The 140,292-nt window shown below is 51.6% G+C and overlaps 4 protein-coding genes across 6 annotated transcripts; 2 read left to right on the plus strand and 2 right to left on the minus strand.

Annotated features, from left to right (window-relative positions):
- The first annotated feature begins 771 nt into the window (after positions 1-771).
- HSD11B2 (hydroxysteroid 11-beta dehydrogenase 2) lies at positions 772-29,642 on the plus strand. Its single transcript, XM_062586839.1, has 5 exons — positions 772-1,030; positions 25,980-26,192; positions 26,488-26,673; positions 27,494-27,631; positions 28,760-29,642. The coding sequence occupies exons 1-5, from the start codon at positions 772-774 to the stop codon at positions 29,116-29,118; spliced, it is 1,155 nt and encodes a 384-aa protein (XP_062442823.1). The 3' UTR covers positions 29,119-29,642.
- Positions 29,643-30,562: 920 nt separating this feature from the next.
- Positions 30,563-71,186, minus strand: ATP6V0D1 (ATPase H+ transporting V0 subunit d1). 2 transcript variants are annotated; one of them, XM_062586695.1, is made up of 8 exons: positions 70,987-71,186; positions 56,947-57,037; positions 41,086-41,264; positions 37,735-37,814; positions 34,530-34,607; positions 33,710-33,886; positions 32,668-32,745; positions 30,563-32,084 (listed from the first exon to the last, which is right to left on the minus strand). In XM_062586695.1, the coding sequence occupies exons 1-8, from the start codon at positions 71,114-71,116 to the stop codon at positions 31,923-31,925; spliced, it is 975 nt and encodes a 324-aa protein (XP_062442679.1). In that variant the 5' UTR covers positions 71,117-71,186; the 3' UTR covers positions 30,563-31,922. The 2 variants fall into 2 exon arrangements, with proteins under 2 accessions (XP_062442679.1, XP_062442678.1); XM_062586694.1 differs by having other exon boundaries at positions 56,947-57,118; positions 70,987-71,185.
- Positions 71,187-73,303: 2,117 nt separating this feature from the next.
- Positions 73,304-76,970, minus strand: AGRP (agouti related neuropeptide). The gene is made up of 3 exons (XM_062586686.1): positions 76,808-76,970; positions 76,053-76,147; positions 73,304-73,495 (listed from the first exon to the last, which is right to left on the minus strand). The coding sequence occupies exons 1-3, from the start codon at positions 76,968-76,970 to the stop codon at positions 73,304-73,306; spliced, it is 450 nt and encodes a 149-aa protein (XP_062442670.1).
- Positions 76,971-87,255: 10,285 nt separating this feature from the next.
- LOC134146139 (SNF-related serine/threonine-protein kinase-like) lies at positions 87,256-97,376 on the plus strand. Of its 2 annotated transcripts, none has more exons than XM_062586353.1 (6): positions 87,256-87,299; positions 87,829-88,455; positions 93,894-94,035; positions 94,348-94,560; positions 94,795-94,923; positions 95,217-97,376. In XM_062586353.1, the coding sequence occupies exons 2-6, from the start codon at positions 87,867-87,869 to the stop codon at positions 96,211-96,213; spliced, it is 2,070 nt and encodes a 689-aa protein (XP_062442337.1). In that variant the 5' UTR covers positions 87,256-87,299; positions 87,829-87,866; the 3' UTR covers positions 96,214-97,376. The 2 variants fall into 2 exon arrangements, with proteins under 2 accessions (XP_062442337.1, XP_062442336.1); XM_062586352.1 differs by having other exon boundaries at positions 87,286-87,353.
- The last annotated feature ends 42,916 nt before the right edge of the window (positions 97,377-140,292 follow it).

Here is a 140,292-nt window from a genome sequence, read left to right on the forward strand (position 1 = left end):
TCCCTGAGCTGAAGCCAGTGCAGAAACACAAGTGGCTCAAGGAAGCCTGGGCCTACAAGGCAGCACAGTACAGCACAGAATAGTACACCTTAGCTGCCTGGGGTTGCTCACAGCCCTCTTGCAGGCTGTGGCCACCTCAGGGACCCACCACACTGATGCTGTAGCGACCCTGACAGGCTGCCGGCCGCTGGTCAGGGCTGGCAGCCTGCAAGCAGCATGCACGTGGCTATTGTGCAGCTAAGGTGGACGGCTGCAGTGCACTGAGGCGGCTGTAGCATGTTGGGGCCTGGTGCTTGGGAGCCCCAGGGCTGAGCTGAGCTACAGATGGTCCCCCTCACCCCCAGCCTATGGGGCTGGCATCAGTGTGAGCTACCGTGGGGCTGCCCGCAGGCAGTTCCCTGCCTCCCTGGGGTGCAGCGGGGACACGCCGGCCTGCTGCCCGTTCATCATCCAGGGGCTGCGAGGGCAGTGAGCCGAACCGAGCTGGGATGAACAGCACTGTGCCACCCGGGGGGTGAAGAGCAGCCGTGCCGAACCACCCGAGCTGCGTGGTGCTGAGTCGGGCTGAACAGCGAAGGTGCTGTACCGAGCCGGGCTGAACTGTTCGGAGCCAAGCCGTGCCTTGGTGGCACGGAGCCGGGCGAACTTCTCCCATTGGCAGGGCAGGAGCGGCTCCGCCCCTTTCCCACCGCCGGCGCTTTTATAAACGGGGAGCAGCGCGGCGGAGCGGGCTGCACGCGGGGCAGGGCGAGCGGGGTGCTCCCGGTGCGGATGGAGCGCTGGGCGTACGGCTCGCTATGGGCGGCGCTGGCCGGCGGCCTGGCGGTGCGGGTGGCGCGGCGGGACGTGGTGCTGGGCCGGGCGCTGGTGCTGCCCCTGGCGTTGCTGCTCGCACTGCAGAGCCTGTGCCGCGCCTGCCTCCCGCTGCCCCTGGGGCTTGCGCTGGCCGCTGCTGCTGGCTGCCTGCTGCTGCGGCGGGCTGTGCTGCGCAGGCTGCTCCCGGTGGCGGGCAGAGCTGTCCTCGTCACAGGTGAGTGCCCCGGCCCCCCGCTCCACTGGCCTGGGGGAGCCTCAGCCTCCATGCCCTGAAGGCCCCTGGTGTGAGCCACTGTGGCATTGGGGTTGCTGAGGTGGCAGGGAGCATGGCCTGTGGGTGCTGCCATGGCTTGGCCTGCAGCTGGTCCTCTGAGCTGGCTGTCTGGTGCCTGAGGTGGCCCTGAAGGAAGGATGACAGCAAGGTCTTCAGCTTACACGCTCTTCCAACCTTCTCTGTGTCCAAACAGAAAAGGCCAGACTGTATCTGCTTTTGGCTTCCTACCCCTAAATAACCAGGACTCTAGGATGTTTCACGGGCCCCTGGAAGTGGTTTCTTGACTCAAGTTCTGACTGCCAGTTCCAATGTAACAGCATGAGTTGCTTCCTCTGAAAAATGGGATATTGAATGGGATGCATGGCTAGTCTGGAGTAGAACTGGCCCTCTGGTTTGGGAGCATTTTGGCTGGCCTGGGAGCTGCTCTTGCCTCTCCTCTGGAGCTGTGCTCCTTCTTAGAATGCTGAAAGCTTCTTGTGGCATATTTGACCTAGAAGCTATGGTGAGCACCAGCTTCTCTAGGGCTGAGCATCACTGATCTGTGCAGAGATGTCCTGGGGGCAAACGAGGCCACTTCCTCTTTGCAGGGGAATCTTTGAACACACCTGCTCTGCTGCTGGTGCCCATGTCCTCTCAGGGCTGCCTGGTGCATGGTGGAGTCACTGAGATGCTCTTTTGCAGGGGACATTGGGCTCTCCTAGTCCAGGATTGCACAGCTGCGACTTGACTTGCAGCTGGATCTCTTTAGGGTGTTAGTTTCCGATGTACAAGTGCTTTACCCTCTCCTTTATCTTGGCAGTTGTGCCAGACGTACAACTTCTTCCGGGTGATGAGGATGGTTGAGGTCAATATCTGCAGGTACTCTGCCCTGAAACAGGGGTTAGCAGGCATAAAGTGAGCAGGGAACACCCATGTCAGGGTTTTCATTAATGCTGATGTACTGGGGAGAGGATTTGCCAGCTCTCTCGTGTTTCTGTGCAATTGCAAAGATATATCTGCCCTGCAGGAGAGGCAAGCCTGTGGGCATGATGGTAGCAATGGTCCTGAGAATGCACTGCCTATGCCTTGGTGGGAAGGTCTGGACTGGCTTCAGAGAGCTCCGAGTCTGTGCTCAGAGTGAGAGCTGGGAGCTGGAGAAGAGGATGTACATGCTTTCTAGGAACTTTCACCATTATAAGATCTTTCCTATGAGAGAGAGAGAGAGGTGAGAGTCCAATCTTGTTTGCAGGTTGAAGGCCTTTATAGTGCAGCTGGAAGGTGGAAGCAGAGCTGCTCTTAGGTACAGAGTGGAAGGCAGCCTCTCTGAACGAGGAAGCTTAGAGGATCAGGGCAGCAGCTGGTGAATGAATGGATGATTCAGCCAAGTGAAGGTCAAAGTAGCAGTGGGGCAGGGCTGGTTGGGGAGGGCTTCTTGTTGGGAAGACATGTATGGCAATCATATACTTGTGGACATGTGTGCTGTCTTGCTGATGCACTCTGGCATGCCTGATGTGTGGCAGACCAGGTCAAGCCAGCCCTGTGTCTGTGGCACTGCCTATGTAATTAGTGAGTCAGCAAATGGAACAAGGTGTTCTTGCCCTGGTGCATGGAAATGACACCTTTGCAGCTCTGATGTTTGCTTTTAGCAGTAAATACTTTGTGGTTTTACAGGTTCAAGTTGCGGCTTGTGTTGCGGGTCAGTTTTCTTACTCAGCTGCTTGAACAGGTGCCTTTGAAGGCAAAGGCAAAGGGTTGCTCTCAGGTTGGACAGCTATCCAGTCATTTGTCTATTTGCATAATAATTAGCCTGATTCCTTTGCGGATTAATTCAAGGCACCTTCTGGCAACTGGATATTGAGTAGCAGCTCTTGGTGTCTCTTCTAGGAAGGCTGTGCTGTCTGCCAGGCACAAGGCAGCCAGGGAATGCCTGCAGACACCTCTTTGAGAAAAGTCATCTGTCCGTCCTTTTGCCTGCTGGAAGTAAAACACTGCAGAGAAGAATATAGAGGTGGGCCACTGATGCTGGGCTGGGACAGATCACATGAAGCAAAGGTTCTGACTGTTGGTCAGAATGTGCCTGTGGTGGTCCTTACTCTCTGTATTGCTTTAGGCCATTTTAAAAATTCAACAGGGTTTTCCTGAGGTAAGCTGCAGGCCAGGACCAGCACAATATGCTGGACAGATCAGGATTGGACTTACCCTTCTGCTCAGGGTGGAGACTTCTAGCAGGAATGGAGATGCATCAGTGGAGGTATGCAGGCTCCAGGAATGTGCTCCTACCATGCTAGCCAGGTGTTATGCTAGACCCTACAGAGAGTAGCTATTCTGTGTTCTGTGCTTAATCAAGAAACACGATAAAGCCTCTTCCTAATCCCTTCTCATCCGTTAATGCCTACCTCTGAAACAGCATGGGTCCCAGCTCAAAAAGCTGCATGCATTGTTTCTTCTCACTGCTCCTGGGCTGCTTAGTCCTGTGACAGAGTTGCACAAATTTAATTTAAGAGCGTTTGTCTGGAGCGTGAGAATGTGGCTGCAGCACTGATGCATCTCCCAGTCAAAGCTTTACCACAGCTCTTCTCATCATCTGAGAAGCTCAAACTGAGCTCTACCTGCAGCACCCTTGCTCCATGTGCCAATCTAGACTTTTCTAGTCAGAGCACTCTAGTTTATAGAGCAGCTGATGGAAAAACTAGCTTTGCCTCCTAGTGAAAGATTAGAATAGATGTGTGTCCAGAGCAAAGCTGCTGACCCGGTGGGAGTTCTGAGGATTAGAAAATTTTATTCTCAAAGTGAGTCTAGAAAGTTGTGATGTTTCCCAATTGTGTTGCACATTGACATTTCAGGTGTCATCCAGCTGGCTGGGACTTAACCAGAGCAAAGAGTAGGGACAGGCATACAGCTGCTTCCGCCTATTGCTGGAGGGGAGTGATGTGACAGGTGATGCAAGCTTCTGTGGAGCATCCCCTGGGCTAGTGGAATCTGTGACTGCTAGTCTGTGCCATTCTGCTGGTATGTGTTTATATCTGAGGCTGTGACTCTGGGAGTCTTTCTGTCCTGACTGCAAGTCCTCTCTGGGAGTGTGGCTTTGGAGTATGCACCCCTGTTCAGGGGCAGGGAAAATGTTAATCCTGTCTTCTGAGGAAACATCATAGCTATTTGCACTGTATGAGGATACAGAAAAGGGTGGCTGGCAGACAAGAATGCCCTGCTGTGTGCCACAGATTAGCAAGAGATCAGCTCCAGGAGGATAGGAGAGCATGAGGAGGTGCAGAGGATTTGGCTGCTCAAGTCCTGTGCTGAGAGACCTTGGGGAGCTAAACCTGCAAGACCATGTAGTGTGTTTATACTGCTGCTTTAATGAGTCTCTGACTCAGTGAGCCTAAACCTGCCTCAAAGAGAAGCCCACAGTGAGGTACCAGCTTTGGTCAAGCTCAGGTTGCTGCACTGCCCCGGCACAGCCCTCTTGCAGTGTGGGAAGATTGTGTATGGGCAGCTGCTCTAGCTCCTTGTCTTGAGGCTGATTTGGATAGCCAAACTACGGACTCTTATCTCAGAAGGATCCAATTACCCTGTGTTCTTTGCTGTTTATGTGTGGTCAGGCTGCCCTATGGCACTGTGACTACTCTTAGGTTGATGAGCACCCAAAGGCCAATGATGCATGTGGCTCGCTGGGAGCAGAATTGGCCTGAGTGCATCAAAGAGCTAGTCTGCATGTGCATGCACCACCTCTTCCCAAATTTAAACCGCATGAATAAGCAGATACTATTCAGTGTCTTCAGGCTGCATCAGAGTAGTTTTGTGTCATCGGAGTGGAAACCACGCATTGCTTGTAGATTTCCAGTAGGAAAGAGAAAGGATGCACCAAAAGTGCTCCAGCTTCTGTAACCTTTTACCTGTGCCTTTGCACACTTTAGCCACTGCTCACACTTCTTAATGGGTAACTGTGCAAGCAAATTTGAAGGGGCAAGGGGGGAAGGGGATGAACTTCCATTTCCTGGCATCTCCAGAACCAGACAGACGGCCTTTTTTGCAAGGTCTGCTTTGGCCCCAGCACTAGTTACTGGGCTCCAGGAAGTAAACAGGTCTCCTTGACCCATGTTGCTTTAGCTATCAGCCCAGATGATCTCTTAGTCCCTTCTGGCCTCAGTAAATATCTGTCAAACTCAATGATTCTGTGTAAATAGCTAAACACAAATGAAATCTAGGGTTTGCTAGAGATAGTCTATCAGAAGCATCCTGTGGCTCAGCTGTCTGAAAATGGAGACAGCTGAAGCAGTTGTGAATCTCTTGCTGTCATGTAGCTCTACAATGTTTGATTGCTTGCAGTTTTGCAGTATTGCCTTATTTACTGGAGATTCATGGAAAGGACTGAATGAAAAATAGCCTGTAGACCTTGTGTGCGTGCAGTGTTTTGCTGGAGCAGAGGGAGGATCAGAGTTCTGTGCAGCAAAGTATCAGTTCTCATGCTTTTCAGTTTGGTTGAAAAGTTGAAATAATTAATCTGTTCCATTTGGAGCTCTAAGTAATGCAAAGCTGTAGGGCTGTTGACTGGAGATAGTAATTAGGGTCCCTTGCATCCCTGTTTCTCCTTCGGAGAGTCCAGACTACAAAGACGAGGCAGGCAGTCCTGCACGTGCAGACTGATCTGCCCCTGAACAAATCATTTTGGAGAACAAAAGCAGTTAGTAGGGCAGACTGAATCAGAACCAATCCTGATGTCTGTTCTTACCCTTTCTCTTCCTCCTTTCCCTACAAAGGAAACTCAGTTTTCCTGATGAGGCTCTCTTGTTGTAGTTGCATGCTCCATTAACAATCTGAAATGGGTCACAGCTTAAGATCATTTCCAAGGTTAACAGAGCTTTTGCAACATGATCATATTGTCAAACAGAGCCTCAAACATTTCCCATGGATTCAACAGATGTTGCAGCATCTGGTGACTGCAGTAGATCTGTGAAAGTGATTCAGTCCAGATGTCAGGACTCTTGTTCTACTGTGAAGGTGAATCACTTTCCTTGTTAAAATACCAGTATTACTTCCTGTCTCGACTTTGCAGGCTCCAGCTTCTGAAGAACTTTCTGATGATCTTCCTGCTGCGGGTAGCTATACTGGATGATCAAGAGATGTAAGGAGTCAAGATCTCAGTGGTGTTCAGTAATGCATGTACATAATTAGGAGATTTCCTTTTCTCTGCTAGCTGTTATGGCCATGGTCTGGAGCTATCCTGTGGCTGGCATGTGAGCACAGGTGAGTTAACGTGGGAGAGGGTGTTGCCCCAGCCTGGTGCCTGCCAACTCTGAGATGAGTGCCTCTGCTACAAGGTCTGGCCCCTTGAGACGGGTAGCAACTGGGCACTGCTGCATCCTGGCTGGCTGTATGCTGGAACATTAGTCGGACATGCTTCCAATCAGTATTTGACGCCGAGCCTCCTATCAGCCCCTGGCTGCACTCAGCATGGAGATAATTGGATTAAATAGGATTGTCCCAGGAATGGGTTGCTCCATGCCCCTTGCCACTACCTAACTGATAACTCCTGTTCAGTTATGCTTTTGGACCTACCTGCTTGTTTCAATTCACTTAGTAGCTCTGATTCTTTTGAAGTGCAAATAGTCTAACCGAAGGGACTGTGATAAAGCAAATAGAACTTGCAGAAAGTGTTACTGATTTTTTTAAAAATAGTTGCAACAATTCAACTGTTAAATGAATACTTCTTGATACAACTAAAGCATGTTGTGATAGTTCTCTGTAGGTAAGTTCTTAGAGTAGCTGTTCTAATCTGTTTCTAGAGTTGTTAACAGTTTTAAAGTACTGAAGTTATTCCATGGACTATCTAAATGCAGGAAGAAAATCAGTTCTCTGGAACATCTCTAACTTTCCAGAACCCATTAAAAATTAACTGTAGAGAACTATTTCTCCAAGTTATGTTTGTTGGGGCAGAAGGAAAGCAACACCAAAACCAAGCAGTCAGACTCCAGACCCTGATGTATAATCAGTCTTCTGCAGATTAAATAAAAATAATAAAACCTTAACTCTCCAGGTGAAGAAGTATTTCGTTATTTTGTTGCCCATCTCTGGGTGCGGAGGGAAAGGCCGCCTTTCTCTGCTTCTCTCTTTAGCACTGGTGAAGCTCTTGCTTCATTTTGTGAGTAGTTTTCCAAGATTTTAGGATTCTTCCCCTTGATAAATTTCTTAAAATACCTATCTAACCTGCTCACCACAGACATTTAGATACATATGCTTAACTCTTTCTCACTGATCTATTAAATAAGCCCTCTAACAATACAAATAAGCCCTCTAATAAGCCCTTGAAGCCCTCTAACAATACAAAGACTTGGTGGGTTTTTAATGCCTTTAACCAAAAGCACTGAGTACAGCTAATTAGGAGGAAAAGCACATGAAAACTGCACATTGATTAGAGCTCAGGGTTAGGCAGGGATGTGAGAGCAGCAAAGCAGAGACCATTCTCTGCCGAAATGAGAATGTAAGATGATAATGAATATTTCCAAAGTAAAGTGTAGGTGCTTGCTATCCTCTAGTCCAATGAGCAGCACATCTTTAATGAAACCTTGTATAGTGTTGTTCAGTGTTGAGTTTAGCTTTTCTTAAACAATGATCTAACTGTAAAATAGTTAAGCTGCCTTACTAATGGCAGCACAGAATTGGTAGGCTTGCACAGCCAGGCTTATCTTTCATTTGATTGGGCTGAGGGTGTCTTGAACATGCCTATATCAAGCCAGTTCAAACTATTTGCCTTTTCCAGATATTGCTCTCATTGCTGGTCCAAAACATGCTTAGCTGGAGACATCTAGGTGGCCTCTGTTTTTCTGTGCTTGTTTAGCTGATAGTTCAGCAATGTCTCCTATGAGAGGAAAAACTGCAGGGTTCTTGTGCTTTTCAGCACTCATGCTTTGCTCATCTTAAGATCCATCCTGAAATCTTGGATTCGAGATACTGACATGAAACTTGCAAAGTGGAAAATGGATGAGAACTTGGGAGTCATGCTGCTGATGTGTTGCTATAGATAGAGTTTGGGACTTCTTCTTTTTTTTTTTTCCTGAGGTTTGCCAAGTGTATGCCTCAGTGTTTCCTATTTCTTCAGCTTTCTCTGGCTGCTGTGGTATATCTACTTTTTCTATAGCAGCTTCCAATTTCTCCTCTTCTGTCTCAGCCTATGTGCAGCATAACACTTCTGCTTCCTTCTTCCCTGAAGAGCTGCCAGTCTCAAGCTTTATCAACTTTCTTGTTCAGTGCTGTTGTGTCACATATGGTGCTGTCACTGGATCTGTTATCTGTAAGGCTATAATCTTGAGAAGAACTGTATAGTCTTTGTAACATAGCCTCTTACCATGCTGGTGACCCTTTAGAACCTGCCTGTAGACAGAGAGGAGAAACAGACTGGTGACCTGAGTTCCTTCGCTCTAGTGGGAGACGTCTCTGCCCTCAGTGTCCTCTGTGGGGGCTTTGAATGTCTGGTCTCATTTTCCAAGCCTTTCTCCATATGTTCTTCTGCCGGTGGTGATTTCCCCATCACCACTGGGTATCATCATCTACCTGAAATACTCTTAAGCAGACCTGTAATCTCTCTGCTCCCTCTTCTGAGCTAGTGGTCAGGCTTCAGTCTTGTGTGAATGTCATACAACATGCATCTGCTTCTCACAGCTCTTTCCAAAGACACCACGGCTCAGTGGCTGCTCCCTTCCAAGGTCCCATATACCCAGTGGGGGCAAACTCCCTAACCTACAGTTTGCAGCCTTCCTACAGTGATTTACCTTGCATTTTAGGTGGCACATTGGGCTCTACTCATGACAACAATGGCTTGCCCCAAGCAAGTGTTGTGTGGGGTGCTGGCCTGTGCTGTGCTTCAGCTCAGGCAGCAGCTGTTTAATATGACTATGCCCAACCTAAGCAATGTGAAGGGACTCCTTCCTATGTGTGAGAGAAAATGCACTAAGGTAGTCTTATGATATCCAAGCTCTGACTTTGAAGAGCTGGTGGGAAATACTGGTAGTAGATGAGGGAGAAAGGCCTCATAACTTAAACTGGGTATAGAAGTGGCTAGTGTGGCTTGGGGTAGCCACTGGGGTATGGCTCTTGGCTGTGAACAGCCTGGAGATCTACATAGTTCAATATATTTAAAAAGTTGTCTTGGCTGAAATTCAGATAATGCTCACTCAAATGTATTTGCTTAGTTTCTAAAAATGTTTTTCTGTCTGCCTGGGCAGGGGATTGTAGGATGTGATGTGTTATGCAGGAGTTTATTCTTGCAGCAACAGGAGTAGCAAGATGGCATCTTATAAGCAATTTAGAACTTAGTTGCATCAGACTGGGAATATTTTGTTAACTCCAGTGAAATCTGCATAGCTTCAGTATAGTGTCACAAGTGCTGCAGACCAAGGTGCATAAAATCATAGAATCAGTAAGGTTGGAAGGGACCTCTGGAGATCATCTAGTCCAACCCCCCTGCTCAAGCAGGGTAATGAGTCCCTGCACTTGCTCTGGAGGGACCGCTTTGGTCAGCAGCGCAACAGAGCGGTAGTGTTGTTGCAAGTGGTACTTGTCCTCGCCTTGTGATCTGTTCAGCTCCACTTTGTAGTTCATAGGGTGACATTACACTTCTTCGATGGCAGTTCATATCTGGACTGCTCTGGAGCAGGACTCTCCCCACCTTGGACCTGATCTACCACGTGGCCAGCTTGACCTCACAGAGGAGGTCTTACCTTTCTTCTTTTTTCTGCAGTTGTTGTAGTGCTTGGCAATCTTTGCTAGAGATATATTAATTCCCTGACATGTCCTGGGAGCCCTCTTGCCTCTATGGCAGTGTTAGTGGCTCACAGTGCTCTACAACAGAGCAGTTCATTTTTCCCTCCTGCTACATATGAATGGGTCAACTCTTGTTTGTAGCAGACCACAACTGTGACTTTGTGCTTCGCATGCTATGTACCCTCTCTTTGCTGGAGTTCCTGTTCTGGAGCGGGGGTTGTTGATTTGTTATTGGATGTGGAAGATGAGTACAGATCTCATTTAATACTTCTCCAGCCTGCTGGAAATACCTGGGGAGGCAACTTTTAGCCTAGGGATGTTCTCTGAGCAGTGCCTGTAGCCTCTGCCTGGCACCTTGCCTGGATGTGACTGCTGCTGGTGCAGCAAGAAATCTTTGATCCTGTTAGGCTCCCAGTGGCTGGCCTTGCTCTCTTTAATCCTGCAAGATTCCAACCTTCACCTCATTGCTTGGAGGCATCTTTAGTACTGCTTTGTGATTGTGGCTGGCAGAGCTTTCTAGCCATTTTAATTGCCAGCCTGACTCTCAGCATTTCACTCTTCACACTCTTACGGATTCAGAGTCCAGGCATACACAGACATTGCAGGATGCTGAGCCAGATTAGAGATGAGTTTGATCTGTTTGCTGGTGCCTGCTTGTGCAAAGGCTCTGAACTTGACTGCACATTTCCTAGGCTAGGTAAATGCTGGCTTGCAGCTATCTCAATTGCCATGCTGTAACCTGGCTGGCCCTAGGATGGTAGGTATCCTTCCCCAATGACAGTCCTTGCTGATGAATCTCTTGTTTTATAGTTTCTGTGTTCCTGGTTCATCATGTTCTGTTTTAAAGTGATTATTCATCCAGTTATCTCTGAAGTTTTTCTTTACAACGTTTTCTTTGGGGGGACATAAATTCTAGATTAGCTTAATGAAAAGTACAATTTGTACCATTTTCCAGGCAATATTTGTACAGTAATCTTATCCTAGATGGGCAGGATGTGAACTCTAAGCTCCTTAGTGGGATGGATGGCTTATAGCCACACTGTTTCTGGTTTCTAAATCTAGTTTATTCCTACCTGGTACATCACCAATCCCACTGTCAACAGCGAAGCGTGGGAAACATGCAGGAAGGAGATTCAGCTCCTTAAACTTAAGTCCCACTATTGTTACTTCTCTAGGAGATGATTTCCCCTCTTGGAAGCTGTCCACTCCAGTTCAGCCTGAGACAGCTCATGATCACTTCTTGTGGGAGGAGGTGGGGAGCTGTTGATTCTAAGAAATTCCCTGCATGCTTTTTCTGCGAAACCCTGAAACTTCACAGTAATTCTTGCTCAGAGGATAGTCACTTCCTCCGTGATGCTCAATTCAGCAGTTGTTTTCAAACCTCTCTCCAGCCATGGTACAGCAGTAGCACACTGAGGCCTGACCTCAGCAATGGCTTGTAGCATTTCACCTGCCACAGCAGCATCTTGCTCAGGCACAGTCTTTTGCAGAAGTGTTTGGTGTAATGGCTTGGGATTAGCATGTTCTGGTGCTTGCTGCGGGGGATGTGCTTGATGGTGTGTGCCTTGTCAGTCTTTTGTTCCACTGGATGGTGGTTAGTCCTCACTGATAGCCTGTGACTGGTTGTGTTGCCTTACCAGGGTTAGGTTATCTCCTAAGATGCTCCTACTCCTCTTGCTGCTCTGTCTGAGGAAAACCCCAGTGCTTTCATACAGACATCCGATGTTCCCATGGATGCAATACATTAGCCTGAGCTCAGTATGCTGAGATGATCCAGGTTTTAAGCCACCCTCCTAAAAGCATGCTCTGAGGCACCAAGGCTGACTGCAACTTTCTTCAAGTTCCTGGGGAAATTCTGTCCTTCAATATCTTACTAGGCAGTCTTGTGAAATACTGCTCACTTCTTCCTACACACCTTCGTGGAAAGGTAGATGGGGCTCACTTCTGTCCGTGTTGTTCTAGAGCAAGTTGCAGTATAACTGGGCCTTATTTGTCTTGCCGTTTTATTAGCCCATGTTTGTACCTGGCTGGCATGGGTAAAATGAGCAAGCTGAAAACAGCATGCACTGTTCAGGTCGGAGACAGAAAAGTCATGTGGTTAGCTCAGCAGCTTTTAGTGATAGTGACAAGGAAAACTGCATCTCCCTACTGTGATTTATCTCAGGCCTGTTTGTGTGATGTTGGGTCCACAAATTCTGGTGCATCAGAGCCAGCGCCTGCTTCTGAAAAATTGGGTTTAATTCAGGAGTCCTGGTCACAAATAGGCACAGTCCTCAAGGGCTTCTCTTTATCTTCTGTGCAATGCAGGAGGCTGGGCACCACTTTGAGTTATCTGGGCAGAAAATCACATTTTCCCCTTCTCTTTGGTTTGCTAAGTGAAACATATCTCTCTGTGTGGAGGTTACGGCACATAATGCTTCATAAACACTTGGCTAATCCTTCCTAATTCATACCATCTGGCACTCGAAGGCTCTGTGTGCTGCTCCAGCCAGCACCTCCAGCAGGGCCATGTGCTTTCTGTCCTGCTGCCCATGGCTGCAGGTTTCTTGCAGTGTGGGGACTTGTGGAGAAACCCAGCTGCAGCCATGCTGTAGGGCACTGCAGCCAGGAATCTTGTTGAGAGCCCTGTGCCACCCCTGCTCAAGGAGTATAAGGCACCAAAGAGCCCCAAGTTTTTTTTCTTCCAACTCAGGAGAGCTTTGGGCAATGGGATGCAGAGGCCCTGGAATATCTGGCTGGTGCATTCCATGGCCATGCTCAGGAGGGGAAAACTTACCCAGCCCTAGTAAAAGGCACCTGCAGCCTGTTGCAAAAGGCTGCCCGAGCTCTTGATGAACCCTGGGGAGGAGGGTGAGCAGCCTGCTGACAAACAGCCATCTGTTTCTAGTAGGACCGGTTGTACTGACTGCTGCTTTATGCAGACATGTTTTTTTGAAAAAGGCTAGTGACCTTTTTGTGGCTGGGACTAGGACAGACTTGAGCCAGGGTCCTATTTCAAAGGGTTCCCTATTAAAATAAAAGTGTAGTAAAAGGAACTATGTGAACAACTTTAAAGCCTGAGGGAGTCATGTGGACTGCTGGGCCCCAAACCCTGCCCTTCCTGGAGTTTTGGGTGCCATGGGGAGTGACTCTGCTCTGTTGAGGCAATGGACTCGGGGTGCATGGAGAAGCTACTGCTTTCTGGTTCTGTATCTGGCATCACAGCTGCAGTCTGCAAGCCTCACAGCAGATCTGGTCCTGCCTAGCCCCAGCATGCCTCTGCCCGAGAAGCAGTGGCCTCCAGACAGCTCAAGGGTCACAGGTGTGGCACCTCATCCTGGGCTCTAAGGTGGGCTCGGAGCAGTCAATACTCAATCTCCCTGCTACTGCATGGGCCTGCACACTTGGCTCAGGGCAGTTGGGGGCCCCTATGGGTGGTGGGATACCTTCCCTGGCCAAGGCCCTGCCAAAGGGAGGGCTGACAGGGTAATGCTGTGGAGCAGCAAAAACACTTACCTGGGCCACTGAGAGGGTTTGTGCTTGACTGTGTCAGCCCCTCACCTGGCAAGGGCAACAATGGGATTTAGTTTGTCTCTAAAGGCTTCTCCCTCAGTTTAGTTTGATTTATTGCCTCCTAAAAGCACACTTTGAGGACAAGCAGCTTGAGTATGGGATGGAGTTACAACAAGCTCCTACCACACTGGCCCCATCCACTAGAGTGTTGGATGTTAAGGCGATACCAAAGGGAGAGGCGGGGAGAAGTCCTCGACCCTGCTGCCTGTGCTGCATGCTTTTGTGTGAGTCATTGACCAGGGTGTGGTATACTGTTGGTTGGAGAAGCATCCAAAACCATTGGGTGATATGGCATGGAATCTGCTTGCACTCTCCTACCTAGCTCAGCCTTGCTGGGAGGGTCAGGCTGCTCTCCTTGAGCAGGGCAACCTGAGTGCCAGGAAGTGTTCCATGCCCAAATTCAGCTGGTAGCAACTGTTTCCAATACACGGCTTAAGGAAACCCCTGGTAGGTGGAAGGATACCCTGTCTTCTTTGTGTAGATGTATCCTGGCCTGGAGGTCACATGCCTACACAGCTTTTTTTGCTTCCCTTCTGCAGCTTCACAACTTGCTGCAAAGGGAATCAGCCTTTATCAGGAACCAAGCACTTCCTGCTCCCTGTAGCTGATGCTGCTGGCCACCTTCCAGCAGATAAGGTATGCCATGGCCCTATTGGGCTCCTTGCACTCCTCATTTCCCAGGAGGTGGCTGATAGCATCTGCTGAGATGCCCTGTGTGCCTGGTTGCAGACCCATGCCATGGGGGCGCTACCAACTCTGGCTCAGGCTAGCAGAGGTGCTGGCCTGATCAGAGCCTGTGGGCTGGTGAGTGATGTTGCAGTTCAGCTGCTGCAGGCACAGATGCTCTTCCAGTCTCCTCCCTCCATGTGACCTTGCCAAGAATTTGTTCTCTCTCATTTCAGGCTGACATCACCTGTTTATCACTCCTCTTTCCAAACTTGCATGGCATCTAGGAGGTGTTGGCTTTGGGGCCCTGCCCCAGACACATGGCCTTTTGTTCGATGCTTCCTCCTGACTGGGCCCTGCCCCATGATTGGAGACCCTCTTCATGAAGGGTGTGCTTCATGCTAGCATGCCATCCCACTGAATGTGTTGCCTTGTGCCTTCTGGGGAGCTACTTCTTGGGTCCGTTTGCAATGGCGGGATGACATGGGTACATCAGCTTATGGCCATGCAGCAATGTGCAACTGCAGCCTGGCTATGAGGTCAGTCTGTGTGGCTCCTCTCCCCTCTCCCAGGTGTTTTGAGCATCAAGGGTAAGTAAGTCCTTAGTGCTGAAGAGCAGAGGGAGCAGCCTCTCACGGGCTGTGGGGCAAGCAAGGTCCAGGGTAATGACGTTCCTGAGAATCACATCTCCTCCTAGCACAGAATCACTTGGATAAGCAGTGGGGATCAGTAAGTCTTCTCTCCCAGACCTAGCTGCTAGAAAGGATGGTGTGGGAGCAGGAAGGATGTCCAGTTCCTCTCACATCAGGTCCTAGATGTATATAAATCTGCTTGTTCTGTAATTAAATCTGCCACTTCTTGCTAAGCTGTTTCTAATCCCTCACTGTTCTTCTGTGCCTCTCTGTCTCTTCTCTCTCAAGGCAGCAGCACCAGGTCCTTCAGCTGAGCTCTTGCAGCCTCATGAGCTGGTTGGAGGAGCTGCTCCTGCTTGGGGCAGAAATGGCTCCCAGTGAGAATGAACCTCAGTGCAAGCCCATCATTTCCAGCCTTCTCACCCCCTAAACTAATGTCTGTGCTTGACCCAATTGCTTGAACCCTTCCAGGCAATAGCCTCTGTCTGGGACTCCCCTCTCAGACCTCTTCTCAGCTCTTGTTTCCCTTGTTGCTTGTTGCTCCATCAGCACATTCTGCAAAGGAGACATGTTCCCCTCCGTGACCCTGTAGGCTCCGTCTGCTTCAGACATTCCAATCTAGTTTCAATCTCTGACGCTTGTTCAACATCTCTAGAGTATCCCACAGCCCATTGAGGCTTAGCAGGAGCAGATCAGAAAGGTGAATCTTCCCCTTCCTCCATCAGTGCAGGAGACATCATGGTTCTTTCTCTGATCTGAACAGTCTTGGCACATCTCGGTGTGGAAGGCTGTGGAGCCTATAAGCAGAGCTGTCTGCAGCTCCAGCTCTTTGTGCACCCAGCCAGTCTCTTATCCACACTCTTTATATCTTGCTTAGTGCTGCCTCCTCTTTATCAATTTGAGCTATCTTGCCTTGGGCTTTTTCATCTGGAAGGTCTCTGTGGAGATCCTGGCTCATCCATACCTTACCATGTCATGGCATTCCCTGTTCTCTCTGCCAGTCCCCCTCCATTCGCTGTTACTTCTGACCAGACCTGTCCCGGCTCCATGTGCTCAATAAGCATTTGCAGTTTTCTCCCAAACTGCCATCGTATCTGTGAGTAGTTTCCCAGAGATGAAGCATCCTTTGACTCCCAGTGAAGCTCCCCTTTTCACTGTGTCAAAAAAGACACAGTAGTTGTCATACCAGTCTCCAGGAATTGGGTGAGTGGTGCATATGAGAAAAAAAAATATCAAGGGTCCCTTGATTTCTTTTTTCTTGCCACTGGGTTCAGGACGTGAGCACACAGGGGTGCTCCAGAGCACCAAGAGCATCCATTCCTGGGGTTCAGTCCTCTCTTGTTGTCAAATCTGCATGCTGAGGTTAGGAGCGAGGAAAACTGGGCCTGTTCAGCCTGGGGAAGAGAAGACTGAGGGGGGATCTTATCAATGTGTATAAGTACCTGAAAGGAGGGTGTCAAGGGAATGGGGACAAACTCTTCTCAGTTGTCCCATGTGAAAGGACAAGAGGCAAAAACTGATCCACAGGAAGTTCTGCCTGAAGGTGAGGAGGAATTTCTTCACTGTGAGAGTGACAGAGCACTGGAACAGGTTGCCCAGAGAGGTCGTGGAGTCTCCTTCTCTGGAGATATTCAAGGTCTGCCTGGATGCAACCCTGTCTAACATGCTCTAGGTGGCCCTGCTGGAGCAGGGAGGTTGGACTAGATGAGCTCCAGAGGTTCCTTCCAGCCTTACCCATTCCATGATTATTCTGTGATTATTCCTTTAGTGGTGCTTGGGTTCTTTAATATGTTAAATGCAATTGGCAGGGTCCCTCATGCCATAAAGCTGTGCTGGGAGTTTTTTAAAACATTCTGAAGTGGCCTGAAGTTGTTCCTGGGTACAAAATCTACCTCCTCATCTCCCTCATTTGTGGTAAAAAACAAGTACCATTTCAGCTAATGGAAGAGGGGCTGACTAGATGAACCTCAGCAAGGCTGGAAATGGTGACATTGTAGTGACATGACGGAGTACCACTTTCTGCCTATAGTGGATCTTGGTTGCCTGTGGGCAACCTGTTCCACTGCTCTGTCACTCTCACAGTGAAGAAATTCCCCCTCCCAGCTTGCACAGCGAAGACACAGCCCAGGTACCACTGGTCCCTGGAGACAAAAGCCTGGTGCCTTCATCACGATCCCAGGCAGTGACTGACTCTACTCTCACGCTTGCTGCTTGCCCAGGCTGTGTGTTGAGCTGTGGCTGCAGTGCCTTGAACAGTGTTTGGGACAAGAAGGACCCTATTCTGCATTGCAGCTACTGCTGTCTGAGGTGGGGGGTCTGCTTTGAATGTGGGCAAGCACCTGAGCACCTGGCTGGACCAAAGGCCTTCCCCCCCCCATGCTGGAATCAACCCAGTTGCTTGTCCTGACAAGTCTAGCACTGGTTTATCTGCTTCTCAGATACCAGTTCTCATGCCATGAAGCCCCCATCTTGGTACTGCATTTAGTCCTTGTGCCCTGTATCCAGCTGCAGTCTCCCATTTGGCCAGCCATATGAAGGAGCCGCTGTCACTGAATTGAATCCAGCAATGGTGAATTCTTGTGTGCAGGAAGGGAACACCTATGAGCAAAATATCAGCCTTGTTTAACTTGGTATCCTAGGCAGGATTTGAGCTTGGGCCTACAGAAACAACAAATCCAGAGCGTAATCCACTTGGCTTTGTGTCTCAAGATCTCCTGTGGCTGATGGGTGTCTCTGAGGCTGATGCCATCCTGGCCTCATGCCTTTCTTTCAATAAACTCCTTTGGCACAAACATGAGATGCTGTTAGAGCCAATGGCAGAAATACCAGCCTACTGTGATCAGCAATATGGAGCAGCTGTGAGGGGAGAAGCCTTGGATTTTCATGGCTGTGGGCAAGCAGTGACTTTTGCTGCCTCTTTGCACCTTCTAGATCTGTCACATCTTCCAGATTCAGCCATGATTATCTGGGTCCATCTCAGGCTGTCTTTCAGAACACAGCCTTGGATGGTGCAAAGGCACCTTCAACTCACTGGCCTAGTCCTAAGTTGGTTATAGGGCTCTGGCAAAGGAAGTGTGGAGATAGGCAGGACATGAGACTGGCATCATGACACCAGTGCAGTCCAGTAAGCCTGTTGTCACATGAGGGAGCTTTGTCATACTCCAACATAAGGATTGTGCAGGCTTGTAGGGTCCCAGAGTTGCTGGTGATGGACAATTCTTGGGAAGGTAGCTCTAGAAGGCAAGGCTGGTGGGGTATGCAGCTCAAAAATCTGTGTGATAGGTAGGTATCTGGCAGAAGCTGCTGGGATTGATGTCTTGGGATGGTTCTGGGATTTTGGGACATGGGCTGCCGCACCACACCCCAACCATGCAGAGCAATGGCAGGCTTTCTCGGGGTGCAGAGGGTGTCTGGCTCAACAGCAGAGCAGTGCAGAGCAGGGGACAGAAGATGGTGCTGCTCTGAATGAAATAGCTGTGCATAGGAATGAAACCTGATGTGATGATCTACCATGAATGACACAGTGCTGACAGGAACTTGGTCTTCTCTGGGTTTGCCTGGAAATGGAGTACCCCCAAAGGACTGGTCTCGCCTCAGTTTTGCTGGGCATCTGTTGAGATGCTTGTCAGGTGGGATGGAGCTCCATGGCAAGGACTGTCCAGCCCTTGGGATTACCAGCTCATTCAGACTGTTGACCCCAATCTCTGCCAGACTGTTTAAGATCATCTCTTTTGCCCATGGAGCATCCAAACCAAAAGATCCAGTCTGGAGAGAACTCCAGACCCACAAGGGCTGCCTCTGACTTTCCCACCTGTCGGAAGGGCTCTTACAAGGTCATCACCCACTGAGTACCACAGGCCTTCCCCCTCTCCAGCACTGCTGGCACCCCATGACTGCCAGTCTCAGTGCCCCTTCCAAAGCAGAGCTAGTGAAGGAGCATAAAGGGTGAGGAGAAGCAGCCTGACAACCCATGAGTGGTGTCCAGGGGGCTGTCTGGTGCCTATGCTATCTGGGCTAATTCCATAGAACCAGTCCTTCAGAGGGTCAGGTGGCTGGGGCAAGGCACAGTTCGAGGGCAATCAGTCTTCAGCTTCCATCTGCGACTGTATTTCAAGGCAGGGGAAGCTTTGTTTTCCCTGGTGCTAATGTGCAAAACCCAGTAACAGTCTTGATTTTAAAAGCCACCATGAGGCAATGCGAGGCTGGGGTGCTGCTCCCTTCATGGCTGCCATGGCACTGGGGGAGGCCTAGTGGGTGGCCACAGGTAGAGTAGGGGAACAGGGGCTCGGGGCCCATCTTGAGGGGTCCCTAGGGTGTACTGCAGCAGGGTGCCAGAGTGCTGCCCCTGCTCCCAGATACCTGCCAGACTCTGAGCTGGTTCCCTAGCCACAGTAGTTTCTTTGCCAAGATGCATTTGTGATCTTCAGGGTTGACCAGCTTCATACCTGCTCCTTGCTTTTCCCTGCCATCATGCCTGACTCAGAAATGGGTTTGGGAGATCTGTCCTGCTCCTGGCAAACAGGGATCAATGTTGAGAGGGGCAGAGGGGTATTGCTGGGCACAGCACACAGTTCAGCTTAGAATGCCTCTGAGTCCTGCTAAAGTGAGATTTGAGGACTCACATCACCAGCCCTCCATCGAATACCATGTCCACAGCGGGTAGAGTGGGAGGTTGTGGTCTGGCAGCATGATGCCTGTCTGGTAGCTGTGTTATCTGCTGTCTCAGAGCTGCTCAGCAAACTGCTGTATTAATTTTTAACATGTGTCGCCATACAGTGAGTTTGGTGCTAGCTGCAGGAGCAATACCTGATATAGTAAAAAGCAAGTCCGGTGTTCAGCCTGACTTGGGAAAACATGCCTGGACTAAACTGGGACTGTGGCATCAGTGGGTAGTATGATGTGCGCTGCTGATACAGCTTTGAGTACAGCAGCAAAATAGCATAACAGGTACCTGCTGCTCACCTTAGCCAAGCAGAGGATGCTGCAGATGGGACAAGGCTGGCCAGGAGCTGTGCCTAGTTGATTTGTCGTGTGCCAGCACAGCTCAGGCCCTCTGGGGTTGCTGCTTTTGCTAGCAAGAGTATCTCTGGTGCTGTACAAGGCAGCTGTTTGTGACTGTTCTTTTTCATCTTCCTGAGATGAGTGGGAGAGAGGCCATCCCAGAAGGGATGCCAGAGGACAAGCCTTTCAGCTTATTAGAGAGACAGTTAAGATGGGACTTGCCATGCAAAAATACCTGCAGTGGATGGAGCCTTCTTCTCCTGGAGGAAAAGCTCTAGCTAGATGCAGTGGCTAGAAATCAAAGTTAGCTTTGAAGAGGTCTCTGGCAGTTACCATGACTCTGCTGCTGACTCCTATGTTAAACTCAACCTGGATGTGTTTGATAAAAGCATGTCTCTGTTCCAGGAAGAACTAGATCAGGGATGGACCAGAGATCAGAACGATCCTTACTGGCTTTCCTGAGACAAAGCTGAGTCCTCCTGAGGTACTCAGAGCTAGCTGGGCTCAGCTGCCCTCCCAACTGGCCTGAGTGCTTGTGTCGATGCATCTCATCACTGCTACACAGCATCTCCCATGGACTGGCAGACTGGAACAGGCTCAGTTTTTCCAGTGCCCAAACACATTCCAAGGTACTGGTCAAACTTTCTGAAAAGCCCCGGGGGAATTGCTGAAGAGCCTTGTGGGGGACCTACTGGTTCAGCAAAAGGTGAAGGATGGAGAACCCTTTGGGCGTACACTTGCCCCTATTTGCAGTGAGACTGACAGGTCCCTGCCACATATGTGCAGGAGTGTGGAGCAGAGTGTCTCTGGACAACCCAGATTTGAGCTCTTCCTGAATTTTCAACCCAGATTGGCCTCCACATGGCCTCTGCTCCCAATTCAGCAAATGCTGAAGCATGTGCTCAACTGCTGCTGGATCAGGGCCCAAGTGTGGGGAAATTGTTTGGCATTGCAGGCTTGGGAGAGGGAGGGAGGAGCTGCTGTGGGCTTAGAGCCCTGATGGCCCTCCTCCGATGCCGTGCCTCTCTGTGCTGGCGGTCCCTGCAGCTCTCGGCTTCTCCCACTCCTGAACCCAGCAGTGTGGTGTCCGGATTGAAGGGTTGATGCGGTCCTTCTTCTATCCCAATGGAATGGAAGCAAAACCATTTGGCACGTGAGGAAGTGATGGGGGTGGGGAGGTGCTAGCTGGCTTCTGGAGCCTCCTCGTGATGAGGCGCTGCAGCATCCTCCAAAGGAAGCGTGCCCAACTCCAGCATCAACAGAGACAGCTCAGACTGTCCGGCTCCAGAGCTCCCTGAAGGAGCTGTGGGAGCTCCTCAGAGCTCATGCTGAGCTATGCTTGTGGCCAAGCTAGCGTCTGTGTGTCTCCCAAATTGGCCTCTGCAGCCTCCCCACAAATGGGCTAGCAAGTCATGCTCTAGTAGCCACATAGAGTAAGCATGGCCCTTTGGCAAAGCTCTGTGCTTTTGGATCAGGTGCCTTGGGCCCCAAGTTTTTAATTCTCTCTCTCTCTCTTGCATCCTAATGTTTCTATTCTCTGTGATCTAATGTCCTTTTAGCATAATACTGGAGCAGGTCCATGAGTGATGCCTGGACATGCTCCTGCAAGCCCGGCAGACATGTGGCTCTCCCTGCAGCTTTCCTCCCACTCTTCTTTGCCAGTGTTTCCCCATCGTGGTGTCCCTGGTACATCTGGGGATCAGCACTCACTGTCACAAAATGGCTTTTGCTCCAACTTTGAGAGAATGCATTGATTGAAACAGAGTTTCAATCTCTACTTTTCCAGCACTCCCAAAAGACAAAGCCACAAGAGAACTGCAAAACCAGGCAGTGGCTCCAACTTTGAATAAAACCAGCTGCTGTGAAGCTTCCCTTGGAGAAAGGAGGAAGGGTGGCCCTTTGCATCAGCTAGGTGTCCACTGGGAGTGCAGGTGCTGATGCAAACTGAGCAGTGCCCCAATGGGCTCTGGTGCCAGCGGAATTGACATTTGGAGCCTGCTTTCTCTGCCTGTTTGCTTCCTGCACTCCCTGGGCTGTCCCCTGCCTGTTCAGGCACCTCAGCTTCCTTCCTCCCCCAGTCTGGGCTCCGGAGCCACTTAATTTGCCTTTTCTCACACTGAATTTTTGCTGCTGCTCTTTTCCCATGTCTCCTCTCCTGGCTACTTGTGGTGTGTCCCTGCTCTGCCAGCTCAGCATCAGCTGGGAATTTGAGCAGCGCGTTAACCTCCTCCGCCAGACATCAGCAAAGACCTTAAATAACACCAGAGCATCACCGCCCTTGTCCCGCTGCGCTCCTGTCCCTGGGCCTTCTGCCAGCATCCAAGGAGGTTTTTTTTTTTTGTTGTTGTTTTTTTTTTTTTGGTTTTTTTTTTGGTGAATAAATTAAAACTTCCGAAACAAATCCTCTGGCTGCCCCAGTCCTCTATGGCAAACAAACCAGCTCTAGTTATTCATCCTACTGGGCCAGCTGCTGCCTGGTTCAGAGACCAGTTCCAAAAAGGCCTGACTTTGACATATGGATGTGGAAGGGCATCTTCCTCACAGAATTTGCTCTCTACTTGATGGGCACAGCCCAAACAAGCCTACAAACGTGACTCTTGCTGTGGCCTCCTGTGCCAGCCCTTGGGGAGGTTTCTATGTATTTTGAAGGTTGGGAGTATGGCCATGAGGTGCCAGCTGGCTCCTGTCCTTTCCCTCAGGAAGCTGGTCCCAGCTTTTCAGGACGTGTGCTACATCCCCACATGTGCAAGCTGCTGCTTGGGCTACTGGGAACATTCCTGTTCCCCTGAGAAGTACAGCCAGGCCCCATTGCTCCCACTGCTTCCTCCTACACTGCTGGGAGAAAAAAAAAAGTAGGGCATTTAATGCTTTAGTCAGAAGCTTTTCCCATCCCACAGAGCTCAGCCCTGTGCTAGGAGGGAGGCAGCATGGATAGCCATGTCATGGCAAAAGTGGCAGGAGCAGGCAGGACGCAGGCTGTGGAGTTCAGCCTCCAGGGACACAGCCAAGTACAATTTTATTTTTAAACCTTATCTTTATTGCAGTTTTCTCCTGCCCTGTTGGGAAATGCGAAATGCACCTTATCTCGCCGACTGCTGGCAGCACGACTTGTTCCCATTCCTCCTGGGGAGGGGAGAGGTGGGTGTGCTGCTTGCTCTGCCAAGAGATGGCACGGACATCCTGCAGCACGCATGGCAAGCTGATGGCATCTCTAGAGGCATCTTCAGCCCTCTCTATTGTTGCCCACTGCCCAGTCCTGGCAGGTAGCCCTCTGCCATGCTGAGCCAGCTGGTTGAGATGCTCTGTCCAACATCCAGCTGGCCCAGCTAAACAGTCACTTGTGCCCCACCTCAGGTGCTGGGCCCCTTGTGGCCATGGCCATGCTGAGAAGAGGGGGTGGGGGGAAGGGGCGTTCAGAGGCACCCAGTGGGTGCCTGCAGCAGGTTGACCTGCAGGGTACCCTTGGCCTCCAGCTTCCCACATGCTGGATCCCGCTAGGAGCCAGGCCTCAGAACATGGGTTTCCCACGATGGAAAAGGCAGGCACAGATCTGGCCTGAATTTGCCCAGGTCAAATCTGCGAGTCCAGCCTGTGGCTTGTGCCCAGCCTGAGACACCCCAAGGTGGCTCTCTGCCAAGTTTTGGCAAGAGACCTTGTCTGAACTATCCCTAAGGCTAAAGTGGTGTCATGCACCTGGGAACCCAGCTGCAACAGGCTCTGGGAGAAGGCCCAGGGCTGAGGGAGCCACTGTGCCTTGTGAGGCATGAGGCCAGATATTTGCAGTGCTCAAGGGTGCAAGGACCCTCTCTGCCATTGTGGGTTCCCATAGGGCTGGGGTCCCTCCAGGCATCTGTGCTGACAGCCATTTCCTGCCAGGTAAGCACCTCCTTGGCCATCTCTGGGGTGTGTTATCACCCTGGCATATGTCCAGGGTCTTTATGGGTTTATGACGCAGCAATAAGGTAAATTAGAGCCTGGGACTGGACCACAGGCACTGAATTGAGCACAGCTTATCTAGCTCCCAAAGCGCTGGAGCAGGCAGCGCCCTGTTTCCAGCCGCAGCTTGCTTGATCAAGGGAACAAAGCTGGCACCTGGTCTCCTTGTCCACCCTGAAGCCACCTGTGTGCCCTCTGCACTGCACTTCTACCCCAGGAACTCAGCAGGTCTCAGGTGCAGGAAGGGCTCTGGCAATAAGGATGCTGGTTGGGTCCAAGCTGGGGAAGCCAGAGCTGCTTCAGGGGAACATTAAGTCCCGTAGAGCAGATGGCAATTCCTGGACCAGAACAGAGGGGCAGCAGACCCCAGCATGCCACTGGGTCTGAAAGTCATGTGCTGGATAAGGCCTGCTCTAGTTGTCCTCCTGTCCCACCTAGTGCAGGTCATGGGGTGCTTCAGGGAGCACCTGTGAGTGCCAGGGGCCAGGTGGGATGATGCATGGAAACAGGGCCACAGAGCTGGCCTTGCAGAGTTTGTGCGTTCCTGGTTTGCCCACAGAGCTCTCCTGTTAATGGTTAATGTGGCCAGGCAGCCACGGTGGCACGGGCTCCCCCCACAGAGCTATCAGCACTGCCATCAGCCCCAGGAACACGCTGTACCTTGCTGGCTTTGTTTGTTTTCATCTCTCCCTCTCTTGCCTGGGGCCACAATCCCTGCGGGTTCCTGGCTCCACTGAGCCCTGAGCTCTGCAACTGTTGTCATCTGCTTGACTTTGCCACCACCTGAGAGCTGCTACTCCTGGCCCTGGGCATCAGCCAGGGACATGCCCCTGTCACTGTGCTGCACCTCCCAACAAATCTCTGTCTGAGGGGCTGCACTAGTAATTTAGGGCTGTTTGGCAGCCATAGGGATGCAGAGTCAAAGAACTTGGGGGCAGTGAAGGAAAGGAACAGGCAGGACAGGCAGCCAGAGGTGCTGCAAATAGCATGCCAGCTATAAATCTGTGCTGAAAAGGGCTGGAATACCAGGGGCACCGCTGAGACTTGGAGGTGGGCTAGGCTGGAGGTGGAGGGGAATGCCAACATTTCAAGCAGTGAGCGTTGCCCACGTCTCTGCCTTGGAGGGGATTTGTTTAGTCCCAGGAGAGCTGCACAAACCTCAGTTCCCAGGTGGGGAGTACCACAGGGAGACCATTAGTGCTGAGTTATGTCTATTAGTGCCAAGTCAGCTCTGCTAGTGCTGTGTCACCTCTACGATGGGACAAGCAGTAACATCATGCATGTCTACCTGCACACACACATTCATCTCCCGTACAGACCTGCATGCAGGCAGTGTAGTTACAGCTGTGGAGATGGTGAGATTTTAAAGGCCGGTGTTGATCGCGCTGCCAGGTAAAACTATGATGAAAAGGAAGAGCAGAAACTTTCAGGGCACAGAGAGGAAGGCAGGCATAGGCAGAAACAGGCACAGCAGAACCAAGTGCTCCCATGTTCCTGTGGGATGTTCTCATGGGACTCAATGAAGATTGTGGAGTTGTAAGAGCAGATCAGGATTGCCCATATTGTCTTTTTTTTTTTTTTTTAATGATGCCCCAGCCAAGTGTGCGTGTGTGGGGGTTGCTGTATATTTTATCCCTCAGGCTGCATCACAGGAGCACCTCTGGGAGGCTAAAAGTGTTCACAGAAAGGCAGCATCTTTCATTTAGGCTTGCGTCAGCTTGTAATGATGGCTCATGAAGCCATTGCAGGCTGGAACAGATGTGACCTGGTATTGGTTTTATTGGTTTCAACCCCATCTTGCAGTACCCTGTCTGAATTCCTGAGGCACAACAAGGCCCAGAGAGCAGCTGTGCCTGCAACTGCCGAGCTTGCCCTCTGAGGTGTTATCTGCAGCTCACATCAAAGCCATGCTCTGGGTGATTGGTTTGCAGATAATGGAGTGTTTTCTTCCTCCTGCAGGAGGTAGAAAACAGCAGCTAGGTGACCTGCAAACACCCTAGGCCAAGGTCACATCCTCCCAGTAGTCAGAAGTCAATGCCTCCAAAGCAGGGTGGAGGGTTGGGGCTGCTTTGTTACACAGAGTGGAAGGGTGGCCCAAGACAGCAGCCAGAGAGTCTGGGAGGGCCACGTGCACCTGGAGGTGAGCCTTGCTCTCTTGGCTCCTGCTGTTGGGCCTGGGGGACCACGACCACCTGGGCTCATCGTGGGGGAAACAGTGAGCCAGAAGAAGGCAGAGAGGTCACCTTGGGTTTAATCCCTGGAAATGCAGATGCAAAGCAAGAGGGCTGTGGGATTCTCAGAGCAGGGGACACCAAGGCTGAGGTAGCCATCACTGACCACTCCAGGGATCCTCTTGGCTCTCACAGGCTGCGACTCTGGCTTTGGGCAGGCAACTGCACGTCACTTGGATGCCATGGGTTTCCGAGTGTTTGCCAGCGTGCTGGACCTGCAGGGCCCTGGGGCCCAGGAGCTGCAGAAGAGCTGCTCGCAGAGGCTCACACTGTTGCAAATGGACCTGACCAAGCCAGAAGACATCCAACGTGTCCTGCAGTACATCCAGGCTCACACCGACAGCACAGGTAGGAGTGAAGGCATCTGGCATGGCCCTGAAATTGCACACAGCTCCTCAGGCTCTCAGCACTGCAGCCTGAATCTGGGATGGCTCTGCCTGGCCTCCAGCCCCTCCTTGTGGGTTGCATTCCTGCAGGTACCCCTGCCACAGCCTGCACCCTCAGGAACAGCTTCCTTTAAATAGGCATGTCCATAGGTACCCCATGGTTCCCCTGGAAGGATCAACTCAAGAGGAGCAGCAGCTGGGACCCCTGGGGTGGATGTCCCACTTGGGTCATCACTTTAAGCTTTCCATATCCACAGGGCTCTGGGGTCTCGTGAACAACGCTGGCTTCAATGACACCATTGCTGACGCAGAGCTCTCACCACTGGGCAAGTTTCGCACCTGCATGGAGGTGAACTTCTTCGGTTCACTGGAACTCACCAAGGGGCTGCTGCCCCTGCTCCGCTCTGCTGGCGGCCGCATCGTCACTGTGAGCAGCCCTGCAGGTGAGTAGCTCCAGCACTGCAGACGTGGAGAGCTGGAACTCCTCTGGGGTACAAGGCCACATAGCACAGAATTGGGTGGTATGCCACAGCTTGCCCGGGAGCTCCAATAATTGAATGCAGAAGCTGGGCTGCAATAGGTGGGGGTTCAGGCCCTCTCCACCAGTCACAGCTGTCTCAGGTGTCAGTAGGGTGAGAAAGCAGGAGAGGTGGTCAGCAGCACCTCAGAGTTCCCCAGATGGACACACTGTCCCTCTGTGTGACCTGTGAGTACCACGGCACTCCAGTACATGTGGCAGGGGTGCATTACAGCATGGCTCCCATTCCGTAGGCCCATTCCCTAGGCCCCTAGGCCTTGTCCTCTTCCCCATCCCACTCTGGCTGGTGACCTTGACAGCTGAAACCCAGAGTCAGGATGTTGTGGGTCTGTGCATACATGTTCTAGAAGCAGAGAGCCCAACAGGACTGGGAGGTGGCAGCAGACTGAGCTGTTACTCCCTAGGGCAGGGTGCAGAAGGGCATAGGCAACCTCATCACATCTGCCATGTGCCTTGATTAATCGAGATACCAATCAACAATTTGGTAGACTGAGGAGGGAAAACCAGCCTACTCTTCCCCTCACTTTTTTTCACCTTTTAAAGAAGCTCATTCATTTGGAGCAAATTTGAGACGCTTTCTCAGCAAAACAAAGCCTAAGCCTGTTCTCTGCCCAGAGGCCAAAAATGCACATCATGGCCCTGCAAAAATGGCACTGGGTTTGGCTGGCCTGCCCACGTACAGAGTCACTCACAAGCCTGCTCACTTGCACTTTCTCTCCTCCAAGGTGACCTGCCATTTCCCTGCCTAGCAGCCTATGGTGCCTCAAAGGCAGCACTCAGTCTGCTCATGGACACCTTTCGCAGTGAGCTCCAGCCCTGGGGCATCAAAGTCAGCCTCATCCTGCCTGGCTACTATAAAACAGGTAAGAGTGTCAGCATCCACTCGCATAGCAGCACTACCACAATTGGCCAAGCTAAGCTGCCTAGGACTCGGGGCTTTGCGGCACCTGCCAGGTTACTTTTGCCCTTACTCCTAGCCATGACTCTTGTCCTGGTAGTGTTGCCACACATGAGTGATGCTGGAATGCCATCTACTCCCATAGCCTTGCAATCAAATATCATTAGAGTAGCACAGATAGGCTAGGAGCCCCTGGGAAGGCATAAAAGGCAGTGATAGATCAACAGCAGCAGAGGGAAACTAGCAGTACAGGATATATCTTTTGGGCCTACCTATAGATGCATATAACCAGCATGCATGCACAGCAGAGGGTTAGCACTCAGTGCTGCCCCCTGGATACTCCTATCTCCCATTAAAACCTTTTGCTCCCAGCATGATCTATGCCCACATTGGCATGACAGAAGATTGTGTGTGCCTTGCTGTAGTCTGAACAGCTCCCCACCATGACTAGCCTTATATGGTCTCATCTATCCCGTGTGGTGCAAGGTGTACAAGACCACCCCTGGTATCTCTCAGATCCAGAAGAACCACATGGAGGGACAGTGACTACAGCAAGTTGAATGCCATGGTGGTAGGAGCTCTCTGTGGTCTTTGGGTTCTCAGGTGGCAGCATTACTCTATGAGATACCGGGTCAGAATCAAAGCCCTACCAGGCCCTGCCAACCACAGGAGCTGACTAAACCCAGCAAGCAGCAGCTCAGCCAGCCACTTTTACAGTAGTGTCTCAAAGTCAGGCATTTGACCCTGGCTGTGCTTTGGTTGCCACTGAACAGGCACATCGGAGCACTCTAGATTGCAAGCTGTCTCTACTGTATTTGGGCACCAGAACCACCATCTCCCTCCCACACCACTTCTCCATGCTGTCTGGTAACTGTCAGTGTTTCAGAGAGATCATTGCTCCATGCAGATACATGCTCTCCTTCCTGGGATGCTGAGGAGTGGGGGCTGCAGGCATGGGACTCGGGGTGTAGGTAGGGCACTATGGGACAGGGCAAGAAATGCTGTTGGGCAAGGGCTGGCACACATAGGGCAGGAGTGAGGTCTGCTGGGCACCTGGGCTCAGCATGGCTCATCAGCGCCTATGTCGTTGCAGGAACAACATGTGATCCTGCATTCTGGAACCTACGTAAGCAGCAGCTGGTGGCCAGCCTGCCTCAGGAGCTGCTGCAGGCCTATGGTGAGGACTACGTGGAAGAGATCAACCGGCAGTTCGTTCAGTTCATGAAGGTGGCTGTGGAAGACCTCAGCGCAGTGGTGAACAGCATCACAGATGGGCTCCTTGCTGCCAACCCAGCTGTGCGCTACTACCCGGGGCAGGGCCTCGGGCTCATGTATTTTATACACCGCTACCTGCCCTACTTTGTCCGAGACTTGTTCCTGAAAGGATTCTTCATCAACCCCAAGCTGCCCCGAGCACTGCGGCAAGAGCACCACAACAACAAGAAGGCCTGACCTTGGCCTGCATGCAATTGTGGGGCAGGAGGGAACCTTCTCCTGTAATCTCCAAGCATCACAGTAGATAGCCCCTGAGTGTGCACACATCTGGCCCTGTCCCCATGCGCTGCACGGGAACAATCAGCACTAGATACAAAACCAAATCACTTTCCGAAATCAGGCAGATCTATTTTCTATTGTCTGAGAATCATCATTTTCTAGAGACCTTGTTTTTGTATTTTTTTTCTAGTCGTGCATCCTGCAATGCAGCCATTCCTGCCTGACTCTCTGGGTTTCTGCATGACACATTGGGATATACCTTGGGTTTTTCTCAGCTATGTGACATTTTCCTTGCCGCTGCTGGAGCTGCAAGCGTTTGTCTCCGTTGTCTCTTGGCTGGGTCAGGCCCATTACCCTCTGCCCGCTGCTATGTCATCCCTTGTGTCTGCCTCATCACCGTTCATTACACACTCCACGTACTCCCAGGGACAGCGGGGTCCCAGGCCAGGCTGCAGAACTCTTCACAAGGTGAACTATGTGATTATCACTTTTTAAATAAATCTGTTCTTAATATGCCACTGGGTCTTGCAGTCAACTTCCATGGCACAGCAACACAGTGCTTGTTCAGGGTTGCCCTGCTATACAAGCAGGAGAACAGGGCTGGTCTCTGGCTGTGCATTGAGGGTAGTTTTAACAGTCTGTGGGATAGCAGGGCCTGGAATGCCTCAGGCAGTACCAGAAGAGGTACATCCAAGGGGATGTTAGTTGGAAATGCATTCCCTAAGTATAGCCTGACAGGAAGAATAGGCACCTACACTTTCCTTGATCCTCCTCCACCCTGAAGGCTACATTTTGCTTTGCTCTGATTCCATGTGCAGCCCTGTGTGTGCAGGAAGTCCAGGCTCTGGACCAGAGCTTCCTGGCCTATCTCTGCTACTAGTGCCAGAATAAGGTTAGCAAAACCAGGGAATCTGCCACACAGTCCCAAGGACCCTAGCTGTACTGGTTCACTCCCATGCAAACTCTAATTCAAGTACAGGCAACAAAGGCTGCATATCTTCTCAAGCACCTACTAGCTCAGTACCCAGCTGCACCCACAGACCTAGTACCGGGCACCGCACGCTGCTTGTGCTGTGGTGTCATTAAAGCTCTGTCTTGTCTCTCCATAGCAGGAGCAAGTGTCCTAAGTCAGGCAGGGGCCATTCCAGGGTCTTTTACAAACATCAAAGTACTCTGGGTTAGAGGCAAAGTAGCTGAGATCCACACTTAACCAGTGAGACTATGCCCTTGTCAGCCTAGCTGAATGCTGTCTAGGACACAGGGCACGCACAAAGTTACACAGAAGTTGTGGAGACAGAGCTCCCATAGCAAGCACTAATTGATGCCTCCAACACTAGCCCTTTGGCTGAAGCAGGCGCCTGCTCACACATACCTGAGATCCAAGTAAACAGGGAGAGCACAGTGCAGTAGGCAGATATTTATTGGTGCAAAAAGGAAGGAAGGATGGCCAGGATAACAAACACTGCAGAAGTTACCACAGCACAGGCTGAGACAGGGCCACTCGTACCCATCAACCCTTCCCAGTGGCAGCACAGAGCACACGTTTCCCATCAGTGAAGCTTCTTTGCTGCCACATCAACACAGGGCATCTCCAAGCAGGGCCAAAAAACTTCGAGCACAAATGGGAGCCAGCCATGATACAGATCAGAAAGGGAGCTGGCCTGCCACACCATGGCTCTGGCTTGGCTCCAACCTCCTAAAAACAGACCATGAAAGAGGCAGGGCCTGGACAGGACAGAAGACACCTCTGCCAACGTGCCTTCTGCACTAACACAGCAGCAAAGTGGAGTGAGACCCTCAGGGCTGCTCTGCAGAACAGTCAGGCTTGCCCACATGGCTAAGCGACAGTGCCAGCTCAGACGCCCCATGTGGGGCAGGAGGACTGCACCAGTCTAGACACCTGCCCTAAGCCAGTGCAGAGGCTCCATCATAACACTGCAACAACCACAGAGCCAGAAACAGCCCTGACTCTTGCATGGTTGTGATGGACACATCTGGGGACTGCAGGTAAGCTCCAAGCCAGGGGCACTTAGGGAGGAAGGAGCTCAGACAGGCTGTGGATCCTCTCCAAGCTTAAGGGCAGGATGAAGACTAGCCAGAGCTGCTTCTGAGGACATAGTGGGGGCTGCAAAATGCTGCAGGAGATGGAAGGGGCACTCTGTATGTGCTCTGGCTCTGCCCTCTCCTTCCCATAGGCACTGTCCCAATCCCAGCCAGGGCTGGTCAGCCTCTGCCATGACAGGGTTAGCTACAGGGGGATGCAGGGATTACACAGCAGCACTGGCTATGCTATAAATCACACTCAGACTAAGCCTCACAGGGACAACACTGACTAGGAGGCATTCTCAGAGCACTGACAGGAAACTCGGACATTGCAGATCTGATGCATCTTTCTGCAGTAGGAACCACTTAGAGGCAGCAACTGCTGGCTGGTGCTTGCTCTGTGAGCATAAGCGCGTACAGCAGATTAGTACAGTGACACAGGTACTACTAGCTACACAATGGGAACCCTCCTGACACACAGCTGCACAGGGTCAAGCCTGTGCCACTGGTTCCTCCGGACCCCTCACAGTACACACAACTCGAACAATTTCAGCTTGTGAATAATTTAACTAGTAACTGTACAGTTTCCCATCTGAGCCAGTTCCACAGATGAGACATCCCTGAAGCCTGGGCAAGGGATAACTCAGGGAGCATGTAAAGATGGACAACGGTCCTTCTGGACTCCAGGAACAGGAGGGTCATATGGGAACAGGGCAGGGCTAAAAGATAGGAATGTAGTTGTCAATCTTGGTCCTGTGCCGCTGAGCAATGCACTCTGCAATCCACACAATATTGCGGCACTCCTGCTCCTTCAGCTTCACGAAGGCATAGAAGACTCCAAAATGGAACTGGTTGAGGAAAGCAAGCTTGTTCAGCTTCACCTGAGGAAAGCCAGGAGGAGAAATCATCACTTGTCTACCTCTGCTAGATTCTTACAGGAGGAGACAGTCAATGCAAGTGTGGAGCAACATGGAAGTTGCATGACTTCCCTAGCAAGCTAAAGGGCTCAGGCACAGTTCATCTGCTCTGTACCAGCTCTAACCTACAGAACATGGCTCAGACAGGACAGGCTCTGACATTTGAAGGGGAGGCATTTATTCCTTGATGTGCTGTGAGCATCCTCCTTCTGGCTCCTTTCCCAAGTAATTACCCCCTGCTTTTGCTATCTATAGACCAAATATCCATCAGTAGCTTGAATATGCATCCCACACTGCCCTAACTTGTCTAGGGAGAGCATGGACTGAGCACCTGCCATGTGGTCACAGCCATCAGGAGCGAGCACCACTCCCTCACTGGAGCAGAGGGCTCTTTCCTTCTTTATGGTGATCACTTTACACTCTCCAAACATAGCATTGATGCTCTGGAGCTCTGCTGACAGGGCTGCAGATGAGCTTGCTGCTACCCTGAGCTGTGCAAATGGCACAAGCAGATGTGTATCAAGAAATGCCTCAGGTACACACTCACCTCATGTTCAAAGAACCTATCTTCAAGGGTCTTGTCTCCAGGGTTGCTGCCAGCACCTTCAAAGAGCAGCTTGTACTCCTGTAGGAAAACATCATAAGAAGGATGCATCCAAATCCCCAAATTTTCCAAGATCATCAGCATTCCTTGGCCACACACATCAGACAGACACCCCAACCACTATGTCTGGTCAGCAGAGGACACCGAAAAGCTGTCAGTCCATTCTGCACTCATATGAGTATTGGCAACAAGACCCTGCCAAGTCTGCACTGCATACGCATCACTCTGGGAGTTGGCTGAAGGCAAGCCTAAGAAAGACAGAGCAAACATCTGCTTGTCCAGAGATCCTACTCCTTCTCTGAAATGTGCAGAGCTCAAGGCTATATAAGTACTAAATCTGCAGGAAGGATGCATGAGGCATGTCCCCACCAGGTACAGACCAGAGTGTTCAGGCCCCCATGTTCATGCAGACTAGCACATATCCTTGCTGCTTAGTAGGGAGACACTGAGTACTCTGACTCCAAACAGGTTCCCAGCCATGCACATGAGTAAAACTCAGACACCTCTAAAGTGTGCCACCCTCCCCGCTGCTCAGTTAGCATCTCCCGTTTGATGGAACCAGACCTCAGTCAGACAACCTGGCAGTGGAGATTCGTGTCTCCAGCGAGAAATGTTGTGTGTCATTTTCCTCCACTAGTCAAAGAAGGTGGCACTGCTGCCACACTGCTACATCAATGGCATGCGGTGAGTGTAGGCCCACGATCCTGGAATGGGGAACATGGGGCAGGGACCCACACCTGGTCTGCCTACCACCACTGCAGTGGCAGTGATGACTAACAAGCCAACAGCAACTCAGGCACTCAGAGTCCAGACAAGGCCAACTCCATTTTGGCCAAACATGGCACAGAAGTAATAGTACTTGTCAGCTGAAAATGGGCACCCCGTACCCAGGTTGCCAGTCTACAAATTCCCCCAAACCTCAGGAGATCCGATTTAGAGCAGCTTCCTATACCAGTCTTCATGGACCTCAACCTGAGATACTCACAGGGTAGTAATCAGCAACATTTTTGACTTGTTCATAGTCATCTGCTCTGGCCAGCTGAGCCAGGCCCTCGGGGTAGAGCTTGCCACAGTGAGGGAACAGCTTTGCTCGGTCCTCCTTGGAGAGCTCAGTACCAAATGAGTTAATGGTGATAATGAAGGCCCTCCGATCAGCTTCGAACTGCAGGAGAAGAGTATTTTACCTTCAGACACAGTAACTTTGTCAGAAACCAGCAGATACTGACACCACTCTGAACAGAGACACATCAGTAGGCAGCATGAACAAGCCTGGCTCATCGTCTAGGAAGCATACAGCTATTCTGTGCTCAGCCAGAGAAGGCTATCTGCATAGGCCCCCAGTATGATCAGTAGTTGATGCCTAGCATCCAGTCAGGCGAAGAAGTTCCCACCTCAAACACAAGCCAGCTCACTGAGCAGCACCCTGTCTGGGTCAAAGAACAATACATTTCTCCCAGCTCCTGTCCCTGAGCCCTGTACATCCAAAGTTGGCCCTGACATGGAGACTTGCTGTGAGCAGAGCAGCAATGACTGTTCTCCTGTTTCTCATCCATGCGAGAGGATGAGCACACAAAGGTAACGGACATGTAAGCAGCTGGTAAGATCAGGACTGGGGCACCAAAGGCACCCAAAGCCATGCTCAGGCAGCTTCTTCTTAGATCTCCCAGTGAGACTGAGAATATACACTGGGCTGCTGAAGAGTATCCTGGGCATCCTTAATATTGACAAGCAGGCTGGTCCAAGTACAGAACAATGAATATCACTGCAACACAGCCTCTCCCAGGTACAAGGGTTCCCAGACCTACCTCCAGGATTGGGCACATAGCATCTGCTGTGGTACCCCCCAGCACCTTGCAGAACTTGTAGAAGGACTCCAGGTACGCCTGGAAGAGAAAGGGCAGAGGAACACTCTTCTATGCTGCTTCAGCTACTGCCTCATATGTCCATTCAGCAGGGGGCTGACAGCAAGCAGGGATACTCCTAGATGCTTTGTAACAAGGCACACACTAGGGACAGTGTTTCCCCAGGAGCTGGAGATAGGGTTGTGATTTGGTTTGTTCATGTGACTGGGCAAGCTTATTGTAGGCAAGATCCCCAGACATCACAGATAAAGTCCAATGGATGTCTATTTTGTTCGTTTGAGTGGTCTAACTTTAAAGCATTTACTATAGTCTTACATGGTTTCCTGACCTTGCTACGGCATGACAAGCCACAAAAAGTTAGCTGCAGGACTTCAGCTCAGTAAGTACTACTTGGTTAAGTGGAGTTAAGAGCTTAGGAAGAATCTCTGTGAAGTGAACCAGTCATTCTCTGTAACTCCCTTTTTCACACTGCAGCTGCTTGTTCTCCATCCCAGCTGGAGCACTGCATAAAACATATAAAGCTAGGCACAGTTACGCTCTTTCCTGGAAATGTAATCCTATGTGGAGACACACCATATTCCATCGGGAAGATGACTAACTCCCAAGAGGAGCCATGATGGCAGTATATAATGCTTGGAGTGCTGTTCAGCAAATTTTTCTCAAAGAAGCCATCATGTGATACAACATCTGAATTAGAATCACATAAAAGAGAAAAAAAATAAAATGACATTGAGACTTCACAAAATAAACAAATAAAAATAAAAAAAAAATCAAGAAGTCTTGTCACAACACCTCTAGGTCTGGAGATGGACCAGGAACACAGGTTTTGGAAACTCAGCCTCTGCACTAGGAAAGCACCCAGATTATTGTGTTTTGCAAATATTTACTACTACCTAGTGCAAAAGGCCTCTGCCAGGTGAGCACTGCACATAAAAAGAGCATGACATCCAGGAGGTTGCAAGTTTCTCCTTGCTGCTGCTCAAGTGCAGGTAAGCACTGAGCATCTGTCTGTAGAGTTATCATAGATAATGGATAATGAACTAGGACATGGATAATGAACTTTGCTTGAAATCCACAGAAAAGGGATCCTGGGTAAGAGATTCTGGTCACTAACTTTGCCCTTCTCAGAGTTCACACACAAACTGAAGGACTTAAAAGCAAAACTACATGAATTCAGATATTCAGCACTGAAAGAGGATCCAACATCAATAACATTGCAGAAACTCACAGACTAAGAAGGGCTGCACTGAATCCCTCTAGCTCATTGTCTTGTCTCCCACAGCAGCCAACAGATATCTAGCAAAGCAGCAGTGTAGATAAGGATCCACAGAAAAGAGGACATTGGCTAGAGACCTTTATCCCAGAAATGTCAGTGCCTTTGCCTTTAATAACCCTCAATGGATTTTTTTTCTTACATGAACCCATTTTCTTACACCCTGCCTCCTACTAATCTCATTTGTTTTTCACATCCAGAGCTACGGGAAATCTGTGCACTAATTCTTTTAAAAAACACCACCATGTCTAGAAGGTAGCACTTACCTTCCCTGCAGCATGAAAAGTATTCTCCAAGACAGGTATCTATTCTAGGTATCCACTCGCTCTGTTCTTCAGAGTGGCTCCACACAGATACCAGGCCTGACCTTACCTCCCTAATTTGCCTCTGGAGTACATTTGCATTGTATAATCCATTTTCCAGGCCGTGGGGAGAGACAGGCCTTCAAGTAAGAGTCTGCAAGTGGCAGATACTCATTCACCTCTTCCACCCTCACATCTTGTTATGGACAGAGTGAACAGCCTGTCCTCAGCATCCATCCTCTAGCATGAACTGGTGCCAGCACCCACTGAGAGGTACAGATGCCCTCACTACAATTTACAGTTGGAAAGAATGCAAAGGAGTATCTGCCTCATAAAGGAGATGGGAAAGGATATCTAGGCATCTGGGACCCAATCACACAGCACCCACCAACTTGCTTTGCTGTTTACTCAGTTCTACTCCCTGCCCCCCCCAGCTGCTCCATTCTCAATATAGATGCCTGCAGCCTGCAAGAGTGGAGGTATTTATGCAGACAGCTATACAGTCCCCACTAGAGCAAGAAATCAGTGTATGTCAGGGGCTACAAACAGCTGGGCACAACTGCCACCACCACAGCAGCTCCTCTTCTCCTTCCACTGTCTTCCCCTCAAGCCTAGCTTGTTTTCCACCTCTCCAAATGGACCAAGGCTACCTTAGGAAATAAAGGTCACACACTTATCCACTAGCTGGCTATGACCAGTCGAAACAAGGCTGGCAGATACAATCTGCATCCCAGCCTTAGTCCAGAGCGTCAAGATGAAGCAATAGCTACAGCCTGCACATAAACATACACTCTTACATTGCCAGCTGAAACCAGACGGTGCCTGCAGAGGAGAAAGCAGTTTCCCACACAGACTCAGAACAAGGAAAGACCTCCACACCCCTGTGCCCCTGTGCCAATACTCTCCCCAGCCAGCATGTCTCCCTTAGTCTAGCTGTAGCTCTCTTAACACTTCTCTACCGAGAGCATCTAACCCCAACCATTGTTGCTAAAAGTTTGAGAAAACTGTTGGGAGACTTTTCTGAAAGAGTCCAAGACAGAGAACCAGGCTCGTGAAAGTCCTTCAGTCAAGTTTAAGGTCAAAATGCTTTAGCATTTTGAGTGCAATAACTCCATGTCAAAATTGTGTAGTTAAGAAACAACCTCCTGGGGGCTGCCTGAGGAAGTTTACTCAAAGCCAAGACCTTTGGCAAAACCTCCTGTGTAGACTCGTGACAGCCTGACAGCCCCCAGCTAAGTCTATCTCTGGTGCCCTGACTGTGCACTGCAAGGTGATCAGACCCCAGGCCTATCCACAAGCACTATCTTTACCTTCCAGTGGACACAACTAGTTCTTAGTCACACTTATACCATCGCCATTCCAGGAAAGAAAGCAGAGAGAAAGCACATTTATTTTTCATCTACTCTAAGAGGAGAATATCCTCTTGCCTTGGTCTAAGAAAAGCCAGCCTAAGCTGGAGCTCCTGGAAGTGTTATGGAATGACCTAAGACAAAATTGTAGTCACATGAGGAATAAATGCTCAACAGGGACATTAACAGCTCTTCCCCTGCCCACCTAAGAAAGACTCATTTACCTTATATAGTGTGTTTCGAATGATCTCAATGTTCATTTCATCAAGGTCCTGTTCTGATATGCAGTCTTGGAAGAAGGCAGCTGAAACAGACACAGACAAGAGTTAGTGTGGCCCTAACCAGACCCTTTACCAGCACTTTCCAATGGGAACAGTATCAGAGTCATCAACAGTACCAGACAGAAGCAGACTGTGCTGAGCTGGCTCTTCCTAAGCCTAACCTGTATCTTCAGTAGCCACCAGATTGCCATGACTCAAAACCTCAGGCTGCACAACAGCTCCCCAGGCTGCTGTCATTTTGAGGCTCTCACTTGGAAGTCTTTCTTCACCCCTTAGTCCTACAGCTTGGTCAACAACTCATTTTTAGCAAAAGCCCTCAGCTCAACCCCTCACGCATCAGTGCCAGAGCAGCCAACATAAAAGAAGCCAAAACTGTTCCCAGATACCTGATCCAGAGGTGACAACACAGCTTCTGAATTGCCTGCTACAATACAGTAGCAATGCCCAAGCATCCAACTGCAAGACAACAGCTAAAACGTACTGAGGAAGCTGGCTCTGTGCTTTTCCCTCCTCCTCCAATATCTCAAGTGCATCAAGGAGACACGGCAATACCACAGATCCTATAGCCTGTGACACTCCACATTTGAAGCCAGGAAGAATTTCCCCCAAGGCAGGTCTGTCCTATTTTCCACTTCTTCCAAGGTTTCTCTAGTTGAAAGTGAGCTGCAGCAGACAGGATTAACCACTGTATTTTAGCAGGAAACTTGGCCCTACAAATTTTGCCAGAGAGCTTGAGAAGCTGTTGTCATCTAAAGAATACAAATAGGTTTCCATCCTAACATACAGTACCAGAAACATCAGCACTTCTGTGCAAGCTGTACATAAAGATGAGTCTGCTCCTGCAAGGTATTGGCCAATTGATTGTATTTGCACACCTAACAAAATGCCAGGATATTCCACCATTCATATGTTAGCAAGAGCACAATAAAACCATTGATGGAACTTTTCTGACCTCTTCAACTCCCACACAGCAACACTAATTTTGCTGAATTTGCTACATATAGAAAAATGTGGTCTTCCTCAGCTTATGCACACCAGCTGTGGGAAATAGACACTGCACTCATGCCTGACAGTTGACCAGTGCAGGACTTTGCATGCCAGAAACAGGTATCACATAGTTTTACACTTCTGGTGCACACCATGAGCTCCCTGACCCACACAGCAGCTGCAATGGGGATCAGCAGTCTTGAACAGGAGTTAACTCTCACAGAAGCTTCTTTACTACTCTTTGCAACAGCATCAGAGACCAATGCCACGTAGCCAAAGGAACACTGCTCACTACAGCTGGCAGAAATGAAAACGGAGTGTGCCAGGACTGGTTTTCACTGCAAGACTTGCTGGCCAGTTGAGCAGTGCTGTATGATTGAACAGTGCTGTATAGTTGAGGAGTGGCTACTTCAGAGTAGAAGAGGCATGAGAACACCGCTATTTCAGTTCCCAGCCCTCCAGTATCCCAAATTAGGCTAGCAGTTAGCTCGGCTAACGAATGAGAGCCATTTGGGTTTAGGCATTCGTACTAAGCCACGTAGTTTCTCAAGTACTTTTATGAGATAGAGCTGCTGTTTCTTTGCGTGTGGTCACTGGAAAGAGTGCAAGTTAAACAACTATAGCCTGTGCGCTTGCTTGTTTAGGCAACACAGCTACTCCCCACAGACCATGGCTGAAGAAATGCCATGGTAGATGGCACATAGTCTCAAGGGCATGGCCAGGGCAAAAGTCTGGAAGAACTCACACTAGCCAGGACAGAAGTTGGCAAAGCTCATCATGTACAAGTGCATGGCAAGTGGCAAAGACCCTCAACTTCACCAGCACCAGGCATGTTCTTCAACATCACTTTGCCAGAGTAATGAGGCGTTTTCACTGCATACACAACTTGAAGCTTTAAGGTCTCTAAGAGTTAATACTGTCTTGGAAATACTCAGTTCTGTCTTATTTCCCAGATGGGAATGTTCTGACTTATTCATGAAGATGGTCTTCCCACATATCATCCCTACAATGGCCTCCACTTGGGTTGTGTGCAAAGTCTTGGTTCTCCTGCTGTGCTGCCCTGCTTAACGCCACCACAGCTACACTCATGGCCCACATGCAGTGAAATGTGAGGTCAGTGTTTCAGCCTTGCTACAGATGCTCCTTGCACATTCAGTGGTAGCCAGATCTCTTCTGATTTGTTTTCCCTCCTTTGTTGGGCTCCACCTGGCGAGCAATCTTTCCGTTACAACTATTTCGCTTGCCCCATTACTACAGAGAATATTTGCAAAAAAATACTTCCAAAAACAACTACTGCAATCAAACACAATTTGATGATTTAAAATGTTTTGTTCTTTCTAGTAACTCCATGATTAATCACTGACTCAGTCATACCTCATTACTTTTGCCTGCAGATGCTAACCTAGAAAATCTCCTGTGAGTATCTCCCCTACTACTGCAGAAAGTCTTCCATATTTCTCCAGAACCACTTCCCACATGTTTTATCTTTAGAGAAAAGAGCAGCTGGTTAGGTACGTGTTAAGACAATTGGTTTTTACAGTGCTGTGTGCCTCATGGTAAAGATTTGTAGCTCTAAAGCCATGGCTTAGTTTGTGAGTTACTGTGACTTAATTACACTCCTGCAAAACCAATCTGCTTATGTGCAAGATTCTAGTATGTAGAGAGCTTTTAGAGTTTCTTTAATTTTTTTAAGTGCTTTTCTTGGTCTAGAGCTGGTTTTGTTAATCTCAGAACAAGACTGGACATGTGTAGAGCTCCATAGGTATCCATAAAAACTGCCCAGAAGAAATTGCTCAATAGTCCAACTAGAAATGCTAAAAATTAAGTGACTTCATTCCAGCAAAAGACTTTAGAGGCCTTCACTAAGGGAGCATATGTGCTATGTGTCCAATAATAATTATTAATAGATCCTATTCTCTAAGACTTCTCAGACTTTCTTCTTCTGCATTAGTTTCAGGTCATGATTCCCAGAAGAGCTGGTAAATGGGCATATCTATCAGATCAGATCTAGTTACATCTGTACAGCCATGACAGGCCAAGGTCTGGCTCACAAACCAAATTCCCCAGCAATTTGCATTGCCAGTGCACTAGATTTTCTGTTTGTTGAAGCTTGCTGAGAGCCAGCTGGCCCTCCACACAATAAAACCAGGCACAGGATAGATGAGCCTGAATCCAAGCCCAGCCACCATAGGCAGTACATTGCTACAGCAGGGCAACTCGTACCTAGTGGGATCTAGTTAGACCATGGGGGGACAGGGACATCTGCTCCACACACAGCCAAGAGACACTTTGAAAGGCTCTGCTCACCCAGAGGCGTATCCACCAGGATTGCATTGTACAGCTCCGCAGGTGTTTGAGCAATGTTCACGGCTTCCATCTGCTCAAAGCTTCCCAGAGGATGGCACTTTGGCACCAACTCAGAAATTGAACGTTGGTGCAGAGTCCCAGTGATCAGCAGAATGACGTTGTCAATCATGTAGCTGTACCTGCAGAATTGCAAGAGAAAGTCTATCACAAATGGGTTAAAACAAAAAAACAAGCACGTGGCATCAGACAGTACCACTTCTTCAGTCTTCCTGAACATCTCCAGAAAGATTCAGCCTTCTCACAAAGGACTAGCAATCTGCCTCCTCAATGTCTCCATATTTTGCCAGCCCAGAAAAGGGAGTCAGCATTGTCTCAGGCTGAAATTTATGCTACAGCCCAGCTGCTGCAGTTGGGCATCTCCTACCTGTCATTGAATAATATTAGAATAGAAGCGACTTCTGGAGGTCTCTGGTTCAATGTCCTGCTAAAAGCACAGCCAGCTCAGGTTGAACTTTGTGCATTTCCAAGGACAGGCATCTCACAACCTCTCAGGGTTTCTGTTCCAGTGTCTGATCACGCTGATGGTAAAAAAAAAAAAATCTCCCCAAAACAACTTTTCCTAATAGCCAATCAGAATTTCCTTTGTGCCTATTGTTTACTGTCTCTCACCTTAATCCTGTGCATCTCCAAAAGGAGTTTAGCTACAGCTTCTATATGCACTTGCACAAAGTTGCTGGAAACAGATGTCCTTTCAGGCTTCCTGCTGGTCTCCTCATGTGTTCTGTAGAGAACAGGTCACGTGCAAAAGTGTGTTTGGTAGGACCACAACAAGGGAGAATCGGAATAGTTTGACTACCACTGGGTTTTCAGTGCTAGCAGCATTGGTCTGTCTTGTCACTATGCAGAAAGGGTCATGTGCCTGCAACTCTGCACCTTTCCTAAAATATCAAAGCTGGCAGCTTTGCTGTATGAATTTGACATGAGCTTTACTCACATCTTCAAGAAATCACATGCATGTTTTTTCACACCTTTACCAATCAAAAGTTACATGTTCTGGCATTAGCCCAAATTACAAAGTTCCTCACCAACTTCTCTGCTTACATTATATAAGATTAGCAGATTTTTACAGTCCTTTGCACTGCAGTGCTAACAGACATATGTGGTTGCATTTTCTCACCAGATTTCAGCTCTGCCTGGAGCACCTTGCAGGTGGAAGGACAGAGGCTCAAAGCAGAGCAGAGGAGAAAGGACAAAGTAAGGAGTTGAATTTCTGGTAGAAGCCAGGTCTGTACACAATGTTTTCAGTCAACAGAACTGCTGGATACAAGTGAGCTCCTATAAACCCCCTCATCTGCACATCCACAGCATTTTAAAATATGCTAAATCAGCATAAAAACCTGACCTGCTAGCTTTCTTTAGCAGAAGGAACAAATCTACAGTGTTAGCCTACCATGGGAGAGGGTGTGTGGAGCAGATGTAGCATTGGAGCAAGGCTCAAATGGACAGCAAAGACTAGTGCCAGAAATCAGGAAACGGCCCTTAGTGCTTTGAGCAATCAAGCCACAGAAGGAGGCATGGCTGGCCTGAGGACTGGCAATGTGAGAGCTGGTAGCCTTATCCATGCAAATGTAGCAAGAGTTCCTGGTGTCATGTAAAAATGAGGAGCTGAGAGGAAGAGTGCCCCCAACAACAGAAGTGGTGCCCTATGCACCTTTAGCATGGGCTGAATCATGAGTCAGCTAAGAGAGCTAGGAACACGAAAAATATTAAGCAAGATGAGATATTTTTGGCAGAGGAACAGGCAAATGTTCCCTCGTTAGTATGGGGAACGGGCACAAATGCTTAAAGTGCAAGATGTTTGGATTTTTACAAGTCTCCCTTGCTCTACAGTCAGATCTAGCTACAAAGTTGGCTGGCAGATAGAGAAAAAGGCTTGAAGAAGGCCTTGGCAAGGGCTATTTCAAAACAGGCAGGATCAGGCCTAAATTAGAGCTGCAGAAAGGGCTGTGCAAGTCTGGCATTAGGCAGAGCAGCCAACTCTAGGGAGGTTCAGCCTGGGCTTCCCATGTGTGAAGCAAAGTGAAGAAAAAAAGGGAACTTAAGGCTGGCACATCCGCATTCAGTAAGGGCAAAGACATGAAGAGTACAGCTCTGCATACGTGTTTTTTCAGACAAGCATTGGAATAATGTTGATTTTTTTTTATTGTTTGTTAACTAACAAGGAGGATATAGCACAGTTGTTCTTCCCTTTGAACCCCAAGAAAGACAACTGAGGAGAGCCAGTTAAAGGCAGATTTCAGTAGTTTTTATTAGATGGGCTTTTCACCTCTCAAATATGCTCAAGGGCCATTTTCATGAAAAAATCCACACTTCAGTGTGTCAACAGGTGCTGTCTTTTTTATTTCTCCACAATGCTGGGGTGGGTAAGACACTTCCTGGCGCCATCATTTTTGCAGAGAACTTTCTATGTGACACTCAATCTAGAACAATGGCAATCAGAGCAGGTTTCATGGTAGTAGGAAACCTACTTTCACCCTTTAATTCACAGGGTCATTACTCTTCCTACTGTTTATGCAACTCTCACCATGGAGATGTCTCCAGGACAGTAATAAGAGCCTGTTTATAAGAATTGAAGGCAAGTCCTTTGCAGCAAGCAGCTGTTTCTGGTAAACAAGCATCTGCAGCCTCACACAGATTCATCTCAGTGAGGTGTGCCAGGACAAGAATACAGAAGATCACTTCCAGCTCTGTCATCTGCCCTCAGATGCAAGCAATTTCATTCAGTGACACACCAGCCTTTAGGAAAGGCCATATAGCAGAAGTCTTGCCAAAGCAAGGCAACAAAGTAGGACAAGACCAAACTCACTTAAGACTTGGTCTACAAAGAAGGAACAGGCTAGGGAACATGGTCACTTCACAGTATGCTAGCACAGCTCTTTCCTAGTCCCAGCTTACAATGGATTTTGCTCTCCATAAGATATTGGCAATTTGCAAAGACCAAAGTCAACCATATAAGAGGAACTGAGAAAGATGCCTGAAGCTGTTCAGAGGTCTTACAAGCAGCCTAGCTCCTGGTTTGCTTGAAGCACATTGATCTTATCCTTGCACCTCCAGTCCAGCTCAGCTTGAACACCACAGCCAGGTTTGGGGAGAGCAGCCCAAGACTGACTTGCTTCATATGTGGGAAGCTGCTGCTTTCAGACTGATGGTCTCAGGAAAGACAACCCAGCAGGTTTCCATCGCTAGAGTTCAAAGCGTAGCTCTCCCCATTTCATTTATTCCTCTTAACTCACTTTGGTTTCCTCATCCTCAGAGAAATTAAGGAATGTACAGATTGCGGACCAAATGCAAAGGCTTCTATTAGGCCCAGCAGTAACTTTTTGAAAGAGTACTTTATCTAGCGAGACTAATCAAATCTTGCTTGTCAGAGAAAGATTTATCTCTACAAGACAAGGAGCTATCATGCACAAAACATAGGGAGATTGCCACTGTTACAGTGTTGTAAGCCTTTATGCTAATGAGAGCGCTGCAGCAGAATAAAGATTTTCTTGTGCCTGCAGAGGCCAAATAGACATAATCACTACTACATAAGCTTTCTGGATAGGATAGCTAGCTAAGGATGAATCCCACTTCCTTCAAGCAAGGCCAGGCTGGGCTCGTTCTCTCATTCAAATGCAATCTCTAATTAATCCTAGTTTTTTTAAAAAAAAGAAAGGAAAAACAAGAACAAAAACGGAGGGATACAGAAAGAAAGAGACAGAGAGGAATAAATCTTACCACTTCCTTTTCCTGGAGAAAATAGTTATGGCTTAGTCAATTTTGTCCAAGAGATTAGTCAATTTTGACTAAGAGACTATAATTCCAGTACCAGGATAGCTGGAAAAGCATCTCCTCACTTTTAGAGGATGCAACACTTGTTTTTCTGTGCCAGGCCCCAAAAAGAATGCATCTGCCCTCATTAACACAGTTGTACTAAGACCATAGCAGAGCTCTTGGCTACTCTGCCATTTCCTCACAGGCCCAAAGGATTAGATTTATTAGGGTGGTAGCAGTTTGCTCAGGTACCTCCAGCCACTTGTTTAATAGAGCAGCTTTTGTCATCCTTCTCCTCATTTCCTATTAGATTCTCACCAGCCTCAAATGTTTTCAGCATGCTCTGATTCCTCCTTGAGAAGACCATTAGCCTGCTATGTGTCTGAGCGCCAAAAGCATTTTTAACCTTCAGTAGCTCTCAATGCAGCTAGTAAGGGGAGCAGACTATAAGGCATATGCCAGAACACAGGAGCTGGTCACAAGTCTTATTGCAGTACACTTGACATGGAAAAGAGACTGAGACATAGGATGGCTGGATGGGAGACTGGAGACAGGCAGAAGAACTGAGAAGCTTCCTAGTGAGGGCAAGTCTCTTGCACTAGCTCACTGGGAACACTCAGTAGGACTTTAGAGGAGAAGGCACTGCATAGAAACTCTATATAAGCTACAGGTAGCAATCCAGGGCTGTAATTAGAAGGTGGCACCCAATCTCAAGCCTCCAACCTAGTTTTCACCAAAGCTATAGCACAACTCTTGAGCAAGACCATACACTCCTGCTTTGGGCTGCTATCTGCAGATAGAGGGAGGAGATTATGAAAAGACTGGCTGTTCAGCCAGAATCAGTTTCACATATATAGTTACACCCTGCCTCATTCTTCCTTTCACCCACTATATTGAGGTGTGTTACTTTCCACAAATTCACATTCACAGAAATACAATTTTAGTTGACATTTAGAAGTGTCAATAACATCTCAGACTAAAGTAGAACTTCTTAATAAAGATAGAAAAGCATCATCAAGTGTAGAAATACTCACAGCAAGAATCCGTCTATATGCAGCTGTACTTTAGTACTGGCATGCAATCCTGAAGTAACACAGTTCATCCGGTATAACTCCTGATCACCCACAAAGACAACAGTAGTATTTGTAGGTGCTTTCTGGCACAGGCACAAAGAGACAGAAGTCCTAAGTCAACTCTAACTTCATAGAAGAGAGATGTTACCTTATAGCTTACTGGAGTCCAAGACAACCAGGACTACTCTCAAGCAAACTCGCACTCTCCAGCACACCTGTTGCACAGGTAGCATTCAGTGCAACACAACTTAAACTGGGGAACATTCACAGAACACAAGAACAAGGTCAGGCTAGGACAATGCATACAGAACCCTCCCAAAAAGATGGGGGGCGAAAAGGGGTTCATTCTAGCAGTAGTATATTAGAGAGAGACCATTTTCACTTCCAGATTTGTTTTGGTCGCAAATAGGCACAGAGATACCACTTGGAGAAGACACAGGAGAACCAAGGTGACCAACCTTGGGGATAGCTGTCCATGGATGCTGGAATCAAGGAGGAAGAACAAAGCACACACATGCAAAAGCAGTCTACAGGTACTTGAAGAATTTATGTTTTCTTCCTTTTGGAATTATTTTGGCACAGCCACTGATAAACAAAACATGCAAAAAAAAAAAAATTACAGTGGCCCAGTGAATACTAGGAAAGTCTTTTTGTTGTTTAAACAAGGGGAGCACATAAAATATATGAAAGCTCATCATGTGGGAGCTTTACAACTTGGCTCAGTGGTATTTTGGCAGAGCCCTAAAGGGCCACCCCAAGACAGTTAGGGCTTCTCCTTCCCCCACTTACTAATCTAATCATAAAGAGTCATTGTCTTACGGCAGATAGGTTGGGTTTTTTATTGCTTTCTGCTCCAGGATACTGAATAAACTGTAAACAATACTGCAAATGGTCACAAAGCATGACTAATGACAGAACATTGCATGACCTGCGTTTCTCAGGAATCCTCTGAAAGGCTTGCCAGACTGTAGTTAAACAGCTGCTCTGTGAAGGGTCATGAGGACAGCCCTCCATGTCAACAGTGAAATGCAGGGATCAGCAGGCTAATAACAAAAAGCACAGACCCCGGAAAGCATGTAGCAAGGAAGAATAGGGCTATGGTTCAGGTAGTTTTGCTTCCCCTAATGCCCTGACTACTGGACTGTTCGAAAGGAGATAATAAATTATAAACCACGAGCCTTCCACATGCAGGCAGAAGGCTGCATCACATCAGGGACAATGATCCAGGGACCTGCAATTTTGAGTGAATGAACCAAATCATTGAAAGTTATTCAGAGCACAAGTGACTAAATCCACAGTGCTCTGTGTCAGTACAGTCTGTGCACCAATTATAGCAGCATTATTCACTGTGCATCATGCACACTTGTTACATGATCACATCTTAAAGCACACAGAATGGATCAAGGTATTGCTCAAGCAACTTTACCCTTTTCTAGAGCCAGCATTAGACTTAAATGCCTCTTTAGCCTGGAGAAGAGAAGACTGAGGGGGGATCTTATCAATGTCTATAAGCCTGAAGGGAGGGTGTCAAGGGAATGGGGCCAAACCCTTTTCAGTTGTCCTGTGTGACAGGACGAGGGGAAATGGGCAAAAACCACAGGAAGTTCTGTGAGAGTATGGCGGGGAATTTCTTCACTGTGAGAGTGACAGAGCAGTGGAACAGGTTGCCCAGAGAGGTCGTGGAGTCTCCTTCTCTGGAGATATTTAAGGCCCGCCTGGATGCAACCCTGTCTAACATGCTCTAGGTGGCCCTGCTGGAGCAGGGAGGTTGGACTAGATGAGCTCCAGAGGTCCCTTCCAACCTTACCAATTCTACGATTCTATGACAAAGCAGGGGAATTAAGCCAGCAAGTGGGCGCCCTATTAAGCAGATCAATGAGAGTATTTCGCATTAATAATTTACAACTTCACAGTACTGCTGAGGCTGCAGTAGCCTTTCAAATCCAAGTAGCCAGGAATATTCTCAGCATTAATCTATATTTAGCTGCATCTCCGCATGATTTTTACTATCTTTTAGTTAGTCTGGGTCCCTTGGGATACTGACCTCAGTTCCCAGCGGCATCATCCAGAAACATGAGCGCTCATTCAGCTTACTGCTAGCTGTGTTAAAGGCTAATGGGGGCGGAGGGGAAGCTAGATGAAGTGCTTTAACTTTGAGGTTTTATGAATATGATGCCATGTTCTAGACACACAAGCCTCTTTAAACCCTAGAGAGAGTTTTAACACCTTGCAGCCTTGTGCAAGAGTCTCCAGCTGCTTAACACTTGCTGCTCTAAAGCTTGATCTCAGAGCTTCAGAAATACTAGGCTAGTAAGCAAGGTTGAGCCCTAGCACTCTGCACTGGGCTGAGCAGACTTTAGCACTAATTACATTTTAAATATTGACCAGAAGTATCTAATCACGTTGCATTCATATAAACCAGTCTCAGAAGCCCGACTTGCACAAACTATTTTCTCACCTTCCTTACATATAAATCACTAACATTGAGAATGTAATACAAAAATCATTAGAGCATATAAAAGGAAATAAGAGGAAAGGCTGCATTGTTGCCCTCAGAACTGACTGAAACAGTTAAGAAAGCTGAAAGACTTTAACAGCCAAAACCCACTTTTCAGTGAACACATGGCCTAGGTCTGGTCAACATGCTGAACATCACTATGCACACAGATCTGCTGTTAGTACCATCACTCAAGCCTGACATGTAGTAAAACATGCCAGGTGGATACATGTTTTTGCTAGGCCTCTAAGCATTGCAATACTTCATCACAACCATTTGTTAGACTTGAAACTTGCATGTGGAATACATCTGGAAGAGAGGACTAGGACCCGAGAAGCACAAATCCCCCAGAAGAGTTCAAAAGCAGCATCTTGGCCTACCAGGCCTCCTTGCCAGTCTAGAGCACTGAGTGAGGCTAACTGATGGAGAGGTAGAAGAAAAATGAAGCTGCTAGGATCCAGCACCAGAGGACCTTGAGAATAGCTTCATTCAGGGAGTAAAACACGTTACAAGGGGACAGGAGTGCTGCGTTGAGTGCTCATTCAACTTAAGGCAGTGTATGCTTGTGGCCTTCTGGAAAAGTTGCAACCACACATAAATCCATCTTCCTTCCCTACTTTATATCTCTAACAGACAGGCTCTTCAGCTTATGGCAGGGAAGACTGCAAGACAGAACACAAGGAAATTTCAAGAACTGCTCCTGCAAGCTGTAGAATCAACACTGAAACGCAGCTTAAATGACATCTGAAAAGATGTCCACACACTGTTATTGTGTGAAAGGACTTCAGCATAGATTGGGATGCTACCCAGGGGGCCATATATTCTCACCTACAACAGCTTGCATGCTACAACCTCTTCTCAGGATTACAGAGCTTCATTGCAAAGACTGACCTTTCTTAATGAAACATGGTTTTACATACAAAGCTCGCCACTAGCATTTTTCTGCTTCTTTACTATTGCCCATAACATTTTGCTAGCTCGTCTAATCATTACTACGCCTCATAGGGCTTGCTAGGCACCATGCTAACAGCTTCCAAGTGAAGAACAGGCCCAGTCAATGAGAATACCATTATGCTGTTCCAGTTCATGGCAGCTGGCCAAGGGAAATGTTTGCTGGATCCTAGAGGCTTAGAAAAAGAGGATCCTCCTTAATGTAATATGCATTATTCACCTCCTTTCACAGAGTATGCTGCCCTTTCTGATTAGGGCACCCACAGTCACACAGTTTTGAAAGACGGACTTCCACAGCCACCACTTTGGCATACAGTACAGTTATACCAGTCTCCTTTAACTGATAAAAGAATCCAGAACCAGTATGCAAGCAAATGAGACCTGCATCCATTGGGTGGGCACAAGAACAGCTACATTTCTAATGCTACTACCCAGAGTCTGTGACCATTTGCACACCATGAGCTACATGCTCCCTTGAGTGTTGTATAATCCCTTTAAGAACTTGGCTTATCAGTTCAACTTTACACTCCCTTCAAACAGGGAAGCTGTTCGATGCCTACACTTCTCTGCCTAAACCACTTCTGCTAGAAAAGGCTTGTAAAATGTTTATTGCAGGATCCCCAGAGCTAGTGTAATTTTTGCTACCTGATCCCCCTGACAGCCAAGGATTCAGCAACTAATTGAAAATAATATAGTGCAGTTTTAACCATAGCAGCACTGGGAAAAATCCTTCAGATTGTTGCACTTGCCCAAATAAGCTGCAAGTGTCTATAATGCTGATGTTATTTCTTCTATATGAGAGATCTTCAAAAGGATGTTGCTATATTCTCTAACCACACGCACTATGGTAGGATGCATACTCCAGTATATCTAAAATAAAACACAAGCAACTTCCTACTCCGCAGAAGAGTATTACTGCTCTTCTAGAGTCAAATTATTACAATCACTGCTTAAGCAGAAAACTGCTATTGTAAGATTAAGTTTGAACTCAAAGTCATGCAGCAGAAACCAGATCTATCCAGTGCAAAGGAGAGGCAGAACAGGAATAGGTCAGGGAAAAGGCGGTAGAAGAAAGTGCCATCTATGAAAAGGCATGTGCAAGGGGGAAAGGAACATGCAGCCTCATCAAAAGCAGGTTTTGTGACCACAAAGACCCAAAAGCCAAGTTCACAGCTTCATCCTCAGGGCAAGGAGGACCCTATTCCCAAGATATAGCAGACTGGTAAGGTAAAGGCAAATAATGATCTTGTCCGACTCTGATGATGGACTGAAAAGATGTGTTTAAAGTGATATATACTCACCCAGGTCCACCCTCACTCTGATGGCAGATTCCTTGAAAATTGTTTTAGCAGAGTTACTAACAACTCCTCCCAGCCTGAACACAAGATCAAACACCTCTCTGCTGCATGGCTGAAGGGGCCAAACAACTGCAAGAGTCCTCAGGTCAGGCTGCTGTGAATCCACACTTTCAGAACCTGGGAAAAAGCTGTGCTGAAGCAAGGGCAAAAAGCTTTTTGTCCCCCCCCCCCCAGAAAAATACTACCTTAAGCAGACAATCTGATCAGACTACAGCTGACTAGAGTTAGGCCTGATCCTGTGACTACAAATAAAGATTCCTATTGAAGCATATACAAGGACACTGTAAAGAAAGAGAGACAGAACATGGCATTGTGTCAGGCTAACATAAAGAACAAAGACTTCACAGAAAGACAGGACAGCAGATCATAGAGAAGAACCTAAAAACCACTTCCATCCCATAAGTCAATACGGGCTTGTCGAATTCAGGAAGTGGGTTTTGCTGTTTCAAGTACACTTAATACCTGTTTGTTGCTGCCCTACAGCATGTCTTTACATTCCCTCAGCCAAACAGTCAGTTATTTGTGTTGGAGCAGAGATGTTGACAGCCAACATGTGTCTATCAGTCAGAGCTATTATGAGTGGTATAAAAACATAGGGAAGTACAAGCAGTCATCCATTGGAGAGCTGCATAGCAAAACTGCCCGATACAGAGCTAGCAGGTGTTTTATAGAGTCTACAGCAGGTTCAAAGAGTATCTCAAGGTGAGCTTTCTTGTTGCAGTATGCAGTGAGAGAGAAAGCCCACTACAGCCACTGCATGAGAAAACAAAAGGGAAATCAGCCAAGATGCTAAATATTTTGGTACTAACAATGCTACCATGGGAGAGCTCCTAGACAAAACTGGAGCTAGGAAAGAGCATGGTGCCAGGAGGGAAGGCACAACAGGACAGACAGACATCAATGACAGCAAGGGGCTTGTGGAATGGAGATCTCACTTTGAAGATGTCATATAGCTGCCCTCCTGTCTCAGTTTTCTTTGTGTGCTTTTCAATACTGCTCTTTCTCTTTAGCTCTGCAGGCAAGTTAATTCCTCTCCACCTGCACAGGTGCTCAGTCCCTGCATAGGGCCTTGTGCATGCCCTGGTGCAGGCAGACACGGAGCTGGAGTGCCACCTTCTGGCAAGTCACAGGCAGCACTGCAACACATCTCTAGCCCTCCTCAAAGCATAGTGGTGAAGGGCACATGAAGAACATGCATCCTTTTTGTGCTCCAGATCTCTCCCACGGCCTACTCACTCTCAGTCTGAAGTCAGAGCTTTAGATGTCATCTAACTGTCATGGCAACACTGCTGCTTTTCCGTCCCACGTCCTCACTTAGTTCATGGACCACTTGGAAGAGGCAGGAAAAACCACATAACACAATTCCACGCAGGGATAAACTGCACAGCTTTGGCAGGCTGGCTCTGGAGCGATCAAATGCAACAAGGACTATACCCGGCCCTAAGATCGAACAGTTCCCTAGATCTTCTCAGCAACATGCCCTGAAGTCAAGGTCTGAGCACCCTCCAGAAAAAGGTAACTCTGGAGAGCATACATGTAGATCAACTCACAAGCTCACAGAGTCCAGCAATACACTCATTAAGAACGAAGCCTGACTTTATGCTTGATTCACCTCACGGTACCAGACATCTACAGCTTGTCCACTTTCAGCAAGGCATTATCCAAGCATTTAAAAAAGTCTTGATGTGCCTGTCTTGTGTGAGATTGTCCAATACTGTTACAAAGGCCAAAAACAAAGGCATTCAAAAGCATCCTATAGCACCAAACTTCACAGCTGAACTGGGCATGCTACAAAACATTTTCTTTTGTTTAAGCCTGATATTGACTCCTCACACCTCAGTCTGAGTTAGATGAAAGATACTGACACAAGTACACACTGCTAGCCTCTTAAGAGCTATTACCACCCTAATTATTTGGGATGTGAATGGAAAGCCTCATGCTGTCAGTAATACAATGCACTGTGAAACTTCTGTTAGGTGCAGAGGATTCCCCTCTCCCTCTCCCAAGCCAAGACCTACTAAAACCATAGGAGCAGTTTCAGGGAACAGAACACAGACTGGAATGGACTCCAAGAAGTCATCTCTCGTCTGCCCTTTTTCCTCAAGCCCAGATACTAACATGTTAGGATTATCAACAGAAAGTTTTAAGACCACCTGAGCAAAAGTAACACCCCTCCAAACTCTCTGCATTTGCTATCCTCATTTTTCTGTTTTGACTCATTTGTAGTGTCATTAGATTAGAAGTACATTGCCAGGCTCTTCAGCTTGGACCAGCTGCATCTGATAAGCACATTCTCTATTTCACTCGTACGCCATTGGTGTGGTAAGTGCAAACCCAGGGGTGATCCCTCAATCCTTTCACTGGCAGTGCAGCACTAGAACTTTTGACTGGAAAAGCGATGGCATCTCCATACTCAGAGGTTTTCAAAACACCTATACAAGACTGAGCAACTTGATTTAGCTTTAAAGTTAGCTCTGTTCTGAGCAGAAAGTTAGACTAGAGATCTCCTGAGGCTACGGTTTTCCTGCAATTTTGTGAACAGCCAACTTCTTCAAGTACACTTTCCAGGAAACTGAACAAAAATTTCATCAAGAGCAAAACAGATGGAGACCACATGACTCTTAAGCCATGCACAGTGCTTGATCTGTTCAAAAGCAAATTATGCTGCATGACTGGTAATAAGACTACCAGGGATTGTGATATAGCTTTGCTGCAAGAAATTACTGTTCAGGACTACTAAAGTGATGATGCTCATCTCCCCGAAATAACAACCCACCCTGAACAGTAGGTGTCAGGAAGGAGGATTTTTGGAATAAACTTTGCAAAGGAATTTGTTACCAACCTGAGGCAGCAATCTCTGCTGTAAAGCAAAATATGCTCCCTTACTACTTATTATTTTAAATGACTCCGAGATGCATTTTGACTATTAAATACCCTAACAATAATAGAGATTATATTAAAAAAGCACCTCTTTAAGTTAGATATTTAAAGCACAGAATTAGTAAATGCAGATAAAGACTGTTTGTTTCACAGCAGAGCTTTGCTGATCTCTTGAACAATATTTCAAAAACAAAATCATGCATCTTCCCTGGATTTCACCACCACATTGTCCCATGACCACTGTGGCCCTGTGGCTGCCTCCCACACTTAAAAAAAGTTCAGTGAGAAGTGATCCTTTCCATGGAAACCCTTAACAAAAGGGCAAGAAGTACTTCAAACTCACAAATGGAACAAGACAGGTGCTTACAGGATGATACCTAACTTAGGCAAAGCAAATGGAGTAACCAGTATAGGGCTATCAACAGAAACTGAGAGCAGTCAGCAGGACCTCCTGAGAACTAGGTTTGAAGCAAATTTTATGGTGGCTGCAAATCTCAGGCTTCACAAGGCACACAGATTTACCATGAATACCAGTATAGCCCTGCTTTTGCAAGACAAATATCTAACTTAAGGGGGTCAAAAGCTAGCCAGAACTCAAAGTAATTATCAAAAGGCATCATCCAAGATGGTAAGATTTCAAGGATTGACTCCTGTTTATGCAAGACTAGAGCTCTCTGTCCCTAGCCAAACATTTGAAGATCTACAGCAAGGGGTTAAGAGTCAATCAGTTAATTCCTGATGCTTGCCACCGCAGTGATGAGCCATGTAGAAACCATGAGCATGTGCACTGCAGTATTAGGAGACCTATGTATCATGGCTAAATCTAGGATCAACCAAAGTAGGACATAGTTACAGGAGGAGGGCTTGTCTCCTTGTCAGTGGCAACCTTGACCAGAAGTATGGTGAAATCCAACTGAACTCTTAGATTTTTTGCAGAAAAGGCTCCACAAGAGGGTCACGCTTTAGGAACACTGCTTTTCTGCTTCATCTTCTGCCTTCCTTTAGCCAAGCACTGCAGGCAGTGGCACTGGAAAAAAAAAAACTCTTTGGGGAAAAAGAAGAGATGAGAGAAGACAACTCAAGGAAGAAACAATTTGTACCAAATGGGACCAGTATGCTCAAGAAGAGACTACATAGTAGCAAGAGATACAGATACCAGCACAGAATTGTGTTTTGTTATAAAGGGTTCTTCAAAATCAAGGGGACAAAAGCAGATGATGATCAAAGCTAAATGAAGTTAAGCACAAAGCAACAGTTGTTAACAGTTTTAAAGTTAAGTCATTCGAACAGCTGATGAGAATTAGCCTATCACTTCACCGGAGTGTGGACAGTTAAGGTTTTCTGCACAATTTGAGGTGTATATAACATACTAGATAAAGGTCACCTGGACTGCCATAACAGGTGACTGGATTTCCACAACCATCTGAAGGTCTCCTAGCAAAGCATGCACTTTGTCATCAAGAGCAGGCATAGTCTGCAAGAGCTTATAATTTATCTTTTCCATGCATTGGTTTTCAAAAGACTATAAAAGGAAAACCATAAGCATTTTAGTCTGCAAGATATTCATGGGTTATGCCAAAGGTACTGCCTTCAAAAAGGTATGACAGAAGCTGGATGAAGAGACCATTAATGATAACTGACGACAGAGACTAGACATTTTTTCAATGTCTGAAGGGCAATACAGGAAAATCATCAGTGGAGGACAGACTACTCAGTATGTCCAGTCTCTAACAGTACTGTTGTCTTTACAGCAAATGCAAAACATTCCAAGAAGTGTTTCAAGTGTTTTGAAAGCTAACTTAAAATAATTAAGTTTGAGAGAGTAGAAGAGATTGCTCTCCAGTGGTTCCAACAACTAACACCACAAGCTAGAAACTGCTTTAATCATTGCAAATGCACCTGCAAGACAGGGGCATGGCCATGTCTTGCAGAAAGTCAACTGCTAAATCCAGATATGGAAACTCAATGAGTTTTAGTGATAGGTATACAGGAAAAAAAGCTCCCTCTTAAAAATAGACTATCGTTTTAGTACAATGACCTAAAAAATTACAGGTATGAGGCACTGGGCTAGAGCAATGAGATAATGGTGCTATTCAGATATACAAAAGGACAGAATAGGAAGGACAGTGGTAGAGACAGATCTTTAATCAATATTTGTATGTGCAGGGATATCACAGAGAGGCTAAAATTTAAAAACATTCTTGAACCATGTCAAAAGCCTTTCCACATCAGCCCACATCATTTCAAGAAACTCCTGGTGACTGGCAAGGTAATACATACAGTACCGACTACAAGTGCTAGAACAAGTACCACTTGCTAGGGTGCTTGTCATGATCTGAAGCTCATTGTGTCAAATAAATGAATGTCGTATATGAGAGTAGTATGAACTATGCTACTTGAGAATAGAGTGAAGCCTTCTTCCTGAGATGCAAGCTGAAGTCACATCCTAGTGAAACACACACAGAAAAATCACTTTTCTCCATGAGATATTTACTGATTTGAGAAAGCCATTGGTTACGGAGCTTGCAAGCAAAAGTAGAGTTTAAAGGAATAAACTAAGTCTACAGGAAAGGAATACAGTTCTGCTTCCACCTTTCAGATGCAAACTAGCACAACTGATACTTCAGATTCCAGTAATTCCATTTCATTACTGGAACTGATTAAAATGAGTGCTGTACAGGGGGAAGCGGATCAGGAAGGTACAGGTTGTATAAAAGCTCCAAGAGAAAACACCTGCAAGAACACTGTGCTATTTCAAGACTTCTGCATCAGCTGAACCTATTATGGAAAAGCACATTGAAGAGCGCAGTGTGTTTTCATGCACTGACAAAGACATGCTGTGGCTGCTGCAGCTACATCTTCTCCAGCTGCATGTTCTAGGCCTTATCTTGTTCTCACGGTGGCGTTCATTGCATCCCACTAAACTGGCTAAGGAAACCAAATCTGCCAAAGAGTAACCCCCCAAAGGGGTGGTGGTTCAACTTTTGGCCAGCTCAGCTTCATGAACTGGTTTATGATGGGGCTTAGAGAAATGTTGACTCAATCACTGGGGTGGGATGGCAGGATCACAGCAGCACTGAAGCATGCAGTGGGAGCAGAAGCCTTTGACAGTCCACTGACATTGTGCAGCTGATTTGAGATCTTCAGATAGGGTCATGAAGAGTTTTACTCATGAAGTTGTAGAAAATGTAGTAGCTACAGGGCTGAGTATGGAAAGCCAGTCTAAAAGCCCTCAAATCTGAAAGAACATCAATGTTTCTAATGTTGTTTATGAACTGCTGGTACTCACGTGATAAAGTCCAGAAAACTTGCTAGTGGCTCATATGCGTGGTTCCTCATATGACGAAACTCCACCACCATCTTCTCTTTCAGCTTGTCATCTATGACAGACACAGTGAGGGGGGAGGCTTCATTGGCCAAGAAATTGCCATAGTCTGTGCTCTGCAGGTGCAGTTTCAAGTCTAAAAAGGAAAGCACAACCCAGTTTTACAGGCTTTGTTTTTTCGGAACATAATTGAGGAAGTTGGAGCTCAGCAATTCTCCAGGCATTCCCTCTCTGAAGGATCAGCTAGACAGAAATCATGGCTTACATCATGCAGTTATATGTGCGATCAGTTTTGTCACTGACAACCCCAAAACACAGGAGAAGATCAGGTGTTTCACAATGCTAGCCTTGCCCCATCTTGAATGGGAAATAGTTTTTCAACTAACTGAGTGTATACCTATACTAGCTGTCCAGTGTGCTACACTTCGATTAAGATGGAAGGCTACTACTTTTTAGGAAGTACTAGCTTAAGTTTCTTTTTTTTTTTTTTCTTTTCTTTTTTTTTTTTTTTCCTCCGAGGTGTTAAGGGCATTAACACTTCCTGTAGTCAGAAGGGCTCTGGTCTCTGGTTTCGCTGAAGCAATCATAGAATGCTAGAATCGGTAAGGTTGGAAGGGACCTCTGGAGATCATCTAGACCTGCTCCCGCAGGGCCACCTAGAGCATGTTAGACAGGGTTGCATCCAGGCAGGCTTTGAATATCTCCAGAGAAGGAGACTCCACAACCTCTCTGGGCAACCTGTTCCAGTGCTCTGTCACTCTCACAGTGAAAAAATTCCCCCTTACATTCAGGCAGAACTTCCTGCGGTTCAGTTTCTGCCCATTTCCCCTTGTCCTGTCACATGGGACAACTGAAAAGAGTTTGTCCCCGTCCCCTTGGCACCCTCCCTTCAGGTACTTATACAGACTGATAAGATCCCCCCTCAGTCTTCTCTTCTCTAGGCTAAACAGGCCCAGCTCTTGCAGCCTTTCTTCATAGGGCAGATGCTCCAGTCCTCTGATCATATTCGTAGCCCTACACTGCACTCTCTCCAGTAGCTCCATATCTCTCTTGTACTGGGGAGCACTTGCTTGAAGAACTGTGTGTCATTGCCTACAAATCTAGGCTGCAGAAAATGAATCTGACGTGGCTCCAACAGGAACAACACTTGCTCAAGATGAAGCCCAAAACAGAGTTGGCTTAACCCAGCCATCTTTGGGCAAATCTGGAAACCTCACTTGACACTTCTGCCAACGTGAAACTCTTCAAAGACAGAAGGCAACATGCCACAAGGCAGGGAATAAGTCAGGAATCCAGTGGATCTGATATTTGATCCAGTAGATCAGACATTTCAAAACTGGTCCAGTTCTCTGCCTGAGGCTCAATTCGAAAATTTTGTAACCTTCCCTGTAAGTCCCTCCTGTCCTGCTCCCCTCACCTCAGAGCCTGTTATGCTGAAACCTCCAGTTCCTTTTGGTGTCATCACTGCCTACAACTCAGCTGTTATTTCTGAGACTGCAAAAAGCTGCCTTGCGATTTGGTCACTTCAAACTAGAGACCCACTGCCAGCAACGAATCTACTCAAAAAGTAGGATTTGCTGCACCATCTATTTCAGGAGGTGAGAGATGCATCACATTTAGTCAGATTATAGCCATACAAGTGGCAAGCTATGCCTTACGGCCTCTCCTTCGACAGCTCTGAGCAAAATCCCACAAACTGCTTGGCCACAGCCTTTTGTCCTGCTTGGGAAGGGAGTCAGCCTCAGAGTCTGCACCACAAGAACCAGCACATCGTTACGTTGTAACTGGAATCAGTAACCTGCTTATATAATACTCAGAATTAAGTTTTATAGAGCTAGCCACAAACTTCAGGAACTAGACTTCTCTGCATATCTTAGCATCCAAGAAAACAGAACCTACTTTCCAAAAATTGGACTAGATTTATAAACTCTGACTAAGTGCATCCCATAGCATATCAGTGCCTTAAGCAAGTCTATCTTCCCCAGTCACTCAACTAGTCACCAAACCCAGACAGCCTGCTTTCATGTAAGAAGGTTCAGGAGTTGTTAGTAGGACTAATTGCACGTCAAGCTTCTCAGTTAAGAACTGACTAATCCTGTGGTTTCACATATCTCCTGCCAGAGAAGGAACTGTCCCAGTAGTGCTATGACTAATAAGTAGACCCACTGCTGAGCAAATCTCAAGCTCTCTAAAAGTCCAAGTTCTTTGCTTGTAACGAGTTCAAATTGAGGTGGAGTTGACCTCTGGCAATGACAGCAGCACCTTAGCAGGGGCAGCTGCCAGAGATCTCGCACACTGCAGGCTGACAAGATGCTGGCTGTTGTCTTCTGCAGTACCTCTTCTCTGGCTGCCTCACGCTGCCTGTTGAAAGCAAGAGGCTTAAAGCTAGACACAAGCAACATCTGATGAACTTTTCCAGGTGCTGACTAACAAAAGCATGCTGCCCCAACATTTCTGCCATGTCTGCAATTGTTTTGAGAGGCATATTTGCCTGTTGTGGCATTTTTCAAATGGTTTCAACACTTTAAGAGACTGAGACAGCATTTGGCAAAGGAGTTCTTCTTGAATTACAACAATACTTTTGTTTTCTCTCCTCCCTCACAAACCTGGGAAGATAGGACCAGGTCACAACTTCCAAGAAACTGCCTCTTGCAAGAACACCATAGCTTGTCAGAGCATCCTCCCCCCCCCCCCCCCCCAAAAAAAAAGAAAGTCAAGTCAAGTAGTAGATCAGGAAGCTTAAGATTACCAAGACATGCACTTATAGAAACTTTCTTTCAGGCATTCCAGTTTTTATGTAGTTGGCCGTATATGTTTAAGGCATAAATACAGTTGAAGTTTAGTTCAACAAACTGCTCTGCAAACACTACAAATGGACTTTTCAGTTAACAGAACACATTCCCTTACTTGAGAAACTTCAAGTCCATAGTAATATATCCTTTCTTAAAAGTTTGCTTTGTCCAAAATCATCAAATCAAACCATTATTCAGTATTTCGGGCATCTTCAGTCACAAAAACCTGCCCTGTAAGCATTACTCAGATACTTAGTCATCCATGGCCCCATCAGCTTATGTTTCTGCACTTTCATTCTTCAGTATCTGCCCATGATTGCATGTCAGAGCTTTGGATCAAGTTAAAAGCTTCAAGTACCTTCCAGGAAAGTACTAATTTGTCTTTGCATGCACAGGCATGAAATTAGCTTTCATATCTTTGAGTTGATGTCTTCACACCGTTGTGTTGTAATCCCAAAATCTCAATCCCAGTGCCCAGGGGTCATCACCGAATATATAGGATTAAAATACGGTATCATGTTAGCCATCTCACTGGCCTAAGGTAGCAAAATAAATGAGCAAGGGATTACATCGCAGTTCACAGATCAGCTGCATCACCTGTATGCCCCTTCAGAACACTGCAGTTTTTACTGTTTGGTTTGTCACTATTTTGTCTGTTTATAACTACTTCAGACACTTCTGAAACTGATTCTCTGTGCAGTATCTGAAGAAAGGATCTGACCTGGGAAACACACAGAAATGCTTCATTCCCTGCAGAATTCAAGAACTGTTCTGTGGTTGTACAAAAGTCCACACAAATATCAACGACATGCCATCTTCCCATAGCCGGTAGTCAGCAAATTCCACTGCAGCATATTTGGATACATGGAACCGACTTCTATGGTCATTTTTCCCTAATCATTATTGTCTCTTATAGCTCTTCACCTTCTCTGTTCCAAAACTAAAATCTCAGGTCCAAGTGGTAGCCTATATTTCTAGCATAGTCCTTTCTGGGGTTGAATACACCCCTCCCAAAGCTCCTCACTAGGCACTACCAGGTCTTGTTGCCTTAGGAGCCTCCCAACCAGTTATTCCTCTTCTGATCCTTCCCCAGAGATGTGATGACCCCTTCTAGTCTAGCTGCATCTCTGCTAAGCTTTACCTCTACAAATCCTTTTCTTCAGCCTGAAATACACTGAACTAAAACATAGCTGTAGTCTTAGAGGTCTGGTATGCTAACAGGCTATTGGAATGAAATCTAGTGAAGCTGTTTAAGGGCTGGGCAGCAAATTATTCAAAAGTTAAGAAAATGAAGACAGTAGGAGTCTCATTTTGCAGGAATTAAGACTGGAGGAAGAAAGGAAGAAATACAGGACGTAAATAACCGACAAACTGAAGGAGCTTGACGGAAGCACTGACATTGTCAGAAGCACTGACAACGGAGGAGGCTGGACAAAGCATAAAGTTTAACACAGCAGCCTTTGCCTGTGGTAATTCTGCTGCATTAGTGGCCAGTGTTCACAGGACAGGAATGTGCTATGACTCTTCTGCAGGTCTCATTGTTCCCATATACTCTGCATCTATTAGATGAAGTCTTTTGGGAGCACGGCCAGTCCTCCTGCAGAGGCACAACATACCCTATCAAACAAAGTCCAGTTCTTCACAAAGGGCTCCTAGATGTCAGGAGCCATCCTCATACCTTGAAAAGTTTGTTCCTTGTGTACCACGTTAAGGCTTGCCTTCTATGTCTTGCAAGTTTGGGGCTCAGACTGGACCACTTCAGAAATTCAAGATGGATTTAAGTACTGCCACACTTCAGAAGCATCAAGCAGCCTCTCCTTGCTCAGTAATTCAGCAAAGAAGCTGCACAGGAAAGGACCAGTACACTACACACCCTTCCCCAAGACAAGATTATGTAGGGTGCTCCCCCATGGGCTGATGTGCCAAAAATGCACTCGGACACAGTCTTTACCTCTTCTTATAATGTCACTTCTCTAGAGAAGCTGTCTGCAAAATACTCCCCCTAAGACAGGACATATTGCCAATGCAATTAAGCTGAAAGAGAAACTCAGCTCCAACCCTTTGTGTCCAAGCTCAGCAATAGAACTCAAGAGAAAAGGTTAGCCAGCCTCTTCTGCTCCTCCTTCAGAGGACAGAGATAATGGAGAGCACTTAGTATGCAACAACATAAAGCATACATAGCCTCCAGGAGGCGAAAAAATTGATTAAGAAAAAAAAAAAAAAAAAGCAACGGGAGCAAAACAGTAAAAGCACTGCATTTGGAGGAAGCCTGTAGCACTCCTTGACATCCAGCTGTTGAAGCCAAGCAGATCACATGCACCCCTCTCTCAGGCAGGCCTTGGCTTTGGTGCATCTAGCCTTCCTTTCACCAGTTAGTGGGAAGACAGACACACTTCACCCCACAGTGGCTCAGCTGCGTGTCTTCTGCACCACCAGACAACAAAGGTAAGACAACATGGATTATCAGAAATAGAGTTCCTGTGAAGAAAATGGTGCATTTCTAGCAGAAGAGTTCTCCTTTTTTAACATAAGGAGCCAACAGTCTGCTTGAAAAAGCAGTCACTGCTTTCTGATCTCTACTTTGTGTATCAGGCAGCCTGTGCTTCAGTATCTTTCATCAATCTCTCCTCCATACAGAGAAGAAAGAAGAGGAGAAGGTGGGAGCAGAAATTAATGTCTTTACACTAAAGAAGCATTTAAGACAGCAAGTCTTTAGCAATCCACTTTTAGCTGAATAGTCTTAAAGCAGTGCTCACTTTCTGAGCAGCAAGGGCTACACAGAGTAACCCAGGAATCACTCTTCAAGGCTCAGAAAAAAAACAAACAAACAAAAAACACCACCTCAGTAACCCCAAACAAAGTAAGACCCCTCCTGCCCCCCCCCAGCGTTCTAGTCTTATCTTGCTCCATAACATCCAGCCCTGTATCAGTAGCTGTTTAGAGCACATACTTTGTATTGTCACAGACAGATTCATTCTACATGTAACAAGGTTCTGACATGTATAAGGATACCACTCAGGGGAGATCACTCTGTCCTGCAGGAGGTTTAGTGTCAAGTCATCAAGGATCTTCCTTAACGTTTTGCTACTTACCAGGAGCTCACATTTAGGATGCTGTGGAGAGGCTGCTGAAGCTTGCCAGCCCTCAGACAATTACCCTCAGCTGCTCTTCTACACAGATACCAATGATGCTGCCAGGTACTGATACTGAAGTATCAAATGTGACTACATGACTTTGGGGGTATTGCTCAAAGGCATGGGGCCCAGGTGATGTTCTCTCCAAATCTGATCATGGGAGAGAAGGGCCTGAGGAGGACTGAATAGATCCTGCAGGTTAACAATTGGCTACTCAACTGGTGCCAACAACCGAGTTTCAGGTTCTGTTACCATGGGACCCTCTTCAAGGGCCAACAACTGCTTAGTAGAGATGGGATCTACCTGACAAAATGGGGTAGAAGTATCTAAACCAACAGGCTGGCCAAACTGGTAAGGAGGCCTTTAAACTAGGAATGAGATGGGCAGAAGAGAATAAGTTAAGCAAGGAAGTATCAAACACGGTTGCAAACCAAAGAGCCTGGGGTGACATAAACCAAAGAGAACTGCTAATCAATAAAATAGAGCTAAGGTGGCATCATCCCATGTGTATGCATGGAAATAAGGAAGTAGTATCTATGCTATCACATTATAGGGAAAAACACCATGCCCCTTCTAGGAAAACAGAATCCCAGAGTGCCTCTCTGAAGTTCTTGTACGCTAATGCATGCGGCACAGGGAACAAATAGGAGGAATTATAAGTTTGTGTGCAGTTACAGGGCTACAGTCTCACTGGGATCACAGAGATAAATGGTGGGATAACTCACACAACTGGAAAGCTGTGATGGATGGATACAGGCTTTTTTGGAAGGACAGGCAGGAAGGTGAGGAAGGGGAATTGCCTTTTATGTAAGGGAGCACCTGGAATGCATCGATCTCTGCCTGAGGAGATGAGAGGTTAGCTGAGAACTTATGGACCAGGATTAGTGGGCAAACGAGCATGATCGACATTGTAGTGGGCATCTGCAACAGACCATCTAATCAGGAAGATGACCTTCTTCGGAGAGTTGGAAGAAACTTCACTTTCACAGGCTCTGGTCCTCGCTGGGGACTTCAAGTACCCCGATACCTGCTGGAAGAACACCACAGCAGGGCACAGTTATTTCAGGAGGTTTCTGAAGTGTGCTGATGACAACTTCCTAACACACGTGATAAAGGAGACAACAAGGAGAGGCACTCTGCTGGACCTCATATCTACAAACAAGGAAGAACTGGTCAGAGATTTGAAAGTCAGGAGCAGCCTTGGGTACAATGACCATGAGATGGTGGAACTCAGCATTCTGCAAGGACTGATCAGGACAAAGAGCAAGATCACAACCCTGAGCCTTAGGATAGCAGACTTCTGCCTATTCAAGGACATGCTTGAAAAAATACCATGAGATACAGCCCTGGAAAAAAGAAGTACCCGAAAGAGCTGGCTCATAGTCAAGGACTACCTCCTCCAAGCTGTAAAATGGTCCACCTCAACAAGCAGAAAATCAAGTAGAGGCTGCAGGAGGCCTGCATGGATGAACAAAGAGCTCCTGACAAAACTCAAACATAAAAAGAAATTGTAAAACAGGTAGAAGCAAGGACAGGTGACCCAGGAAGAATATACAGACACATGCAGGGATGTGGCTAGGAGAACTAAAGCCCATCTGGAGCTGCAACTGGCAAGGGACATGAAAGGCAACAAGGAAGGCTTCTGTAAGTACACACACAGCAAAGGGAAGGCTAAGAAAAATGCAGGCCCACTGCTGAATGGGGCAGGAGCCCTGGTGACAAAGAACACAGAAAAGACAAAGGCCTTCTTCACCTTCTTTACTTGTAAGACCAGCTCTCAGGAAGCCCAGGCCCTTGAGACCAGTGGGGATGTCTGGAGCAAAGACAACTTACCCTTAACGGAGGACGATCAGGTTAAGGTGTACCTTAATAACCTGGACACATACAAGCCCACAGGCCCTGACAAGATGCACCTATGAATGCTGAGGAAAGCTGGCTGATGTCATATCAAAGCCACTCTCAATTACCTTTGAAAGGTCATTGTGATCAGGAGAGGTTCCTGAGGACTGGAAGACAACAAATGTCACTTGTATTTTCAAAAAGTGCAAGAAGGAGGATCCAAGGAATTACAGGCTGCAGGCTGGTCAGCTTTACCTTAATCCTTGGGAAGGTGATGGAGCAATTAATCCTGAATACTGTTTCCAAAAATCTAAAGGACAGGAAGGTGATTGGAATAGTCAGCATAAAGACAAAGAGGAAATCACTTAACTGACTTGATGGCCTTCTATAATGAGATAACTGCTTTAGTGGATGAGGGAGAGAACAGCAGATGTTTTTTACATTGATCTTAGTAAGGCTTCTGACACTGTCTCCCGCAACATCCTCACAAACAAACTGAAGTGCAGGCTATATAAATGGTCAGCGAGGTGGTCTGAAAACTGGCTGAGCTGCTGAGCTCAGAGGGTTGTGGTGAGCAGCATCGAGTCCAGCTGGAGGCCCTGTCACTAGCAGCACCCCGCAGGGGTCAATCCTGGGGCCATTACTGTTTAACATAACGACCTGGATGACAGGATAGAATTTGCGGTAAGTTGGCAAATAGTGTAACACCAGGAGGAGTGGAACATCTGATGATTGTGCTGCTGTTCAGATGGACATCGACAGGCTGGAAAAGTGAGCGGAGAACAAACTCCTGAAGTTCAACAAATGAAAGTGTAGACTCTTTCACCTGGGGAGGAATAACACCATGTACCAGTACATGGTGGGGGTTGACTAGCTTGACAGCAGCTTTGTAGAGAAATATATTGGAGTCCTTGTGGACATTGACTTGAACATAGGCCAACTATGCGCCCTTGTAGCAAAGAAGGTCAATGGTATGCTGAGCTGCATTAAGAAGAGAGTTGCCAGCAGGTCAAGAGAGGTTATTCCTCCCCTATCCTCCCCACTGGTGAGGCCACATACATACTGTGTCCAATTCTGGCCCCCTCAGTGTAAGACAGACATGGATTTACTGGAACAAGTCCAGTGAAGGGCCAAAGACAATTGACTGGAGTGTCTCTCATGTGAGGAGAGAGAGAGTTGGGACTGGTTAGCCTGGAGAAGAGAAGGCTCGGGGCGGGGTGGAAATCTTATCAATGTGTATAAATGGAAAGATGTAAAAGGATGGGGATATATTCTTAGTGCTGCCCAGTGAAAGGTGATGGGCACAAACAGAAACACATCTGCAGTAACTTGCATTGGACAATCTAGTTCACTGCTTGAATTTCAAGGCTTATCTTAAAGCAAACTAAAGCTCTCACACAGAAGTACTCCAAGACACAAAGCGAAAGGTTTCAGGGAAAGATTATAACACAAAGGGAAAAATGAAGTAGATAAGGGGGATTATGGGCCTGAAAGCCTGTCAGTATCTCTGAAGGCTCCAGTTCCCTTTTTTGAAGACAATATGAAAGGAAGCTATTGTTGACAAGATGCAGAGAATTCATATTACCAGAGCAATTTGCATTAACTGTTCATACTCATCCTCCAACAGGAGTGGGCTGCTCTTATTTCAAATCATCAAATTTACTCATGCAAGTCACTTTATCCACAGAGCAAGTCATTTCTATGGCTTTGTAGAGGCAATATTGAGCTCATGGCTCCCAAACTCCGCTGTTAGGTCTCCTGGCAGGCCTGCCAGGATCCAGCGCAGAGAAGAGGTGTACCAGCTTACCATATTTATACCTCTCATCAGGTGTGATGAGGTTCTGCTTATCACTGTCAAAAAACCCAAGGACTAATTCCCAGTAATGATGAAAAACCATCATATTGCTCCATGTTAAAACTAGACATTTCTAACAGTTAGTACCAAGCTGAGAAAAGCTATTAGAAGTGAAAACAGTGGGAGAGTAGACCCCAGTGGAGAGCAGTGCTACAAACTCACTATATGGGGCCTCAACAAGTTCCATAGCTGAAACAGCATTACACAGGGAGCCAGATCTTTAGATGGATATAGCTGCCCTAGAGCAGATGCGACATCAGATTACTGTAATCCACAACTACCTCAGAAATCACTGAATGCAGCACTGTAGAAAGCAAGAATGAAAGACCAATACAATTTGTATTTCCACAGATTACAGCCACCTATGTACCAATCTCTAAGGCAAGCGATGCCCAGGATGGGGTGAAACGTCCTGCTGCCGGGTTTTATCACACCAGTCAGCTTCCCTACACTGGCATATCAGAAAGAAGTCTGTGACCCAGGTTGAGTTTCCTATACTGTTGCTGTGGAACCAAGAGGAATATTAGAGCTGAAGAGCCTGGAAATAAGAGATTAGTGAACACCCCTTGAAGATAAAGGAATTCCTGTTTCTAAAGAAGATGCTTCTGTTCACTTTCTTGGCTCCATATACGTTTTGTAGTACTGACCATGAAAGATCAACAATAAGGCTTGCTTATAACCTATATATTCCAATACCTGACTGAATTTCATTTCCTAAAGTTGCACCACTGTTCAACTCTATCAACAGCTTTTTATTCTCAAGAGCGGATGCCGAACCTCTTGTTGGCTACAACAGCTTTTAATAGCTGGAGAGAGCTCTGCCTCCTTTTGGCTAGGTGACTCATAAGTTTATCCAGGACAGATTCAAGTCAAGAACAGATCTGGTTTACACAACTGAACTAGAGGTAGGCAGCTAGAAGCCCTTCACTGACACCTTGTGTCAGAATTAGGAAGTAGGCTAAGCAGCTACCAAGAACTATCCAACACATGCCAACAGCACACAGGAACTGTCTCAAAAACAATTAGTGTCAGGCCTTCTGGAGCTGAAAGAAGTGATTAAACAAACCTGCATAGAGTTTCAAGAGAAAACTGAAGCCAAAACATCTCCTGTGCCCTCCCTTCACTCCTGGTCATGTGCTCCAGCCCCTTCTTCAAGCCAGCTTAGGAGCCTGCCCCATCACACTGAGTTATTTGGCTCCCTATGACAGCAGTTAACTGATTAAACAAGAAGGAAGAGTTTCAGTCAGCTTACTTTGTGATCAAACAAGCAGAGATGGCAGGGCATCACATGGAAAAGCATAACCTACCCCTTCTGGCAGCATCAAGCTGTCAGCTCAAGCTCTGAATCACAGTCAGCTCTGTCGTGTTTCCAGATCATCACAGGCACACAAGAGGGAGCAGGATTTCAGAGCTGGAAGCATCTCATTCTCCAAGCAATGTCAAGACCAGCGAACTGCAAGGAAAAGGCCCAATGCAGACCAGCCAGATGCCCAATTCCCGTGGCCAGTCCTGGAACTGCATTGGACCTTTAGGAGTCAAGTTAGTAATCTGCTCTAAAACTGTGACTACTTGCAAAGCTGGAATAACATACAAGAAGAGGTAGCAAAGACAGGAGAGATGGAGAAGAGTGTACAAGTACTTATTTTGGCTGTCAGTAGGCTCACCACTACCTAGATTTAGTGAAGACAAATAGCTGGCAGAGAAAGAAGGGGCTTTAAAGTCTACTGAATACAGAAAATAGGCATCGAGATAGAAAAAGTAAAACTGAATGAACAGAGGAAGGATATGATCTCACCAAAGTTCTTCAAATGTGATCAAGAGCAACATTCCTTTGAAGAAGAAACCTTCTACAACTGCATCCCATGCAGGGATGAAGAAAAAGCTGAGGAGGATTCAAATCAGCAGTGATCTCAGAACAGCCTTTAAGCTCTGAAAGGAGCTTGACTAAGAGCACAACAGCAGTCACCAGAGAGCTGTCACAGATGTAACAGTTAACATCAACACAATCTTATGGGAAGTCCAAACCAACTCATTCCAGACACAGAAAACCACTAACCAGCTAAGTTTACGCAACTTGGTTCAAAAGGCAAAGAAGGGAGAAAAAAAAGGGGAAACTATAAACATAGAAAGACTCCAAAGAGGAAGTAATCTATGGAGATGATGATAACAAAGTGACAGTTTCAGGCATGTTGAAACTTCTGACAGCACAGATACCCTCCTTCAGATCCTGGGCTCTGTGCTAAGAACAACAAAGATTGCTGCAAGCAAAGAGCATAGGAAGAGTCTGCAGAAAAGAAGCTTCTGTCCTAAGTAAAAATATCCTGGATATTTTTAAGGTAGCGACTGCGGCAAGCCTCAGCATTCTGTTCTCAGAAATGGACTTGAATGGAAGAGTCCGACTAGCAGCAGGAATCCCCATTTTCTACAGTGGTCTTCAATATATGATGTCATTCTTATTACAAATGCTGACATTTACAAGCAACTATTTCTACAAGCTTTGCCCGCATAACAAGATAAGAATAATAAGAAGAATGAAATGATAAGAATGGAACTGATCTTAAATTCAAATACAGAGAGAAAGAAAAGATTAACAAAGAGCAATAGAGAGAAAGAAGGCAACATCTATTGAAATATGACAAGTTCTGTGGTCATCTGAGTTCATCAAAAACAAGCAGTTTGACTACTGCAAATAAGATCTCAGCTGTATTTAAAAGCCTAAAGATATATTGTATAATATAGATATTCCTGAAACAGCTCAAGTGAATATTCAACTTCAATAGCTGTTGTTTAACAATTGATTTTGCATTCAGGATCCCTCTAGATAGTCAATAATAATTTGAAACACTTGGTAACAATCCTCAAGATAAAGCTGATATTTAAGTAGTATTTTAAGATGTCTACAACAGAAAGATCTCAATAATCAGAGTCCCACTCACCAAACCAACCGACATCTCTAGACATTCGTTTTTCTAGCCTATTTCAATAGAGATCTATTTTTGATCTTCGTGATTTATCAACAAATCACTGATCCACGTTCTAGACATCACTAAGTAAAAAGAAAACGTTAAGCGAGTCAATGATACAGAGGAATACGAATACCTTAATGCTGACTGGTTTGAAGACGGGGAGAAAGTTAAAAAGTCTCTATCCTCATTCTACCTTGGGAAACAGAACAGATCATAGAAGACAAATCAGCAGAAAAAGTCAGAAGTGCTAGCATGACCTCTGGCTGGGTAAGCAAGGGATTACCCTTTTGATGGTTCTATTTTCTTTTTACTTTGCACGATGTAGCTACTTGATGCAGTTCTAGTGGTCACAGTTCTGGGAGGATGCAGACAAACAGGCATGGCTTAAGTGCTGGGCAAGCGGCTAAGAGAAGCAAAGCTTCCTGAAGTTTCTTGAACTTTGTTTTATTTGTTGGAAAAAAAAACAGCTTAAGATTTTAGCTGATGAACATCATACAACAAAACTATCACAGATTTCCAGCTTTATACACACTAATCTAGACAAGAGGCAATGAGTGGCCAAAATTAGTCTAGAAAGAGAGCTCAGGATGACAGGTGAAGAGTATTCACTGCTGAAAGTACCAAAATCCATAGTGCATTTCTTCACTGGCAATACTTCAATCAATAGCAGTTACTTTCCTAAGTGACTTGGTCATCTCAAAAAAATGGTTGCTTTTATCAGGAATCAAGTTAGACTGTCCCAGTAATCTTACTTCTGGCCTCAAGATAATAAAAAGGTTTCCTGCACTGTGTGCCATTAGTGCAGAGAATGCCAAATGCAAGACTTATCAACATTTCTGACAAATCCATTTGGCTTCCAACAACCTAAGGACGTGCACCATGGTTACTCAGCCACTTTAAGGAAGCCAAAATCTGAGTGGGTGCTTAAAGTGCTGCGTCAGATCTAGCATTTGTGCAATCACACAGCCAGACAGATCAGGAAACTGAGTCAGTTAAAAGCTTAAGAGGGTTGCAGGGTGCAGCTCAGATGGGAAGATCCACCGCCAGGGGAACCCAGAACCCTGCCCAGCAGGGGCGGCTATTTAGCCACAGCCTGAGGATGCTGGGCCTCAGATTTGCCAGGACCGTGACCCCACACCACTGCTGTCGGCCCCTGCTACCCAGTGGGCCCCCAAACCCAGCCCTCCAAACTATGACATCCCCCTCCCCCCACTACCAGGCCCCTGTGCTTCCCACTCGGTCCCCTACCCCCACAGTCGTCCAGCCACCCCCAGGCCTGTCCCTCCGCCCCAGCAGAGAGGTCCGGGGAAGGCCCAGCTCCCGATCCCGCCGGACGAGCCCCCCCGCCGCAACCCCGCCAGCCGGGGCGCCCTGTCTTCCACGGGGCCTCGCTGGCGGCAGACCCCGGCCTCGCTCACCCTCGAGGCTCTCGCACTGCACAAGGTTCACGTAGTCGCCCTGGCGGAGCACGCCTGCCTTGAAGCCGCGCACCAGCCCCTCCAGGTAGCCGTTGTCCACGTTGAAGTACAGCTCCGGGAAGCACGACATGGCGACTGCGACCAGCTCCCCACCGGCGCCACCGCCTCACGTGACCCGGCCGCCGCTCACGTGACACGCGCCCGTCCCGGCAGGCCGCGCGCGCGCTGCTGGGGCTGGCCCCTGGCGGCTGCGGGGCGCCTGCAGCGGGGGGGGGGGCGCTGGGCGGGGCGGGGCTGCCGTGGGGCCCTGGGGCTGCCGCCGGGCCCTAGTGCCGCCGTGGCCGCGGCGTGGGGCGCGGCCCCCGCAGCGCCGCGAACCCTCTGTGAGCCCTCCTGCGCCCTCCTGCGCGGCCTCGGAGCGGCGGAGCCTGAGCGTAGCACGGCGCTGCTCCCTCGCCCCGCGTGGCCACTCCACGCAGAACTGCCAAGTCCCCACTGCAGCCCCCATTCCCTCGCAGCCCACGTGTAGCCTCAGACACAGTCCCCAGCACAGCCCCCAGTGCCTCCATACGGCCCCAGCCCCTCCATACAGCCCCCGGGCCTGGGTACAGCCTCCAGCCCCCATCCGCATGCCCCCTGCAGCCACAGCGGGGGCAGGGAGGGCTTGGCAGGGTGACCTGAGCCACCTCATGCCCCACAGCTGGAGCCACAGTGCAAGGGACAGGAGTGGGGCATGGGACAGGATTCCATGCACCTGTGCTTGTACCCATCCAGGGCAGGGAAGAGCCGGGCCTGCCACACCGCAGGGCTTAGACGAGGGGATATCGCCAGGCCCAGGGCTGTGGAGTGCTGGAGAGAGGCCATCCAAGCTCCTGGACTACAAAGCATGGTGAGGAAACGTGGCCAACATCAGGAAAATGCTTCACACAAATGAAGCTGAAGTGCCCATGTCTGGAGGTATGACCTGATGGTTGCTGCTCCATCCTGGGGTTCATCACTCTGCAAGCACGCTCTCCTGCTGCGCTGCTTGCAGGCTTTACTGTCCCACCTTGTCAACCTGCTCCCTTTCTGTTTTCCCTTTTGCTGCAGGTCTGAGCTCATCTTAACCCACCTGTAGGAAACGGGGCACTGTTTTCCTTCAAAGGGAACTACAGCTGCACAGACACGCTGTCACTGTGTGTTTTACAGTGCACTGGACCAGCAGTACCCCTTGACCACTACAGTGCCCCTGGACCAGCAGTGCCAGCAACCTGCATCCACACTGCTCGGAGCTAGCCTAACATACCATTACGCCTAAGTCTGTCCAGGGCTCTCTGTTGCATCTCCATGACTTTAAGACACTACTGTACTTTTATGCCAAATTCAAAGTGTTTGAGACAATGTGAGGGCTGTATTACAGCTCCACAGCAGCATTCTGCTGTTGGCATCAGCAGTGTGTGTGGCATCCCCAGGCCACAGCCTGGTGGCACCTAGAGGCCCATGGCTGCCTGGGCTAGTGGCTGAGGAGGTCAAACTTTGGGCTGTCTGCATCCACACTGGAGCCATTCCCACTGCTGACCTCTCCCTGGTAGCTGCTTCTTTAGGCTTGAAAGCTGTGCTGGTCCAAGGGAGCCATGGGTGGGTTGTCCTGCTACTGGTGCCTTGGGCATGCTTTTAGCTGTAGGCTTAGAAACAGTGCTGTTGTATTACCAGTTGCATACAACGGACACTTATATCAGACTTCGGTCTGTGTAACAAACCAAAAGCAGGTGACCCTGTGCCTAGAGGAAGAATATTGAATGCCTGACTTGAAATTGTTTTTGAATCCTGCTGCAGACAGGACTCCTGTTCTCAGCAGTCTATGGTGACATCTACTTCCAGCTCCCTCTTGGTGACATAGGGCCAAACACAGAGTTGAGGACTTATCCCCAGCAGCACTGCAGCAAAAATATCTTGGGTGGGAGCCTCTAGCCTACTATGAGCAATACCCTAGCTTGTGGGAGCAGGGCTGGTGGGAGCAGGACGCAAGTCATACATCTCCCAGCACAGCCAAATTCCCACCTTCCAGGGCACTCCTACTGAGATACCACTCTAATCTAGCTGGGAATGGCACTGCAGGGGCTGCTATGGGGTGTGGGTATCTCCCACTTTCTGCTGACACTCTCCCTTGAGAGCCAAGGTAGACATGGCTGGGTAGAACTCGTCCAACTTGGTGATGGCTTTTGCTAACAGCTGGTTTATTAGAACTGCAGAGGAGGAGGCACATGTGGGCAGACCCATGGTGGATTCAAGGAGCAGCCTAGAGTAGCAAGGGGCATACAGCCCTCCAGGACCAGCACTAGTTCTTGCCACACGGGAAACTGGTGCTGATTTTCCTGCAGTAGCAAAAAGCATTGAAAAAGCGGCAGTAGCAGGTGGCACAGGGGTCACAGCAGGGGATCTGATGCCCAAGACAGGACTCCAGGAGGCGGACGCACCGGCGAGGGGAGCGCTCTTCTCGGCTTGAAGCTTGCAGTGCAGTGGATAACACCTGACAGAGAAAGGAGTTGGGAAATTGTTTAATGCTGGATGGTCATACCAGCAATAAAGAGCTGTTTGGAAGAGAGTGGGGATGTCCCTTGGCTCACTCCATGACTGTGCATGGAAGGATGTTCTACCTTGGCTTTGTGTTTGTTGCCTTTGCCTCAGTCCTGCTTCTTTATAGTGTGTAGCCACCTAATCCGGGGAAAGAGGTGCACAGGCAGAACGAACTTCTGCTACCAGCATATCATTATTAACTGGGAACAGATAGGGAAGGGCATTTCTGAGGCTAGAGATGCTGATCCTGAGACTTTTTCATCCTGCTTATCTGAAGGAAGCTGTGAGAGAGACAGAGGGACAAAGAAAGTCGACAGGAGACCACAGCTCCAATACACCACCTAGAAAGTTGTTGCTTGCTTTGGAACTGAGCCTAACTTAGTTGAAAGTGAGCCTGGGCTGTAGTCAAAAAAGTAATCCTTAGACCTAGAACTCTAACTGAAAGGTGCTGCCTCTAGCATGGGAGTAACCTGGCCAACTCTGGTAATAAATACATTGACACAGAGCACACCCTCTCCAGGCACAGAAAGGCCCAGGCGGGTTCTGATGTCTAGTCCAGTCCACATGGCCTAAAGAATCCAAGGCACTTCCGTGTAAAAACAAATGAGATTTGCCAGGACTCAGAATATCCGACTTCATACACCCAACCTGCACTTGAGGCTCAGAGTGAGAATGGCTCTGAAGCTGTTCAGGTGGCAGAACTGGAGATTTTGGCAGCTAGTGTGGGTACAGCCAGGCACTGCAGCATGAGCCAGCGGCATGTATGTCTGATAAAATGTACTGCGGCTGCCAGCCTGCTGCTGCGAATATCAGGGCCATCCATCATGGTCAACTCCAGGCTCAAAGCAACATGTTAGAACCCCCTGGGGTAGCTCATCCCTCACTTGGGGCTCTCTTCAGATGTGACTAGCTCTTCCACCACATTTCAGGGCCTTTATAATTATGGAATAGAAGTTTATTTTAAAACACAAACTAAACACTGAGGAAGTGAAGGGGGCAGGTAGAACAGAAACACCAGAGAGAGAGAGAGAGACAGACAAGAAGTGGAACAGGTGGGCAAGCTGGTGGCCTACAGAGGCTTCCTGCGCTATGGTTCAGATATATGTACTGGGCCAAAGAAGGGTGTGCTCAGGCCCCGCTGGAGCTTAGTAGCAACCACGGAGCTTGTGGCTGTGGGCAGTTTGAGCTTGTCTCAATTTTGGCTGCTGTCCAAAAGTGAGACAGGTCCCTTTGTTGTACTAGTGCTGGCACTTGTTACATCTATTTCAGTGCATCCAGCTGGCAGAAAGCTAATCTGGGACCTGAAGGAGATTGATTTCTACAACTTAATGCACTGGAAGAGCTCAGTGAAGGGTCCAGTGAGCCCTGAGGGATGGTGGGGATTTGTTAGGGCCTGACCCATAACAGCCACAGCTTGCTCCAGCCTCAAGGGAAGGCACTCAAGGCCCCTTCCAAAATTCATTGTGTTCAGAATCTCGGTTCAGAATTTCCTATATTTTAATTCAGCTGAACACTTCCAGAGTCCTTTTTTCCATACAAAATACTACGTTCTTTCCAAAGTCTTTTAGTTATCTGTCCTTAGAGTAACAATCTTTTCAATCTCTCGTCATGGGAGTTGCCTCAGGACATGCATCACTCTAGTGGCCCATCAGTGAATCCATCAAGTCTCCATCTCCTGAGAGGAAGTTCAGTCTTGCACATCCCCCCATAGGAGCCTGGGCTGTTTATCTTGTACACAAACGTGAGAGAGTTCTTGATATTTTCTGTCTGCTCTGTTGGGCAGGACCCAAGGAGACAATTCCAGTCTGCTTTTATAGTACGAGACACTATTTGGCCCCTCCAAGGTAAAGGAGGAAGTCAGTGTTTTCCTCCAAATACTTGACAATTATTAATAGTGAATTCACTACTCCCATCTCCCTTGGCTGGAAACATTTGTTTCATACTCCTCAGAGTCCTCTCCAATTTTGACTCAACAATTGGTTTGGCTGGACAAATTTAAAAATAACATATTTCATGCCCACAGGTCATTACTGAAATGTTTGGTGGAGAAGATTCCGTTTCCTTAATTTCTAGGAAATTAAGTGGAGAATAGTTGCCTGGCTTCAAAACCTTCCTCAGTTCCAGCCAGCTCTCCTGCCTGGTCCCTGCAGCAATGTTCCTGGTAGGCCAGCACAAGGCCATCAGCTGTCTAGGTCTCTTTCCTTCCAATTTACCAGCATTTCTACAATCCTCAGAGGACATCAAATGTAGGCTCCCTTCTCAAATAACTGTCTGGTATGGCGTTCCAAACCAGCCCTGGCTCCAGGCATGGAGAAGTCTGATGCAGCTTGCAGCATCCCTGATCTTTGGAATCATAGAATTGGTAAGGTTGGAAGGGACCTCTGGAGTCCAACCGGCAAACGAGTGGCCTGTACGGGGATCGAACCCTCAACCTTGGCATTATTGGCACCACGCTCTAACAGAGCTAAACCTAACCCTTAAGAAAGCACCATAAATTTGTAGTATGTTACCTCTGGTTCCAGCACACCACTTTTCTGCACAAAGTTTCCATCAGCTTCCTGGTCCTCCAGGGCCATCTGATCAAACTCAGGCCTGGGAAGAGCTCCTGTTAAATACAGAGAGAGGCTGGAAAAAGTGTGCATGCAGGCCGCTGGCTGAGCATATTCTCCTCTGACTCTGCTCACTGTGGTCCAGCGGAACTTGGGCACAGATAATAAATTGTCAAAGATGTAACTTTATAGTGCTGCACCTCAGAGGGGAAAAGCTGGCCTGAGTTGTGGTTATGATGGTCATATTTCTGGGCAGAAAATTGCTCCCTTCCCTCTCCTGTGCAATATGATGGGTCAGGTACCACTGTACAGGGCTTTCTGCAGGTCCCTGTTCACAAACAAGAGGACTCATTGCAGGGCAGGGGAGTCTGCAGGTGTGCTGGGGTACCTGAGGAGAAGAGCTGGCTCCAGGCAGGGCTTGGAGTCCTTGAGAGGGAAGGATCCTTGGCCAAGATCCCAGAGAAGGGGGCACTGCTGTGTCATCCAAACACGGAACAAAGACCCTATTCCCCAATGTCTGAAATGGCTGCCAGGGCAGTGTTAGCATGGAGGCTGCTCTCACTAGGCAGTGATAGGAGGGGCTGCATTGCTCTAAAGGGATCTCCTGCATTCAGTCCTGGGATCAAGATTCCCCTGTTCTATTTCTGGGCCCCTTGCCACACCAGCAAGTAGCTGGTGGCCAGACAGTGGGCAGGGTGGTGGCCCACAGGACTCACCCACTGGCTCCTTGACTTTACGCAGCAGATTGGAGTACTGGGCTCTGTCTGCCCCATCCAGACCAGCACTCATCTTCTGCAGGTGGTTGTGGCTGAGGTCCGAGGTAAGGATGGCCTGTATTCCCTGCAGCAACCCATAGCACAGCAGCAGCACGTTCAGCATGGTCCTGGGGCAATCTGCACAGCAGGATCACAGTGAGGGTCAGTCCTGGTCTGCTCCCTCCCCCCAAAAACAAACAAACAAACAAACAAAAAAACCTCCAGAACCCTGCTATCACTGTGAGAGCAGTGCATGCTTGAGAAATGCATGTGCCAGCCCTGCTGGCAAAGGATAACCTCTGCTAGCACTCCCACAACACAGGGGTCTTTGCTTGGGTCCATTGACATCACACGGAGTGGATCAAAAGCCAGCACTGAGAGTGATGTCCTCCTCCCACAGATAGTTTGGACTAAGTAGGGACAGGTGCCAAGACTTGCTGTGGCTTTGCTCTTTGCCATGCCTTTTTGTCAAGACAAGTTTTTCCCTGCTCCATCCTTCTTGCAGCACCTGGGCTGTGGTCTCCAGCCCCTTGACGATGTGGACTTGTGTTACCACTGCTTTCCTCAAAGCTGGGCTACTGTTCATATGGCCCACTGGCCTGACCAAGGACAGTAGGTTTCCTGCTCAGGTTTTTGGTCACTGGTCATGTTCAGATACGTCAGATGAAAGGAGAGGAGGATGCTGGCCAAGACAACCAAAGACACCTGTCCTTCTCCCACCCGAGTCAGTCAAGGAGACAGGGCTGTCCCTTCATTCCACTCAACAAGGTCAGCTGGATGCCTACATTTTCCCAGATCAGACTCTGGGCCTGCATCCTCCATGATACATCCCAGCCATGCATTGCCTTCAGGAGATGATGTTTCTATTACAATTTCTGCCAGTGGTAGCACAGGGAGGACCTCAGGCTCAACCATCTCTTCAGCTGGAAGCACAGGAAGCTCTCTGTGTCCAACACCCTGACAAGGGTCAAAGCTCCTGGTTCTTGGTCCAATCCAAGCAAGGTATTTGACTTCAAAAGCAAGAAGCAACCAGGAAAAGGATGTGTGATCGTCTCCCACCCACCAAATCCTACTGCTGGGGCAGCAACTGCAGGGCCTCAACCGATCTCAGTCACAGAATACTGGTAGCTTGGTATGGCCCTTCACACTCTCTAGGTTGTGAACTACCCATAAGTTCTGAGAAGGCAGGAGCAGAAATGGCACCAACAGACATTGGCCCAAGATGCTTGGGCTCTTAACTGCAATTTAATTGTCTGTCTTGTCATTCTTCTCTGCTCTGGTGCTGCTTGAGCTATATAACTTTGTGAAGTCTGATGCTCTGTTTTGCAGTACAGGACTTCAGGCAAGAAGGTCAGAAGCTCCCCAAAGCTAGCTGTGGGAAGCACTGAAAGCTCCACCTCTCCCTGTCAGTTTCCCTCGTTGGGCATTCTGTGCTTCCTCCCCAGGGCCTTATGATGTCTCCTGGCAGAGACTGGCAGAATGTTGCGTTTGCTGTGAATCTTCTTTGGGGGCAAATCTCTGTCTTAAGGAGCTGTACAGAGAGGATGGGGTCCTTTCAGACAGCCTGCTGGGATTCTCTCCTTTCTTCCCTGCTCCAGTTGCTCCTCCTGTCAGTGGCAGGGCTGGCTGATGTCACAGCTGTGTCAGATGAGTCTGTAGACCTTGGGAAGTCAGAAGCAGTGAGGCTAACAAGTTTTCCCACATGCTCTGACCTCCTGGACTTGAGAGCTTTCCTTGGGCCCCCAACATGCCTCTGAATGTTGAGCAGGCCAGAACCATTCAGAGCTAACCCATGTGCCACAGTGCCATAGGAGACTCTGGATGCTGGTACATGTATGATCCCACTGTAGAGAGGGGTGAGCACCAGAGGATGGACTGAAACCTGATCTCAATGCAGTAGTTGAAGCTCTCCCTATCCCATGTACAGCCTTCAGTATCTGCCAGGACATGGCAACGCCACACACTCACTCATCTGCATGTGCACAGGCTATAGCCAGATCCACCCAAACTCCTGTCTGGCAGCTGTGCACACAGAGTATGGAAATGCCACAGAATGTGGAAATAGCCTGGTCTTCATCTGGGTTTGGACATTTAACTAGGCCCTTGCAGGCAGCTCCCAGCACCGGAGGGCAGGTATCTCTCAAGGTCTCCAAGCTCCAAGCTCCATAGCCTCAAGACCCATGGTCTAGCTTAGAGGCAGCCCTGGTACCTGCCAGCAGTTCCATTTTGTGTTCTTTTCCATGGCACTGCTGTTGCTAGCACTACTTGAGGACAGGCCACAAACCTCTCTGTGTTTCTCACTCAGCTCCACCACTGCCTTCCCCGTTATGTCTCCCTCTTCTTGCTTGCTTTATCCCTCCACTGCTACAGACACAAGCCCCTGACCCATGTGTCAATGTCCATCCTCACAGGCAGGTTTGCAATACCACAGACAGGAGCCTAGGGAATGGACAGGAACAACTATACATTGGCGAAACAAAGCCCAGCCATTAGAGTCCGTACACAGAATTGGTAAAGTTGGAAGGGACCTCTGGAGATCATCTAGTCCAATCCTCCTGCTCCAGCAGGTCACCTAGAACATGTTAGACAGGGTTGCATCCAGGTGGGCTTTGAATATCTCCAGAGAAGGAGATTCCACAACCTCTCTGGGCAACCTGTTCCACTGCTCTGTCACTCTCCGAGGAAAAAAATTCCTCCTCATATTCAGGCGGAACTTCCTGTGGTTCAGTTTTTGTCCATTGCTTCTTGTCCTGTCACATAGGACAACTGAAGAATTTGTCCCCACCCCCTTGACATCCTCCCTTCAGGTACTTACATGCATTGATAAGATCTCCCCTCCGTCTTCTCTTCCCCAGGCTAAACAGGCCCAGCTCTTGCAGCTGTTCCTCATAGGGCAGATGCTCCAGCCCTCTGATCATCTTTGTTACCCTATGCTGGACTGTCTCCAGTAGCTCCACGTCTCCCTTGTACTGGGGAGCCCGGAGTGGACACAGTACACATGGCAGCCAAGGTTACTCCTGGAGCAGCTGCAAGATAACCTCCCCGAAAAGGCCCTGGGGAACTCCTATGACAAACTGCTTTGCTACAACTTCTTTTGTGGTGGTACCTGTGGCACAGCAGGAACACAGCAGGATTTGGACCCGAGAAGCAAATGTGAGGCTTTGGGAAGAATAAGTGTCATTCTTTGCTTAAGGTCTGCAGTGATGGTCTGGATGTCAAAAACACAGCAAATACTCTTGCAGGGAGCTCTGAAGCCTGTGCCACACAGCTACCTGAATAACCCACTGGCACTCAGCCAGAAGGCTTTTGTGAGGGAAGCATTTATGTGAAAAGCCTCCTTTGCCTATCAAGCTGCTTGGGTTACGAGCATCTTCATCAGAAAATATCCCCCAGCTCGAATCAGCCCAGTGTTTTCACCTGGCCTCAGTACAGGGTTTGCTTCCCCTTACCAAGACGTGAGGGAACTCGAATTTTCTGCTCCTGATGAGCTCAGCAATACTGGCAGCACTCCGCTGCCCTGCACAATTAGTTTGGAGACTTTTGGTCTTTCACTGTGGATTTTAAAGCTGTTATGGGACGGTGGGAATTACTTTGCAGTCAGGAAGGGAGTGGAAACTCTGTGGCTGTGAGATCCTTCCTGACCCTCTGCTCTCTCTGGGGATGAAATAGGTCAGAGAGGAGAAAGATACAGTTCCTAGAGAATATTGGGATTTCTTGCAAGATTTAATCCAAAGACATACCCCAAATAATCCAGCTGAAAAGAGAAATATGAAGCTATAATGCTGTGAAGAGGGCTAGGTTGGGCTGGAGAGAGCAAGTCTGGGAAGAAAACCACACTGGGCTCAACTAGGGAAAAGGCTGGGTGAGCTGGGGAGACCAGAAGCATCACCTACAGTGCTGGAGGGAGAGCAGATGGTGCAGGGTTGGGCCATGGGCTTTTTGGGCCTGAGAGCTATAAAGGGCAGGAGACCTCTGGAGGGAGCCAACAAAAAGGGCCCAGGAGGGGGATTCCTAGACAATGCCAAAAGCCAAGTCCTACAGAGTCAAGCACTCATTTCTGAGGCAGGGCTGAAAAGCTGCTTGGCAGCCTCGAAGCTCTAATCTTCCTTTTGGAAGCCTAGAGCCATGCCAGCCATCCTTCATCTCCCCATTCCCCCCAAACTACTCAGTCCTTTGCTGTGAGAGAACTCCTCCACACCAAGCAGACTGTTACAGCTTTGGGCATAGTGCCCTAAATCCACCTGCAGCCTGGCCCTGCTCACCCAAACCCTTCCCCAGACAGCAACACCACCCATTGTAAGCCCAGACCTCTCCGAATGGAAACAAGGCTTACCGCTTGCTGCTCCACCGAGTTCACTGGGAACGCAGCTACGTGCTTCTGCCTAGATGTCCTCCCAACATGTTGACTGGAATTTATATTGGCTTTCTATTAATTAAGTGCTGCAACCACATGACTATGCTAACTACCAGGTAGGTGGGCTTCTCTGAAAACCAGGCTTTGTCTGGATAGAGAGACAGCTAGTGGGGCGATGTGCAGGAGGGAGGACTCATGCTCAGTGCTTCTCTGCGCCCTGCATGGCTGTGAGGAGGAATGAATTCCCTGTTGCCCTGAACTCCCTATTTGCTCACACAGTGCTTCTGTGGGTGCCGGGAGGTGACTTTCCCTCTTGTGCAGTGTCCCAGGCAGAGCTCCCCTTGGTGTCCTTTGGTCCCCAGGAGTGGAGGATCAGTGAGAGACTGTACAGACAGTGATCCAGAGAAAAGATGCCACCTCCATCCATGCCTGGCCTCATGACTGCAGGCTGGAGCTGCGTCAGACTCTCTGCACATTTTCTCCTGCAAGGGGCTGTGTGTTTTTACAAAGGCAGTTTATGGGAACTCTCTAAATTAGGGCTTCCTCCATCATCCTCCCACATGATCCTGTGGCCACTGTGATCCTGGCATCAGCTCATGTCCTCTTCCTGGCCTCTACTGGCATGGGTCATGCCTGATAGCTTTGGGAAGCCTGCTCTAAATGCCCTGTGTCCTGTGCCTTTGCAACTACCCTCTTATGTCCAGGCACTAGCTCGTCCATGGTACCAGAAGGGCCTGGAAAGCCCACAGCAAGGATGAGATGTGATGCCAGAGGACACTTCTGGTGCGCCCAGTCCCACTTCATCATCCTTCCTTACAGCTGCCTGTTGAGAAACCTCTGACCTGGCTGCAGCTGGCTGCTGCTTCAGAGCAATCCCACCTTCCCTCCATGTTCCTTTCCTTTCCAGCCATATCTTTATGGCCTTTAGAGTGCAGTCTCGCAGTTCCCAGATAGGAAAATATCAAGACTACAGACTCCTCTACCAAGACATGTAGGGCTTTCTGCATGCTTTCAAAGGCAAAACTGCATATTAATAGCTCCTGGCATGAATCCAATCATAGTTCAGAGTCTGTTTACAGTCTTCAAAAATCCTCTACTCCTGACCATTAGCCACCTGCAGATTCTTTGAGCTCCTGTCTGTGCTAACCGCATCTCTCACTCATCTGCCTCCTTGAAAGCCTGCAGTTTCTTAGAGCTGAGAGTTCTTAGTCCACACCAAGGGCTCAACTCTGCCACGGGAAAGAAACGAGAACAGGCTCTACTGTTATCTTCAGACCCATCACTGGCTTTCACAGGCACATCCTAGACCTTGAGCTTCTTGGTGCTGCGAGATGCTTGATTGCCATTCCAGACACTGCAGGAAGCTGCACAGTTGCAGGGACAAATGTCACTGTGCATCATGGATGTATCATCACTGTGCACCATGCATAACCTCATGAGGTTCTATAAGGGCAAGTGCAGAGTCCTGCACTTAGGGAGGAATAACTCCATGCACCAGTACAGGCTGGGGGCTGACCTGCTGGAGAGCAGCTCTGCAGTGAAGGACCTGGGAGTGCTGGTGGACAACAAATTGACTATGAGCCAGCAATGTGCCCTGGTGGCCAGGAAGGCCAATGATCTCCTAGGGTGCATTAGGAAGAGTGTTGCCAGCAGGTCAGGGGAGGTGATCCTGCCCCTCTACTCAGCCCTGGTGAGGCCTCATCTCGAGTACTGCATCCAGTTCTGAGCTCCCCAGTACAAGAGAGACGTGGAACTACTGGAGAGAGTCCAGTGTAGGGCTACGAGGATGATCAGAGGGCTGGAGCATCTGCCCTATGAGGAACGAGTGTGAGAGCTGGGCCTCTTTTCAGTTGTCCCATGGAAAAGGACTAGAGGCAATGGACAAAAACTGAACCACAGGAAGTTCCGCCTGAATATGAGGAGGAATTTCTTTCCTCGGAGAGTGACAGAGCAGTGAAACAGGTTGCCCAGAGAGGTTGTGGAGTCTCCTTCTCTGGAGATATTCAAAGCCCGCCTGGATGCAACCCTGTCTAACATGTTCTAGGTGACCCTGCTGGAGCAGGAGGATTGGACTAGATGATCTCCAGAGGTCCCTTCCAACCTTACCTCTTCTGTAATTCTGTGATCTACTCTTGCCTTTTCAATGGAGAGCTTCAGAGTAGAGTTGTCTTGTATATAACACGTAATAGAATGAAAGGATATGGATCTTCATCTCAGGATGTACCCACTCAGTGCCTCATCAGGAGAAGGAACAGACTGACATGCATTGGGCCTTTCATTAGGGAAAAGGAGCCAGGGTCAGAGGGTGAGCTGGGGGCTGTGATGGGAGACACTGCTTACAGAGCAAAAGGCCTCCCCAAAGCCCCTTTCTGCCCTGAAGACACTAGATCAAGAGCTGTTTGATGAAAACCTCAGTGTCAGAAGCCAGAAAGGCAAAGAATGCCTTTCCATTTGAATCCACAGATGTTCCTGCAGGGCTGCAAATCCCCCAGACTCTGCCCCATGCCGTGTTCCTGATATGCCCAGAACTGCTAAGTCCACTGCTTCCCTTCAAGCATCTCTTTCCACAACCCTACAAACTATCTGTTTCCCAGTTTATAGCTCAGCAGCGCTCCTTTTGGAAACATCCATATCCCTGTAAGGAAATAGACTGAGATATGAGAAGTTCAGTGGGCTCTGATTTACCCTTGCTAGGCTGCCCAGCAAGTGAGATAGATATCCTGGGCACTGCCCCTTGCCAGACAACTGTCAGACCCTGCATGCCTGACAAGGAACCCAGAGTCCTCCAAGCCATATTCCCAACACAGTGTGAGCCATGGCAATGGCAATGCCAGACCTGGGGCTCTTTACAGCCTCTCCTCTGCCCTCCTCCCACCCCATCCTCGCACAGCCCAGTGAAAGCTGTTTGTTTGCTGAGATCAGGCCGTAACCAAGGGCTGAGTCAGAGGGGATGAGGCATGGGACCCCATCCACTTTGCCCTGTTCTCCTCCAGATTCACATACCTGCTGGAAATGCTCAGTAGAGACACTGCATACTGCCTCTGCCTGCATGCCCTCGTGCCCAGGTTCTGCAGGATGGCAGAGCCCTAAGACGGGCTGCTCTGCTGCTGGGCATGTCCTACTAGTGCAGACTGCTGTTCACAGCACCCAGCATAGCACCCAGATGGGTTTCCCTATGCAAAGCAAACGGCTGGGATGCCCATGCACAGCACCCCTGCATCTGGTACTGTAAACTTACAAGGCTTACCCTACGCTGCCCTCCATGAAAGCAGAAGTGTGGTTTGTACTCCCTCCATTTCCACTCCCTTTCCTGTTGTCGGTGCTGAGTGCCTCATCCTCATTCCCTCATTTCCCCTGGCCTCTGCAGACTAGGCCATTCCTGTGGTGGGAGTTGTGGGTTTGTCCACCCCTGGCTCCAAGCTTACCCCTGCCTAAAACTCAGAGGGGCTACAAGAGAGGCCATGTGTCCCAGTGAGTTGGTCTGCAGCTGCTGCAGGCCCCCAAGCCCGCGGGCGGCTGACGCCAGCCCCTCAAGCAGGGCCTGCAGCCCTGCTCATTAGGGCCTCTTTGGAGTCTGCAGGGCTGTGGGTGGAGGGCTTCTGGAAAGGCATTAGCAGTAACGAGAGAGGCTTTACTGAAAGCTTTTTAATCTGCACAAGCAGCATTTGTTTTGTGCACATCCCCATGGCCAGTAATGAGCTAAATGAGGTGGCCACCCGCTCACCAGACCACTTCCAGGAAGAGAGAGCCCTGCAGTGGAAGAGCAGTACCCTGTTGTTCTGCCCATAGCAGGGACCACGCTGTCCCCATCCATGGGACTCTGGGCTGTCCCCTCACTGGGACAGCACCAGCCTAGCCTTGGTGCCTCCCTGGTCTCCTGAGGGCTCTCCCAAGTGCCCTGCTGCTGGATGGGCTCCCACTCTGTGCAGGCCCGGAGGGCACAGCCACTCAGGCCACCTCTGCACTCGCCTCGGCCCCAGTATGTCCACTTAAAGGCATTTTCATTGTGGTGCTGGGGTCCAGCAGGACCCTACCCATCATCTGCTCCATCTTGGCCTTGGGTAGATCAGGCTAGAAGCATTGAATCTGGGCAGCAGCTGGGGCCCTGTGGGGCACAGCCCTAGACCCCCTGCTCTCCTGCCATGGGCAGAACAACAGGGTGTCTCTGCTGAGAGGCCATCTCTTCCTGGAAGCGGCCTGGCGAGTGGGCGGCCAGCTCATTTAGCTTGTTATTGGCTGTGGGGACACGCACAAAGCAGACGTTGCTCCTGCAGATTAAAAAGCTCTCAGCATGGCCTCCCTTGTTAACACTAATGCCTTCCCAGAAGCTCTCCACCTGGGAGCCCATGGGCTCCAAACAGGCCCTAATGAGCAGGGCCGTGGCTATGCTCCAGGGGTTGGCGTCAGTCACCCATGGGCTCAGGGGCCTGCAGCAGCTGCAGTCCAGCTCACTGGGGCACATAGCCTCTCTTGTAGCCCCTCTGAGTTTGGGGCTAAGGAGAGTTCAGAGGGCCGAGGTTCCCCATGGCATCCAGTGACTCTTGCCATGAGAACAGCTCCAACTGTGCAGAGCCCGGGGCTGGAGACAAGGCTCTCAGCACCTGTCTGGTGTCTGGGAACGGAAACAGAGGGGGCTGCCAAACACATCTCTGCCTTTGTTGGGGCAGCACAGGATGAATCTTCATCTAGTGTCAGCACTAGGCATGCAGGCTTCGGGGCAGCTGGGCAAGGACAGCGTTCCCAAGGGGAGCTCAAATCCACCATGAACTGGGATGAAGGTGGTGTTTTGGGTTGTGTTTGGAGATGCTCTCAGGGAAGCGGTAGAATTAGTGATCTCCTTGGACCACCAGGAGGATTGTGAGCCTCGGCTAACCACTGCCTCCAGTCTTCGTGGTCCAACAGGCTGCAATGGCCTGTCTAGCCTATTATCATCCTTCCATCTAATCCTTCTCTGCAGGAACAGGTGATCTCTAAACTCTTTTACACTCACTTTTCCATGTTCATTTGCCCTCCAGAGATTTCTCATGCTACATATTACTTCATTTACCGCCTGCCTCCTGAGAGTAGCAGCAGGGTCCTCCCTGGGGGAAGAGACACCAGGCTGTGGAACAGTCAGGGAAGGTTATCACAGCATTCCTGTGGATGTCTTGCAACCTTCCCCATGTCCCTTGTTGCCTCCAGCTTTTTTTCCTGTCACATAACAAACTCCAGTTGCTGTCCGCTGTAGGAAGGCTACAGTGATGGCTGAGGGATCTGCTTCCTCCCACAACAAGGTGACACTCCAAAGCACATGAGTACCTCCTGTGTATCTGTTGTGGTGCGTGGCAGGAGCTTATCACGAAGTGGCATTGCCTGTCCTGGGCCAGTCCCTCAGCCAGCATCCTCGCCCCAGCAGTAGCAGACAACCAACAGCCAGCAGCAGAGAGAAGCAATGTGAAAAACAGCACAGATGGAGAGTGAAGGCAAGACAGCTCAGAGAGAGGTAGGGAGAAGAGGCTCTGCACAGAGCACTCCTGGGGACCCTTGTGTTTCACAGCCACCAACTGCAGCCACCCTTTCTATTCCATCTACACCATGGCCTCTATCATGTCCTGAGCAGTGTGGATATCCCACCAAGCTGGCACTGACAGCCTAAGAGGCTCTGCTAAGGTTGCTCACAGACGGGTGATGTGCTGCCATGCCACTTACGCCAATGTTGTGTGGAGTGGCATTTCACTCCTTGCCCTGCAGGCCAGGGAGCCCAACAACCAAGCCCACCGGCACCCAGGGCTCCTGCCACACCTGGCAGCAGGGATATGTGGTGGCGGGAGGGCTCTGGGAAGCACATCGAGTTTCACCCAGCCTCCGCACGGCCCGCCCATCCGGTACTAATGAGGGCACGGTGAACCCGGCAGGGCTCAGGCAGACCCAGTCGCAGTGGCACGCCGCGCAGCCCGGTGGCCCGGCAGGCGCTCGGCGCTGTACAAGCCGGCCGGCACACGACAGCGGCGGGCGCTGCCCGGGTCCCTTTAAGGCACGAGCCCGGAGCCTCTCTGACGTCACGGGGTGGGCGGGCTGCGCGAGCCGCAGCGCCGTCGGCCTCGGAGCTGCGGGGCGCCGGTGAGTGCGGCCTCCCGCCTGGCCGCTGCGGCGGGGGCCGGGGCGGCGGCCGCTGTAAGTGGCTGCGAGGCGGCGGGGTCCCGCGCGCGGCCCCCGTGGGGCTCGCCGTGCTCGCGGCGCCCGGAGCGCCAGGGCCCTGCCGTGCTGGTGCTCTGGGGGATGGCAGCTGCGGGGTGCTGGGCCCTGCTGCCCGGGGTGTCCGGGGTGCTGGGTGACTGGGGTGCTGGGGCCTGGAGGTTAGTGCTAGGGTACCCACGGTGCCAGGGACTCGGGGGTGTTGGGGCTGAGGTATTGCAGGCAGCCAGGGTGGTGGGGGGGGCCCATGCCCGCGGTCTCTGGGGTATCTAGTGTCCTGTTGCCTGGGGTGCTAGGGGCTGCAGGGTCCAGGGCATCTGGGGAGGTGGGTGCAATGTGCAGGGAGGCCTGGTGTTTAAGGTGGGAGTGCCTGGGGTGCCTGATGTCCACGATGCCCAGCGGTAGGTGTCCTGTTGCTCACCCTGTGGGGATCAGCAGCTGTCCTGTCTTGCAGCATCCCGGTGCCTGTCCCTGCCTGACGCTGCTGCAATCATGGCTGGGGCCCAGGGCTGCAGCGAGGGCAAGATCGCAGGGCTTTACGACCTGGAGCGCACGCTGGGCAAGGGCCACTTTGCTGTGGTGAAGCTCGCCCGCCACGTTTTCACGGGACAGCGAGTGGCTGTGAAGGTGATCGACAAGAGCAAGCTGGCAGGCGAGGCGGCAGGGCAGCTTCTGCAGGAGGTGCGCTGCATGAAGCTGGTGCAACACCCTAATGTAGTGCGCCTCTACGAGGTCATCGACACCCACTCCAAACTCTACCTCATCCTGGAGCTGGGTGATGGTGGGGACATGTTTGACCACATCATGCGACACGAGGGTGGCCTGGCTGAGGGACGTGCCAAGCACTACTTTGCACAGATTGTTCATGCCATCTCCTACTGCCACAAGCTGCATGTGGTGCACCGTGACCTCAAGCCTGAGAATGTGGTCTTCTTCCAGGAGCAGGGGGTGGTCAAACTCACGGACTTCGGCTTCAGCAACCGATTCCAGCCTGGCAAGATGCTCACCACTAGCTGTGGCTCTCTGGCATACTCAGCACCTGAGATCCTTCTTGGAGATGAGTACGATGCACCGGCTGTTGGTAAGGGTGGTTGTATGCAGCATTTGTCCGTGTGTGATGGGAGCTGGCATTTGCCCTGAGGATGTGCCTTCATCGTGTGCGTGTCTGTGTGTGTGTTTGCTCCTGTGTTAGCAGGTGGGCTGTGACACGTGGATGCACTTGCTTGCTTACATATAGTCTTCCTGTGCTTTTGCTGTCCTCTGCCTGGAGTCTGGCCCTGCCAGTCTGATGTCTGTGTATCTTGCAGCCTCAAGTGCTCTCTTGGCTATGTGCACTGGCTACGTATTCCTATCAACAGGAGTATCCAGACATCCAGTGCAGGTGGCACCACTAATGTTGCAGGGAAGAATCATGCCCCAGGGATGCTAAAACTGCTCAGCCCTGCTCTTGCCACTGGAGTAAGAGGTTCTGCAGGGTCACTCTTCCTGCTTAGACCATCCCTTTCCCTAGAGAGTAGAACAACAGCTCTTGGTAGGAAAAAGGCCTTAAATTTGCTATATTGTCCTCCAAGGGGGTTCTACTGGGGTGTCTGTCAGGATAGAGCTGCTCTAGAAAGCAGCTGATGGAAAAACAACACTAGTGGGCTGCTTTTTTTTTTGAGGTGTGATGCTGGAATGAAACCTGCTTGCGATGCTGTGGTTTCTGAGGAGCTCAGAAAGTTTCCTCTGCTCCAGCCCTGCCCAGGGAGCATTTCCTCTCCATGGCTGGAGTCCAGCTGGGCTTCTTGCCATGTGTTATGCTGCTCTGGGTGGGATGCTATTCCCTTCCCAGCTTGCCCAACTCTTCTACCACAACACGAGTGGGGTTGCAGGGTCTGGAAGCACTGAGGAGACTGTCTTGGTGAAAGGCCTGATGATGTTGGGGCATGGGGAGCCCGGCAGGCAGAGGCATGGTGTCGTGAGGCCCTGCTGGGACAGATGGGATGTAGGAGGGAAGGCTGGGCCTTATGGGATTGGGGCCAGCTCTGCTGGAATTTGGGGCATGAGGATTTAGAAAAAAATAATATTGGGAGTCCTTATGGAAAAAGTTCAATTTCAGCATTGTGAAAGAAGACTCCTAAACTGAAAACTGCTGTGGCTTGAAAGAGAAGGTAAAAACATAACTTGATAGCTCTGCAAAAGCAAATAAAGAGAGGAAAACTGATGCAGATACAGAATTATAAAATGCAGGTACTTGACTTGAAAAGCTAAAAGTATTAATGAAAGCCCTTGGACTTGTCTTCAGGATTAAAAAAAAGAAAAAAAAAAGTTGTCTGGCATGGGTATAGGTTTGCTATAAGGACATGGAGTTGCGCACTGTGCATGAGCAGCAAGTTGCCCTAGGCTGGAGAAGAAGCAAGAGCAAAACATACCCTGCAGGCATGGAGAGTGTTAAGATGGGACAACTGAGCTGAATTGCTTAGCCCTACCTGGTGGATTGCAGAGCCATTGCTGTCTGGTTTCACCGAGTTTGGAGCTTGGACAAAGCTGCAGTTTTGAAAGGGTAGAGAGCAAAGAGTTGCCTCTGCCCAGGCTCGCCATGGAGAGATGGTACAGCAAATATACTCAACACAAAAAGGATTAAGGATAACAGTGTCCAGAAGAGACTTCTAGAAGGCATTTAAAAGAAATGAACCAAACAGCTCTGTTCAAAATTAGAGCAGCAAGGATTAAAGGGCTAGGAAGAAGGAGAGCTGATGGGCTGGCATTGTAGAAGCAGCATTCCCAAACATGTCCCTTTGGAATCTGAATGGAGCTGACCTAGGAGCTCCCCTGGGCGGAGGTGAAACTGCAAGATGATGTAAAAACATATGGTCATGTATGCAGAACTGCAGCCCTATGCAAAGGGAGTTCCTGTCCCTCCTTGCTCACGCAGTGCTGAGGGAGGCTCCCCAGAGAGAACGGAGGAGGGATAAGTACTGTTAATGGGGAGGGAAGAGAGTAGAGAGCTTTATGTGAGGCACACACATACACACATATATATAGATATATATTGTATTCACATATTCCAGTCACAAGGGAGACGTGCAGATGAATGCTCCCGTTGAGCATCAAGTACTGCAACTGGCATCTGTCCTTATTTAGTCTCTGTTCTCAGAGGGTGAGCAGCAGCTGTGGTTTGGGATGGTGTCCATGCAGCTGCATTTATCCTGGAGAGCCAGATCATAGCTGTGTGCCCATAGGCCGAGAGAGGCTGGAGGGGCAGTTTGTAGTGTAAGATCAACCTTTGCTGACAGTGCTGTGTCCAGGGGAGGGGCTGGCCACAGGAGACAAGGGCTTCAGACGGGGCTAGCCCTGCACAGCACTGGAATGTGGGCAAGATGTAGAGCACTGTCAAACAGTCTCTGTCTTTCAGAGGCCTGGACTCCCAGACTCGAGGTCAGCTCTAGAGGGCTCCTGGGAACCATCCCTCCCTATGCTTGTCCAGGGTGGTCCCTCTCAGAGCTGGAACATCTCCTTCACTCTGGTATCAGGTTGTTGTCAAGTACTGGCTGACTGTTAGATGCTTGCCCCCAGGAGCAAGCACCCTTCCTGTGTGGCACAGCCATCTGCAAGCCCTGAAAGGCTGTGTAGGCACAGCTTAGGCATCTTTTCCACCAGGAGAGATGGACAGAGCCCTGCTCCCTCCTTTAGCAGTCCTGACATGCCACCTTCCTTTCCCCCCCCCCCCCCCCCCGCATTATCCAAAGCCCAGTCTGTGTGGGGCCATGGGCAGGAGGAGGATGTGAGAGCATCTGCTGCTCCCTGGCCTCCCATTGTCATGGCAGGGAGGACTTTTCCTGTGGCCACCATCCTGCTAAGCTAGGGCATTCCTGTAGGCTGTGCCCTGTCCTGCTCTAGCACCCTGAACACTGTAGACTGGACCTGTGCTGGAGCTTCTGGCTGTGCCATAGGATGGGAGGGTGTTGCTGGGTTGGCCTGAGTCCCCAGGTCTACTGCTCTCCTCCTCTTTGGCCAGGCCTGGTGAGGATCTGTGTAAGCATCGGGGTGTTCATCCTTGCCCTCCACCCCCTTGCACTGGGCTGTCTCCCAGAGGTGTTTCTCAGGGCCCTGTCTTTGGAGGGCTGTTTGTGAGCAGTGGGATTTCAGGAGCACTGCCGGTGCAGGAAGTGCCTGTCATATGCCAGGTTATTTATAGTCAGCAGGGGAGTGAATGAGCATGGAGGCTGTTCCTCTCCAAGTGCTACTTGGGGACTTCTGGGCCCTTGGGCACTGATGCTTTTTGTACTGGACCATTGGCAGCCTGTATCCTTGCCTTGACTGCACCCCAGGACAACTGCCACTGCTTGAGCCTCAGATCCCGGATAACACCATGGGTTCTTCTTGCCTTCAGATGTGTATGCTGCCCAACACACCCATGAGCAGTGCCCTTCCTAGCTGCCGCATCCATTCCTGCGGGCTACTGTGTCCCATTCTGCTGTCTGCATATAGCAAATGCCCCTGTGTCAAAAAGTGTGACCTGGAAAGCTGCCTGAAATCACATGAGTGACTTAACCTCAGCACCCCTGTCACTGGATGGCAGCCACCCTGGAGCACAGCTCCCTGGACCTTTTCTTTGCAGGGTGCTTCTTGCCCCAGAGGTCCTTTCCCCTCATGTCCCAGCTCCTGGGCCCAAGTTCTGCTCTTGCGCTGAGTGAATGGCGAGGTGCGTGGTCTGAAGTCTCAGAAGCTGACTAGCAAAAGGATGGGCTCTTGTGCATTAGTGATAGTCTGTGATGTTTTATCCCTGCCAAATCCCTTGGCCCTTTTCAGTGATCATTAGGATGCTGTCCTATGCTCTGCTGCTCTGGGGCTGTAAAGGGAGTAGGGCAATGGGTATGAAGCTGATATGTTCCCATAGCATATCAAAGAAAACTGGAGCACTTGCCTGTTTGTGTGTGAGACAGCCCAAATGGTTTAATGTTTCTGCTGCTTGGGGAGATGTTGCTGACTGTATGTGGTTGTACAAAACAGACTGTATGTACTTGAACTCCTGCTGTAACTGTGGGTGGGCATGTAACTATGAGAGACGAATAACTGTGTCTTGACCACAGTGACAGCTCTAGGGGAAGTGCCTGTCTAAGGGAAATCTCTGTTCCAGTCCCTGTGCCACGCTGATGTCCTACACAGTGCAGGAATGTGCTTGCTGCATGTGCGTAGCACCCTTCCCCATGCTTGCATGGAATACGCTGGAACAAGGACTGTGCCTTAAGCCCCACATTCGCAGAGAGGTCTAAGGTCCTCAGACACAATATGCTTGGTTTTTTGCCCACCCTTGCATCTGATGCTGTATCATGTAGTACATGCATGCCCTCTCTTGCATGTGAAAGGCCAGCGCACCTAGGTGTTTGCCTCTGTGGGATGACAGATGCTTTTCTGTACGTGAATAGTGCCTGCTGTTTGCTGCATACCATGTGGAAGCAGATGTGTGCATGCCCAGTCATACAAAAATACACAGAAATGGCTACCCTACCCCTGTGCTTAGTAGAAAGCTTTCACCCACATTCAGGAATGTGCATCAGGAGCCCCAGTCCCTCAATGTGGCTTGTTGGAGCTGTACCTGGCTTGTACACTGTATCTCTGCTGCTTCTGCTATGTGTAGCTAGGCCCACCTCCAGATGGAGCCTTTCCAAAGGGCATTCTTGCATTAAGACCCAAAGCACAGCTGAACTGCTGCCCTTTGGAATTTGGGGTCGCACAATCTGTGTTCCCATCTGTAATCCCCATGGTATCCCTGTGTCACAGGTGCAGTGCTGTGACATGTGCTGAACATCAGCATATGCTGTGATGCTGGTGATGGAGTCTGTTTGAGAGCAGTAAAGGGAACGGCTGAGTTGGTTGGAGTAATTGCAGATGACCTAAAATTATGGCATAGATCAGTGATGAGGCAGATAGAGCATGGAGTGGTGGCTCAGGCCTGGTCTCCATGTCCCTGCCTATGAAATGAGGATAACACAACCTCTTTTATGAAATGCCGTGAGACTGGCTCAGATTAGAGGATAGGGAAGGTCTTTCCCTCCACCTTGGTGTGGCTATGCTGCTGACTGTGGGGCAGTACCTGGAAGCCATCACCCCTTGGGAGCACCCTTGCAAGTGCCATTCTTGCCTGTGTTCTCTGCTCCATTATTACCTGCTGGATCAGCACTGAAGGCAGATGCAGCAGGCATCCCCTCTAAAGGGTCCTGGCATTTGAGCTCTCTCCTGTGCAGTGGAGGATGCAATCTGAACACCTTCAGGTGCCAGGACTTGGCCTAGACCTCCTCTCCTGGAAAGTATGGGATCTCTGCATGAGGCAGTGGGCACAGACCTCATTTCTGCTCTCACACTCTGCAGACCCTACGGACACTAAGTGCTCAGCAAAGCCTGTAGAGCTGCTTCCGCACAGGGCAATGCCAAAGGCCTCGGCTTTCCTTGTAAGTTCTGAAAACCAGCTTGGCAGCAGTGGCTGTACTGATTTTCTTTGAGGTGTTGCTGAGCTGCATCCTTCTTTTCCTCTTGCAGACATCTGGAGCTTGGGTGTTATCCTCTACATGCTGGTGTGTGGCCACCCACCCTTCCAGGAGGCCAACGACAGCGAGACGCTCACCATGATCATGGACTGTCGCTACACTGTCCCGCCACATGTGTCTGCACAGTGTTCTGAGTATGTACCTCTCCCCACCTGATCGCACCCAACACCCTTGCACTGACATGTTGGGCCTCCTGGCCCCAGTACAGCCTGCCACAGGTGGGCACCCAGTGGTGCTGCCTGACTCACCGCCCTTGTGAATATATGCCCCATCCACAAAGGGGTGGGTATATCTGGAGGCTGGATGGGCAATAAGCAGTGATCTTGCAGCAGCTCTGGGGTGAATGCTCTCTGGTCTCAGATTGCAGCTGTGCTGGGTTTGTGGTTTGCGGTCCTATGCACACACTCTACTGCTGGATTTTGACACATGATACCTTCTCCCGGCAGTCTCATCTCCAGGATGCTGCAGCGAGACCCCAAGCAGCGTGCCTCCCTGGAGCAGATTGAGAGCCATGCATGGCTGCAGGGGGTGGACCCGTCTCCCGCCAGCCGCTCCCTGCTGCCCCTCACATCACACAAACGGGTGTCCAAGGAGGAGCATGACATCATCATCCAGGCCATGACATGTGGGAACATTGCGGACCGGGACACCATTCAGGAGTGAGTGATGGAGTGTGTCCCGGCATGTGAAGTCAAAGTTGTCTGGCTGTCAAGTGGGAGGGAGCAGAGGGGATACTGAGGCAGGACTCCCTAAAAAAAGAGCTCCTGAGGCTTGTGGGGCTGGGGACTGATTCTTCCGAGCACACCTCCTGGGTAATGCACGGCTAGCAGCACTCCTTCATACACTGATGTAGGTGCTGGGCTTGTCTCTCCCCTCCCTGCCACATCCCCTAGGGCTCTTGAGGCTGACCGCTACAACCACATCACAGCTACGTACTTCCTGCTGGCAGAGAGGATGCTAAGGGAGAAGCAGAGCCGCCGCCTAAGCCTTGTCTACAACCTGGCCAAGCAGGTCCAGAGCAGGTGAGCCCCACTGGTCTAATCTCCATGCCTGTGCCCTGCCAAACTTATACTGGGCCCTCCAGTCCCACAGGCTAGAGCAGGCAATGGCCAGCCCTGGCACAGTGCCCACATTCTGCAAGTGCATGGTGGAGAAAATGGTCCCCACAAGACACCAGGATGCCAATGTAGTCCCCACACAAGCTTCCTGCTGGCCTCACCTCCTGTTCGTGCCACAGACCTCACTGTTCCCCTGTGTCAATGTGAGAGCATGCTCCAGGCTGGGCTCTGACTCTTGCATTCCCCCCATCTCTCAGGACCAACTTGTCGGACACTTTTAGCCCCATGGGCAGAACCAGCGATCTTTCACCTTTCACGGAGGTGCCAACCAGCTTCACCTCAGGTCCCAGCCCCCAGCCACCCTCCCTGCGCGTCATGGGTAATGATGGAGGTATCAGCCATGGCAGCAGACAGCACACTCGAGCACTGCTGAAGACCCCCATCATTGAGACAACTATTACCAAGAGCGCCCCGGCCCTGCAGCAGATCTGCGAGGAAGAGGAAGAAGAGGAGGAGGAGGAGAGGAAACCCAATGTGACTGAAAGGAAAAGTAGCTCACTGAACCAGGAGCAGATGCGAGACTTCCTGCACTCCAGGGCCTGCCGGCTGTCATGCCATGGGGAGGCACTGGGCTCAGGGGCAGAACTAGCTCCATGGCATGAGGTGGGGAGCTGGGGCATGTGCCAGCCACTGACAGATGCTTGGGGATGTGCTGGCTGGGATGGAAAGATTGGGATCAGAGAAGGGCATGGAGAGCTCGGGGCTGGCAGGTTCTCCCTGGATATGCGGGGTGATGGAGCAGCAGGCAAAGCTGAGCCCACTGTGAAGAAGGAAGATGCTGAGCACAGGGACGCTTGGGCAGAGGCCCCCAAGGAATTGGGTGCTGTCCTGTCACCCAAGAGCTGTGAAAAACCTGGTGCTAAGGTCTGTCAGGTCCAAGAGGCAGAGACAACTTCCACTGCCTTACTGGGCTCACTGGGGCGTGCAGACAAGTCCCAAGGCCCTGAGCCATGCACCAAACCTTGCAGCCAAGCCAACCCAGTGGCAGAGAGCTCCATCCTTGGCCCTGGGGGCACTGAGGCAGGTGCAGAAAATGTGATAAAGCTGGACCCAGGTAAAAACAAGAGTGCCAGCCTCAAAGACAGGATTCTACAGTTCCCACTCTGTGAGAAAGCCCTGGCCTTCAAAATCCGTCCCAGCTCCAAGGAGAGCCTCCTGTCCCTAGGGCAGTTCAACTGTTGCCATGTGATTTAGGACCAGGCTCAGGCTGTGAGGGAACCACCCCATTGCTGGGGATGTGAGTGTGGCTCCATGGCTGGGGGGCTGGCAGGCACAGGGCTGAGAGCCATCACACTGTTTCAACCCTGCCCCCCTCTGTTTCATCATTCCTTTACCCCACAGAGCAGACAGAGGCTGAGGGACTGGGGGTGCACATGCTACCCCACCTACATGGTCCTGCTCCACCTGCTTTGTTGCCCCTTCCTGCAGTCCCCAACCTGCCTGCTCTGTGCCACCTACCACTGGCATCTAGGGCCTAGCACCCACCTCAGGTACCTGCAGCTGCTCTTGCAGGCTGGCTGGGCACCAAGCAGGAGGTAAGCTGGCACAGAGCATCCCCAGGACACCCATCATGACCAGAGGGATCTGTCTCTAGGTCATTTGGACAGCCCCCAGTGCCTGGCAAAGAGCCCCATTTCCTCTCTCTGGGCTAGAAATGAAGTCTATGGTGGTTGTGCAGCTGGCAAATGCTGGTGCTACCTGTTTCCTTCCTACCCCTGGGCCCACTCCACACCATGGAGTTCCTTCCCTGCACAGGTTGGCATGCCCTGAAATCCCAGGGGTAAAGGGCTGCTTGGGCATCTCCAGGGCCCAGCTGGCCACCAGTCCACCACTGGCTGGGGGATGGGGGGGCAGATGAACAACACATTTTTTAACTACTAGAAATAATTTTTTTAAAAAAAAGTCTATTTTAATGTAATTCAACAGAGATTGCTATATCCCCCTACCTCTACCTGAGCACTCCTGGGATTGGGGTCCTGCCCCAAGCCAGTAGTATGCATGGCCCCAGGGCCAGGCTGTCTAGCTAGGCCACCCCTTCCCAGATGATGGCTCTGAGGCAATCACTTCTCCATCTGCAGTCCTCCCTGCCACCATCCCCTGGGCTGGATGTTGGCACAGGCCGGGGCCAGGCACAGGCCTGCCCCATGCATGCGCCCAATTGAATGCTGTCCTGCAGGCGTCCCTACACAGATAAGCTTTTTATTTATTATCTCTTTGTTTTCTTGCTGGCAAGAAATGAATAGTGACTAATGTGTGAGACAGAGCTCAGGCTGAGCTCTGTATAGCATGCACTGAATGGATTGGAGCCGCTGGAAAGCAAAGTTCATCGGTCCAATAAAATGAGCTTTTGATTTCAAGGTAGTTGCTTTGTCTTGTCACTGGTCCCTGAGAAGCAAAACTGTTGCCATACCACAGCTGCCCTGTTGGGCTGAGCGCCAGGGCTGGATGCTGTCCTTACAGGATACTGTGGAGCATCTGCTCAAGTCACGTCCCTTGATCCTAGCAGAGCAGGGATTTTGAACAGGGTCAAAGAAAACAGAGAAAAACAGTGTATAGCTCCCAGTAATATCTCTCCGCATTGCCACTCTCCTACATTAGCCCCCCCACCCCTTACCCTAGCTAGGAGTTAGGGAAGAGCAGTGCATAAAGGCAGAGGATGGGGAAGGACAAGAGGGTGAGCAAGAGGGTGAGTGGAGACTTCCTCTCTCTCCTGTTCATGCCCTGGCCCCAGGTGTCTCCTGACTTTCTGTCCATGGAGGGATGAGCAAAACAGATGCAAAGCTCTTCCTCCCCAGAGTCCTATGTATGGAGGAGCCTGATGGGCTGATGTGATGTAGCTGATTCAGCCAAAAGGTGATGCTGACCCCTGCATTCCCTGCTTGTGATTCCCTCTTCCCTTCCTTTGGCCTGAGTGGTTGCTTCCTGCCCTGGGACCGCACAGGAATGGCCTCACTCTGTTTCCCTCCCCAAGGGGCTGGAATTATAGAATAGAATTCTTTTCTTTGGCCTGGGCCTACTCTATTTTCCAAAGAACCATGAGTAGAAAATGGCTAAAGGCTGGAGGTAGCTGGAGCATAGGTGGGGGATGACAGCAGTAGCATTATTAAGGGAGGGGGAAGGATGCAACTGGGGTTGAGGAGCAGCAGCTGCTTGGGGTTGCTGTGCAGCTGAAGCCATTGCTCTGACTGCACACAGCAGTAGTAGTCTGGGAGCTCCTGGCAGGTAGCAACAGGGCCAGAGAGGTTAATGAGGGCTTGGATTTTTCTGCTTTGTGAAAAGCAATGCCTGAAACAAAGCAGCAGAGTTCAGCAGACAAGACTGGGTGCCCATGGGCCTGTTGTGTCTCCTTCTGTGTTGAGACGTGTACTTTACATGGGAAGGGGAGCATTCATGACCTGGAAACGATGTCCTCATCTCCATGGTGAGTTTGTTCAGCCCCAAGCTGCAGGGCTAGCGAGGCTTTCCTTATGTAGGGCAAAGTTTGGGAGTGCCAAGAGGAAATCAAATGACTGGCTGTGTTGGCATAAGGAGTCTCCCAATGGAGCAGATGAGAGTTGGATGTGTGGAGCTGTATCTGCTTTTTCTCTTAGATTTACAACCCCTTTTTTGATGCATAGGACAGATGCATTGTTCATCTTCAGAGCAAAAAAAATATCCTTTCTGGGCACTCTGGCCATGCATCATAAAAGCAAATAAAAAAGCCCAGCTAGAAACACTCAAGGTTAAGGTTACCCAAAGCTTCTGCAGACAGTTACTCCTGGCCAGGAGTAACAGCAAGGGAAAGAGCCGCAGGGTCAAGAGCAGAGAGAGCTGCCTGCCTGCTTAGAGCAAGCACAGAGGAAAGAAGATTTTCAGGCAGTTTGAAAGCAGACATGCTCTATTTGTACTTTTGAAACTAGGCTGACTTTCTGCTGTCCTCTTTCATTACCATCTCTTATGAGGAAGGAATTACTGGTGATGGATTAGAGAAAGCCCTCCCTGCACTGCACCTTCATCAGGGGCTGCCCAGATGACTGCGCTTCCCTGAGGTGAGCAACATACAAGATACATTGGTGTTTGGAGGAGGAAGGAATACTCTGGAAGCGTCAGTCCAGATTTCTTTCTTGTGCCAAAGCTCCAGTCTCTCCATGGAGCAGTCGCAAAGGAAGCCCAGGAGACTGGAGCTAATCCCAACACTTATCAGTCCTTGCTGTGGGTTTCCCTGTGGGACAAATCTCAATTGTAGTTACAGAGAACATACATGCTTGAAAAAGTGAAATTATCAGGTAACAAACTCTCATCTGAAAAGTATAGATCTCTTGGCAAATTGTGTGTGTGTGAATATAAATCTATATGTTCCTCCCCTACTCCACATCCAGGGAACATGGTGAAGTATCACCCTGATGCTCCATGTAGCTCCTAACTCCCCAGTACTGGCAGCACTTCATTTGAGGTGGGTCAGAGCTCCTGCCAGACATGGCAGAACACAGCTGACCCCCAAGAATTTCCAATTCTCCATCTGAGAATGTTCCCCTTTTCCTCTAAGGGCTTGGAACATGGACTTTCTCTGAACAGCCATTCAGAGCCCTGGTCATGTTCTACTCGCACCTCCAAGAAGCAGAGAGGAAGTGCTCTCATGGGGGCTGCTTGGGGTATCTCTTGTCTCTGTCTTCTTCCTCAGCTTCTCTGAAAAAGAGGCCTTTGGGCACATGGGGTCCTTTTTTTCTTTTTTGAGCCTTTGCATTCATTCTCCAATTAGAACATACTTGGACAAAAAACTGCAAGACCTCACATGTGTTAATGGCACAGTCCTATCTGCACAGACCTTTGTTGTGACTGTGCTAGCCCAAGGGTCCAGGTGCAGCATTGAAAAGTCAGTCTTGCTTTGAGGCATCTAGGCTTGAAATCAGTGCTTCTCGTCAGGGAATTTCCTGAGTGGATGGGAATGATGTAGAAAAGAAGGGGGGAGTTGATGACCTCCTACAGCTCCTGGGGTGGGCAAGGGCTTGTCCTTCTTCCTCTGGGTGACTCCCATCCTCCCCACTCATCAGCCCCGGGGGGTCTAGTGTGCCTGGCCCTCCCTGAGATGCCCGTAGACCCCCTGGCATCCGGCTACCACGCCCAGCCCACGCTGCAGAGCTCCTCTGCTGGGCTGCTGAGTAGTCCAACAGCGGTTGTGCAAGATGGAAATGGGGACTGTTCACCAGCCCTCAGCCCCTCTGCCTGGCCCTGAGGGACCGCCCTGGCAGTCTGGCATACCCCTGGCTGCACTTGCACATGTGTTTGCACATGGAAAGGGAGGCATCTCCAGCTTCAGGCTGCAGTCAGTGGTTGTGGGAGAGGGGACACTGTGGGCCTTCCAGGAGTGCAGCACAGTCCTTGGGGGCACAAGGAGCAGCCAAGGGCTCATGGAGGCCCAAGGGCTCATCCCAGCTTTGCCTGGCTGGAGAGCCCTGCAGCTGCAGAGAACACCCAGGCATGAGCACTCCCAGGTGGCTGCTCCGCTCCACCCTACAGCACCTCCCTCCTTTGCCCTTAAGCCTTCCACACACACCCCCTGAGAAGGGCTCCCAGGTTCCTGCACACCAGACCCTCCCCACAGCGCTCCTGGGGCGGTGGGCTCCTCAGGGGGCACATGCGTCCTGGCCACCATGTTGTGTGAGGTGCATGTGCCCTGTGCAGTGTCTCTGTGTGTGTGAAGATGTGGGCACATGTGTAGATGCATGAGCAGTGTCAGTGGTGGGCCAGGCTGGTGCACATGCTCTGTGGTGTGTATGCACCGTGCTGAGAATGAGTCAGCTGGTGGTGTGCACGCACATGCACTCGGTGGCACATGTGCCTGTATGCTGTGCTCCGCGGAAGGGCGTTATTCTGTTCAGGCTCTAGAAATAACTGTGACTGAGCAGCATAGAGGGTTTAGAGAACTTCTTTTAATCTTTCAGGACCATGCTACCACACTTCTGTGCAGTATTCACATCTCCTGTGTGTGGCCCGCAAGTTCGGGTGCCCTTTGATCCCGGAGAGTCATCTGCTGACCTAGGGCATTCAAAAGGAACTGCTTGGTTTTAGGCACAGGGAGCAGGGCACAGAAAGGCTGCAGGCCTAGTACCTAGCACAAAGAGGTTCTTCTGAAATCTGCTTCTGCTGGCATTCCTGGGCTTTTGAGCATGGCACAGGGGCCCTGGTGTCTGAGGCAAGGACCTGACGAGGTCCCGTGGGCAGGTAATCAGCCTGCGGAGGAGTGAGGCAGCGGGTGAGACGCTTGGACCGAACCAGCATCGATCCAGAGGGCAAGGCATCCTGATGTGGAGACCTGGGGAGGCAAGGATGGAGTGTGTGTTTGCAAAAGGGAGAGCTGAAAGCCTGGAGGAGTCCTTTCCTCTTTGGTACTCGCAATGTTTTGGCCACATCTGAAAACCGTGCCCCAAGAGCCCAGCACCTGCCCCTGGCCTGGAAGGGTGCCTCATGCCAGGCCACAGCCTCCTAAGCCTGGTGCTCTCCCACGAGGGGTGCTGGCAAGAGACTCCCTTCCCTTCCCTTCTCTACCCTTCCCTTGGGTGCTCCTGGGTGTGGAGGCAAGGCCAGGAGAGGGGAAAGGGAAACACCCACCCCCCCAGCTGGAGAAATTTGCCAGAGGAAGTGCTTCTCTTTGGCATTCCTCTGCCAATTTAGCTCTACTCTCTGCTTCCACTCTTCCTGATGCACTTGGTAGGTCTCCAAGACTTGCAGCGTGTGGCTTGCTCGGACACAAAGCTGGCTGCAAGAGCAGGGAGAAGTGTTCTCCCCTACCGCCTCCGGCCCTCCTGCCTCTCTCCTCCAGCAGCCCCTGTGCACACCCTCCTGCTGCTACCCACAGCCTTCAACTGGCCACGCAGTTTGGAGCTGCCTGGCATCTGCAGCTAGCTCAGGTCATCCCCGTGTCAAGAGAAATCGGGCAGCGCTGTACTCAGCCCCAGAGCTAAGGCACTGGGCTTCCTCACACCCCAGGCACGTGCCGCCACTCAAGTTTCCCAGGCCGGGGCCGGGGCTGGTGCACATTTACTCTTTGCGCAGCCACGGCAGCCTCCCTGGCTTGCTCTTCTTCTGCTCCATGCTGTGCAGGAAGGCAGCTGTGCTCTGCTCTTTCCCAAGCACTGGCACCGCTTAAGAGTGGCCCAGCCTCCAGCAGTCTTTCATGCAGCTGCCAAGCCTGCAGTGGCAGCAGAGGACAAATCTGAGGCTGCTTCTGACCTCCCTCAGGCACTCTCAACTCGCAGCACTGCCGAAGCCAGCAACTACAGGGCCTGTGCATCCTGCAGCACACTTGGTCTGGGGTGCCCTCAGAAAGCCCCAGGAGAAGCCTGGCCCCAGGCAGGGAGCCTGCACTTATAGCCTGGCCAGGCTTCACCACGCTTCCCTGATGGCTCGCTCTCCCATGCTGACATTGCTCATGGCAACGTGAAGGAGGGCAGGGAATGGCCCTTTTTCACAGCTGGGACCACAAAAGCCAATGCTCTGGTGGGTTTCCGCCAGTCAGAGCACCGCACTGAAGCACTGAGTGGCGTGGGTTGGAGGGGACCCCTGGAGAGCTCTGCTCCAAGGCCCTGTTCCAAGCCGGGCCAGGTAAAGCAGGCTGCCCAGGGTGTGTGCGCTTGAGGGCTGACTAACTGCAAGGCTACGAATGCCACAGCCTCTCTGGGGCCCTTCTCCAAACATGGACCACCCTCATGGTGCAAACATGTCTCCTCATATCTAGCTGGGACTGGTCTGTTTGCAACTCTATGCCTTCTGCCGCGCATCCTGTCACAGGGTGCCTTTGAGAAGAGCTGGCTCTGTTGCCTCTAGCCTTTCCCGCTGGGTAGTGGTGGCGCCAAGGAGATCGCACCTTGAGCCTTCTCTTCTACAGCTGAACAAACACAGTCCTCTCCACCTCTCCTTGGACACCTTATGGCCCATGCCCTGGACCTCCTTGGGAGCCTCCACTGCATTTGTTCCAGAACATCAAAGCCTATCTTGCATGTAGCAGCCCCACACTGGAGCCAGGGTGCCAGGGGAGGTCTCGCAAGTGCTAGAGAGAGGAACCATCACTCTCTTCATCCAGCTGCCTACACTCTTGCAAATACAGCCCCGGGTGTGGTTGGCCTTCTTCACTGCACATTCACAGGACGGGCAATCCACTCATGCCCCCACCACAGAAGATCACTATTTCTCCCCTTTGGCTTTTGGGGAGAGCTTCCCCCAGCCAGGCAGGAGCAGGCAAGCTTGAAAGACCATGGTCCCCTGGCCTGCCCTTTGCAGACACCAGAACCACTAGGGCTTGGAGACCTGCATGGCTCAGCTCCTCTGCTTACCTGTTGAGTCCTGTTCTGATGTCTGCAAACAGGAATCACAGTTTGAGCTCTGGCTTGAGGAGGTTCTTCCTGCTCGCCATCCTCTTCTGCCTTAGAGGAGCTCTCCCAATTTGTTTGCAGCAGGCTAAAACTACACAAGCCGGGGGAGATTATCAGAGCCCCGGAGGAGACGGTTCTCCATCTGCTGCTTGCCAGCAGCTTGGTGCCAGCCTCTGCAGCACAAGGCAGCTCTGCTGCAGCATTTGGTGTATCTGAGTCCTTGCATTCACAGCAGCAGTGAGGGAAGGAATCCCCAAGCTGTAGCACTCACATGTACCCCAAGAGGCCCTAAGCAAAGCTCGGGCTGCGCAGGCACGGTCCCTCTCTGGATGGTACAAGGAGAAAACCAGTGGTGCCGCTTGCAGCAACCAGAGCGTGCAGAGACCATTAGCCACCTGCTGCTAAAGGCCCTGAAGATGGGGAGGTGGCAAGCAAGACTCTGTTTTGGGGGGGAACCTGCACTATTACTGGGGCACCCAGTGTCGGAGAAGGAGGAAGTGTACTAGGGAGAAAAGCAATCCTCGAATTCGTCTCTCTCTGGCACTCCTCCCGTGCCACGCAATTGCCGTGCCCGTACCCCAACAAGCCCAGCAAGTTCAGGAAGAAAATCGGAGGCTCACAGTCCCTTCCGTCCGACCAAGAAAGCAGGGAAAAGAGACACTACTCTCTGCTGGTGGCAAAGGGTGCTCTGATCCCCCCTTCCTCTGAGAAGTGCTCTCAGGTGCACTGCACTCAAATCAGCTCCCTTGAAATCCATAGGGGAGCAGAAAAGTACCCTCAACTGGGGCAGTACTTCTTGCGTCCCCATCAGCCATTGTGACAGGAGCTGACAACCTTTCCGAGTTCATACCAGCAGAGGGTGCGATGGAAACAGCTCCTTCCTAGCATTCCACAAGCACCGGGTCCCCCTTATGCTTTGCTCCAAGAGGCTCACCTGGCAGGTGGCTTGTTTGCCCTGGCTTTCCATTCTCGTCCTCCCTTCCCGCTGGCCCCAGAGAACGTGCGTGCAGAAAGCCTTTCTCGAGAAAGGAGGCACTCAGCAGGGAGGCTCCCTGGAGGTAGGAAGGCAGAAGACTCTTCAGCAAGCATCTTGGTGCGCATTTGAACAAGAAGGACAGGCAGCTGTGCTCCAGCTTTCGATCCGAGAGCCCCACGCCCTTGGAGCTTTGCTGACACAGCACCCTGTCCAGCTCTTCACTTGTACAGGGCAGCGTTTGGCCCTAGGGGACTGTGGTTGTTCTACTGCTTGCTCTAGCCCACCTGCTTCAAATGAGGGCTTGGCTGCAAGGTGCTGCTGACCACATGGGACCCTCTCCCTTGTGGCAGCTGCAGGCTGCTATACCAGGGCACCAAGTCCCTGGGCAAAGTGGCCGTCAGCAGTGGCGGCCGCAGGTGGTGCTGCAGGACTGCCCTGAGATCCCCTCCCAGGAGGAGTCCCCTGAGATCTGTCATGAGCACTCTACTCTGCCCAGCACCGTGTTTTAAGCTTGACTCCTGTCCCTCCTGTCACAGAGGCCACAAGGAAGCCGGCCAGCTGCAAACACACAGAGGGGTGCAAACACACCTCTCTCAGCACTCGCCTGTGACTTTACATTTTCCCTCCATCTGCTTCTTCTGCTCTCGGTCTTTTGCCTGCCGGCCTTTGGCGGCCTTCTGAGATCCTTTGGAGGAAGATGCTGGCCGCACAGGCCTGATTTCACCTCAGTCCTGGAAACAAGCAAGGGACAAGAGAGAAGCTAACACAAGAGCCTCGCAGAAACCTGCTGCCTGCTTGCCTCAAGCCACAACGATTATGTCACCAGAAGACTTGTTGGCCACCCGCAGATTTCCTACTCACCGAGTCTACAAAGGAAACAACTCCTTCAAAGAACTGCAGGAGTACCATGTCACCCTCAGACAGTTGGGGAGGACACTGCTTCTCTCCTAATGGAGAAGTCAGGCACAGGAGAAGGCGTTTGGTTAGCCAGGCTTTCTGCAGGCTGGCTTTTGCCTCTTGGCCTGCTATGACCCTCTGATCTTTGTGCAAGGATTCAGATGGTTGCATGCATGGCATGGAAGAGGAGAGAGACCTGGCCCTTGCTTTGCCTCTGCCCAGTGGGTAAGGCCTGGGAGTGCCAACTGGCTGATGGGTGTGCGTGCGTCAGTGCAGGGTCTGATGAGGGAGCTCTGGGAACACAGCCTGACGCAAAGGCTGAGGCCCCGGCCCTGGGAACAGGCTGGACGCAGCCCACAGCAACAGAGAGAAGGAGACAGGGCTGGGAAGCAGCAGCTGGGCTACCGCCTTCTTGCGTCTCTGTGAGCAAATCTTTCACGCCTTGGAAGGCGCGAGGGCTTCAGCTCTGACTGCTCTCGCGTTGCAGCTGCCTAAGGACTCCTGGAAGCCTGGGCTGAAGGGCACGGCCCCACAAGGGAGCTGGGGAAGGGCAGTTCTTGCTCTGTTCTCCTACGTCACCCAGACCGCTGCGTACGAGAGAAGGACGCCAGAAAAAGTTGGCTTCTGTCGTCCTTTGAGAGGCCTGCAGAAGAACTAGGCGTAGCGTGGGGAAGCGATCGACTTGCCCTGAGAAGAGCTTCCAGCAGCTTCACAGTGCCATCCACAGAGAGGAGAAAGTGCTCTTAAAACCTCATGGTCACTTCCTGGTTTTGGACGGAGACAATGCCAATGTCCTTGGAGGCAAAGTCCACGTCCTGTCTTTTTGAGATGGCCCAGAAGAACATCAGCGCCGTCTCGTGTATGCAACCCTGCACCGTTGCAAAAGGCATGCGGGCGCACACCGAGAGATCGTCGTATCTCAGGGAGACGATTCTTACATCAGCTAGGCAACAGCAGAAGAGGAACAACGTCACCTCTGCAGCAGGGCAGCAAGCTCCGATAACAAGGGGACAACACTTCCTGGCAAGACACTGCTGCTGCAGGCCCCAGGAGCATTTGATGGCGTGCCTTCCGGGAAGAGCCAGAGCGCTCTGCCAACGGAGCGGCTCAGGGGGGTAGCAAGGCTTTTTTTACTGTGGGAAGTGAAAGAAAACTGTCTGTCTGCAGGGACAAAGCGGGCAGAGGGGTGCTGGTGCCATGACAAAGTGCACGGTACCTTCGGCATTCAGGAAGGGCCTCCTGCAAGCCTTGCCATAACGGCTGAGGTTGCTGAGTATTGGAAGCACGCCTGGCCACAGCTTGTCCATCTTGGTGCCCCCTCACACTCAGAGAGGGCCTGGAGCAAGAGGGTGAGTAGGAAAGGCTTCCTCTCAGTCGCTACTTCAAAGAACTGCAGGAGTACCATGTCACCCTCAGCCTGGTCTCCAAGAGCCTCACCTGGCAGGCAACTTGCTTCCTCTGCTTTTCCGCCCCTTCCGCTTTTTCCCACCAGCGCCACGTAATGTGCGTGGCAAAGGCCTTTCTTGAGAAAGGAGGCGCTCAGCAGGAGCGCTGCCTGGAAGGAGGAGGGAGAAGACTCTTCAGCAAGCGTCTAACCCTGCCCTACAGCTCACTTGCACAGCCTCCCAAGCTCATGTCAGGCCATGTGTGAAGAGTGACCTGCATGCCCTAGGCCCCAAAAGCAGCTACTTTGCAGCACTGGGCCCAGGACACGGCGCTGCACAACCCCGCTCAGCTCAGGCTTCCCCTCTGACACAATATCCCTCCTCCACTCTCACCAAAGACATGCTTCTGTCACAAACATAGGACTTGTAGGGAGCTGGTGCCTTCTATGGGGTGCTTCTCCTCTACACACACACGACATTCTGGAATCTTTGCTTTTGGAAGCCTCCCCCAGAGGAAAGAGACGGGTTAGGGGAAACTGTACGGGAAACGTTCCCTCCCTTGCTCGCTCGGCCAAAGGTGGCTTAGCAGTGCCAAACACCGCCGCTCTTCCCTGTTGCACCCGGGCAAGACCCACAGAGTCCCAAGTGCACGAGAGCAGGCGAGGGAAGAGTTTCTGGGCAAGAAATGCTGCCGGAGAGAAAACTCCAGCAAGATGCTGCTACCAAGCAGGAGCTGAGAAGCAAACGTACTGTGGCAACAGGAAGATACTGCCGGGACCCCTGTGGAAAGCAGGGCTTTCTCCTCCTGAAACCACCAGGTGTCTGGACCCTGGCGCCTGAAACGGAGACAGAGGTACATGAAAGCATTCCAGCAACATGGCTGCATTGCTGCTAACGGCAGCAACTTTCTCGTGCTCGGGGAAGAGGCTGCCCCTGCGACACCTGAAAGAGAGCTTTGTGGCTGAGTATTAGCCCTCCAGCAGGAAAGCAGAAGATGCACAGCTCCGAGCTGAGCATGAGGCACAACGTTGCCTGGTGTTTTGCAAGGGCACGAATCAAGACAGTTGAGGAGGACACTGCTTTTCCGCCCCTTCCGCTTTTTCCCACCAGTGCCACGTAATGCGCGTAGCAAAGGCCTTTCTTGAGAAAGGAGGCGCTCAGCAGGAGCTTCACGGGCCTGTTCCGGCAGGAACAGGCCCTGTGCAGGCGTGCTGCTTTCCTGCCCTTTGGCGTTCTCCTGGTGGTGAACGCTGTTGTGGGGGGGGTCTCTGGGTGTCCTACCCTGTTTCAGCAGGGGGGCATGAGAGGGTCCACTGCTCCCCTAGGCGGCCCCAGCTGGCCTCCCAGAGCCCCAGGTCCTGCCTGCCAACCCCAAGGAAGAGGTAAGGCCCTCAAGTCAGCCAAGAGAGAACCCCCAAACTTCCTCTGCTCACCCACCCATGCCGGCCCGTAGCAGGTCACAGGGCCCATCTCTGGGCCCTGGCACTCTCATGTTCCCTCTCCTGCTCACAGCACCGAATGGTCCTGGGGAATGCCCAGGAGCTGCTGCTGAGATCTCCCCCTACCCAAGTAGCTAGGCCACTGTCTTTTCTGCTGTGACCAGTGGCTCCGAGAGCCGTGGAGGACCCAGGAGTCCTGGCGGGCTGTTCCCCCACTGTGTACCATGGGGAAGGGGGCAGAGTCATAGGGGAACACTCCGTGTTCTGTCCTCAGCCCGAGAAGAGGGGAATTGATGGCCTCCTACAGCTCCTGGGGTGGGCAGGGGCTCAACCTTCCTCCTCTGGGTGACTCCCATCCTCCCCACTCATCAGCCCCGGGGGGTCTAGTGTGCCTGGCCCTCCCTGAGATGCCCACAGACCCCCTGGCATCCGGCTACCACGCCCAGCCCACGCTGCAGAGCTCCTCTGCTGGGCTGCTGAGTAGTCCAACAGGGGTTGTGCAAGATGGAAACGGGGACTGTTCACCAGCCCTCAGCCCCTCTGCCTGGCCCTGAGGGGCCGCCCTGGCAGTCTGGCATACCCCTGGCTGCACTTGCACATGTGTTTGCACATGGAAAGGGAGGCATCTCCAGCTTCAGGCTGCAGTCAGTGGTTGTGGGAGAGGGGACACTGTGGGCCTTCCAGGAGTGCAGCACAGTCCTTGGGGGCACAAGGAGCAGCCAAGGGCTCATGGAGGCCCAAGGGCTCATCCCAGCTTTGCCTGGCTGGAGAGCCCTGCAGCTGCAGAGAACACCCAGGCATGAGCACTCCCAGGTGGCTGCTCCGCTCCACCCTACAGCACCTCCCTCCTTTGCCCTTAAGCCTTCCACACACACCCCCTGAGAAGGGCTCCCAGGTCCCTGCACACCAGACCCTCCCCACAGCGCTCCTGGGGCGGTGGGCTCCTCAGGGGGCACATGCGTCCTGGCCACCATGTTGTGTGAGGTGCATGTGCCCTGTGCAGTGTCTCTGTGTGTGTGAAGATGTGGGCACATGTGTAGATGCATGAGCAGTGTCAGTGGTGTGCCAGGCTGGTGCACGTGCTCTGTGGCATGTATGCACCGTCCTGAGAATGAGTCAGCTTGTGATGTGCATGCACATGCACTCGGTGGCACACGTGCCAAGTCCAGGTACTGCTCCCTTTGATCCCACCTGCAGACTGCTGGCAAAACAGCCCATAAGAAAAAAAGGAGCTTCTAGGGAGCAGCCCGTCCTGAAGATCACTCTTGGTGGAAGAGCTCTCGAGACCTGACTATGCACACTGCAGCCACACGGCTAGCTACTGAACAACCTCCCTGATTTACATTGTTGCCTCAAAATGATCATAGTGCAGCAAAACACTCATTAGGTATCATTTACTCCCCCCAAAAATATTAGTTCTGCCTCTGTAGTACCTACAGCTAGCCTGTGAAAACTTAACAACTGGAGAAAGGCCTGCAAGTAATTCTTAGAAACATTTGCTGACAGGACAGTTGCATAGGAGGAGCAATTACGAAACTGAAGACAGCATAGCCTCATGTCTGAGACAGAATGAGAAGCCTTCCTGCAACTTAGAAGTCTGATCCCTTCCAAAATGCAGAAAAAACACTAGCTAATCTTCTACACATCAACCAGCATCCTCCTATTTCATGCTTGGGCATTTTGGAAAACACAGGACTCAGGCAATGGCATCTCAATTGGTGAAATCAGCAGAGCTGGAATTTAGCAGCTCCTCATCCTGGTCTATGAGTATGGAAATAACAATGGCAAGTGGAGGACTGGCTGTTCATCAGTTTTCAAGGCACTCGAAAAGCAAACAGCTCACAGTTATACAGTTGTTCTGCATGCAGAGCATCCTTCAGGATGCTTCTAGGGTCACACGTCTCTGGCTGAAGCAGGAGACATGGAGCAAGAACAATGGCTCCGGCAGTGCATGACATACAGGCACAGCTGTGGATTTCAGAGCCATTCTGAAATACAGTTTTCAGAACAAAAGAGAACAAACACTAGGAAGCACACAAGCAACCTAGTCAAACTTCGCCCACCTCCAAAATGAAGCTTTGAGCGGGACCCGGGGAGTGCAGGGGGAGCACCACCTCAGGGAAATGGATCTCAGACCAGCTGTGCGCGAAAAGTTTCCTGCATCCAAAACAACCCCACCAAGCCACTCAGGCTGAGCTCGTCTGGTGAAGGCCAGCAAGTCTGGCTCACAGGCCAGTTCCCCTCTCCACTGACTGTTTTGTCCCATGCTCACAGCCCTACTAGAACCTTCTGGAGCCCCTGAAGGAAGGAAGCCCCATCGCCAGCACCGCTGCCTTCACCCCAGCACAGGGGCACTGCCAGGATCTGAACGCCCTCACAGCCCTCACCAAACCCGCTCTCCCACTCACGCCTCGCCTTTTCTCCCGCTCCCATTTCAGCTTTTTTTTTTTCATGGTAGAATCCGATTGGCTGAAAGACAAACCGACAGGTGTAGCCCCGCCTTCCTACTCTTGCCAACCAATAGGAGGGCCACGCTGGGGGTGCGGCCGCTGCAGCCACATGATCACGAGGGCGGTTTCTGCCTCCTCCTCCAGCCCCCCTCCCCCTCCCCAGCACGCAGCGCCATTTTAGGGGCAGCAGTGCAGGGTGGGGGGGTGTCGGGGGGCCCCAGAGCAGCCCAGCCCAGCCCCGTGGGCCCATGCAGTGTGGGGCCCAGGGCCCAACCTGCTCACTCACCGGTGCTGAGCTAGCCCACCCTGAGGCCAGGTCTCCTCACTGCTGTCCGCTCTAGGGAGCCATGTCGTGTGTGAGGGAGTGGCCCTGGGGCCTTAGCTAGTCTGAGCCCTGGTGCTCATGTGGGGTTTCTGGGGATGGCCAGAGTGCTGGAGGCTGCAGACAGCATCCTGCTGCCCCCAGGGCAAAGCAGAAACCTCCCACCCCTTCTGTCCTCACCCTAGCTTCCACTACCCATGACATCTCCAGGGCTTGCCAGCCCTCCCAGTGCACCCAGCATGGGCTGGGCCACAGACAGGAAGGGGCTGCTCTCTGCTCTCTGTACGGCAGCCAGTCAGTCTGGAGGGTTGCAGAGCTCCATGGGGGCCTGCGGCAGTGAGGGGGAGATGAGCTCTGTCCTGCTGGTGCTGGGGAGCAGTGCTGGGCAGCGGTGCTGTGGGATCGTGCCATGCCCCAAACCCTCACTGTGCAGCCCAGCTAGAGCAAGCATGGAGCTGCTGAGCTCTAGCGACCTTTGTTGTGACTGTGCTAGCCCAAGGGTCCAGGTGCAGCATTGAAAAGTCAGTCTTGCTTTGAGGCATCTAAGTTTGAAATCAGTGCTTCTCCTCAGGGGGAATCTCCTGAGTGGATGGGAATGATATAGAAAAGAAGGGGGGGAGTGGATGACCTCCTACAGCTCCTGGGGTGGGCAGGGGTGACTCCTCTGGGTGACTCCCATCCTCCCCACTCATCAGCCTCGGGGCGGTCTAGTGTGCCTGGCCCTCCCTGAGATGCCCGTAGACCCCCTGGCATCCGGCTACCACGCCCAGCCCACGCTGCAGAGCTCCTCTGCTGGGCTGCTGAGTAGTCCAACAGGGGTTGTGCAAGATGGAAACGGGGACTGTTCACCAGCCCTCAGCCCCCTGCCCGAGGGGCCGCCCTGGCAGTCTGGCATACCCCTGGCTGCACTTGCACATGTGTTTGCACATGGAAAGGGAGGCATCTCCAGCTTCAGGCTGCAGTCAGTGGTTGTGGGAGTGGGGACACTGTGGGCCTTCCAGGAGCGCAGCACAGTCCTTGGGGGCACAAGGAGCAGCCAAGGGCTCATGGAGGCCCAAGGGCTCATCCCAGCTTTGCCTGGCTGGAGAGCCCTGCAGCTGCAGAGAACACCCAGGCATGAGCACTCCCAGGTGGCTGCTCCGCTCCACCCTACAGCACCTCCCTCCTTTGCCCTTAAGCCTTCCACACACACCCCCTGAGAAGGGCTCCCAGGTCCCTGCACATCAGACCCTCCCCACAGCTCTCCTGGGGCGGTGGGCTCCTCAGGGGGCACATGCATCCTGACCACCATGTTGTGTGAGGTGCATGTGCCCTGTGCAGTGTCTCTGTGTGTGTGAAGATGTGGGCACATGTGTAGATGCATGAGCAGTGTCAGTGGTGTGCCAGGCTGGTGCACATGCTCTGTGGTGTGTATGCACCGTGCTGAGAATGAGTCAGCTGGTGGTGTGCACGCACATGCACTCGGTGGCACACGTGCCTGTGTGCTGTGCTCCGCGGAAGGGCGTTATTCTGCTCAGGCTCTAGAAATAACTGTGACTGAGCAGCATAGAGGGTTTAGAGAACTTCTTTTAATCTTTCAGGACCACGCTACCACACTTCTGTGCAGTATTCACATCTCCTGTGCGCCACCAGCAAGTTCGGGTACCCTTTGATCCCGGAGAGTCATCTGCTGACCTAGGGCATTCAAAAGGAACTGCTTGGTTTTAGGCACAGGGAGCAGGGCACAGAAAGGCTGCAGGCCTAGTACCTAGCACAAAGAGGTTCTTCTGAAATCTGCTTCTGCTGGCATTCCTGGGCTTTTGAGCATGGCACAGGGGCCCTGGTGTCTGAGGCAAGGACCTGACGAGGTCCTGTGGGCAGGTAATCAGCCTGCGGAGGAGTGAGGCAGCGGGTGAGACGTTTGGACCCAACCAGCATCGATCCAGAGGGCAAGGCGTCCTGATGTGGAGACCTGGGGAGGCAAGGATGGAGTGTGTGTTTGCAAAAGGGAGAGCTGAAAGCCTGGAGGAATCCTTTCCTCTTTGGTACTCGCAATGTTTTGGCCACATCTGAAAACCGTGCCCCAAGAGCCCAGCACCTGCCCCTGGCCTGGAAGGGTGCCTCATGCCAGGCCACAGCCTCCTAAGCCTGGTGCTCTCCCACGAGGGGTGCTGGCAAGACTCCCTTCCCTTCCCTTCTCTACCCTTCCCTTGGGTGCTCCTGGGTGTGGAGGCAAGGCCAGGAGAGGGGAAGGGGAAACACCCACCCCCCCAGCTGGAGAAATTTGCCAGAGGAAGTGCTTCTCTTTGGCATTCCTCTGCCAATTTAGCTCTACTCTCTGCTTCCACTCTTCCTGATGCACTTGGTAGGTCTCCAAGACTTGCAGCGTGTGGCTTGCTCGGACACAAAGCTGGCTGCCTTCCGCCTCCGGCCCTCCTGCCTCTCCCCTCCAGCAGCCCCTGTGCACACCCTCCTGCTGCTACCTGCAGCCTTCAACTGGCCACGCAGTTTGGAGCTGCCTGGCATCTGCAGCTAGCTCAGGTCATCCCCATGTCCAGAGAAATCGGGCAGCGCTGTACTCAGCCCCAGAGCTAAGGCACTGGGCTTCCTCACAGCCCCGGCACGTGCCGCCACTCAAGTTTCCCAGGCCGGGGCCGGGCCTGGTGCACAGGCACCGCTTAAGAGTGGCCCAGCCTCCAGCAGTCTTTCATGCAGCTGCCAAGCCTGCAGTGGCAGCAGAGGACAAATCTGAGGCTGCTTCTGACCTCCCTCAGGCACTCTCAACTCGCAGCACTGCCGAAGCCAGCAACTACAGGGCCTGTGCATCCTGCAGCACACTTGGTCTGGGGTGCCCTCAGAAAGCCCCAGGAGAAGCCTGGCCCCAGGCAGGGAGCCTGCACTTATAGCCTGGCCAGGCTTCACCACGCTTCCCTGATGGCTCCGCTCTCCCATGCTGACATTGCTCATGGCAACGTGAAGGAGGGCAGGGAATGGCCCTTTTTCACAGCTGGGACCACAAAAGCCAATGCTCCGGTGGGCTTCCGCCAGTCAGAGCACCGCACCGAAGCACTGAGTGGCATGGGTTGGAGGGGACCCCTGGAGAGCTCTGCTCCAAGGCCCTGTTCCAAGCCGGGCCAGGTAAAGCAGGCTGCCCAGGGTGTGTGCGCTTGAGGGCTGACTAACTGCAAGGCTACGAATGCCACAGCCTCTCTGGGGCCCTTCTCCAAACATGGACCACCCTCATGGTGCAAACATGTCTCCTCATATCTAGCTGGGACTGGTCTGTTTGCAACTCTATGCCTTCTGCCGCGCATCCTGTCACAGGGTGCCTTTGAGAAGAGCTGGCTCTGTTGCCTCTAGCCTTTCCCGCTGGGTAGTGGTGGCGCCAAGGAGATCGCACCTTGAGCCTTCTCTTCTACAGCTGAACAAACACAGTCCTCTCCACCTCTCCTTGGACACCTTATGGCCCATGCCCTGGACCTCCTTGGGAGCCTCCACTGCATTTGTTTCAGAACATCAAAGCCTATCTTGCATGTAGCAGCCCCACACTGGAGCCAGGGCGCCAGGGGAGGTCTCGCAAGTGCTAGAGAGAGGAACCATCACTCTCTTCATCCAGCTGCCTACACTCTTGCAAATACAGCCCTGGGTGTGGTTGGCCTTCTTCACTGCACATTCACAGGACGGGCAATCCACTCATGCCCCCACCACAGAAGATCACTATTTCTCCCCTTTGGCTTTTGGGGAGAGCTTCCCCCAGCCAGGCGGGAGCAGGCAAGCTTGAAAGACCATGGTCCCCTGGCCTGCCCTTTGCAGACACCAGAACCACTAGGGCTTGGAGACCTGCGTGGCTCAGCTCCTCTGCTTACCTGTTGAGTCCTGTTCTGATGTCTGCAAACAGGAATCACAGTTTGAGCTCTGGCTTGAGGAGGTTCTTCCTGCTCGCCATCCTCTTCTGCCTTAGAGGAGCTCTCCCAATTTGTTTGCAGCAGGCTAAAACTACACAAGCCGGGGGAGATTATCAGAGCCCCGGAAGAGACGGTTCTCCATCTGCTGCTCGCCAGCAGCTTGGTGCCAGCCTCTGCAGCACAAGGCAGCTCTGCTGCAGCATTTGGTGTATCTGAGTCCTTGCATTCACAGCAGCAGTGAGGGAAGGAATCCCCAAGCTGTAGCACTCACATGTACCCCAAGAGGCCCTAAGCAAAGCTTGGGCTGCGCAGGCACGGTCCCTCTCTGGATGGCACAAGGAGAAAACCAGTGGTGCCGCCTGCAGCAACCAGAGCGTGCAGAGACCATTAGCCACCTGCTGCTAAAGGCCCTGAAGATGGGGAGGTGGCCCGCAAGACTCTGTTTTGGGGGGGAACGTGCACTATTACTGGGGCACCCAGTGTCGGAGAAGGAGGAAGTGTTCTAGGGAGAAAAGCAATCCTCGAATTCGTCTCTCTCTGGCACTCCTCCCGTGCCACGCAATTGCCGTGCCCGTACCCCAACAAGCCCAGCAAGTTCAGGAAGAAAATCGGAGGCTCACAGTCCCTTCCGTCCGACCGAGAAAGCAGGGAAAAGAGACACTACTCTCTGCTGGTGGCAAAGGGTGCTCTGATTCCCCCTTCCTCTGAGAAGTGCTCTCAGGTGCACTGCACTCAAATCAGCTCCCTTGAAATCCATAGCAGAGCAGAAAAGTACCCTCAACTGGGGCAGTACTTCTTGCGTCACCATCAGCCATTGTGACAGGAGCTGACAACCTTTCCGAGTTCATACCAGCAGAGGGTGCGATGGAAACAGCTCCTTCCTAGCATTCCACAAGCACCGGGTCCCCCTCATGCTTTGCTCCAAGAGGCTCACCTGGCAGGTGGCTTGTTTGCCCTGGCTTTCCATTCTCGTCCTCCCTTCCCGCTGGCCCCAGAGAACGTGCGTGCAGAAAGCCTTTCTCGAGAAAGGAGGCACTCAGCAGGGAGGCTCCCTGGAGGTAGGAAGGCAGAAGACTCTTCAGCAAGCATCTTGGTGCGCATTTGAACAAGAAGGACAGGCAGCTGTGCTCCAGCTTTCGATCCGAGAGCCCCACGCCCTTGGAGCTTTGCTGACACAGCACCCTGTCCAGCTCTTCACTTGTACAGGGCAGCGTTTGGCCCTAGGGGACTGTGGTTGTTCTACTGCTTGCTCTAGCCCACCTGCTTCAAATGAGGGCTTGGCTGCAAGGTGCTGCTGACCACATGGGACCCTCTCCCTTGTGGCAGCTGCAGGCTGCTATACCAGGGCACCAAGTCCCTGGGCAAAGTGGCCGTCAGCAGTGGCGGCCGCAGGTGGTGCTGCAGGACTGCCCTGAGATCCCCTCCCAGGAGGAGTCCCCTGAGATCTGTCATGAGCACTCTGCCCAGCACCGTGTTTTAAGCTTGACTCCTGTCCCTCCTGTCACAGAGGCCACAAGGAAGCCGGCCAGGTGCAAACACACAGAGGGGTGCAAACACCTCTCTCAGCAGTCACCTGTGACTTTACATTTTCCCTCCATCTGCTTCTTCTGCTCTCGGTCTTTTGCCTGCCGGCCTTTGGCGGCCTTCTGAGATCCTCTGGAGGAAGATGCTGGCCGCACAGGCCTGATTTCACCTCAGTCCTGGAAACAAGCAAGGGACAAGAGAGAAGCTAACACAAGAGCCTCGCAGAAACCTGCTGCCTGCTTGCCTCAAGCCACAACTATTATGTCACCAGAAGACTTGTTGGCCACCCGCAGATTTCCTACTCACCGAGTCTACAAAGGAAACAACTCCTTCAAAGAACTGCAGGAGTACCATGTCACCCTCAGACAGTTGGGGAGGACACTGCTTCTCTCCTAATGGAGAAGTCAGGCACAGGAGAAGGCGTTTGGTTAGCCAGGCTTTCTGCAGGCTGGCTTTTGCCTCTTGGCCTGCTATGACCCTCTGATCTTTGTGCAAGGATTCAGATGGTTGCATGCATGGCATGGAAGAGGAGAGAGACCTGGCCCTTGCTTTGCCTCTGCCCAGTGGGTAAGGCCTGGGAGTGCCAACTGGCTGATGGGTGTGCGTGCGTCAGTGCAGGGTCTGATGAGGGAGCTCTGGGAACACAGCCTGACGCAAAGGCTGAGGCCCCGGCCCTGGGAACAGGCTGGACGCAGCCCACAGCAACAGAGAGAAGGAGACAGGGCTGGGAAGCAGCAGCTGGGCTACCGCCTTCTTGCGTCTCTGTGAGCAAATCTTTCACGCCTTGGAAGGCGCGAGGGCTTCAGCTCTGACTGCTCTCGCGTTGCAGCTGCCTAAGGACTCCTGGAAGCCTGGGCTGAAGGGCACGGCCCCACAAGGGAGCTGGGGAAGGGCAGTTCTTGCTCTGTTCTCCTACGTCACCCAGACCGCTGCGTACGAGAGAAGGACGCCAGAAAAAGTTGGCTTCTGTCGTCCTTTGAGAGGCCTGCAGAAGAACTAGGCGTAGCGTGGGGAAGCGATCGACTTGCCCTGAGAAGAGCTTCCAGCAGCTTCACAGTGCCATCCACAGAGAGGAGAAAGTGCTCTTAAAACCTCATGGTCACTTCCTGGTTTTGGACGGAGACAATGCCAATGTCCTTGGAGGCAAAGTCCACGTCCTGTCTTTTTGAGATGGCCCAGAAGCACATCAGCGCCGTCTCGTGTATGCAACCCTGCACCGTTGCAAAAGGCATGCGGGCGCACACCGAGAGATCGTCGTATCTCAGGGAGACGATTCTTACATCAGCTAGGCAACAGCAGAAGAGGAACAACGTCACCTCTGCAGCAGGGCAGCAAGCTCCGATAACAAGGGGACAACACTTCCTGGCAAGACACTGCTGCTGCAGGCCCCAGGAGCATTTGATGGCGTGCCTTCCGGGAAGAGCCAGAGCGCTCTGCCAACGGAGCGGCTCAGGGGGGCAGCAAGGCTTTTTTTACTGTGGGAAGTGAAAGAAAACTGTCTGTCTGCAGGGACAAAGCAGGCAGAGGGGGGCTGGTGCCATGACAAAGTGCACGGTACCTTCGGCATTCAGGAAGGGCCTCCTGCAAGCCTTGCCATAACGGCTGAGGTTGCTGAGTATTGGAAGCACGCCTGGCCACAGCTTGTCCATCTTGGTGCCCCCTCACACTCAGAGAGGGCCTGGAGCAAGAGGGTGAGTAGGAAAGGCTTCCTCTCAGTCGCTACTTCAAAGAACTGCAGGAGTACCATGTCACCCTCAGCCTGGTCTCCAAGAGCCTCACCTGGCAGGCAACTTGCTTCCTCTGCTTTTCCGCCCCTTCCGCTTTTTCCCACCAGTGCCACGTAATGTGCGTGGCAAAGGCCTTTCTTGAGAAAGGAGGCGCTCAGCAGGAGCGCTGCCTGGAAGGAGGAGGGAGAAGACTCTTCAGCAAGCGTCTAACCCTGCCCTACAGCTCACTTGCACAGCCTCCCAAGCTCATGTCAGGCCATGTGTGAAGAGTGACCTGCATGCCCTAGGCCCCAAAAGCAGCTACTTTGCAGCACTGGGCCCAGGACACGGCGCTGCACAACCCCGCTCAGCTCAGGCTTCCCCTCTGACACAATATCCCTCCTCCACTCTCACCAAAGACATGCTTCTGTCACAAACATAGGACTTGTAGGGAGCTGGTGCCTTCTATGGGGTGCTTCTCCTCTACACACACACGACATTCTGGAATCTTTGCTTTTGGAAGCCTCCCCCAGAGGAAAGAGACGGGTTAGGGGAAACTGTACGGGAAACGTTCCCTCCCTTGCTCGCTCGGCCAAAGGTGGCTTAGCAGTGCCAAACACCGCCGCTCTTCCCTGTTGCACCCGGGCAAGACCCACAGAGTCCCAAGTGCACGAGAGCAGGCGAGGGAAGAGTTTCTGGGCAAGAAATGCTGCCGGAGAGAAAACTCCAGCAAGATGCTGCTACCAAGCAGGAGCTGAGAAGCAAACGTACTGTGGCAACAGGAAGATACTGCCGGGACCCCTGTGGAAAGCAGGGCTTTCTCCTCCTGATACCACCAGGTGTCTGGTCCCTGGCGCCTGAAACGGAGACAGAAGTACGTGAAAGCATTCCAGCAACATGGCTGCATTGCTGCTAACGGCAGCAACTTTCTCGTGCTCGGGGAAGAGGCTGCCCCTGCGACACCTGAAAGAGAGCTTTGTGGCTGAGTATTAGCCCTCCAGCAGGAAAGCAGAAGATGCACAGCTCCGAGCTGAGCATGAGGCACAACGTTGCCTGGTGTTTTGCAAGGGCACGAATCAAGACAGTTGAGGAGGACACTGCTTTTCCGCCCCTTCCGCTTTTTCCCACCAGTGCCACGTAATGCGCGTGGCAAAGGCCTTTCTTGAGAAAGGAGGCGCTCAGCAGGAGCTTCACGCTGTGCAGGCGTGCTGCTTTCCTGCCCTTTGGCGTTCTCCTGGTGGTGAACGCTGTTGTGGGGGGGGTCTCTGGGTGTCCTACCCTGTTTCAGCAGGGGGGCATGAGAGGGTCCACTGCTCCCCTAGGCGGCCCCAGCTGGCCTCCCAGAGCCCCAGGTCCTGCCTGCCAACCCCAAGGAAGAGGTAAGGCCCTCAAGTCAGCCAAGAGAGAACCCCCAAACTTCCTCTGCTCACCCACCCATGCCGGCCCGTAGCAGGTCACAGGGCCCATCTCTGGGCCCTGGCACTCTCATGTTCCCTCTCCTGCTCACAGCACCGAATGGTCCTGGGGAATGCCCAGGAGCTGCTGCTGAGATCTCCCCCTACCCAAGTAGCTAGGCCACTGTCTTTTCTGCTGTGACCAGTGGCTCCGAGAGCCGTGGAGGACCCAGGAGTCCTGGCGGGCTGTTCCCCCACTGTGTACCATGGGGAAGGGGGCAGAGTCATAGGGGAACACTCCGTGTTCTGTCCTCAGCCCGAGAAGAGGGGAATTGATGGCCTCCTACAGCTCCTGGGGTGGGCAGGGGCTCAACCTTCCTCCTCTGGGTGACTCCCATCCTCCCCACTCATCAGCCCCGGGGCGGTCTAGTGTGCCTGGCCCTCCCTGAGATGCCCGTAGACCCCCTGGCATCCGGCTACCACGCCCAGCCCACGCTGCAGAGCTCCTCTGCTGGGCTGCTGAGTAGTCCAACAGGGGGTTGTGCAAGATGGAAATGGGGACTGTTCACCAGCTCTCAGCCCCCTGCCCGAGGGGCCACCCTGGCAGTCTGGCATACCCCTGGCTGCACTTGCACATGTGTTTGCACATGGAAAGGGAGGCATCTCCAGCTTCAGGCTGCAGTCAGTGGTTGTGGGAGTGGGGACACTGTGGGCCTTGCAGGAGCGCAGCACAGTCCTTGGGGGCACAAGGAGCAGCCAAGGGCTCATGGAGGCCCAAGGGCTCATCCCAGCTTTGCCTGGCTGGAGAGCCCTGCAGCTGCAGAGAACACCCAGGCATGAGCACTCCCAGGTGGCTGCTCCGCTCCACCCTACAGCACCTCCCTCCTTTGCCCTTAAGCCTTCCACACACACCCCCTGAGAAGGGCTCCCAGGTCCCTGCACACCAGACCCTCCCCACAGCGCTCCTGGGGCGGTGGGCTCCTCAGGGAGCACATGCGTCCTGGCCACCATGTTGTGTGAGGTGCATGTGCCCTGTGCAGTGTCTCTGTGTGTGTGAAGATGTGGGCACATGTGTAGATGCATGAGCATTGTCAGTGGTGTGCCAGGCTGGTGCACATGCTCTGTGGTGTGTATGCACCGTGCTGAGAATGAGTCAGCTGGTGGTGTGCACGCACATGCACTCGGTGGCACACGTGCCTGTGTGCTGTGCTCCGCGGAAGGGCGTTATTCTGTTCAGGCTCTAGAAATAACTGTGACTGAGCAGCATAGAGGGTTTAGAGAACTTCTTTTAATCTTTCAGGACCACGCTACCACACTTCTGTGCAGTATTCACATCTCCTGTGCGCCACCAGCAAGTTCGGGTACCCTTTGATCCCGGAGAGTCATCTGCTGACCTAGGGCATTCAAAAGGAACTGCTTGGTTTTAGGCACAGGGAGCAGGGCACAGAAAGGCTGCAGGCCTAGTACCTAGCACAAAGAGGTTCTTCTGAAATCTGCTTCTGCTGGCATTCCTGGGCTTTTGAGCATGGCACAGGCGCCCTGGTGTCTGAGGCAAGGACCTGACGAGGTCCCGTGGGCAGGTAATCAGCCTGCGGAGGAGTGAGGCAGCGGGTGAGACGTTTGGACCCAACCAGCATCGATCCAGAGGGCAAGGCATCCTGATGTGGAGACCTGGGGAGGCAAGGACGGAGTGTGCGTTTGCAAAAGGGAGAGCTGAAAGCCTGGAGGAATCCTTTCCTCTTTGGTACTCGCAATGTTTTGGCCACATCTGAAAACCGTGCCCCAAGAGCCCAGCACCTGCCCCTGGCCTGGAAGGGTGCCTCATGCCAGGCCACAGCCTCCTAAGCCTGGTGCTCTCCCACGAGGGGTGCTGGCAAGACTCCCTTCCCTTCCCTTCTCTACCCTTCCCTTGGGTGCTCCTGGGTGTGGAGGCAAGGCCAGGAGAGGGGAAGGGGAAACACCCACCCCCCCAGCTGGAGAAATTTGCCAGAGGAAGTGCTTCTCTTTGGCATTCCTCTGCCAATTTAGCTCTACTCTCTGCTTCCACTCTTCCTGATGCACTTGGTAGGTCTCCAAGACTTGCAGCGTGTGGCTTGCTCGGACACAAAGCTGGCTGCCTTCCGCCTCCGGCCCTCCTGCCTCTCCCCTCCAGCAGCCCCTGTGCACACCCTCCTGCTGCTACCTGCAGCCTTCAACTGGCCACGCAGTTTGGAGCTGCCTGGCATCTGCAGCTAGCTCAGGTCATCCCCATGTCCAGAGAAATCGGGCAGCGCTGTACTCAGCCCCAGAGCTAAGGCACTGGGCTTCCTCACAGCCCCGGCACGTGCCGCCACTCAAGTTTCCCAGGCCGGGGCCGGGCCTGGTGCACAGGCACCGCTTAAGAGTGGCCCAGCCTCCAGCAGTCTTTCATGCAGCTGCCAAGCCTGCAGTGGCAGCAGAGGACAAATCTGAGGCTGCTTCTGACCTCCCTCAGGCACTCTCAACTCGCAGCACTGCCGAAGCCAGCAACTACAGGGCCTGTGCATCCTGCAGCACACTTGGTCTGGGGTGCCCTCAGAAAGCCCCAGGAGAAGCCTGGCCCCAGGCAGGGAGCCTGCACTTATAGCCTGGCCAGGCTTCACCACGCTTCCCTGATGGCTCGCTCTCCCATGCTGACATTGCTCATGGCAACGTGAAGGAGGGCAGGGAATGGCCCTTTTTCACAGCTGGGACCACAAAAGCCAATGCTCTGGTGGGTTTCCGCCAGTCAGAGCACCGCACTGAAGCACTGAGTGGCGTGGGTTGGAGGGGACCCCTGGAGAGCTCTGCTCCAAGGCCCTGTTCCAAGCCGGGCCAGGTAAAGCAGGCTGCCCAGGGTGTGTGCGCTTGAGGGCTGACTAACTGCAAGGCTACGAATGCCACAGCCTCTCTGGGGCCCTTCTCCAAACATGGACCACCCTCATGGTGCAAACATGTCTCCTCATATCTAGCTGGGACTGGCCTGTTTGCAACTCTATGCCTTCTGCCGCGCATCCTGTCACAGGGTGCCTCTGAGAAGAGCTGGCTCTGTTGCCTCTAGCCCTTCCCGCTGGGTAGTGGTGGGCACAAAGAAGATCGCACCTTGAGCCTTCTCTTCTACAGCTGAACAAACATAGTCCTCTCCACCTCTCCTTGGACACCTTATGGCCCGGGCCCTGGACCTCCTTGGGAGCCTCCACTGCATTTGTTCCAGAATACCAAAGCCTATCTTGCATGTAGCAGCCCCACACTGGAGCCAGGGCGCCAGGGGAGGTCTCGCAAGTGCTAGAGAGAGGAACCATCACTCTCTTCACCCAGCTGCCTACACTCTTGCAAATACAGCCCCGGGTGTGGCTGGCCTTCTTCACTGCACATTCACAGGACGGGCAATCCACTCATGCCCCCACCACAGAAGATCACTATTTCTCCCCTTTGGCTTTTGGGGAGAGCTTCCCCCAGCCAGGCGGGAGCAGGCAAGCTTGAAAGACCATGGTCCCCTGGCCTGCCCTTTGCAGACACCAGAACCACTAGGGCTTGGAGACCTGCGTGGCTCAGCTCCTCTGCTTACCTGTTGAGTCCTGTTCTGATGTCTGCAAACAGGAATCACAGTTTGAGCTCTGGCTTGAGGAGGTTCTTCCTGCTCGCCATCCTCTTCTGCCTTAGAGGAGCTCTCCCAATTTGTTTGCAGCAGGCTAAAACTACACAAGCCGGGGGAGATTATCAGAGCCCCGGAAGAGACGGTTCTCCATCTGCTGCTCGCCAGCAGCTTGGTGCCAGCCTCTGCAGCACAAGGCAGCTCTGCTGCAGCATTTGGTGTATCTGAGTCCTTGCATTCATAGCAGCAGTGAGGGAAGGAATCCCCAAGCTGTAGCACTCACATGTACCCCAAGAGGCCCTAAGCAAAGCTCGGGCTGCGCAGGCACGGTCCCTCTCTGGATGGCACAAGGAGAAAACCAGTGGTGCCGCTTGCAGCAACCAGAGCGTGCAGAGACCATTAGCCACCTGCTGCTAAAGGCCCTGAAGATGGGGAGGTGGCAAGCAAGACTCTGTTTTGGGGGGGAACCTGCACTATTACTGGGGCACCCAGTGTCGGAGAAGGAGGAAGTGTACTAGGGAGAAAAGCAATCCTCGAATTCGTCTCTCTCTGGCACTCCTCCCGTGCCACGCAATTGCCGTGCCCGTACCCCAACAAGCCCAGCAAGTTCAGGAAGAAAATCGGAGGCTCAAAGTCCCTTCCGTCCGACCAAGAAAGCAGGGAAAAGAGACACTACTCTCTGCTGGTGGCAAAGGGTGCTCTGATTCCCCCTTCCTCTGAGAAGTGCTCTCAGGTGCACTGCACTCAAATCAGCTCCCTTGAAATCCATAGGGGAGCAGAAAAGTACCCTCAACTGGGGCAGTACTTCTTGCGTCCCCATCAGCCATTGTGACAGGAGCTGACAACCTTTCCGAGTTCATACCAGCAGAGGGTGCGATGGAAACAGCTCCTTCCTAGCATTCCACAAGCACCGGGTCCCCCTCATGCTTTGCTCCAAGAGGCTCACCTGGCAGGTGGCTTGTTTGCCCTGGCTTTCCATTCTCGTCCTCCCTTCCCGCTGGCCCCAGAGAACGTGCGTGCAGAAAGCCTTTCTCGAGAAAGGAGGCACTCAGCAGGGAGGCTCCCTGGAGGTAGGAAGGCAGAAGACTCTTCAGCAAGCATCTTGGTGCGCATTTGAACAAGAAGGACAGGCAGCTGTGCTCCAGCTTTCGATCCGAGAGCCCCACGCCCTTGGAGCTTTGCTGACACAGCACCCTGTCCAGCTCTTCACTTGTACAGGGCAGCGTTTGGCCCTAGGGGACTGTGGTTGTTCTACTGCTTGCTCTAGCCCACCTGCTTCAAATGAGGGCTTGGCTGCAAGGTGCTGCTGACCACATGGGACCCTCTCCCTTGTGGCAGCTGCAGGCTGCTATACCAGGGCACCAAGTCCCTGGGCAAAGTGGCCGTCAGCAGTGGCGGCCGCAGGTGGTGCTGCAGGACTGCCCTGAGATCCCCTCCCAGGAGGAGTCCCCTGAGATCTGTCATGAGCACTCTACTCTGCCCAGCACCGTGTTTTAAGCTTGACTCCTGTCCCTCCTGTCACAGAGGCCACAAGGAAGCCGGCCAGGTGCAAACACACAGAGGGGTGCAAACACACCTCTCTCAGCAGTCACCTGTGACTTTACATTTTCCCTCCATCTGCTTCTTCTGCTCTCGGTCTTTTGCCTGCCGGCCTTTGGCGGCCTTCTGAGATCCTCTGGAGGAAGATGCTGGCCGCACAGGCCTGATTTCACCTCAGTCCTGGAAACAAGCAAGGGACAAGAGAGAAGCTAACACAAGAGCCTCGCAGAAACCTGCTGCCTGCTTGCCTCAAGCCACAACTATTATGTCACCAGAAGACTTGTTGGCCACCCGCAGATTTCCTACTCACCGAGTCTACAAAGGAAACAACTCCTTCAAAGAACTGCAGGAGTACCATGTCACCCTCAGACAGTTGGGGAGGACACTGCTTCTCTCCTAATGGAGAAGTCAGGCACAGGAGAAGGCGTTTGGTTAGCCAGGCTTTCTGCAGGCTGGCTTTTGCCTCTTGGCCTGCTATGACCCTCTGATCTTTGTGCAAGGATTCAGATGGTTGCATGCATGGCATGGAAGAGGAGAGAGACCTGGCCCTTGCTTTGCCTCTGCCCAGTGGGTAAGGCCTGGGAGTGCCAACTGGCTGATGGGTGTGTGTGCGTCAGTGCAGGGTCTGATGAGGGAGCTCTGGGAACACAGCCTGACGCAAAGGCTGAGGCCCCGGCCCTGGGAACAGGCTGGACGCAGCCCACAGCAACAGAGAGAAGGAGACAGGGCTGGGAAGCAGCAGCTGGGCTACCGCCTTCTTGCGTCTCTGTGAGCAAATCTTTCACGCCTTGGAAGGCGCGAGGGCTTCAGCTCTGACTGCTCTCGCGTTGCAGCTGCCTAAGGACTCCTGGAAGCCTGGGCTGAAGGGCACGGCCCCACAAGGGAGCTGGGGAAGGGCAGTTCTTGCTCCGTTCTCCTACGTCACCCAGACCGCTGCGTACGAGAGAAGGACGCCAGAAAAAGTTGGCTTCTGTCGTCCTTTGAGAGGCCTGCAGAAGAACTAGGCGTAGCGTGGGGAAGCGATCGACTTGCCCTGAGAAGAGCTTCCAGCAGCTTCACAGTGCCATCCACAGAGAGGAGAAAGTGCTCTTAAAACCTCATGGTCACTTCCTGGTTTTGGACGGAGACAATGCCAATGTCCTTGGAGGCAAAGTCCACGTCCTGTCTTTTTGAGATGGCCCAGAAGAACATCAGCGCCGTCTCGTGTATGCAACCCTGCACCGTTGCAAAAGGCATGCGGGCGCACACCGAGAGATCGTCGTATCTCAGGGAGACGATTCTTACATCAGCTAGGCAACAGCAGAAGAGGAACAACGTCACCTCTGCAGCAGGGCAGCAAGCTCCGATAACAAGGGGACAACACTTCCTGGCAAGACACTGCTGCTGCAGGCCCCAGGAGCATTTGATGGCGTGCCTTCCGGGAAGAGCCAGAGCGCTCTGCCAACGGAGCGGCTCAGGGGGGCAGCAAGGCTTTTTTTACTGTGGGAAGTGAAAGAAAACTGTCTGTCTGCAGGGACAAAGCAGGCAGAGGGGGGCTGGTGCCATGACAAAGTGCACGGTACCTTCGGCATTCAGGAAGGGCCTCCTGCAAGCCTTGCCATAACGGCTGAGGTTGCTGAGTATTGGAAGCACGCCTGGCCACAGCTTGTCCATCTTGGTGCCCCCTCACACTCAGAGAGGGCCTGGAGCAAGAGGGTGAGTAGGAAAGGCTTCCTCTCAGTCGCTACTTCAAAGAACTGCAGGAGTACCATGTCACCCTCAGCCTGGTCTCCAAGAGCCTCACCTGGCAGGCAACTTGCTTCCTCTGCTTTTCCGCCCCTTCCGCTTTTTCCCACCAGTGCCACGTAATGTGCGTGGCAAAGGCCTTTCTTGAGAAAGGAGGCGCTCAGCAGGAGCGCTGCCTGGAAGGAGGAGGGAGAAGACTCTTCAGCAAGCGTCTAACCCTGCCCTACAGCTCACTTGCACAGCCTCCCAAGCTCATGTCAGGCCATGTGTGAAGAGTGACCTGCATGCCCTAGGCCCCAAAAGCAGCTACTTTGCAGCACTGGGCCCAGGACACGGCGCTGCACAACCCCGCTCAGCTCAGGCTTCCCCTCTGACACAATATCCCTCCTCCACTCTCACCAAAGACATGCTTCTGTCACAAACATAGGACTTGTAGGGAGCTGGTGCCTTCTATGGGGTGCTTCTCCTCTACACACACACGACATTCTGGAATCTTTGCTTTTGGAAGCCTCCCCCAGAGGAAAGAGACGGGTTAGGGGAAACTGTACGGGAAACGTTCCCTCCCTTGCTCGCTCGGCCAAAGGTGGCTTAGCAGTGCCAAACACCGCCGCTCTTCCCTGTTGCACCCGGGCAAGACCCACAGAGTCCCAAGTGCACGAGAGCAGGCGAGGGAAGAGTTTCTGGGCAAGAAATGCTGCCGGAGAGAAAACTCCAGCAAGATGCTGCTACCAAGCAGGAGCTGAGAAGCAAACGTACTGTGGCAACAGGAAGATACTGCCGGGACCCCTGTGGAAAGCAGGGCTTTCTCCTCCTGATACCACCAGGTGTCTGGTCCCTGGCGCCTGAAACGGAGACAGAAGTACGTGAAAGCATTCCAGCAACATGGCTGCATTGCTGCTAACGGCAGCAACTTTCTCGTGCTCGGGGAAGAGGCTGCCCCTGCGACACCTGAAAGAGAGCTTTGCGGCTGAGTATTAGCCCTCCAGCAGGAAAGCAGAAGATGCACAGCTCCGAGCTGAGCATGAGGCACAACGTTGCCTGGTGTTTTGCAAGGGCACGAATCAAGACAGTTGAGGAGGACACTGCTTTTCCGCCCCTTCCGCTTTTTCCCACCAGTGCCACGTAATGCGCGTGGCAAAGGCCTTTCTTGAGAAAGGAGGCGCTCAGCAGGAGCTTCACGCTGTGCAGACGTGCTGCTTTCCTGTCCTTTGGCGTTCTCCTGGTGGTGAACGCTGTTGTGGGGGGGGTCTCTGGGTGTCCTACCCTGTTTCAGCAGGGGGGCATGAGAGGGTCCACTGCTCCCCTAGGCGGCCCCAGCTGGCCTCCCAGAGCCCCAGGTCCTGCCTGCCAACCCCAAGGAAGAGGTAAGGCCCTCAAGTCAGCCAAGAGAGAACCCCCAAACTTCCTCTGCTCACCCACCCATGCCGGCCCGTAGCAGGTCACAGGGCCCATCTCTGGGCCCTGGCACTCTCATGTTCCCTCTCCTGCTCACAGCACCGAATGGTCCTGGGGAATGCCCAGGAGCTGCTGCTGAGATCTCCCCCTACCCAAGTAGCTAGGCCACTGTCTTTTCTGCTGTGACCAGTGGCTCCGAGAGCCGTGGAGGACCCAGGAGTCCTGGCGGGCTGTTCCCCCACTGTGTACCATGGGGAAGGGGGCAGAGTCATAGGGGAACACTCCGTGTTCTGTCCTCAGCCCGAGAAGAGGGGAATTGATGGCCTCCTACAGCTCCTGGGGTGGGCAGGGGCTCAACCTTCCTCCTCTGGGTGACTCCCATCCTCCCCACTCATCAGCCCCAGGGCGGTCTAGTATGCCTGGCCGTCCCTGAGATGCCCGTAGACCCCCTGGCATCCGGCTACCACGCCCAGCCCACGCTGCAGAGCTCCTCTGCTGGGCTGCTGAGTAGTCCAACAGGGGGTTGTGCAAGATGGAAATGGGGACTGTTCACCAGCTCTCAGCCCCCTGCCCGAGGGGCCGCCCTGGCAGTCTGGCATACCCCTGGCTGCACTTGCACATGTGTTTGCATATGGAAAGGGAGGCATCTCCAGCTTCAGGCTGCAGTCAGTGGTTGTGGGAGTGGGGACACTGTGAGCTTTGCAGGAGCGCAGCGCAGTCCTTGGGGGCACAAGGAGCAGCCAAGGGCTCATGGAGGCCCAAGGGCTCATCCCAGCTTTGCCTGGCTGGAGAGCCCTGCAGCTGCAGAGAACACCCAGGCATGAGCACTCCCAGGTGGCTGCTCCGCTCCACCCTACAGCACCTCCCTCCTTTGCCCTTAAGCCTTCCACACACACCCCCTGAGAAGGGCTCCCAGGTCCCTGCACACCAGACCCTCCCCACAGCGCTCCTGGGGCGGTGGGCTCCTCAGGGAGCACATGCGTCCTGGGCACCATGTTGTGTGAGGTGCATGTGCCCTGTGCAGTGTCTCTGTGTGTGTGAAGATGTGGGCACATGTGTAGATGCATGAGCATTGTCAGTGGTGTGCCAGGCTGGTGCACATGCTCTGTGGTGTGTATGCACCGTGCTGAGAATGAGTCAGCTGGTGGTGTGCACGCACATGCACTCGGTGGCACACGTGCCTGTGTGCTGTGCTCCGCGGAAGGGCGTTATTCTGTTCAGGCTCTAGAAATAACTGTGACTGAGCAGCATAGAGGGTTTAGAGAACTTCTTTTAATCTTTCAGGACCACGCTACCACACTTCTGTGCAGTATTCACATCTCCTGTGCGCCACCAGCAAGTTCGGGTACCCTTTGATCCCGGAGAGTCATCTGCTGACCTAGGGCATTCAAAAGGAACTGCTTGGTTTTAGGCACAGGGAGCAGGGCACAGAAAGGCTGCAGGCCTAGTACCTAGCACAAAGAGGTTCTTCTGAAATCTGCTTCTGCTGGCATTCCTGGGCTTTTGAGCATGGCACAGGGGCCCTGGTGTCTGAGGCAAGGACCTGACGAGGTCCCGTGGGCAGGTAATCAGCCTGCGGAGGAGTGAGGCAGCGGGTGAGACGTTTGGACCCAACCAGCATCGATCCAGAGGGCAAGGTGTCCCGATGTGGAGACCTGGGGAGGCAAGGACGGAGTGTGCGTTTGCAAAAGGGAGAGCTGAAAGCCTGGAGGAGTCCTTTCCTCTTTGGTACTCGCAATGTTTTGGCCACATCTGAAAACCGTGCCCCAAGAGCCCAGCACCTGCCCCTGGCCTGGAAGGGTGCCTCATGCCAGGCCACAGCCTCCTAAGCCTGGTGCTCTCCCACGAGGGGTGCTGGCAAGACTCCCTTCCCTTCCCTTCTCTACCCTTCCCTTGGGTGCTCCTGGGTGTGGAGGCAAGGCCAGGAGAGGGGAAGGGGAAACACCCACCCCCCCAGCTGGAGAAATTTGCCAGAGGAAGTGCTTCTCTTTGGCATTCCTCTGCCAATTTAGCTCTACTCTCTGCTTCCACTCTTCCTGATGCACTTGGTAGGTCTCCAAGACTTGCAGCGTGTGGCTTGCTCGGACACAAAGCTGGCTGCCTTCCGCCTCCGGCCCTCCTGCCTCTCCCCTCCAGCAGCCCCTGTGCACACCCTCCTGCTGCTACCTGCAGCCTTCAACTGGCCACGCAGTTTGGAGCTGCCTGGCATCTGCAGCTAGCTCAGGTCATCCCCATGTCCAGAGAAATCGGGCAGCGCTGTACTCAGCCCCAGAGCTAAGGCACTGGGCTTCCTCACAGCCCCGGCACGTGCCGCCACTCAAGTTTTCCAGGCCGGGGCCGGGCCTGGTGCACAGGCACCGCTTAAGAGTGGCCCAGCCTCCAGCAGTCTTTCATGCAGCTGCCAAGCCTGCAGTGGCAGCAGAGGACAAATCTGAGGCTGCTTCTGACCTCCCTCAGGCACTCTCAACTCGCAGCACTGCCGAAGCCAGCAACTACAGGGCCTGTGCATCCTGCAGCACACTTGGTCTGGGGTGCCCTCAGAAAGCCCCAGGAGAAGCCTGGCCCCAGGCAGGGAGCCTGCACTTATAGCCTGGCCAGGCTTCACCACGCTTCCCTGATGGCTCGCTCTCCCATGCTGACATTGCTCATGGCAACGTGAAGGAGGGCAGGGAATGGCCCTTTTTCACAGCTGGGACCACAAAAGCCAATGCTCTGGTGGGTTTCCGCCAGTCAGAGCACCGCACTGAAGCACTGAGTGGCGTGGGTTGGAGGGGACCCCTGGAGAGCTCTGCTCCAAGGCCCTGTTCCAAGCCGGGCCAGGTAAAGCAGGCTGCCCAGGGTGTGTGCGCTTGAGGGCTGACTAACTGCAAGGCTACGAATGCCACAGCCTCTCTGGGGCCCTGCTCCAAACATGGACCACCCTCATGGTGCAAACATGTCTCCTCATATCTAGCTGGGACTGGCCTGTTTGCAACTCTATGCCTTCTGCCGCGCATCCTGTCACAGGGTGCCTCTGAGAAGAGCTGGCTCTGTTGCCTCTAGCCCTTCCCGCTGGGTAGTGGTGGGCACAAAGAAGATCGCACCTTGAGCCTTCTCTTCTACAGCTGAACAAACATAGTCCTCTCCACCTCTCCTTGGACACCTTATGGCCCGGGCCCTGGACCTCCTTGGGAGCCTCCACTGCATTTGTTCCAGAATACCAAAGCCTATCTTGCATGTAGCAGCCCCACACTGGAGCCAGGGCGCCAGGGGAGGTCTCGCAAGTGCTAGAGAGAGGAACCATCACTCTCTTCACCCAGCTGCCTACACTCTTGCAAATACAGCCCCGGGTGTGGCTGGCCTTCTTCACTGCACATTCACAGGACGGGCAATCCACTCATGCCCCCACCACAGAAGATCACTATTTCTCCCCTTTGGCTTTTGGGGAGAGCTTCCCCCAGCCAGGCGGGAGCAGGCAAGCTTGAAAGACCATGGTCCCCTGGCCTGCCCTTTGCAGACACCAGAACCACTAGGGCTTGGAGACCTGCGTGGCTCAGCTCCTCTGCTTACCTGTTGAGTCCTGTTCTGATGTCTGCAAACAGGAATCACAGTTTGAGCTCTGGCTTGAGGAGGTTCTTCCTGCTCGCCATCCTCTTCTGCCTTAGAGGAGCTCTCCCAATTTGTTTGCAGCAGGCTAAAACTACACAAGCCGGGGGAGATTATCAGAGCCCCGGAGGAGACGGTTCTCCATCTGCTGCTCGCCAGCAGCTTAGTGCCAGCCTCTGCAGCACAAGGCAGCTCTGCTGCAGCATTTGGTGTATCTGAGTCCTTGCATTCATAGCAGCAGTGAGGGAAGGAATCCCCAAGCTGTAGCACTCACATGTACCCCAAGAGGCCCTAAGCAAAGCTCGGGCTGCGCAGGCACGGTCCCTCTCTGGATGGTACAAGGAGAAAACCAGTGGTGCCGCTTGCAGCAACCAGAGCGTGCAGAGACCATTAGCCACCTGCTGCTAAAGGCCCTGAAGATGGGGAGGTGGCAAGCAAGACTCTGTTTTGGGGGGGAACGTGCACTATTACTGGGGCACCCAGTGTCGGAGAAGGAGGAAGTGTTCTAGGGAGAAAAGCAATCCTCGAATTCGTCTCTCTCTGGCACTCCTCCCGTGCCACGCAATTGCCGTGCCCGTACCCCAACAAGCCCAGCAAGTTCAGGAAGAAAATCGGAGGCTCACAGTCCCTTCCGTCCGACCGAGAAAGCAGGGAAAAGAGACACTACTCTCTGCTGGTGGCAAAGGGTGCTCTGATTCCCCCTTCCTCTGAGAAGTGCTCTCAGGTGCACTGCACTCAAATCAGCTCCCTTGAAATCCATAGCAGAGCAGAAAAGTACCCTCAACTGGGGCAGTACTTCTTGCGTCACCATCAGCCATTGTGACAGGAGCTGACAACCTTTCCGAGTTCATACCAGCAGAGGGTGCGATGGAAACAGCTCCTTCCTAGCATTCCACAAGCACCGGGTCCCCCTCATGCTTTGCTCCAAGAGGCTCACCTGGCAGGTGGCTTGTTTGCCCTGGCTTTCCATTCTCGTCCTCCCTTCCCGCTGGCCCCAGAGAACGTGCGTGCAGAAAGCCTTTCTCGAGAAAGGAGGCACTCAGCAGGGAGGCTCCCTGGAGGTAGGAAGGCAGAAGACTCTTCAGCAAGCATCTTGGTGCGCATTTGAACAAGAAGGACAGGCAGCTGTGCTCCAGCTTTCGATCCGAGAGCCCCACGCCCTTGGAGCTTTGCTGACACAGCACCCTGTCCAGCTCTTCACTTGTACAGGGCAGCGTTTGGCCCTAGGGGACTGTGGTTGTTCTACTGCTTGCTCTAGCCCACCTGCTTCAAATGAGGGCTTGGCTGCAAGGTGCTGCTGACCACATGGGACCCTCTCCCTTGTGGCAGCTGCAGGCTGCTATACCAGGGCACCAAGTCCCTGGGCAAAGTGGCCGTCAGCAGTGGCGGCCGCAGGTGGTGCTGCAGGACTGCCCTGAGATCCCCTCCCAGGAGGAGTCCCCTGAGATCTGTCATGAGCACTCTGCCCAGCACCGTGTTTTAAGCTTGACTCCTGTCCCTCCTGTCACAGAGGCCACAAGGAAGCCGGCCAGGTGCAAACACACAGAGGGGTGCAAACACACCTCTCTCAGCAGTCACCTGTGACTTTACATTTTCCCTCCATCTGCTTCTTCTGCTCTCGGTCTTTTGCCTGCCGGCCTTTGGCGGCCTTCTGAGATCCTCTGGAGGAAGATGCTGGCCGCACAGGCCTGATTTCACCTCAGTCCTGGAAACAAGCAAGGGACAAGAGAGAAGCTAACACAAGAGCCTCGCAGAAACCTGCTGCCTGCTTGCCTCAAGCCACAACTATTATGTCACCAGAAGACTTGTTGGCCACCCGCAGATTTCCTACTCACCGAGTCTACAAAGGAAACAACTCCTTCAAAGAACTGCAGGAGTACCATGTCACCCTCAGACAGTTGGGGAGGACACTGCTTCTCTCCTAATGGAGAAGTCAGGCACAGGAGAAGGCGTTTGGTTAGCCAGGCTTTCTGCAGGCTGGCTTTTGCCTCTTGGCCTGCTATGACCCTCTGATCTTTGTGCAAGGATTCAGATGGTTGCATGCATGGCATGGAAGAGGAGAGAGACCTGGCCCTTGCTTTGCCTCTGCCCAGTGGGTAAGGCCTGGGAGTGCCAACTGGCTGATGGGTGTGCGTGCGTCAGTGCAGGGTCTGATGAGGGAGCTCTGGGAACACAGCCTGACGCAAAGGCTGAGGCCCCGGCCCTGGGAACAGGCTGGACGCAGCCCACAGCAACAGAGAGAAGGAGACAGGGCTGGGAAGCAGCAGCTGGGCTACCGCCTTCTTGCGTCTCTGTGAGCAAATCTTTCACGCCTTGGAAGGCGCGAGGGCTTCAGCTCTGACTGCTCTCGCGTTGCAGCTGCCTAAGGACTCCTGGAAGCCTGGGCTGAAGGGCACGGCCCCACAAGGGAGCTGGGGAAGGGCAGTTCTTGCTCTGTTCTCCTACGTCACCCAGACCGCTGCGTACGAGAGAAGGACGCCAGAAAAAGTTGGCTTCTGTCGTCCTTTGAGAGGCCTGCAGAAGAACTAGGCGTAGCGTGGGGAAGCGATCGACTTGCCCTGAGAAGAGCTTCCAGCAGCTTCACAGTGCCATCCACAGAGAGGAGAAAGTGCTCTTAAAACCTCATGGTCACTTCCTGGTTTTGGACGGAGACAATGCCAATGTCCTTGGAGGCAAAGTGCACGTCCTGTCTTTTTGAGATGGCCCAGAAGAACATCAGCGCCGTCTCGTGTATGCAACCCTGCACCGTTGCAAAAGGCATGCGGGCGCACACCGAGAGATCGTCGTATCTCAGGGAGACGATTCTTACATCAGCTAGGCAACAGCAGAAGAGGAACAACGTCACCTCTGCAGCAGGGCAGCAAGCTCCGATAACAAGGGGACAACACTTCCTGGCAAGACACTGCTGCTGCAGGCCCCAGGAGCATTTGATGGCGTGCCTTCCGGGAAGAGCCAGAGCGCTCTGCCAACGGAGCGGCTCAGGGGGGCAGCAAGGCTTTTTTTACTGTGGGAAGTGAAAGAAAACTGTCTGTCTGCAGGGACAAAGCAGGCAGAGGGGGGCTGGTGCCATGACAAAGTGCACGGTACCTTCGGCATTCAGGAAGGGCCTCCTGCAAGCCTTGCCATAACGGCTGAGGTTGCTGAGTATTGGAAGCACGCCTGGCCACAGCTTGTCCATCTTGGTGCCCCCTCACACTCAGAGAGGGCCTGGAGCAAGAGGGTGAGTAGGAAAGGCTTCCTCTCAGTCGCTACTTCAAAGAACTGCAGGAGTACCATGTCACCCTCAGCCTGGTCTCCAAGAGCCTCACCTGGCAGGCAACTTGCTTCCTCTGCTTTTCCGCCCCTTCCGCTTTTTCCCACCAGTGCCACGTAATGTGCGTGGCAAAGGCCTTTCTTGAGAAAGGAGGCGCTCAGCAGGAGCGCTGCCTGGAAGGAGGAGGGAGAAGACTCTTCAGCAAGCGTCTAACCCTGCCCTACAGCTCACTTGCACAGCCTCCCAAGCTCATGTCAGGCCATGTGTGAAGAGTGACCTGCATGCCCTAGGCCCCAAAAGCAGCTACTTTGCAGCACTGGGCCCAGGACACGGCGCTGCACAACCCCGCTCAGCTCAGGCTTCCCCTCTGACACAATATCCCTCCTCCACTCTCACCAAAGACATGCTTCTGTCACAAACATAGGACTTGTAGGGAGCTGGTGCCTTCTATGGGGTGCTTCTCCTCTACACACACACGACATTCTGGAATCTTTGCTTTTGGAAGCCTCCCCCAGAGGAAAGAGACGGGTTAGGGGAAACTGTACGGGAAACGTTCCCTCCCTTGCTCGCTCGGCCAAAGGTGGCTTAGCAGTGCCAAACACCGCCGCTCTTCCCTGTTGCACCCGGGCAAGACCCACAGAGTCCCAAGTGCACGAGAGCAGGCGAGGGAAGAGTTTCTGGGCAAGAAATGCTGCCGGAGAGAAAAATCCAGCAAGATGCTGCTACCAAGCAGGAGCTGAGAAGCAAACGTACTGTGGCAACAGGAAGATACTGCCGGGACCCCTGTGGAAAGCAGGGCTTTCTCCTCCTGATACCACCAGGTGTCTGGTCCCTGGCGCCTGAAACGGAGACAGAAGTACGTGAAAGCATTCCAGCAACATGGCTGCATTGCTGCTAACGGCAGCAACTTTCTCGTGCTCGGGGAAGAGGCTGCCCCTGCGACACCTGAAAGAGAGCTTTGTGGCTGAGTATTAGCCCTCCAGCAGGAAAGCAGAAGATGCACAGCTCCGAGCTGAGCATGAGGCACAACGTTGCCTGGTGTTTTGCAAGGGCACGAATCAAGACAGTTGAGGAGGACACTGCTTTTCCGCCCCTTCCGCTTTTTCCCACCAGTGCCACGTAATGCGCGTGGCAAAGGCCTTTCTTGAGAAAGGAGGTGCTCAGCAGGAGCTTCACGCTGTGCAGGCGTGCTGCTTTCCTGCCCTTTGGCGTTCTCCTGGTGGTGAACGCTGTTGTGGGGGGGGTCTCTGGGTGTCCTACCCTGTTTCAGCAGGGGGGCATGAGAGGGTCCACTGCTCCCCTAGGCGGCCCCAGCTGGCCTCCCAGAGCCCCAGGTCCTGCCTGCCAACCCCAAGGAAGAGGTAAGGCCCTCAAGTCAGCCAAGAGAGAACCCCCAAACTTCCTCTGCTCACCCACCCATGCCGGCCCGTAGCAGGTCACAGGGCCCATCTCTGGGCCCTGGCACTCTCATGTTCCCTCTCCTGCTCACAGCACCGAATGGTCCTGGGGAATGCCCAGGAGCTGCTGCTGAGATCTCCCCCTACCCAAGTAGCTAGGCCACTGTCTTTTCTGCTGTGACCAGTGGCTCCGAGAGCCGTGGAGGACCCAGGAGTCCTGGCGGGCTGTTCCCCCACTGTGTACCATGGGGAAGGGGGCAGAGTCACAGGGGAACACTCCGTGTTCTGTCCTCAGCCCGAGAAGAGGGGAATTGATGGCCTCCTACAGCTCCTGGGGTGGGCAGGGGCTCAACCTTCCTCCTCTGGGTGACTCCCATCCTCCCCACTCATCAGCCCCGGGGCGGTCTAGTGTGCCTGGCCCTCCCTGAGATGCCCGTAGACCCCCAGGCATCCGGCTACCACGCCCAGCCCACGCTGCACAGCTCCTCTGCTGGGCTGCAGAGTAGTCCAACTTTGGGTTGTGCAAGATGGAAATGGGGACTGTTCACCAGCTCTCAGCCCCCTGCCCGAGGGGCCGCCCTGGCAGTCTGGCATACCCCTGGCTGCACTTGCACATGTGTTTGCACATGGAAAGGGAGGCATCTCCAGCTTCAGGCTGCAGTCAGTGGTTGTGGGAGTGGGGACACTGTGGGCCTTCCAGGAGCGCAGCGCAGTCCTTGGGGGCACAAGGAGCAGCCAAGGGCTCATGGAGGCCCAAGGGCTCATCCCAGCTTTGCCTGGCTGGAGAGCCCTGCAGCTGCAGAGAACACCCAGGTATGAGCACTCCCAGGTGGCTGCTCCGCTCCACCCTACAGCACCTCCCTCCTTTGCCCTTAAGCCTTCCACACACACCCCCTGAGAAGGGCTCCCAGGTCCCTGCACACCAGACCCTCCCCACAGCGCTCCTGGGGCGGTGGGCTCCTCAGGGGGCACATGCGTCCTGGCCACCATGTTGTGTGAGGTGCATGTGCCCTGTGCAGTGTCTCTGTGTGTGTGAAGATGTGGGCACATGTGTAGATGCATGAGCAGTGTCAGTGGTGTGCCAGGCTGGTGCACGTGCTCTGTGGCATGTATGCACCGTGCTGAGAATGAGTCAGCTTGTGATGTGCACGCACATGCACTCGGTGGCACACGTGCCAAGTCCAGGTACTGCTCCCTTTGATCCCACCTGCAGACTGCTGGCAAAACAGCCCATAAGAAAAAAAGGAGCTTCTAGGGAGCAGCCCGTCCTGAAGATCACTCTTGGTGGAAGAGCTCTCGAGACCTGACTATGCACACTGCAGCCACACGGCTAGCTACTGAACAACCTCCCTGATTTACATTGTTGCCTCAAAATGATCATAGTGCAGCAAAACACTCATTAGGTATCATTTACTCCCCCCAAAAATATTAGTTCTGCCTCTGTAGTAACTACAGCTAGCCTGTGAAAACTTAACAACTGGAGAAAGGCCTGCAAGTAATTCTTAGAAACATTTGCTGACAGGACAGTTGCATAGGAGGAGCAATTACGAAACTGAAGACAGCATAGCCTCATGTCTGAGACAGAATGAGAAGCCTTCCTGCAACTTAGAAGTCTGATCCCTTCCAAAATGCAGAAAAAACACTAGCTAATCTTCTACACATCAACCAGCATCCTCCTATTTCATGCTTGGGCATTTTGGAAAACACAGGACTCAGGCAATGGCATCTCAATTGGTGAAATCAGCAGAGCTGGAATTTAGCAGCTCCTCATCCTGGTCTATGAGTATGGAAATAACAATGGCAAGTGGAGGACTGGCTGTTCATCAGTTTTCAAGGCACTCGAAAAGCAAACAGCTCACAGTTATACAGTTGTTCTGCATGCAGAGCATCCTTCAGGATGCTTCTAGGGTCACACGTCTCTGGCTGAAGCAGGAGACATGGAGCAAGAACAATGGCTCCGGCAGTGCATGACATACAGGCACAGCTGTGGATCTCAGAGCCATTCTGAAATGCAATTTTCAGAACAAAAGAGAACAAACACTAGGAAGCACACAAGCAACCTAGTCAAACTTCACCCACCTCCAAAATGAAGCTTTGAGCGGGACCCAGGGAGTGCAGGGGGAGCACCACCTCAGGGAAATGGATCTCAGACCAACTATGCGGCAAAGGTTTCCTGCATCCAAAACAACCCCACCAAGCCACTCAGGCTGAGCTCGTCTGGTGAAGGCCAGCAAGTCTGGCTCACAGGCCAGTTCCCCTCTCCACTGACTGTTTTGTCCCATGCTCACAGCCCCACTAGAACCTTCTGGAGCCCCTGAAGGAAGGAAGCCCCATCGCCAGCACCGCTGCCTTCACCCCAGCACAGGGGCACTGCCAGGATCTGAACGCCCTCACAGCCCTCACCAAACCCGCTCTCCCACTCACGCCTCGCCTTTTCTCCCGCTCCCATTTCAGCTTTTTTTTTTTCATGGTAGAATCTGATTGGCTGAAAGACAAACCGACAGGTGTAGCCCCGCCTTCCTACTCTTGCCAACCAATAGGAGGGCCATGCTGGGGGTGCGGCCGTTGCAGCCACATGATCACGAGGGCGGTTTCTGCCTCCTCCTCTGGCCCCGCTCCCCAGCACCCAGCGCCATTTTAGGGGCAGCAGCGCAGGGTGGGGGGGTGTCGTGGGGCCCCAGAGCAGCCCAGCCCAGCCCCGTGGGCCCATGCAGTGTGGGGCCCAGGGCCCAACCTGCTCACTCACCGGTGCTGAGCTAGCCCACCCTGAGGCCAGCTCTCCTCACTGCTGTCCGCTCTAGGGAGCCATGTCGTGTGTGAGGGAGTGGCCCTGGGGCCTTAGCTAGTCTGAGCCCGGTTGTTCGTGTGGGGTTTCTGGGGATGGCCAGAGTGCTGGAGGCTGCAGACAGCATCCTGCTGCCCCCAGGGCAAAGCAGAAACCTCCCACCCCTTCTGTCCTCACCCTAGCTTCCACTACCCATGACATCTCCAGGGCTTGCCAGCCCTCCCAGTGCACCCAGCATGGGCTGGGCCACAGACAGGAAGGGGCTGCTCTCTGCTCTCTGTACGGCAGCCAGTCAGTCTGGAGGGTTGCAGAGCTCCATGGGGGCCTGGGGCAGTGAGGGGGAGATGAGCTCTGTCCTGCTGGTGCTGGGGAGCAGTGCTGGGCAGCGGTGCTGTGGGATCGTGCCATGCCCCAAACCCTCACTGCGCAGCCCAGCTAGAGCAAGCATGGAGCTGCTGAGCTCTAGAGACCTTTGTTGTGACTGTGCTAGCCCAAGGGTCCAGGTGCAGCATTGAAAAGTCAGTCTTGCTTTGAGGCATCTAGGCTTGAAATCAGTGCTTCTCCTCAGGGGGCATCTCCTGAGTGGATGGGAATGACGAAGAAAAGAAGGGGGGAGTGGATGACCTCCTAAAGCTCCTGGGGTGGGCAGGGGCTCAACCTTCCTCCTCTGGGTGACTCCCATCCTCCCCACTCATCAGCCCCGGGGCGGTCTAGTGTGCCTGGCCCTCCCTGAGATGCCCGTAGACCCCCTGGCATCCGGCTACCACGCCCAGCCCACGCTGCAGAGCTCCTCTGCTGGGCTGCTGAGTAGTCCAACAGGGGGTTGTGCAAGATGGAAATGGGGACTGTTCACCAGCTCTCAGCCCCCTGCCCGAGGGGCCACCCTGGCAGTCTGGCATACCCCTGGCTGCACTTGCACATGTGTTTGCACATGGAAAGGGAGGCATCTCCAGCTTCAGGCTGCAGTCAGTGGTTGTGGGAGTGGGGACACTGTGGGCCTTCCAGGAGCGCAGCGCAGTCCTTGGGGGCACAAGGAGCAGCCAAGGGCTCATGGAGGCCCAAGGGCTCATCCCAGCTTTGCCTGGCTGGAGAGCCCTGCAGCTGCAGAGAACACCCAGGCATGAGCACTCCCAGGTGGCTGCTCCGCTCCACCCTACAGCACCTCCCTCCTTTGCCCTTAAGCCTTCCACACACACCCCCTGAGAAGGGCTCCCAGGTCCCTGCACACCAGACCCTCCCCACAGCGCTCCTGGGGCGGTGGGCTCCTCAGGGAGCACATGCGTCCTGGCCACCATGTTGTGTGAGGTGCATGTGCCCTGTGCAGTGTCTCTGTGTGTGTGAAGATGTGGGCACATGTGTAGATGCATGAGCATTGTCAGTGGTGTGCCAGGCTGGTGCACATGCTCTGTGGTGTGTATGCACCGTGCTGAGAATGAGTCAGCTGGTGGTGTGCACGCACATGCACTCGGTGGCACACGTGCCTGTGTGCTGTGCTCCGCGGAAGGGCGTTATTCTGTTCAGGCTCTAGAAATAACTGTGACTGAGCAGCATAGAGGGTTTAGAGAACTTCTTTTAATCTTTCAGGACCACGCTACCACACTTCTGTGCAGTATTCACATCTCCTGTGCGCCACCAGCAAGTTCGGGTACCCTTTGATCCCGGAGAGTCATCTGCTGA

The sequence above is a fragment of the Rhea pennata genome, chromosome 13, assembly GCF_028389875.1.
Source record: "Rhea pennata isolate bPtePen1 chromosome 13, bPtePen1.pri, whole genome shotgun sequence".
Classification (NCBI taxonomy): Eukaryota; Metazoa; Chordata; class Aves; order Rheiformes; family Rheidae; genus Rhea; species Rhea pennata.

Coding starts and splice junctions, on each gene's coding strand:
- LOC134146139 (XM_062586353.1), top strand. CDS start 87,867: ATGGCTGGGGCCCAGGGCTGCAGCGAGGGCAAGATCGCAGGGCTTTAC. Junction 94,036..94,347: donor GTGTCTGCACAGTGTTCTGA/GTATGTACCTCT, acceptor TTCTCCCGGCAG/TCTCATCTCCAGGATGCTGC. Junction 94,561..94,794: donor GACCGGGACACCATTCAGGA/GTGAGTGATGGA, acceptor CACATCCCCTAG/GGCTCTTGAGGCTGACCGCT.
- AGRP (XM_062586686.1), bottom strand. CDS start 76,970: ATGCTGAACGTGCTGCTGCTGTGCTATGGGTTGCTGCAGGGAATACAG. Junction 76,148..76,807: donor TAAAGTCAAGGAGCCAGTGG/GTGAGTCCTGTG, acceptor TGTATTTAACAG/GAGCTCTTCCCAGGCCTGAG. Junction 73,496..76,052: donor GTGGTGTGCTGGAACCAGAG/GTAACATACTAC, acceptor TTTCTCTGTCAG/GTGTTATCCACTGCACTGCA.
- ATP6V0D1 (XM_062586694.1), bottom strand. CDS start 71,116: ATGTCGTGCTTCCCGGAGCTGTACTTCAACGTGGACAACGGCTACCTG. Junction 57,119..70,986: donor GCAGTGCGAGAGCCTCGAGG/GTGAGCGAGGCC, acceptor TTTCCTTTTTAG/ACTTGAAACTGCACCTGCAG. Junction 32,746..33,709: donor ATGTTGCTGATTACTACCCT/GTGAGTATCTCA, acceptor GTTTTCCTACAG/GAGTACAAGCTGCTCTTTGA.
- HSD11B2 (XM_062586839.1), top strand. CDS start 772: ATGGAGCGCTGGGCGTACGGCTCGCTATGGGCGGCGCTGGCCGGCGGC. Junction 26,193..26,487: donor GGCTCACACCGACAGCACAG/GTAGGAGTGAAG, acceptor CCATATCCACAG/GGCTCTGGGGTCTCGTGAAC. Junction 26,674..27,493: donor CACTGTGAGCAGCCCTGCAG/GTGAGTAGCTCC, acceptor CTCTCCTCCAAG/GTGACCTGCCATTTCCCTGC.